The 115,825-nt window shown below is 43.4% G+C and overlaps 1 protein-coding gene across 2 annotated transcripts; it reads right to left on the minus strand.

Annotated features, from left to right (window-relative positions):
• Nucleotides 1-13,624: 13,624 nt before the first annotated feature.
• LOC309603027 (PALM2-AKAP2 fusion protein-like) lies at nt 13,625-114,821 on the minus strand. 2 transcript variants are annotated; one of them, XM_082337348.1, is made up of 4 exons: nt 114,757-114,821; nt 35,725-38,116; nt 27,213-27,391; nt 13,625-17,290 (listed from the first exon to the last, which is right to left on the minus strand). In XM_082337348.1, exons 2-4 carry the CDS (start codon nt 38,006-38,008, stop codon nt 17,198-17,200), a joined length of 2,556 nt encoding a protein of 851 aa, XP_082193474.1. In that variant the 5' UTR covers nt 38,009-38,116; nt 114,757-114,821; the 3' UTR covers nt 13,625-17,197. The 2 variants fall into 2 exon arrangements, with proteins under 2 accessions (XP_082193474.1, XP_082193473.1); XM_082337347.1 differs by having other exon boundaries at nt 114,748-114,796.
• Nucleotides 114,822-115,825: the final 1,004 nt, after the last annotated feature.

Below are 115,825 nucleotides of genomic sequence, written 5' to 3' on the forward strand. Positions count from 1 at the left end.
TGTTGCTGCATCATGCCCCTTATGTCATTTTTGTTTCAATAACGCAGCCAGGAAATTACACCAAAAAGAAATCAAAAGGGAAAAAGCCTATTTTTGGTAACCTGCTTCCAACAGCTGCCACTCTGCCTGCTGTGCCTTTTGGCTTTACAACATGGGAATTTCCAAAAGGAGCAGAAAAGTCCCAATTTATCCAAAGGCATCGGCAACCACTGTGCCCCAGTAATCAGCCAGCTGGGCTGGAGGCTGGGGTGGGTGAGAGCCCACCTCCGGGGAAGCGTTTCCCAGTCCCAGCTCCTCAGGGTGGTAGCCATGCCTCTCTGCAGGCGCCGATGCCACATGCAGCTTTGCAGCTGCAAGTCAGCCTCCAATTTGGCTGCTGTCCGAGGGGGTCAAGCAAAGTGACCTGCCCCAAGTGGCTCAGGGTCCCTGTGGGGATGATGGTGTGGTTGACCAGAGGCACAAGAAGCTTTTGGAGCAGGATATGGTGCAAGCAGGCTGCCAGCTCCAAGGAAGATGCTTGCAGTCCCAGCTGCAGGAAATACTTGGAGGATATTTGGCAGCCTCAAAAATGCTAACTTAAATGATAATGATCTCATTCTGCACTGGTTTAATGAATCATAACAGGCAGAATAACAATCTGTTCTAGGAAGATTTATGATGATTACTTTAAAAAAGAAATTAATGATTAATTTGCAAGAACAATGTTAAAACTCCATCTGTTTGTTGCACTCTCTGTTGATTCAGGTGAAAATTACTCAATGCCTGCATACTCATGGCTCAAGTGTTTCATTTTTTCACTCTGAGTTTGGTTGTGCAATGATTTTTGTTTTGTATTTCGATTCAAGGAAAGAAGTCCCAAGAACTAACAGGGAAAGGAGTGGGGAATTATCTGCTAGAATGATTTGCTGCTAGACAATTTCAGTTTCACCAGAGAATTTAGTTTTTTGTCAGGCCAAAAGATTCCTAGCCAGCTGTAAAATATAATGTGGATTTTTCCAACAGTTGGCTTTTTTCCCCCCAGATTTTCTGCAAAAGGTGTCTAGTTTCTTTAGTTTTTATTCAGAAGTGGGACAAATCTTTTTCTCCAAACCCTGGAGTATTTCCAGAGGATGAAAATTCCAGACAGCCTTACTGAAAATGGCAAAGCATCAGCCTGTGACCAGTTCAAGCTACAGACGCAACCAGAGGAATTGCCACGTTTCACTTCACCCAGGGAGCCCTGTCTCTTCCACCAGACACTAGAGGGAAAGATAAATTACTTTGTCCCATTCAAGCTTCAGTTTGGGACATTAGTTATCTTGGAGTGCAGAGGCATGTTACAGGCACTGCGCTTGAGAGACTGCAGACCTGCTCAACTCTTAAATAAGGGATATTTTTCCTCCACGCTTTGTTGCATGTACAGGCTGCCTGGCTTATTCATCTGACACTCTTGACATTTAGGTGATACTGTGTTACGTCTAATGCTAGATAGCTAATGAACTGTGCTAAATGCCATTAGTGATCTCATTACATATATATATATATATATAACTTATATATTTCCAGGATATTCTGAGTGTTCATTTACATTGAATGTACTTTTTAGAACTAGTTCTTGTGGAAGGATATAATTTCACGTCAGTAATTGCAAAACAGTGAATGCTAAAGTAAGAGTGTAACCCAGACTCCAGAATATTTCCCACTGCAGAATACTTTTCATGAATACCATACTAATTTGATGCCACGAAGACTTCAAAATTACTATTCTGTAGCTGCTCCATGGTGCCCAGTTCTCATATTACTAAAATTTATACAGACATTTGCATCCACTTTAAAATACGTTCATGCAACATAAACACAGTGGAGCCTTAAAAGCCTTAAGAGAGTGGCCCTTGACATTTAAGAAAAATGCACCTACAGAATCACTGAGACTACTCTAAAAGCAAAATACACTGGTGTAGCCTGCTGGAAAAGGAACACATTGCTTTAGGGCATCCCTCTCTAGAGTCGTCTTGCCTGGAGGCCCACTAGAGGCCAGGTCAGCACCATGTTGCACCAGCTCTTGGACATTTGTCAGTCTGGCCAAATAAAGGTGTTTAATGTCTCCCTGTGGTGAAGTTACACATTCCTATGCAGTATTGCTTTTTCTTTTTTTAAACCATTTATGACAGTTACATCACTTTTTCTTTCTGAGCACGGTTGCTGTAGGGATTTCAGTATGCTGGTGCAGCCAGGATTGGCAGGTACCAGCATTTTGGAGCTTGGTATTCATCACTCCTTGTCTGAAAAGGTCCTTTTGACATCCAGGACAGCAATCCAATGTGGGCACGTAAGCCCTCTTCATCTCCCTTGCCTAAGCCTGCTGATGGGGTCTGTGATTTACAGTCTCTGGCTGGCAAGACATTTTGCCTCCAAAGTGGTAAATCAGCTCTGTAACTCCTCCTCCTCCTCAGTACGTGTGGATTGTCCTGATGCACACTGTGGCTTCGTGGCAGTGGCAAGGTGGCGAAGCATGACTGGGGACTGTGAAGCACCCGGGTCTGAGCCTGGATGGAGCTGCGGTCGTGTTACAGCACTGGAGAGAGGGAGAGCTGGTTGAAAACCCTGAAGAGAAGCAGCTATTTTGGTGATGGCCTGTTTTCCTTTGAAAAATACGTCTTCATCATAAATGACCACAGACTGTAATGCCAAACCATGCTCTTTCTCTCTGTGGTTTGGGAGGCTGGCTTCCTCACTGGCTGGCGCTTAATTATATATTGCCCCTGCCCTCACAAGGCGCATGGTTCTGCTTGCAGAGCTGGGGGAGATGGAGGGGGAGTGGAGGCTGCACAGAAAGCCGGGTGCACAGGGTAGGAGGAGCAGCTCCTGGCATCTGCTGCATTGCCACAGGGATGTGGCATCCTGGTCCAGGGCAGTTGTCTTGCTGGATCCAGAGTTGCCAATGGTAGACGCTAATGCCTGAATGTAAAAGGCCACCACAGCAGCCTTGTTTTAGTGGCTCTGAAAAATGACATCCAGGCTGTTTGGAAACTCACAATGCTGGTGCCAGTGTCTGTAGCACAACAGCTGGTAAGTCCACCGTTGCTGTAATAGAACACAGGACCATACCCTTACGGGTGCACCTTGAGACATCTCAGACACCTCGACTCCTGAGCCAGCAGTCTGGCATTCAGGAGATGCAGCACCACCAGACACATTAAGATGACCCGTGGGGACATCTGCTCTCCTCTGCTGCTCACGGGAGGAAGAGGAAGCCCAGGCCATAGGCAGCGTGAGCACATGGCACCTCATTCCCCCGTGCCTTGAGGCCTCACCCATTGCCTCACCTGAGCAAAGCCCAAGGCAGTGTATAGGCTGCAAAAAAGCTAGAGAACGGATTTGCTCCGTGGTGAGACCTCATGAGGTGCACTGATGTGAAGCATGGTGAGGAGGGGTGACCCCATGCCAGGGTAGGGGAGGTCCACCAGCCTTCCCTTGGAAGAAGCTGGCGCTCCCCACCGCTTTGAGAACACAGGAGAGCTGGAAACAGCAGCACTGTTCAGTTTCCTTTGGGACAGACGCTGGCTGACCAAACAGCACCAGAAACCTGTGTTGTCTTGCTTTGACCCCCAGATGTCATGTTTTTGTCTATTTTTCTCATTTCAGAGTTTCCTGCTTACCTGGTTGGAGTCTCCTGTGGGCTTCTCCCTCTGCTGGAAACACCAAACACAGCATCTTCGACATACACTTTGCTGAGTTGGCTTCTTTTTTCTTTAGCTCGAGGAATTTAGGTGATTAATAGTGCTGACAGCTAACTGTATGCCTTAACATTAATCCTCTCCATGAAAGCAGGAAAAAAAGCTTCTTGCAGTACCTGTGTCTGCCTGATCAGCTGGACCACAGAACAAATCCTACTGTAGTTCTTAGATAAGCCCCAGATAATCCTGGTGCTAAATTATTTCTTTTGTGTGCACATTCTCCTTTTCATTAATATTCGTGTCTTTTTCAAATTGTTGTCAGTGTATATGGGCTTGGCACGGAAGCATTGCAAAGTTCACGAGTGTGCAGGCAGCAATGAACTTGAGAAATGAGATGAAACAAACTATCTTAGAACTACAGCTTAAGCAATCCTATGTTGAATAAAGAAAAGTGGACAATCTGGAAAGATGAAATTACCATAGCAAAAACATGACTATTAAAAAGTTTCACTCCTGAATGAACTACAGTCAATAATCTGTCAAAACTTGGTTCAAAACCAAAAATTGCCCTCCCCTTCCCAAGTGCTGTCCAAAGCTATTCAGAAATCGCCTTTACATTTTCATTTTTTTATGTAGGTCTAGAAACTTTTATGGCAATGGTGAATGGGTCCTGAAAAGCCTATAAACACATTTAAATAATAATAATAAGTTTGGGAAAAGGCATTAAGGGTGAGTAAAAGCTCTGTAGAAGAAGGAGTGCATGAGTAAATTTGACCTGGGATTTATGAGATTGGAGAGGAACTGTGTGTTAAGTGTGGATGTGAATTAGAGAAAGACTATACACAGAGCATATTGGAAAGGTAAATGTGGCAGAATAAAGGAGGAAAAAGAAATAGTAAGCCACCCATCTTTGTGGAGTGAGGGGGGGAAAGAAAAAAAGAAGAGCAAGAGAAAGAGGAGTGCTAATTTTTCTGGGCTGGTAGGACCTTTGCTAGATAATTCAGCCCTAGGCAGGTACAATTAGAGGGAATGAGTATCTCTCCATAAGCCTGCAGCTGCATGGAGGTAAGAAGAGCAGCTGGCAGAGGACGTCGGGAGAATGGAGAGAAAAAGGATGAATCCACCCCGTTTTCCAGGGTGAGTGGTGGAAACAATCAAAAGCGTCATAAATGCTTAAAGATACAGGCTCTGCCTTGTGCTTTGTGCAAGGCATAGTGATTTTTGAGGAGAGAAGGGAAGATAAAATATTTCTTTCTTAGTTCCTCTGGAGACACTCTTGCCTGGTAATCCAGCTGTTTTCACCTGACAGATCTCAGGTTAGCCCTCTGCGTGGCTCAATTTACATTTTGAAGGCAGGTAAAGCAAGTGCTGAAGCCATCACCTGCAGTAAGCCCTCAGTGGTATCCACCCTGGACATTCAGAGCAGGCAGATGGTAACTCACTCCTCACAGCCTCTCTCTGTTTACTCTGCTGGGGTACGTCCTGAGCACAGAAATTGGTAAGGAAGATTAACTATAGTTTTAGTCACTTGGGTGTTTAAATTTTCCAGGCTAGTTTATGCACAACATCCTGTCAAACACATTCACGTCATTTGTTTAAAAAAACCCAAGAAACTGCATACACAACCCAAAAGCTGCAGATGCTGCAGCACGCTCTGGTGACATTTAAAAGCCACACCACCCTCTTTCTCCATGTGGCAGCTCTTCCAGTGTGGGGTGTTTACTGAACCTCTGCAGCTCAGAAATAAAAAACACAAGAAATTCGATAACAAGCTCTCAAACCCTTTCCTTGCTTACAGAGCACCATCCGCTCAGGGCCAGGCAGGTCGTCCATGGACCACTCGCAAGCCCTTCAGCACAGCGGATCGTGGCTGCTGAGCCCAGCCCAAGGTGGTTTTGGGGTATGAGGTTGCGTGGCAGTGTGTATCACTGTTTGTCTCACTGCAAACACTCCCCAATGCTGGCTGAGGACTTACAGGCAACCTGGCATCATGAGGCACTGCAGAGGAGCGATAACCCTGTTTTTTAGCATGTGCCGCAGCCACGCCTGGCTAATTATCCAGCTTGCAGCCTGAGGGTGAGGGCACTTGTTTTGGGCTGGTAAGGTGGAGAGGTCCCTGGGACAGCAGGGAAAGGCAACAGTATCCTCCATGAGTGTGGCTGGGAGGCTACAAGGGACCATGCCAGTACCCACTTTACTGCAGGGCACTAGTGGAAAATGGCACCAGTGGGGTAATCTTCAGACGAGAGAGCAGAGGTGTGCCTGGGTGGGCAAGCTGCAGCCCCGATGCTGGAGGACCCCTCCCTGGAAAGCAGAAAGGGCTGCTGAAGCTCTGCAACCCCATGCAGAGGTGTCACCTCCACTCGACACAGAGGGCAGATGCGTCTGGTGTTCCCCAGGCCCATAACTCTGCATCAGATAAGGTGCTCCAGGAGAAAGCTCCAGGCTCTGGAGAAAGCTCATGTACATAGGGCAATGCAGGTCTCTCTGCATGCTACTCGGGAGAATTTTAGCTAGCACCCTCCCAGGCAGCTAGTGGATGAACAGCCTTGGCAGATTTTGTGTATCCTTAGGACTCCAGCATGTGTACAAAAAGACAGTAATGGGATTAAAATATTTCATCTTTTCTCTGTTCTCTGAAGGGTCCTGTTGTATCTGCAGGAAATTCTGGAATTGGAGAGGGGTATTGGGTAAAAGGTACCAGGGAAACAAGAAAGTTCAGGCAGTTTTCCAGCAATATTGTTTCTGCTTTTTCCAGGCTGCAGTTCTTCAATGTCTAACAAGCATGAATAACTATATGTACAACTGTAAATTTTAAGCTGTGTGGCAAGACAGCTGCTGTAACTGGTGTTTGCTATTTCCTTGCCCCTTCATTTCAGCACCCTAGGATATTCAAAGATTTGCTGAACTAACACGTTGCTTTTATGCCCCATTGTGTAGCTGCTGAACTGCCCATAGTAGTCGACAGCAGCACTGCTTCTTCCCACTACAACCTCTGCATTTCCTGGTGAGTTCCTCTGAGTGGTTTCGTATCTCCTGCTAATGGCACATGGGCTGTGGGGAGACATCTCCTGACCGCTTTACCCATTTCAGCATGGCTTTGCACAGTGCACCTGGGTCACCAGCTGAGTGCCAGCCATGCTCTTGAAAGGAGGACTGCCAGCTGCTGTCATCTCCTGAAGGACTGCTAACACCTGATGAGCTTCCCAGTTGCTGGAGGACCTGAAACCCCCTTGTTTGCTGAAAATCAAGAGGACATGACTGAGGGCCATGTCAAGTGCATCCTCTTCCTTCCAGAAGACCTTGTTTTCTTGCTCTGCTGTAGATGATGTTCCCCAGGGCGCAGTGGTGTTCCCCAGTGCTCAGTATTGGGGCCGGTCCTGTTCAATATCTTCATTGATGATCTGGATGAGGGCATTGAGTGCACCCTCAGTAAGTTTGCAGATGACACCAAGCTGGGTGGAAGTGTTGATCTGCTGGAGGGTAGGAAGGCCCTACAGAGGGACCTGGACAGGCTGGATTGATGGGCCGGGGCCAAGTGTATGAAGTTGAACAGGGCTGGGTGCCGGGTCCTGCACTTAGGTCACAACAACCCCATGCAACACTACAGGCTGGGGGAGGAGTGGCTGGAGAGCTGCCTGGCAGAAAAGGACCTGGGGGTGTTGGTTGACAGCCGCTTGAGCATGAGCCAGCAGTGTGCCCAGGTGGCCAAGAGGGCCAATGGCATCCTGGCTGGTATCAGGAATAGTGTGGCCAGCAGGACCAGGGAGGTGATAGTGCCCCTGTACTCGGCACTGGTGAGGCTGCACCTCGAGTACTGTGTTCAGTTTTGGGCCCCTCACTACAAGAAGGACATCGAGGTGCTGGAGCGTGTCCAGAGAAGGGCAACGAAGCTGGTGAAGGGTCTGGAGCACAAGTCTTATGAGGAGCGGCTGAGGGAACTGGGGTTGTTTAGTTTGGAGGAGGCTGAGGGGAGACCTTATTGCTCTCCAGAACTACCTGAAAGGAGGTTGTAGCGATAGGACGAGAGGAAAAGGCCTCAAGCTGCGCCAGGGGAGGTTTAGGTTGGATATTAGGAAAAACTCCTTCACCGAGAGGGTGGTCAAGCATTGGAACAGGCTGCCCAGGGAAGTGATTGAGTCTCCATCCCTGGAGGTATTTAAAAGAAGGGTAGAGGTGGTTCTTGAGGACATGGTTTAGTGGTGGACTTGGCAGTGCTAGGTTAACAGTTGGACTCGATGATCTTAAGGGTCTTTTCCAACCTTCACGGTTCTATGATTCTATGATTCCATGAATTGCTTTGCTCCTGCAGGGCTTGGACCATGAGCAGATGATGTGGGCTTGTGCCTCTTATTGCCACGTCTTGTTCTTCCACACCACCACTTTCCAAAGGTCAGTAGCTACCCCAGTTCAACACCTTCAGGGATTTTGTGTTGGATATCACCCCCAAGACACCAGTGGGAGCTGTTACCAGCTAAGAGGTCATGTCTGGCCATGAGCTTCCAGGCACCCTGCAGAAGAACACATAGCCAGGGCACCCTAGGGCAAAGGCGGCAGATGTCTACAGAGGTAAACCGAGAGAGTGACCTCCCCAACATTTAGAAACACACTGATTGTCCCGATCCAATGTCGGGAGAGGTTTCGATACGATCCCAAGGACGAGATTAAGACGCAAACGAGGTCAAATGCCGTACAACCTTTTACTTTTATTGGAGGGGAGAAGAGAACAGAGGGAGGGGGGAGGGCAAGGGAGGAGAGGAAAAGAATGGGGGAGAGAGAGTTAGAAAGAGAAGGAGAAGGAGGAGTTTGTCACCACCACTTCGAGTCCGGTGATCTTCCGCAGGGTCTTCGGTGGCCTCGGGTTCCGGCGGGGATCGGAGCGGGGGGGGGGGGGAAACCTTGAGGGTGCAGGAACAGAAGGAGTGGTCTCGCGCGCGCCGCTGCCGCCCCCGCCGAGAGGCACGTGCGCTCCTTATATAGGGGCTCCCACGCATGCGCAGATCACAAATGTGTACGTGCAGTTCGCCACGGCCGTGCTGCCCCCGCCTCTGCTCTTTTCGCGCCTTTTTGTCCCCGCCTCAGCTCTTTTCGCGCCTTTAGTCCCTGCGCAGGCGCACGAGGTTGCTTTTTCTCAAAGCTGTGGAGAAGAGGGTCTTCTCGAAGCGCGACGCTGGATGGCGCTACAGCGGCAATGTCGAGACAAAACCGCATTTGGTACCGGTTCTCTACACTGATTTAATACTTTTATACAGGAAAGGAACAAGAGATTAAGGAAGATTTGAAAAATAAAGCCCTTTGGGGCACTGAAATGCTGTTATGATCCTTTCGTGCTGGGGCATCTTGATAATAAATTCCTTGGAAACATCCTGCAAAGCTTAGACAGACTGTATTGACTTATCTTTTAATTTATAAACTCAGAGAGTCTGCATGTCAATAAATTATGAGCCTCATAAGCAATGATATCACTCAGCTACTTCCTGACCCCCTTCTGCTGAAGACTGACTCAGCAAATAGTGGCCAAGAAGAACAGCTGAGCTGAATCTTGTCCTGCACCACCATAGTCTGGACCTGGCAGTATGTGTGACCCGTGCTGCAACTGGCAGAGTTTTTTGTCTGGTTTCCAGAGAGCCTGGGTGAATATGCTTTTTGCCATATAGCTTCCACCCCTGCTCAAACACTCTCTGTGTGCTTTCAGCTAGCTTCAGAAATGGCTCCCTGCATGAAAAAGTCCCCTGAGCAACATTTTCCCCTACTTATCTTTCTGTTTTCCACTCTTTATACCACTCCCCTCTGACCTACTTTACTTATCCCCCTCTCCCTCTGTTCCTGCCAGAAATTTCCACCTTCTTTATACATAAAGTCCCGCAACTTGCAATTAACTTTCCCTTTAAAAACAACTCTCTCCACCTCATACAAACTCAGGTTGCCTTCTCTGCAGTACTCCATGGCTGGAGCTTGGCTCAGTTGTTTTCCTCCAACACAACATTAAAGAAAAGCTGTAATCATGTCCTTTTTCGCATAAGTAATACAACCAAGAGAAGTTTTTTTTTCACCTGGCTCTGCCCCAACACCCTTTCAAGTCAACCCCATTAACATACCTGCATCACTTTGTAGTGCATTGACACAAGCCCAATCCATGGGTTTCCAGTAGAGTTCAGTGCTGTGTAGCCCTCAAAGACCAAGGTCCTTAGAGGTATTTAGGTATCTAAGTGCTTTGGTACATTTGGATCTGGTCCACTTAAGGTTTGTCTCATGGGTCTTGGTTTATCCATCTTCCATGTGATGCTTTGACAAAAAGTGTAAATCCAGTTAAATACCTGCGGCGAGGAAAACAGCCTGGGAGGGAGCCTGACTGGAGGCTGATGGGGCCTTGCAGCGGCGGTCAGTCAGGGACCTGTAGCTGGGGACTTGGTCTGATCGAAGCTCAGTGGAAGAAGGAGATACCTGTGCTCATGGGAGGCACCCAGTCTTGCTGCCTGAAAACAGCCATGCTTTGGGTGTGGATAGCATCTTATGGAAACCAGGAGGGAACAGCAGAGGGCAAGGAGATGGCAGGGAGCAGGAAAGGGTAATGCTGTGAAAGTCTAGATCCACCTTGGGCCGGTGCTGTACCCCAAAACTGCACTTCTAGAAGCAAACAAACCTTACTAGGGAGCGAGCAAGTGCCCTACTTTAGCACCTTCCTTCTTTCACCCCAATTAAGTACAGCTGAATACTTTCTGCCTCCTCCGCACAATGCGGTGGTGACAAAGCTGCCTGGCAAGTCAATTCCCATTGTGTAGCAGGAAACGCCGCCTTTCTCCATGTGGATGACGCTTTGCAGAGACCTGAGCTCTTCCCTCCTTTCTAATGACTGGTTATTTGCTTGCAACACTTTTGAAGCTTTGCGTGAGTGCTGCAAAGTGTTGCTTCACCAGGGTTATGTCATTATCCATGTGTTTTTGCTAGCATTTTCATGGCTTCTTGTGTTTCAGTTGCAGCTTGAGGACTTGATGCTCATTTTAAGGTAAGGCCAAGAGAGTTCAGCTTTCCCAGATGCTACAAGAGGAACAAGTGCTTGTTGGGGCCATTTGTACATAAGCATCCTGCCTCACTCTAAGCCACAGCCTCTTGCTGTCAGTAACACCCCAAGGGGGAGCGCATTGCTCTGGTCTGTCTGCTGCAGCCCAATGTGAAACCCTGCTGTCTTCGTGGAGCTGTTTCCAGCCTCCTACTCTCCCCCCTTGCCCTGCATGCACCTTCCCAGCCAGCAACGGTCCCCACAGCAAGAGTATGTGCAGCCTGGCCCCTTGCAAAGTGTTTTGTATGCCCAGACACAGACCTGCACCAAGCTGCCTGCCGAGGCAATACAGAGTTTGCAATTGCTCCCAACAAGGGCTGGCTGGGAGGTCTGGTGCACACCAGTAGCTCGTACGGGAGGAGACATGCCCAGGGCCCTGCATGTGCATGCTAACCACATCAGTGTTTTCTGGGGTCCCCATCGCAACTCTCTCCCTCTGGGAAGCTTGTGAGATGTGCTATGGCTCTCTTTCTGATCATTTGCTGATCCCAAGAGGGCTTGCTGCATTAGAACACAGGTGCCATTGTAGTGGGTTTGGCACTGATAGGGCCCTGAGACTGATGCCAAAGCATGAGTCAGGACATCCCCTGGCTATCAGCTGCCCCCAGAATTTGGCTTCCAGGGGTCATCCTTGGAATTGAAGGTCTTCCCACGGTCAGTGCAATTTGCCCTCCAGATGTCACTGCTGCTGCACAAATCCCCACCATGCAATCCTCCCTGTGCAGTTTGCAGTAGCAGAGAATGTGATATAGTAGCTTTGCACACTTTTTTCTTCCTTCATTGATTTTTTTCACTGCTACTGCCACACTCTAGATTGGAACAAGGCCCAAAACATTTCCAGCTCCTGGCGGCACACCGCCCTGAATTCCCTGCAGATATTAGACATGCCTGGGACTGAGCAGGAGCTCTCACACTGATGACACATTTTAGTGGTTACTGTAAAGGCGTTCTTCCTGGCGACCTCATTGATAAAGCAGTGGGTTAGGTTGGCAATTAACCAGGGCACAGCCAGAGCTAGCAGCAGACCTTGAGATCTGGATGGCATTTGTTTTTTTTTTCTGTTGTTGTTTGTGTTTTTGTTTGTTTGTTAGTTTGTTTTTTTCATTCCCCCCGTGCTATTGCTGATGTGACAGGATAGCCCCTGCCCCTTGGTCTTGCACCTTGTGAAACACTGGGATGCTCTTCAGTCTTTAACAGGGGGAGGAGTGCAGGGCTGGACCCACACACTGCTAAGAGTTTCCTGGACTGCCTGTCCTAGTCAATTCAATAACTAGAACATAACTGAAAGTCCTCTTTAGTGCTAATGTCCATGTTAATATTTGTAACTTTGGTCCTGCCTAGCCCTGTCCCTCCCCTGCTACCCCTTGTGGTGCTCTGACTTGGCTTTCTTACACTACAGACCCGTTTGTGCTTTTTTTTTTTTTCCTCTCCTGTTCCCACTCACAACTGAAAACATTGTACCGAATGCTGTCCCTCCTTTTAAAGCAGTTTAATCGCACGCACCTCTGCAGAGGAGATCCTTTGCCTCTCCATTTGCTTTCCCATTGTGGTGAGGCCTCTTAAAGCCACCTACAACTATCAGAGGTGCAATATCGTCACCTTCTATAGGACTGTGCCAGAAATGATGGATAAAATGCCTCTTTTATAGTCCTTAACTGCTTTGTAAAAATACTGTAAAGCTTGGTGCATGCCATTTTAGCCATGCAATGGGGTGACAGGGATTTTAGATGTCCTAAGTGTGTGTAATTAAACAAATACCAACACATGGTAACAGCAGAACGCATTGCAAAAATTCCTGAGCTGCTGCCACTCACTGGCATCACTGTGTTAGTTTTGCAACGTCTAAATGCTCCCCTGCAAATGTCCAGTTTCTGCTTTTAATTCTCATAAAACCCAAAGGAAAGGTCTAGAAGGAGTTCCCTTACCAGTGTGTGCCAGTAAGTCCAATGCACTATCCCTCTTAGCACAGAGCAAGGAAAGGCAGACAGAAAGCTTCTGTGTTGAAGACGATAGCCTCTTTTTCGTCATAGAGACCAGAATTGGTGGATAAATTATCAGGCTTGTTTTCTAACCTGTTTTCTGACTTCCAGCAGTATTTACTAACTGGAAAAGAAATCCACATCTGACTTTTCTCTGTAGGCATTTCTGATCTTGTGTGCACAAGAGAGAGGAGGGGTCTTTTTATGGAGAGCAGGGACTGAATCGCTGTGCTTGGCCCTAGCCAACTCCCACTGAAATTACCGGTGTCCTCAGCCTCCTCCCGTGGGCTGTGGAGCAGGGTTATGATTAAACGCCTGACCATTCCTGGCACAGGAAGGGACAGAGGCTGGCGTTAACCTGCTCCGTTCCCAACGAGTCCTCATGGCCGGTCTTCAGCTGCCACGCACCCGGCACCCTGGCATGTTCCAGCTGTCGCAGGCAAACGTGACGGCAGCCTCCCAGCAGGGGTGAGGGATGGGGTCTCTCCTGGTCTAGCTGACCATTAAAGGGGGGCGAGGGAGGGGCTGCGGCAATGGCCAAGTGGCTGGTTGCTGCAGCTGTGCATATGAGAAATGGACAACTGGCTGAAATGACATGCTTTGCCGTGTGGGATGGCAGGGGTTCTGCAGGTGTGAAGGAAGCATGGTAAGAAAGCTCTTACCTTGCAGATCTGGCCTCAGCAACCCTCCAGAGGCATGTTAACGGGAAAAAAATACTCAGGGATGCTCTTGTATCTGCAGCTGACGCCACTGAGTGGAGAAAAAGAAAGATCTCGCCTCTAGACAAAAAGACAGAAGCAGAGTCAAGGGGAGGGAGACCGACTGCCTTGGGACGTGAAAGACAAGCCACCCTCCTCCAGCCATGTGCTGCTTGTGGGGGTACACCTTACTGCAAGCATGTGAAGAAACAGGGAGCTTTATAGAAACACAACACAGGTTTCTGTTTTAATGAGAAAATAATTATATACTTGCATTGTAGGCCTCACAGTCACTATAAAACAGAAGCAGGATAACATTTAAGTGGTTAACATACAGAAAGCCAGGTATCATTGAAACTCATTGATAAGTCATGAGAAGGATGCCGCCTTTTGGTTGCCAAACATGTCAATGCTACTGTATTTTCCTTCAGATAATGTCAGTACGGAGCAAGATGAAGCCCAAACTGGCAGCTTTTAAAACGAATTGTTCAGAAAACCTGCACTGTAACCTCAAACTGATTATAATCACAAATGCTAATGCTTAACTATTTCTCAATACACAGTTTCATTAAAACCAGTCTTTGCCATGGGAAAGGATCTGAGCGCTTCTTTTGTGGAGACAAAGTTAACTCTGCAATAGTGCTCTTTTGTTGCATTTGATAGAGTTATATATAGATAGATATGTATTACTGGCGTATACTTATAAACACCTAAGCTTGGTAGCATGCAAATGAAATAACAGAGGCAAGTAAACTGCATCACACTCGTGCTACCACAGCACTGAATGTGTGCTGCTGACTACGTGTCCATAATTTCTGGAAGAGAAAAACTCTGCTGGGTGGAAAGTTTGGCTGTCCTGCACTGATAACATGCAAATACTTTTGTCGCAGGAGCTGAAAGCAAATGCTTCTAGCGCAGAAGACTCCTGCCTGGCCTCTCTCCACCACCACATCCCCTTTCTAGGGGAACAATTTAATTTTCACTTCAAAGACTGAGGGCCGATTGTGGCAGTAGGGGAGGATGTGGCAAAGCCTGAAGAGATGTCTTGTGATGGGTGATCAATGTCACTGGCTACCAGTGAGAGAGCAGGAGGAAAAAACAGGCCTCCAGGTTAAAGAAAATAAAGATGCAGGTTCCTGGGAAGGCAGCCCAGGGCTGCCCCCGTTTCAGGGAGCAAATATTCTGAAACAGCAAACTCTGAAGAGCATTGTTTGGTGCAAGACCACTTCACCGTAAATACAAGCACCGTCTCCTCTGCTCAGGAAACCTTTTTCCCAGTCTCATTTACACTGTCCCCACGGGTGGAGGGACCCAGGACTCCTCTTGGTACAGATGCAGAGCTCACGGATGCGGCTACATGATGTATGGTCTCACTGGAGTGCTGCATTGGTGGCATTGCTTCTCCTACAGTCATATGGCAATGACCCGCCTGCAGACGTGAATCACAGTTCACTGTCGATTTCCATGTCTGAACAACGGGTCCGCTTCATTAGGTATGTAATTCCTTCATAGGCATGGTGCCTCCTCATGCACCTGGGTTTAGAGAGCATCCTTGAGATAAGCTTGCTGCCCTTATCACAGTGAACACTCAGTTCAGCAGGGTTTTCTTCTGTTAAATAGCACTTAGGGAAACAATTGACAGAACCGAGTTAACAGGTATATATAATTGTATTTGCTACAATTCCCTGAAAACAAGCCTCAAAATGATAGTGTCCATCAACAGAAATCACATGCTGGAGGAACTGAAGGCGGGGCTGGGAATTATTTGGTTGCAAGCTCTGTGTTTGTTTAAGAAAAGCACCAGAAGTATGTTCACAGTATCGGTACTCATTTTAAATGAGCTCACTGTTTCAGGATAAAACAGCACAGCAGGTCATGAAACCAAGGAAAGGCTTAAGGGAGGACCAGTATCCTGGCTGATGATTTTTTAAAAAGATGCCAAAATAATACTTGTTTGTTTATAAAAAAGACAGAATATTTTATAGAAAAAAGCTCAGTGTCTTTTTTTCTGTCACCTGCCAAACTTGTTGGTTTCTAGTCCAGAAATTATGGTTCCCAGTTGTAAAATATTCGTATTGTATTGCTTGTGTGAAGAGTAAACCAGCAGCCTCTATACTACATACAAATACAAAGCACAAGAATAAATACCACATTTCTTTTCCTAATTGTCAGCTTACAAAACTGGTCAATACTTTGCAATTGTGACTCATGCAAATACCATGTTGGGTCAAATTTTAATATCACAAATACTGCATTAACTCAGTGCCTTGTTTTGATATCCCCTTTCAGAAAAAAAAAAAGAAATTAGCACTCACGCCTATAGCTGGTAAACAGCTTTGGAGAAAATAATCAGTACACACGCTGCCATACACTTTCTGGTATGCCAGCCTCACGCACACACCCACACACACACGCACACACACACACGCACACACATGTCCACACGCACACACAGATCCACTCTAATCCTTCACTGCTGATCCCAAGGCTAAGCAATAACTAAAGGCTCTATGGTTTGCTTGTAGCACTGAAAACACTGGCTGAATGGCAAAAAGAATGTTTTCTTCCCTTGTCTGCCCTTCCTTGCTCACTCTTTCCAACTCGTTATGCCCCTTAGCTTTTTTGTTTCCTGGAAACGTGAAGACTTCCACAAAGCACTGTACTTCAAAGGCTTTTTATGTTGTATAAATATAACTGAAGACGTAACTGTCTTTCTTCTTTATTTCATACCTCTTTCTAGGCCAGAGTCTGGCTTAGTTCAATTATTGCCTCATTTAAAAATTAAATGTCCTTTATTTGTATCCCTTTCCCACTACCTTTCTACTTCAAATTATCCATCTTCATAGATTTTACACACATGCCATTCTTTTCCCTCCCCACCATCAAAAAATAGTTGTCATCCGCTAAATACAGATTTTTCTATTTAGAAACTTTGTTATGTAAATATGCTCTGAGAACCTGGAGCTCAGGTGATATTGCAAGCATAAAGGATCCTAAAGCTAAGGTAATCCATTTGGCTTAGCTCTCATCCCCATCTATTCCACTCCTAAATTGTGATGGCTTGTGTTTGCAACACAAGGACTGCTTTACTGAGTCTACTGGATTGTACATTTGCAATAACTGCCTCCCTGTTTGTTTTTTTCTCCTTTGAAACAGATAAATTACTAGAAAGAGGAGCAGAACCCACACCCCCCCAAAAAACCCCAATCCCAAACCCAACCCTTTAGTCCCCTCAAAGAAATAGCAATAGAGGGCAATATTGTTGTGTTTTGTGGCTGGACAGAGTATGCCAAAGTAACGTCGACGGTCTCGGTGCAGCGGCTGTGGGAGGTGAAGGAACTGCAGGAGGGTCCGATGGGAGCTGCTGGGGGGACGGTGATCCTGTGGGCAGGGCAGGGCCATCAATTCTGTCAGCAGAAAGCATGAGCCCGGGCAACAGGCTCCTCCACGCCGACCTCCCGCCACGCGCCTGCAACCTCTCTGGTCTGTGGGGACAACCATCCCCTTGTCCCCCCCCGAGGGTCCCCACCCCCGGCACTCTCCCCATTGCATTATTTCAGAGGGGGATGGAGGGAAGGAGAAGGGGCTATTTCCTAGGTGGGTTTATCCTGTTGTTTTGGGATTGCCAGGAGTTGGATCACTTCTGTGTCTATGTGCATCATTGAGTTTGTTGTGTATTTAATAAATATTGGACTAAAATGCTGCTGCTTTCGTGGTGTTTTTTGTGTTGGTTTTCTTTTTTTTCTTCCTTTCTCTCTTTTTGGTTTCGGCGTGCCTGGTCGCTGTCTTCACACTGCAGTGTGGTTATTCGTCCTCCTCCCGGTTGGCATAAATGCCAGCTTCCCAACGCAGCGCCAGAGCACTCTTTCTGCGGTTCACCCTGGTCGCCTCGAGGACCTGGTCAGGAGACAAAGGGAAAACACAACACATCACTCAGCTGCCCGTGGCCCCCCTGCCGGGATGCCCTGCACCGTGTTCCCAGGCAGGCAGGGACCAGCTGGGCCAGCCCTTCCTGCAGGGCTCCCAGTGCTGCAATTCGTGCAAACTGGGAGGACTCATGCGATGAAGCACTTGCTGATGTGAAGGTGGAGGGAATGGCACACAAGAGCAAAGCCACACCACAGGAGGACAGAAGTGGTAGGAGTTGTCTGGCAGCATCCAGCTCGCTTCAGGGGAGCCCCAGCTGCTCCTTACCATTCCAGATGCACACTGCCCTGTCCCTGCCTGGGGAAGGCATGGGACGGGGTCTTGGTCCTCTCCCCAGAGGCAGCTGCACACCTTTGATGCCAGGAGCCAGCAACCACCCAGCTGGTCCAGAGGCTGCTTTAGAGCTGCATGTGCAGCCTGGAAAGCAGCTTGCTGCTTATTTCAGCACATAACCCCCGCAGGCAGAACTAGGCAGCACCCCCTGCATCTTCTTCTTATGGTCTTTGGCTTGCAGCTACGCCAACAGGAAAGCCTACGCACTGTGATCAAAGTGCTCTTGGAGTGAAAAATCCCTCCATCCATATGGGAAAGGAGATTTACACAAGGAGGAGCTGCAGAGACTGGTGCAAGATGGGCCCTGATACATTTATGTATTTTTCACACACACATATATGCACACATATAAAAACATACACACTGTGTATGTATTATATGTCTGCACACACAGAAACAATTAACTAAAAAAGTAAGAAACAGTTTTAATACATGTTTTAACAAGGTTAAAAAAAACAGACGAAACCGAAACGTGATTGTGATGTGCATCTGATCTACTCCTTGGCAAATAATGCATGGCAGTGGGTGTTTTCCTCTCAGCAGAGTGAGACATAAAGGGGTCTGGGGCCTTCTTATGTGGCAACGTTATTTTTCTGAATGACACTGAGTAACAGCTTCATGATCAAACTACAAAGCTGCCAATGTCCACTGCCCTCAATGTGTTTTAAAACAGCCCTTCCAGAGAAGTAAATTTTTGAAACGTTTAAACAGTCAGTTAAAAAAAAAACCTGTAAAAAAACCCCCTGACAAATATGTGACTGTTCACTGAACCAATGCCTGCCATGCCCAGTCCCTAATGCTTCCTGCAAGCTGCTCTGCACACTCCTTAACTGCAGAAGAGTATCTGGCCTTTTGAGAAAGGATGATGCTATTTTATTCTTCCGCATAGAAAGTCAGATGCAGTGAGGACTTAAGTCTTGACTTGAATAAAAATAAATAATTTAAGACTAAAGAAACTCTTCTTTCAGCTTGTGACAGGCTGTGGTTGGAAAAGTACACAGGTACTAGGGGCTCCTGTACAGGCAGTATCGGGAAATCAGCTCTGAACTGTCAGCTGAAACTACAGGCCGTAACTTTGCTTACGGGAACGAGAACACACTTCTGCATTTACGCTAAGACCCAAACCTCCATTCAGGAGCTGAAGGTAGGGTGGAGTTTGGCCAGCTTTATTATTTCTTTCCCTCCTAGTTTCTTTTGATTATGACTATGAACAAGCCAAAGAACTAAAGGTAAAATCCAGCCAACAGATACGAATTTGAGCTAAAGCTCCATCTGCTTCCCAGCACTGACCAGGGCTACAAAGCTGGTCCAGGTCCACTGGAGGGATTTTTTTCTGAAATTTTGCCCCAAATCATGCCTCTTTTTGCAGAGCAACCACCAGAAAAGGGGAGCTGGGCTGAGCAGTTTCTATTTTACCCAGTAGAGGGCTAATGTGCTCACAAACCTATCAATTCATCAAAAAAAAAAAATTCGAAATCAGTAAAAAAAATTCCTTCTGAGACATCAGCCTGTAAGCATCGTACTGCAGCTACTCCAGCTGCAGGGATGAGAATCAGTGGTTTAAACTACATGTTTGGGATTCCAAGTGCCCGAACCAAGGAAAGACAACCCAAAACGAACAATGGAGAAGCAAAACTGAGTATCAGGTCATCATCTTATTATCTTCTCAGAATAAGAAAAGACAGTGGCTGCTCCAGGGTTAGCAGTGAAGGGTGAGAAAAAAAACAATGATTTTTTTCTCTGGCTGGCAAGAGACAAATACTGCTAGACAGGAGACTATCAAGACCTGTGTGGGATAATGATTCAATAAAACACAGAAAATTACTGTTCTTCCCACTGGATATTGAAATTTACATGAAAAACAGCAAATTCAGCATAAATTTCAAACCAAAGCTGCCACTGTCACAGAGTAGTGGTATATTTAAATGAGGTCTGCCAAATTTGGCCTGTAGATTTAAGCCAGCTGAAAATAAAATGGATTCTACATAATCTACAGCAGTTTCCAGTCAGCGTCTTCTTTGCTGGAAATCACAATGTTGCGATGGTCTCTGGTGATGGCTTGCAACAGTCAGGACCCTTAAACTTTGAAGATTTCTGCTTTGGATCAGTCCGCTCATCTTTGTCTTAAAAGATGGCAACAGGGTTTCTTCAATTTATTCTCTGTCTGCAAACCTGCCCAGAAGCTTGTCTACTCCTGCAAATGTTGCGGGTTCCTCCAAGGAAAACTGTTTCCAGAATTACATCAGAGATAACATGAGGGCATTGAAATGTGGACTTAGCCTTTGCAGGAAAACAAGTACTCATGTCTGGCTTAGTATTGATAAACAAGCCTTCTAAATAGTAGAGCAGATACTAAAAACTAAAGGTCCTTTTGAATCGTTAGTCCAGAATTGTTCTTTTAATCTACTGAAAAGAGTGTTTGACCTAAAATAACCCTCATTTTTACTAGGCTGTGCCAGTTTTACACCTGCCAGAGGAAACAATGGGGTAATTATAGCATGCAACTGGAATGACTGACTGGAGAATTGGGACTCCTCAATGGAGCATTGAATTCACAACCCAGGAAGCCGCTTGCCTAAAATAGAAAACAATCTCCATTTTAAAATATTCTTGGCAGATATCAGAGCTGTCTGCAGACCCATCATGAGTCCAGCACCCAGAGGCTCTCCACAGCAGGTCAAAGGAAGGAAAATCCTTTGCTGTTGTTCTTGTGGCTGTTTTGGGGGTCTGTAACACGCCACATTTTGGCCACATTACAAAATGCTACCTCAACACTTTGTAAGTGTCCTCCCTGATGATGCCCCACATCAGCTCAGGGGGTGCAGCCAGGGTGACCCAGGCAGGGCCAGGCTTGGGTGGTAAGGGCGTCCTAAGGCAGCCAGGCTCATAACTGCATGCAAAAGGCGTATACCGAAAATCAGAAAGATCATAAAGCAGACAGTTCACTCAAGCTTAGGCTGAAGAACTGAACTGGCTACGTCCTAATGGTAAGGCCACATCAGTGAAAAAAGCAATGTTATACAAAATGTCTTATTTGGGAGAAGTGATTTGACTACTAGCTGCAATACAAGAGGAAGAAATTGGAGAGCAGAAGTAGGTGTGAGAGAAATATAATGGTACCAAAATACATAGGGCTGTAAAAACTGCTCTTCACCTCTCTTTGCAAAAAATTGCAGTGTGGATCTTGTGGTTGCAGCTCTGGGGTCTTGCTAAGAATTGCAGAGGGTGTTTTCCTGACAGATTTAATTTATTTTTGAGGATTTTGGAAAAAAAAAAAAAAAAGATTGAAAGAGCTACCACTGTCAGGTGTAAGATTAATTTACCTATCCATCCTAGAGATGGAGACTAACCTGTCCTGAGTTTCCCTGCAACAGGTATAACAATAATTACTCTCCTATTGGCAACAAGAGAATGAAAAGCAAAACACAGATATGCTTTAGTCCAAAGCATGTTTATCCCCACCACTGAATGAAACTGACTACTATATAGTACAGGCTAATTTTTTTGAACAGTAGCAGAAAAACTGATGTGGAAGCAAAACTATTTTTCTGGAGCTTAATATTTTACTGATTCTTCCCATCTGGACCTGCAAGAACTAAAAGCAACAAAAACAGAAAAAGCAAAGGTCTGGGTGTCTAAAATCTACCAGTACCATGCAGGAAAGTCACTGCACAAGACACCTCCACGGAGCACACCGTGCACGAAGAGACAGAAGCACAAAGGCCGGGAACAGGCTGCCTGCTTCTGCAGGTGTGAGCATTCCGGCTCAGGAACATCAGACTAAATGCTTTAACATAAAACAGGAACTGCTGAGGGACAAAGAACATCTGTTTCTCCAGTATAAAGGTATTTTCTTTACTGTACCTACTTAATGCTATTGACTGACCAGACCTTTAGGGAGCACAGTGAGGAGCTGAGTATCTGAGACAAAAATGTGTTTACCTGAAACAAGACAGTAACAGTATTATACTGCTGCTGGTCAGTATTAAAACATAAACTGTGTGCCCTCTGCCATCATATCTAGTACATTGGTTTTCTGTTTTGTAACACAAAAATTTTCAGCAGTAGCCTTTAACGTTGCATAAATGTGACCTTACTGCAGTATCTCCTACAGCATGATTGATATTAAGCAAACTCAGGATAATGTCCCATAAATTTGAAGATATGTAGCATTGTCAGGACAAAAGCAGAAGATTTCAAGGATAAAAACAATCTATATACGTGCAGGCAGGTAGTTATCTGGGGTCTCTTTAAAATAGCGGACAGATGTGCTTTTAACATAGGCTGTAGCAATTTGGAGGTGATAAAACCACATCAACCTAACAAAGCAGGCTGTAGTTTGCTGCATGTAGCTTAACTTCAGCAGTTACTATGCTTTGCTGGGAGTTTGCTGCTTACCAGAGCGGAGCTGCCAGGGCAAGGCCCTGCTCCCAGCTGGGACAAGCACAGCTGGGTCAGCTTCAGTGCTGCCGATGACAATTAAAATTGGGAGCGGATTACAGAGGGCTCTGGTGAACAGGAGCCACAGGTCAGCTCTGGGGTCAGTAGGGAGTAGGGGGGGCATCATGGCTTCAGTCTTGCTGTTCCTTCCGAACCAACTGCCCGGCTTCAGCTAAAGATTTCCAGTGAGAACCAAGTGGTTTCCTCAGTCCGAGGCTTAACACTGGGGATTAGCCAGGAGGCATACTTTCACCTGCATACAGAATCGCTGTCCTACGGCCTTTTTCATCTCTCCCCCCTTTCCCATCCATGCACCTTCATTTCCAGCTCATTACTCCTTGCATCATTATCATTTTACAAGGTGGACACACAACCCTTCCCAGCAGAAGACCAAGGACTGGGCATGTAAAATCTACACCTGAGCTTCGGCTTCTCACACAGCATCAAGCACTCTGGTCACTAGTTACTGTTCATAAATCGTAACTCAGATTATTGTGCAGATATTATGGGGGAGAAGAGGCCCAACCTGTGTTTAAAACCAGGTCTCTGAAAGCACACTGCCCTTATACTGATTAATGCTCTATAAATACTCTACACAAAGATCAATCACTGGCTTGTACCAGCGAGATAAAACCCACACTAAATTATTTAATGAGTAGGAAATGGCATAGACTTGATTTTGCTTTACTCTCCAGGAGAGAAAATGTTCATCTACTTGTCTTCAGGTAGCTGATGTGGTCTAATATGTTATGGAATAGGGAAATAGTGGAAGGTTCCTGTTTCTAAAAAAATGCTGATGCTGGACGAATGAATGTCAGTCATTACCACCATCTGTTTGTGTCTCTTAGAGAAGTCCAGATTTACACATGTCTGCACAGAAGATTACAGGCAATTGAAATGTCCACATCATTACTGAGCACCTTGCTCCTACAATCATTGCGGAAGTGCAGTTAGTGTCAACTCCCTGCTCTTGACATTGTTGCATTTGGCAGAGTCCAGCTTTGTAGGGATAAGGACTGTGCAAGTTACTGCCTTGCTAAATACCAGATGTCACTGTAAATACCCTTTCCTTAGCAGGTCTGGGTTTCTTCTACTCTGAGACCAACACCGATGCTAAGTTGTGGGACTGTGACCAGTCATCACATCACAACCCACAGGGACAAGCACAGGTTCACAAAATTCACCAGACTGAGGCCATGCACTTGGATCTGACTTTCTTCTTCCACAGATGAAAGGTTGGTGTGCAGATTCTTTACAGAATACTAGAGGTTTTGATAGTGCTAAATACACTGTAATCAGAGACAAAGGATAGCCACCGCAGTTTCACTCAGCATCTGAGGATGCTTGAATCCCAGGTTTAGCTTTGCCAGCTAAACAGTAACAGGGATTAAGGAGAAGTTCTCATTTCATGCCTCAGGAATGCTCCAGTCCTGGGTAACAGCTCCCATCCATTTAATTACAACCCCTGCTGTGCCAGAAGTTGTAACTAGAATAAAAGGGTTAGAAAACCAGCCACACAAATATTTGTTGATGAGAGATAAGAAGGAATATCCCACACGCACATTTGCATCCCAGTTTTGATACGAAACAGCACTGGCACACAGCATGAAAATGCAAACTGCAGTGACATGCACTTGGAATCACCATGCAAGAGGAAGCAAAAATAAATAAGCAGTTGAAAAGTACCTCAGAAGTAACCTTGCTAGACAGTAATTTACAGGTGTACTGGTAGAAAGGGAAAAGACCAGCATTAGTACATTGAACAAGCATGTTATAACTAGGAAACAAGAATAAAATGAAGAAATTGCAAGAACTGGCACATCCCAGAGTACAGGATTTCAAGCAACTTGGTGTCATAAAAAAAAAATAAGATTAGTCACTTTGGTGTTTTTTTAATGACATTGCTTGGCCAGTCTTAGTCTTGTTTACCATCAGTGCTTGACCTGTTTTCTGGCTGCTGCTTTTTCTCTTTTTCTCACCTGTTGAAACCTCTACCCTAACACATCCTCTTTGGAAGAAACTGCCCCCTTGCCTGAGCAGTGAAGTTCTTCCAAGAGCAGATGTGCTTGATTTGCCCTTTGTCTCTGAAAGGCAAAACCTGAAAGCCCCAGCCAGAGTGGCTGCGCTGTAGCCACTGAAGCCAGACATAAAACAGAAGGCAGTGATGTTTAAAGGAGAGGCAGGGCGGACGTCCTACTGAAACCACCCTCCTGCATTTTGGTGTGTCTTACATAGGGAGAAACTGAAGCTCTATACATCAGTACTGCTGGTGTGCTCAGCATATGAGGGGGGAGTCTCCACGGACATGAAACCTCTCCACAATCCCGTTCAGGAGATGTGGCTGCTGCCTTCTGCCCCTGCAGAAGCGCTGGCTCTGTTCAGCCTCAGCTGCCACAGCACCCTGACCGCTCCCAGTACCCGAGGAAGTCTCTGGTCCCCCTCACTCACAAAGAGCAATGTCAAGCCACGTTCAGCTCTCGGGACTTAATGCTCCAAGTGGCAGAGCCTGCCTGGTTGTCAGTTATGCTCCTTCCCCCACTACATTTCAAATATTTTTAAAAACAGGCTGGTGATGTGCTCTTTTGTTTCGTTAGTTACAGAAATCTTTTTCCTGAGCACATGGTCAAATGTCCTCTGCTGACAAATCAAAGCTTTTTATTGTTTAAATAATTACTTAGCCTGGCATGTAAAACATTAGCTCAATCTAACAGCGGTACAAGTGCAGCACTTCTTATTTGAATTTTCTTTCCCCTGTCAATGGTGGGAGTTGTTTACAAAAGGAGAGCGGAAAAAGGCAGGGAAGGGCAACAAAATGCTCCCGCTGGTCAGAGGAAGCTCTCCCTGGGCTCTGCAGGACACTGCCCTCTAATAGGGTTTTGAGTAGGCAGCAGCAAGAATGTAAATCTTGTTTGGCTGTATGCAATGGGCTTAGAGGAGAATGACAACAAACCACAACACTGATGGACTTCGGTGTGCACTGGGGCTCTGTAAATTCACTGCAGCCTTGAAAATTTGTCCCAGAAAAGGATCCATCCCACAAGTTGTCTCACCGGCACCAATGCCCTGGCAGTGCGTCTTTGGGTGGTCAGTGCCTGGGCAGGTTTAGCAGCAGCAGACAGCTCAGCTGGCACCCAGAGCACACCTCTTCGGTCAGACGCTGCCCAGACCAGTGCTCTGGTCAGGACATCAAGGCTCACTTCAAACTGCAGGAGAGACTATGCAATCGCGGCCAACCTGCTTTCTACGGGGTACATGTGCAGCTCTGCAAGCACCTGAGGAGTTGCACTCAGGTAACTGCGCATAAGGAGGTTGGTCTAATGACGTCTTATGTGTCTTTTGTGTGCTACAGCATGCACAACAAATGGCATGCGACCATCACAGGTGTGGGAGGAGATTTCAGCCACAGGCCAGTGCTTCATGGGCTGGGCAAGTCACCTTCGCTCTTCATGGGGGTGGAGGAAAAGCTCAGGGTGAGTACCAGCTGAGTGTCACCTCTTTAGCAGAGCAGCTTCTCCACCGTGCTGAAGTTTTGAGCCACCAGACTGACAGACACTCGCTGTGGGTCTCCTGAGGACCAGTTCTGGTTTGCACTGCAGGAGTTTTATGCCCCTCTTTTTTTAAAGTTCCTCCCAGCTTCTGCAAAGGGCGTGAGGGTGTGAGGTGTCTCCTGCAAGCCTCTGAGCATCCTTCAGGGAAAGAGATCCTCTGGGGAGCTGCCAGAAAACAGCATGCAACGGAGCAGGTGGAGCCACCCCATTTCACTGGGTGCTTTGGGGAGGGAGGGGAAACCAGAGAGCAGCTCCTTCCTAAGACGTGGCCCCAAGATGCCGCTGCCAGAACAAGGCACGCTCCTGTGCGTAAGCTGGCTTCCTACGTGGCAGCAGGAGTCTGATGGATGACAAGATCTTGTTTTTCAATGGCTTCAGTAGAAGAAGGGACCAGAAAGTTTCTGGTATGCACTGTAAATTAATCTGCTTACATTTTGAGTCAGCTCTCCTCCTACATTTTAGTTAACCAGCAGAAATGCAGCAGGACTCCTCCACATTGCATTCCTGTTGATTTTAAGTATCATATGCTACTGTGCAATATTCACCAGTAATGATAAAAAGCTGTCAGACTAGTGCAGTATTCATGTTACAAACCTTCGCTTACTTCTATACACCTAATGAGACTCTACCTTTAATGAACGTTACTAGAAATCAGTTTGGAGCATGAGCTCCTTGGCACTGGGATCAGCGTTCTGACATCTCTGGGAAATGCCTGGAGGACTGTGGCTGCTTCAGCAAACACTGTGTCCATTTAAGTTTTATATTGCACTTATATCTCACTACCTTCTGCACTTACTGCCCACAGTAATAATGAGTCTGAATAAGAAACACCTTGTGCTCTGTTGGGAAATATTTTAAATTTCAATACTTCCAGCTATGAAATTCATAGCTCTTCTTATTAGGGCCTCCAATAAAGAACACCTTAATTGGGTTAAACTCTGCTACAGTAATGACTGAAATGCAGGCAGCCATTTCACTAACTGAAATTCTGGCTGATTTTCTGTTTGTGTGGAAGGAAGACAACAAATCCAGGGGGAAACAGCACGCTGCCTGTTGAAGTATCCAAGTTAATTTCTGAGACATTCCCAATCCAATTCTGCAAGGGGTGGTTTCTAGGGAAGTTATCCACTTACTTACACTGATTCCTGAGCACACTGGAACAGGACTTTGGGACTCTATGACACAGGCATGAATACATGCTTGATCCACAAAGTTCAAAGAGCCTCTAAAATAACCCATTGGAGGGTCTTGGTGACGTGTGAATAAACAGAGTCCACCAATTGCAGGGCAGCTACTCTCTACCCTTATTATTAATTAGCTTAATTAATTAAAAAGAAACTTAATATGAGTTGCCTTTGGTATTTGCAGTGACACTGTCTCTTCCTCTCCATTGGCCCTCATCCTTCCATTTCAAACATACTGTCCCCTACAATGTGTTAAAATCCTTACACACTTGCAAGGTGATCTAAACAGATTCTTGGGAAATAAATATTTTTGTTGTCTGAATGTTCGTTCTTGGGAGTCATGGTCTCTACTGCAGAGCAAAAACTGAAAAGGAAAAGTACACTTACACTACTGTCGTCCATCCTTTCTCGTCTCTTAGTTTTGTGTGTTTCATAATCCTCCATGAGGGTCTGCATCAGGTTCTTGGGTCGCTGGGCTCCTGCAGGCTCCTCGGGTGGTGGGTCAGACTGCGAGACAGGGCCTTCTGTGGTGGGGGATGGAGGAGGCTTGATCTTCTCTATCTTTCCTGCAATGACATGAAAAGGAAAAACCCTTTCTAAGCTGAAGGACTCGCGAGTTGCTTCCAAAAGATGACAGCTGGAGAAGCATTTTCAGCGGGCTTTGAATGAAGAAACAGTTTGGAATGAAGTTTATGAAACAATCTGGTAAATCAGGATGGTCATGGTCTTTTAAAACACTCTCCCTCTTCCTGAAATGCACTACACCAAAACACTACAAAATCTTTTTACAAAACCTAGAAGACTTACCACATGATACAATGCAAATTTATCCCACCACTATTATTTACAGTAGGATCTGGCTGAATTACCCCCGTTCCCTCCTACGGGACACACTTCAGTGATCTGGAAACGTTTGCAAGATTCTGGAAAACTGCAAGATGATTTTTTTTCTGGATCAGACTATACAATGCACAGGGTGCCACTGCTGTACACCAAGGACCATGCACCAGATGTCCAAAGAAGGCATCTTGTTAAGTGTTGCTGGCTTTTTCTCTTCATCCAGTGCTTTTTATCTGCTTTGTAAGCGTGAAAGGCTTTGGGTTGGTCCCTGGTGCTACTCTTCCCTGCAGCTGTTTCCTGCAAGTCGCAGAGAGTGCTCCTGGAGGGAGACCTGTGGGAGAGCAGGATGGGGTCTCTGTCCCCACACACCCCTCGTTCAGACAGGGCCCTTCAGTCTCCTGGTGGGAGGAAAGTCAGAGAGAAGTCACGTTGCTCTCTGACTGAGTCCATTTCACCTAGGGGAGCCTGTTTTAGGCAGAGTGACCCCAGCTGAAGAGCTGGGTAAAAGGCAGGCCAGAGCAAGGAGACCACTGCAACAAGCTGTGGGAGAGCTCAGGGGGTGGACAACCCAAGCTTCTCCGCGGAGGACAGCCTGCGTTTCTCATTACCAGGCAATGATCCAGGGTAAACTGCCCATTTTGTCCTGGTGGGAAGAATGACGATGATGGTGGCAGGTCGTGGGTGTGGGAATAAGATGCAGGGGTCCTCAGCTATAACAGGAGAAAGCAATGCTGAACCAAAATCAGCTTCCCTTTTGCATGGCACGGAAGCTCTTTGAAGTAAGACAGTTCAATGGATGGGAAAGACAAAAAGGAGGAAAAACCCCACCCCAAAATCTTTACAAATAAGTGAAGTAACCAGAAGGATCGTGCAGATTTTCATGAAACTTCCTGTTGCTGAGACAAAAGAAAACCCTAGCTGCTCCTCCAAAAAGCATCATGACAGCAGTAGCCACTAGAGAGCAGCCTTGAAACCTCCTATAAGAATCAGCAGGATTTATTCTTGAAGGGAGAAGTGAAACCTGAGTCGAGACCGCAGAGGTCTTTTAGAAGAAATCCCCTTGCTGGGCTTGTTTTATTTCTGACCAGTATGGAAAAGCCCAGCATCACTAGTTTCTCGTTACAGGCTTAGCTTAAGCTGGCCAGTGCAGGGACGAGGCTGGGAATTCGTTCCCCCCCTAAATCACCCCACCAGAGACTGGAGAGGGAGTTTCTATGGACCCTGGTTCTCCTTTGGGTGGCACCAGCACCAGCTCCACAGTCAACCGGGAGATAAACTGCCAAAGCAGAGGCCAACATCAGGTCCTGAGCTGCCCAGCTGCACCCATGCGTGACAGCTTGGACTGCTCAGCAGGAGAGAGTAAGAACAACTGTCATCTTGCCTGTTAGGTCCAGTGGGTAAAAAAGTCTGCTGAAAATAAAAGGCCTGATTAAGGCTCAGACATCTTGCTGTATTACTTCATTCTTAACTAATAAGTAACTGTCTTGGATACATGAAAGTAATGCAGGAAGAAACAGGCTTCTCAGACGTCCATCCAGCTTTTGTGCTTTTCCCCAGGGATGCAGACCATCACAGGATGCTCAGACCTATGGACAAGACTCACACCTGAAAAGAGCTCCTTTCACCTGGCTCCCCCTGGAAAACAATGCAAACCATAGGCTTTGGGGATCTGCATTTTTGAAAGACGGTATCTCTGAGCAGATCCATCTTCTCTGGATAGAGAGCCTATCAATTTCCATATTGTAGCAGCAACCTGCAGCAACACACAACTGTTCTGGGCATGCTGGGCAGTGTCACCATGAACAGCATCACAGTTCCCTTTTCACAAATACAGAAGCCAAGACAGAAACGAGATTTTGTTTGGTTTGTATCCACAAGAAATTATGCTTATACAACCATTTTCTCTGTGTAAGTGTTTAAATTCCACTAAAAACTCAGGAATTCACAGCGTCACTTCAACTACTTTTCACAGAGGAGTAAGTGTCTCTTTCAAGTTCCTAAACATTTTGTGAGAACAGGTAGGCAGGTGGAAGAGAGAGATCTTACCAGTGCCAACAGTGGCCGAAAGGCAAGCAACCAGCACAACCATCAGTGAGGTTGTGGTTAGATGACGGGGTGTCTGAGGCTTCAGGGCTCTCAGAACAAACACAGAAAAACTCCGTGAACCTGATGCGGAGCTCCAGTCCAGTGTAGATATATGCTGCCTGTTTGGATCGTGTCAGAAATGTTGCTGGGTTAATTTTCTTCTGGCAGATTTTCATCCAGATAAGGTACTGCTCTCAGACAGAAGAACCATTCAGCATAAAAGCAACATGAGACACAATGATCACAGGCACTTTCTACTTCTGCAGTCCCATGCCCACACCTAATGCACACAGACATTGCTGGTGGTCCTTGCCCAAATCCAAGCTGAGTAATAAAGGAACTGTGCTCTGACTCAAATGGAAATAGGGTCACACTTGTAGGATACCAGCAAAAACTGCAGCCTGATGATCACACTTGCAAGTTAACAGTAGTTATCAGCAGTGTCTTCCCCTCCAGGGGAAGGTAGTCCCCTAAAGTCACCTTTAGAGCTGTTGCAAGATATTGAGTACAGGCTATAGTACCCCAAATCTTCACCTACACATTTACATTTTTCTTCTCTTTCAGAGGGACTCCAAAAAATGTTCTGTGGCTTCAGTTCTGGTGACGGTTCCCTCCACTCTCTGGCTTCAGGGATCTAATAGGAAGCTCCTGCAACTTGTTTTCTCTTGATTTCCCGCTTCTTGTGCTATGTGGGGCAGGCAGGAGCTGCTCCTACGGAGAACACTCTTTCTAAGCCCTGGGGAGGGGAAGGGAAAGATCAGGGAAGGGGCAGCTGCTGCTGTGTCCCAGTCCGGTGGCTGCAAGACACTGCTGGACACCTCTCTGCAAAATCAAAGACGTGTAAGAGCTGGGGACAGATTAGCTTTCTCCTAACCAAAACCTCTGCACAGCTCTGGGGAGGAAGGGGGGTTGTGATGGTGACTTATCCACCCTGTGGAGCCTGACGGGTGTCCAAGTATTCGCTGCAAGCTGAGGAAGGATGCTCAGCTGATTTACTGCAATATCAAGAAGAGTGACCAAGGCGAGGCCCTGGGACAAAGGCCTGAGCCACCACTAAGTAACCAGCAGGTACCAAGGGCCATCATATAATGTTAACTAAGGTACAAAGGAGATGGGAAGAATGGGGCTTCACACAAGTAAGAGCAACTATTTTACAGATGCTGTTGGCATTTTTTGACATCTGCACAGCAGAAAAAACTTCTCAAAATAAGGTATTTCGGCAAGACAGACTGTTTTAGGAGACTAGTCTGTGCTGTGCTGAAGTCAGGGGACAGCTGAAGTATGTAAAAAAATGCCCCTCTGGTAATGTGGAGCCTCATTACCACTCCAGGTGAAAGGTGGGTTTCTTCGATCTTCTTGAACACCAAGGGAGCAACACAAATATGCAAACACACAAACAAGCAAATATTGAAAAAAGAACCTCTCGAAGATCCTCTCACTTCTTACACATTCTCCACTAGGGAGGGAATAAGAAAGCAAATGACAAATAAACTGGGTTAGTATGCTGTTCAGGCACTCCTGGAAGTGTTCAGGGGATGAGTGATGAGAACTCCAGAGGAATCCTTGCAGAGAATGATGAGCTTTGCTTTTTTCATACCAGTGCTTATGAAGGGGTAAGGAAACAGTAGCTTCCATAAACTCAGAGGGCTCCACTTCTGCTCTAGCCTTTCTCAAAATTCTCATTTTAAGAAGAGGTTCCTTCATATGTATTATACCTGATCCTTACTCTTTACATGTATACAGGGCATTAAAAATTTTGCAATGGCCACAAATATTAAAAATATCTTGACCCACAGTTTCTGCTTCTTCTTCCACTGTACAAAAAGTATCTTCAGGCTGTGGTTGAACCTGAGAAGTTTCCTTAGTGTAGGTATTTGCTAGTGGAAAATGGTTTTCAGACTGAAGTAGCTCCTCTGACAGAGGCTTATGTTCTGCAGCTGTAACTCAGGAGAAGAACGCAAGGAGAAGAAAGAAGATGACAGCACATACACATCCCTCACTATTTGGAGGTATCAGTTACCTGAAACTTAAAGGCATCTGATCACTTGCATCTCTAACCTGCAACTCCCCCTCTGGGCTTTTGTCATCCACTGAAATTCTCTCATCTAGTTCATCAGCTGAGGACAACAGAAGATGACTGCTTGGTGGGCAGCATTCCCAGATGTGCATGCAGATGGGTCTGAGTGCCTGTAGACGAGTGCAGGGAGTGCAACGTGCCTTCTGCCTCACCTGGCAATGCTTTGGTGACAAACACCAAAAAGGCAGTGTGGCAGCTTCAGGAAAGCTTCTCCCAGGCATGGCTTCTCATGTTAGGGACTCCCCCATGCCTTGTCATGAGACAGCACCTAGTCACAAAGGGTATCCTTCCAACAGAAAAGCCTTCACTGAACCAAGATCCCTTGTGTAATGATTTTCACACCTCCTTTGATGAACAGGATTACTTGAGCCAGGCACTACAGGAAATTAGACACAAGTTCTTCATAGTCTAAGTACTCCTAATAAAAGGAACATGAGAATTACACCACCAAAGGCATGCTAGATCCTCTCATGTCACACACTCATCATCCTGTTCAAATGAACTGTCAAACAGCCCCAGCTGGTCTGCCCAGGAGGGATGGTGTACCTCCTGCACACTGCAGGAGAAAGCCACCGGCTTACTACGCAGCTGCTCAACACCTCGCCAAGTGCAGCTGGTGCTGCAGCAAAACAACACAGGAAACGTTCAAATTTAAATACAGCTCCACAAATACTTTGGTATTCATGATGACTCTCCATTTAGCCATGCTCAAGCATTTTTTTGGTCTTTCTTGGGTTTCCTCATGCAGGAAACCCAACTTTTTCGGAAAGAAATTCACATTGGTTCTTCCCTTCACCTTTCCAGGAGTACCCTGGAGAAGGTCTTGTCCTGTGCACACACAATACATAGCCATTGTTCCACTGAAATTACTCTGTGTCTTGCTCTAGTGATCTGAGATGGGTTAAAAGGCTGCTTCAAAGCATCCCAGACAGCTTTAAAGGATACTTGTTAGCAGTACAGAAGTTTATTACTAGGAACCACGTTGGCTTGTGCTGGGTGGTTGGCAAACATCAAGTTTAGTGTTACCATCAGTTGTATGAAAGTTTTATGTCAGGGTGGCAAAAACAGCCTGTTTGCTATCTAAAGTAATTAGCAGTTATTTCACACATACACCCACACGAATTGTGTTAATCTTCCACACTTCAGTCAAAATAGCAGTTCACTGCAGTCCTTTTTTGTGGTTTGTGTTTCTGTTATCCACATAACGATGGTTCAAAGCAGTAAACTGGGGCAGGAGTAATAAATAACCAGGGACCACCAGGAGTCCTAGTAAAGCTACTCTGCCCAGTCCACCACCAAAAAGCAACCTGATAGGTAGGCCATTGCTAATTAAGTTAATTACTGGACCTCCTCAAAAGAGTTCTGGTGAGTTTACACTTCCCCACTTAAGGATTAGAAACAGGTATTTCAAATTTAGACTTGACCCCCTAATCCCTTTCTGCTGAGGTATCCTGATGTTAAAAGCAAAGTGCCAATTCTTTCTTTGGAAAAGGCAATTTGATGACAGAAGTACCTCTGTTTCTTCTTTTAATTTTAATTTTATTTTAATTTTTTTTAATTATTATTATTATTATTACTACTACTACTACTACTACTACTGCTGCTGCTGCTGCTACTAATACTACTACTATTATTCTTCTATGTGAAACTAGATATTCAGATTACAGTATTAGACATGTTCTACAGCATATTCCTTACTGTGCCTACCACAATTAGATTTTCTTTTCTGCTCCGTTAATCACCTCTGTAACTGGCTGCAAGGAAGCTTTCCAGCCAGATTTTGTTGCCTCTGCCAAATCACCTTTTGCTTCTGTTTTTGTAAATATTGAAAAGGTGCTGTAAATATTAAAATAAAAGGAAAGTTGCTGCAGTCTTCCAAAGGACTGCATGGTATCCCTTCTGCCTATTTTTAGGGATGCCTGCAAGCTTTAACTGCAACACAGCTGGCTAAAGGGACAGCAAGGATGAGATGAGGGTATGCACCCTACAACACTAAGGGTGCCAAGCTAATTTCTGCCAGCTGAGAGCTCTGCTGAGCACATCCATTGTTTAGAAAGCACAGAAAGTAGAAGATTTAAGAACTACTTTGGCAATGCTCTTTGTGGTTTTTTTGATCAATGACATCCTTACACATTGCCACATATTCATCTTTTCCTAGAAATTAATTCTTTGCCTTGTCACCAGCTGCAAATTACAGTAGCTTGAGTCATTGGCTAATAGAACCCAATCTTCTTTCTTGAACATATGGCAGTTGGACATTTAAAGGAAGCTGTTTGGAATGATTCATTATAAATACAAGTTTATCATTCTCACTAGAATGTAATTTACAACAAACATTTTAACATCAGACACAGAGTAAATGCCTTGTTGTGTAGAGAAATAAGAATGAGAAGTACACTTTTCCCAGATGCTCCGTTAAAATAAGCATTAGTGTCAGCAGCCCTTCCAACATCACTTGTGAGTAAAAAGCAACCACTATCAGCCTCATTTTGAGCACTTGCAACTACTGATGATAGTGTTTTTGAAAGCGGTCATGCGCACACCTTTACACAAGTCCTCCTAGCTGAGGTCTACGGTGCCCTGCCTCTCACATCAGACATTGCTCAAAACACCTCAGTTTATGGAGAGTCTCTATCAAAAATGCTGCTCTGTAGGAGTAATAACTATAGCATTTCAAAGACATTATCGACATCTGCTACATTTTTTGGCAAGAAACACAAGTTAAAATCATCATCTTTGCAGAAGAAACAAAACTAAGTATTAGCTATTTATGTGCTGCATAACACTCCAAGTTCACAATCAGACTGGGTAATGGACTAAATCCAGACCTTATTCAAGTTTGCCATGACTTTCAAAAGAAAAGGATCACCCTGCACAATTTCTGGAAGCGTCACTGGCTCAGATTTACACCAGTGGAAATAAGGATGGAATTTAAGTACTCTGGGTAAAATTAATAGTTCTTCACAATGATCACTGTTAATAAAAAATTCTAAGCACTTGCAAAGCATAAGTAGGCCTATACTCATAAAAAATCACTACACAGAAATAAGCCTGGCATGTGTTTCTACTTTTTTTTTACATTTCTTTTTTTATGTTGTATTAAGAAGGCATGAGTGATTGATTTTCTTGTTTGAAAAGGGAAAGGAGGAGAGTGATATGCTGTAACTGCTGTGAATGCCACCACAAGGACTCAGAAGCCGATCAGTCAGAGGAGGACTTGTAGTGAATCTATTAAGCATTTTGTTTGTGATGCCTGTTTAGTTCAGTAGTGAATGACACCAGCTGAAATACACCGCAACTCACAGCTCTGGAGATCTTTTTACCAGACAAACTTCATTAAGAAGATCAAGAAATACCTGAAAACAGAAAGCAAACCAGACACACACAAAAAGAAATCTGATGCAAAACCCCAAAATCTGTAAATCCCCTCTACCTTTGCACTTCCTTAATGACATGCAAGAGAACAGAAAGGCTGTTAAAAATGCTTTGTATGTTTGTCTTTCAAGTAGCCACACAGCTGCAAAAAATGCTGCTGTCCTGCCTTGTGATGATCCTAAATTTCAGTAGGTGGTCTGAGCAGCACAGTGATAGACATGTCATGCTACAACGTGGCAGGGATTAAATAGAGCACAGGGTTTTCTAATGACAATCAGCATCGTACATAAGTTACTTCTGCCCTACATTTGGGAAAAACAAAAACATCTTCAGGCGTGCTCACAGACGGAAAGTTGGGTTGTCCCTTGCCCTCCTCCTGCCTCCAGTTTCCAGGCAGATGAAGTCATGACAACCCTTCTGCCCCCTGCAGAACGACATATTCACTCAAATATTACATAAAACTGAATCTGACCTGACCTTTCGGTCACATTTTACTTCCCATCTGATGCTTTGGGCTCCTACCTGGTGCAGTTTTGTAAGACACAGTTCTGGTGGGCATGGGTGGTGCGCTCTTCATAATAGGGCTCGGTGCCACCTGCAGACCTTGCCGCTGCCTCTTCAGCTCCTCTTCTCGTTCCTGGGCAGCTCTGATCTCTTCTTCTATCATCGACAAAGTCCTCTGCTTCCTCGATCGTAACTTGTAAGGGCCCACGGTCACTTCAGGCTCCTGCGTGGCCAGGATGGAGGCGGTGCTCCTCAGCTCAGCTGCCTCTGAATACTTGCTGAAATAGCTGACTTCGTGTCTATTTTCCTCCACAAGGAACGGCTGGCTGGCTGAGTACACAGGTGACTGCTGCAAACTCTTCCCTTCCCTGAGTCCTGAGTCTTCCTCTTTTGAAGTCTTTGGTATGGTGTCCCTTTTTTCTTGAACAGGTGAAGACACCTGGGGTGGCTCGAACATTGGGTTCTGCTGCTCCTTGGAGGCTAGAGCTGGCCTGGTGGTGGCTGGCTGCTCTTTTACCAAGATCTCCTTCTTTGCTGGAACTTCTTCTTCTTTGCAGTTTGCTTTATCCACCTGCTCGGCTATGGCTTGTTGGATGGCATTTTGAACCAGCAGGCCAGCGTGGTACTCCAGCTGGTCATCGATCAGCATGGAGTCTGCCAAGGTGGAGGAGAGAGAGTCACAGCCCGGGTCGCTGAATGACTTGGAGATGCCTTCGCCCCTGCACTCCGCTGGAGTTTCAGCCTGCGGGGTCTGTGGCAGGGAGAAATCAGCCAGTGAGCTTTCCTGCAGGGCGCTCATGGTCTCATTGGAGGCACCACTGTCGCTGATGTTATCCATGCTGAAGTCATTGGAAAGGGTCTCCAAGACAGTGGTATCCTGAGACCTGACAGACAAGTCATCCAAACCAGAGTCGAGCTCCTCTGGAGGGGAAGAGGCACTGACTGACTTTGGGAACTGGTCTAGCACGCCCTGTCCATCATCCTTCACCACTGTGAAGACTGCTCTCGCACTCATGAATTCTCCATCCTCCGCCCATAGCTTTGAGGCCTGTCCGGCTCTGGGGTTATCACTGCACGGTAACTCTCTTACTGGGTCAGCAGTGGTAGTCTGAGCACTTGTATCATCTTCTGAGGTACAGGAGACCTTCTGTGCTTTGACAACAGTAGCATTGTTACCCTCAAGCTGTCCTGTTTGCCCACACACTGAAACAGGTCTTGTCATGGAGGACAGTGGCCTGTCTACATATGGAGAATTCAGGCTTTTGTAGAATGGTTTGATGGAGAACATTTTGGGTGTTCCTGACCGCCTTGGTGGGGCCTGACCCTGAGATGGCCCTGAATGCTCCATCAGCTGGAACTGCTTTCTGGCAGCTGAGAAGTCAATTTGCTCTGTGACAATATCCTCTTTCTTGATATTGACTGGCTCTGGTGGTACAAAGGAGCAGCTGATCTGTTTGGGGGATGTTGGTGTTGCACCTTGCTGCTGCTGTCTCTCCTTGCGCTCCTTGTACTTCTTGTGGGACTCCAGATGCTCTTCATCCAGTTGATCCTCCAGGGTCTTCTCTTGGGGAGGGTTCCACCATTTGGCGGCAATGTTGGGGTTTTTCTTGACGGCCTGGCTTTTAATGAGTTCCCTTCTTTCCTTTTCAAGTTCCATCATTTCCTCTGATGGTCTCACTTTGCGGACCCTGTATTTCTCCTTCTCTTCCTCATCTTCAAAGAGCTTTGAGGGCTTTTTGTCTTCATGGAAGGCTCGTAGTTCAAACTTAGCCTCTTTCTTAAGGGTTGTAAGAGTTGTTTCTCCATCCTTAGAGGATCTCCTAGAACTGTTTGAAGAAGTGGGACTTCCTGGCACCTTCAGACTTTCCTTAGCGTCTTCCTTCAGTCCACCCAAGGAATGACCATTAGATTTCAGGTTCTCATCTGTTATGCTAGCTTCACGAGGTTCAACTACCAAGGGTGCCTGCTTGTCGGCTACATTTTCTTCCCTTTCACTGGGTACTGAATCCTTATTGACATTAACAGATGCTCCTGAGCCATCCATAATGGAGACTGCACTTGGTTCAGGGGAAGATGTCCCATTAAAGGTATTATCTGCAGCAGAATCGCAGCAATTTGCCTCCAGCACTTCATCTAGGTATCTGATCTCTTTAGCAACTTCACTGTCCAGAGATTCGTGCCTGTCCTTAAGTCCATTGTGGCTGGCAGCAGGGGAAAAGAAGTGGGTTGGATTGTCTATGGGATGTGGTGAAGCCACTGTGGTGATGCTTTTATGTTCAGAAACTGGAACTTCAATTTCCATTTTCTCTTCCTTTGTAGCAAGCACAGTAGCTGGCTCCAAGAAATTGGCACAGTTTTGGTCTCTGTTTTTTCTCAACCTGATGTCATCCTCAGGGATTCTGGAAGATTTCTAAAATAAAAGAGAACAAAACTATGATGAAGTCCTAAAAAGCAACATTTTATTTTATGCAGAGTAAACACCATCTGGAAAGCAAATCCTATAACTTCTTAAACTTGAGATTAAAGCAGCCCCTCTGAGTGTGGGAAGGCAAGGCAAATCATTAGCACAAAAAATAGAAATTTACCTTACCATAAGCTGGACAAGGCACTAAACCAAGAAACGTTCATTTAAGTATCTCGCATCTGCTTACCATCCTCACTTTGTCATTATTTCACACCTGTGTCCTGGTTTGCCACTAAAAACGAGCTTTGGATTTCCAAGTTATTAATGGCTTGGCAGTTTAGGTTCTTCAAAGGTTTTCACATGCAGCACACAACATGTATCATCTTGGCATTTTAAAAATGCTTTCCGAACCTAAAGGAAACCTCATAATGCTTATACAGATGAAAAGTATTACTGTCCCTGTTTTGCAGAAACAGATGCTAACATGCAGGAAGAGTAGGCGATTCATCCCAAGTTAGGAAAAAGGACGTGGCAACAGCAGGGAATGTTCATTTCTCAGTGGATCAATCCTGGTCATTAAACACAGGGTAGAATTACACAGTGCTGGAAAGACACGGGGTCTTTCTCCAGCCCACACGGAAACCCTCATGCAACTGGACCTGGGAGACAGGAAGTGTTTGCAACTCCCATGGCATGACGATCACCACAAGGAGCATGACAGGGACCAGAGTCATGGTCTCCTCCCTCGCACTGCTTTGATCTGCTGTGCAGATGCACTGGATTCGTATTTCTCCCTGATGTGTTGCCTCTGCTCTCAAGAAGGGTATAGAAAGAAACACTATTTATGTTCTGCTATGGGCAGATTTTACCCATCAAGCAGCCTACTGAACTTCCTGTGAGTAAAGTCTGAAGGAACTTTTGATTAAGCTGGTAACTTGTTAATGAATTTCTCAATAATTCTTTACTGCTGAAAGGCAAAAAAAGGAAACACCAAAAGAAAAGAAGAGGGCATTTTCAACATCATTATTCAAAAAGAACTTGCTAACTCTTCCTAACACCTGAAAACCAAAAGTGACACATCTGTTCATTTTGACTGACATTTCAAAACAGAAGCTTAATATCTGAGGTCTCTGGCTCCCTTTCCACATGTGTTTCTACGTGTGAGGCATGGGCTTGGGAAGCAAATGCCACTGATCAAACCCTGTAAACTCAACGGCCACCCAACAAGTGCAGTGTTGTCTGCTAGTCACCCCTGGCCCTTGCTGTCCCTTATCCTGCATGCTATTAATACACACTGCAGCAGAAGATGATCAGCTAGGAGCACAACGGAACTTACCAGTGACTTGAACAATCACGTTGCCTCTGGGTTTATATAGGCAGTAAACTGCATTTTGACACACCTTAAGGAATTATAGCCAGCCAGCCAGAAGAGCTCTCTTTCTAAAAGCACTTTGAAAGAGTTTTCTGTCTAATTATGTAGTTGTACTCAGTTGAAGACAATGTTGGCTTCATCCATTAGATATTTTCTTCTTAATTGTGCTTAAACACTGGGAAAAACTTTTAAAAACAAACAACCTGCTTTTGTCTATATATTTTACTTGACATACTTCACTGGTTCTACTTGTATTTCACTTTTTGTTGAAGCTAGAAATTCTTCAACTGAAGTTTCTAGCAGTGTTTTTCTTAAAACATATTACATTTTTCACCATTTAAATATCTAAATGTGGACAGTTTCTTCTTTAGTCCTATTAAAGATATATTCAAGAAATATGTTCTGCAAACAAATACAGAACAACTAGTATAAAAAGTCCTTACTTTTTGGGTGGGCACAGCAGGAATGAAAGAATAAACTTTCTTTTAAACTGAAAACATGAGAATTGCTCTTGATTTGCCTGCAGAGCTCCAGGTATCATGACAACATTCAGGTGACAGGACTACAACTGCAATTCCTTTCTGATATTTGGGTTTAAATCTCCCCTGCCTGAGTTTCTGGTGCAAAACAGGGGATGTTGCTACCTGGAGCAGTCTGTGCAAAGGGACATAAGCATCAGTGCAGCATTGCTGACTGTCCCCCTTCACACAAACCATGAGTATGCCATTATGCTCCTGCTAACATTTGCTTCTAATCAGACAGATCAAAGCCACTAGTGACATTGGTAGCTAACTACATGTCCTCTGTAGCTGCAGGAACACATCTTCAATGGATGCAGAAAATCAGGTAACGAAGCTGTGCACCCCAGCCACTGAAACACATCTCCCTGCAGAGGCGAACCAGAGCCAAAGGGCCCCCCCAGTCCTATGCTTCTAGTACCTCCATGCCATGCAGCTGGGAATGTGCCCCTGATTATCCCAGAGACTCCATTCACTAAAGCATGTGTACTTCCATCACTGCTTTAATGTATGAACCATTTCAGATCATACCACGTTTGGGTATTCAATTTAGGGAACAGAACCACAGGTGCAGTATTTTACCAATTTCTTAACGAGTTAGAGCCCATCCTCTCATCATAGCTGCAATCCATGGCTCATGATTAAGGCATATACACGTAACTGTCTAATCAGGGCACGCATTTATGTCAGTACGTAATTCTGAAAGTGCATGTGTCTGTGCAATTAGTGTGGCACATGTAATTATGTAGTAAGACAGACAATTATGCAGTAAAACCTAGGAGGAAACAATGCTACTTATGGGAGGGAGCCTTTCTTCACTGGGGATTAGTGACTGAGCAAAGAGGAGGGTGCCCAGCAGGGCAGAGAAGCTAGGGAGGAATAGTGGAGGAGGAAAAAAATATGATTTATAAACCCACTCAGTTTTTCCCTCAACACATTCTGGCAGAATCTGGGACAACTTTTTGAGGTCATGGCAATGAGAGTATGCTCCAGACACTCCTGTGAGGAGCAGAAGTCAATCCACTGATGAATTACCTGAAGAAGATAACTGAGAAGCATGGAAGCAGCTGACAAAATAAAGCTTTTCAGGACAGTCCAGGCCACAAAGCCTGTCCAGGATAACTGGCTGGGTCTGGGAAAATAAATGGCACACACTGGAATGATGACACCATGGGTGGGAGGAGGCTTGGAGGACGAGGGTGGTGGGACACACACAGACCCCCTGCCTCAGCTGTTTAGCAGAAGGAGGCGAGCTTGCCAGCGGGCTGCTTTTGCTCCTTGGTGATAAGTATGTACCAACAGCTTTGTATTTGCCGCCTACAGGGAGGAGGCTTTTCAAAGCCTGCACCATTACAAAGGCCTGTAAATGGGAAAAGGGCTGCATTCAATCCTAATTGTAGTCAGCAATACGGCATTCACAGTGATTCCCATACACTGCTCATCTAGACCCAGATTTTCCAGAAGTTACTGTTACATTTACACAGTCTCTGAATGCGTATTCATTTCTGTTTAAGTCAAGATGCAATGGGGTAATTAGTGTCACTTCTACAATGCTGCTGCACTTTAGTAAACTGCAGTTATTAGCAGCTTAGAGAATTATTAGCATATTTCCTCCTTGGTTGAATTCTTCATCTACAAAAGTGTAAGTGTTTGGGCAATCAGCTCTTTTAGGAGGAAAAAAATGTGGGTGTGCTACTAGCAAGACCCAGCAAATGTACTGGCAGTGCCTTCCTTTGTTTGATGCAACACAAAATGCATATGACAACAAGTGGGAGGCAATTCTTCTGAGCCACATCGACATTCTTCTGAAGCAACAGCACAGGGCGGGAGGGGGGAAAGAGGTGAAAAGATTAAAAAACTAAAAATATTTCATAGTTTAAAAAATTTAAAGTACAATTTCGTCATTGTGAGCTTCTACCAATCACTCCAGCCAAGTCTCAGGACAGCTTTTGATGCTGTTGGTCTCCTGGTGTCATTAGCACTGTCAGCTTCCCATTTCTTCAAATTTCATTTTCCTTTGGAGATGTCCTGCACTGCGCCCGCTTCTCCTCCCACTGCCTGATCACTGAGTCAGTGCTTTGTTCAACCCGTTCCCCTCTGCTCTCTGATCTAACTCTTGGGCCTGCCATGCCCCTAGCAGTTTTAGTACAATAAAGTAACTTAAAATCACATTTGCATGTGGTTGACTCGCTAATCCACACCTCCCTGCTGATGTCAATCATCTTCTCCCTCTTCACCTATTGTCTTGGCCTGCCTCTCCAATGTCTCTTTGCAAAGGAGACGGAACAAAATGATGGATTTGCTAGGGGGTTGAATCTGGCAAACCTTCAAGAGGGAGGCTGCTTTCATTCAACTCATCCTTTTGAAGAACGCAGTAACCATCTGCGTCACAGATGGAGCCAGTCCCAAGCACTGCAAAGATACAGAAGTCATCTGCACCTGTGTGCTTCCAGACAGCCACCCTGCCCAGCAAGAAAACCCCTACCCGACACAGGTATTGCTCCACTCTTGGTAGCAACAGCAAGCAAGTATCTCTCTAGAGAAGTTGTTTTCTGTAGAAGAATGGTATGACATGGAAGTGTTACAGTTCTTAATGAGTAAGAAAAGCAAAAGCAGAGCTGTACAAGGTGCTAGCACCCATCCCTCACACCTCATGTTCACTACCACACAACAGGTGCTCAGAAAGATGCCACCATCTTACCCCATCCCAGCTGGGAACGACAGCCCAAACTACTGTGTGACAGCTCCCATCTCACACAGGCTGGTGCGCTCCCTCCCTCCCACGGCAGCTGCCTCCCCGTGCACCTCCAAAAATGTAGTGACTCCCCTCATCACTGGAAGGACAAGACTGCTCCAGGTAGGAGCCTTTGCAGAAAGCAGTCTGAAGAAATGTGCCAAACACTTTGTGTTTTGGAAATTTCCTGTTCTGGTGAACTAAGAGAAAGCACCAGAAGACAAAAACTCTTCAAAAAGATCCTGGAACTGGAGAAGAAAAGGGATGCAGCTGATGATGGGGGGCTCAAGGAAGGGAAGGGAATTTCTACTTACACTACCTACAGGAACCATGTCTTTTCATTAAAAAAAAAAAAAAAAAGCCCCAAACCAAAGTGGTGTCTTCTTGCTCCTGTGTGAAAAGGTCCCATTTTTCCATACAATATTTTAATACTGAATCCTAAGGGTTTTAAAAATACTATGGAAAGTGTTGTCCAAGAAGATTACAATTTTTCACTTAAAGAAATTGGATAAAATTCAAGTTTCAGAAAAAAATATCCCCAAATCCTGTTGCCAAATTTTACTGAATTTAAGACATATCAGGCACATGCTGGCACTCCTTTGAATAGTTCCATTCATAATCCTGCTTACACACAAAAAGCAAAACCTGGTCTGTTCCTCTCACAGTGCAGTACACAGTGTCTTCAATACACAGATGGAAACCATTTCCGATGACTAACACGTATTGGCATTGAGTGTCACAAGTGACATTGTCCGTGAGCAGCTCTCTGCGCTCTTCAGTGACTTCACTAAGGTAGCCAGACAGTAAAACAGGCAAATTTTCTTTATGAAAATCTGGCTTATCTCCTTCTAGGCACTTCAGAAATCACAAGAGTACAGTCTAAAAATCAATACAACTTCATACTACCTCCCCCTAAGAAGCAGTGGAGGGCTCTTCTGGAATACAGATAGCAATAACGGATGTGGGGATACAGTGCCCAAACAAGTGGCTACTTGGAGACCTTGCTGTGTGACATTTTCTGAGTGGTTTTCTGTTTGTCTTTTTTTTGGTCTGTTTTAGAGAAGGAGTTGTGATTGCATTTGCCCAGAAAGCATGTGAAAGGCTTTGCAATATTCTTTTTCATTCCAGCTGAGCCACAGCCTTCAGCTTCCCCACTACAAAGCTTCTTTTATCAAATCAAAGTCCAATCTTCTTTTGCTGCTGTAATAAATTAAGGATGGAGAAAAATGGCTTAAAAATTATGAATACTTTAATGATAAGCATATACTGTATGGTAGGATATTTTAATGATGAGCATGTAATGAATGATACCGTATTTTTCCAAACATCTCTGTTGCTGCAGTATTTTCTGTGCCCTCAAAGACAAACATCTGAGGATTCTCTTGGGCAAGCCAGGATCCACCTTTGGAATAACCCTTACTACTTCCCACTGACTCGAAGGTACGTAAATTGGAAGAGGTCTTCTACAGGTAGGAAGCCACCTGATCATTTATGCCAGTTATTTTCTCTTACTCCCTGAAAATACAGATCTGGTCTCTCTGTGGAGAATTTGCAACCTTAATGACTGGATTTCAACTATTGCTACAGAGGCAAGAAAAACAGATATCTTTCTTCTTTAAATCAAATGCTTGTGCAGCTGTTGTAAAAAATCCAACAACCTGAAACCCTTACTACTTTTTATTAGATATTTTCATTCCTGCAAAGAGCTGTAATTGCATGAAGTACCTGCATAGACAAAGTGATTTATATGGAAAAGAATATTTAGGGGCAAAAGGCTGCAAACTTCTGAATAAAAAGAAATATCTCCTCTGATGAAGAAAAAACATCACAGAGGTTATTACTATATGATGGTTACATAGCTGGCACTAGGGAAAGCAGTATATATTCAAGTGGTGTAGACTTAGGTACTACAGTGTGTGGGGCTGGTTAGCTTTGCTGTGAAAGCTCTGTTCAGTTCTACAGTCATCACGAAGCAAACCTGAAATTACAGGAAGCTGTGATTCAACTTTCATTCAGAAACTGCAGCACCGTTTGGTACTGCCACACTCCACCCCCCTCATTTTCTATCAGCATCCAGACAAGAGGATGTCCTGAAGAGTTCCAGAATAGCGTTTCACACACATGGGGACAACCAGGAGCTTCTAGTACCAAAGGGATCGGTAAATTGGTGATAATATGATTTCAGGTAGAAGAACCTGCATTCAGAAGACCGTTGTCTTGCTCTCTGCAATGTTAGCTTCCTGTAACATAGGTCAGCCTGAAAGTGCAACTGAATTAGAGCAGTAAATGCATGCATAAGAAGGCATTTCATCCAGAAAAATGTTTTTTCAACTCTCTCTCATCACTCTCATCAGTTCAAATCCCACTCCTGATGCTCCTTTCACTTCCAAATTGATTTCTATCTCAAAAAGAAAAATGCACAGTTAAGTATTGTTTCTTCTATTGCTTCACTCAGGTCCCCAGGACAGAATGACCAGGACAGTACACTCAGTGTGAGGGCATGGGAAATAAACCAATGCTGCAGAGAAGTAGCACTAGACTCAAGGTCAATACAAATATATTAGTGTATTAATCAACCACAACATCACAGATGGTTAGTACTTCTTAACTTTGTTACACATTTTTCCTAAGGCTTACTTTTCCATGGCTTGTCTCTAAGACCTGCCTTTGCTGAAACAAGAATGAATGCTTCCAACAGCTGGGATATTTGATTTACAGAGCATGTGCTGCAAAGTCACTTAAAATGGTAAATACGATCTCCTGAAGCAGTCTCCAATGCTACCTAAGGAAGTGCAACAGTTTCCTGGAGGAAATGAAGAGCACTGCATCCAACTAACACATAAGGAGCACTGCACAATTAGAAAATTGTCCACTGCCTCGCAGGGAATAGAAGGTATGATACAATCCTTAAGGAACAGAAGGAGAATTTCTTCTTCACTACTGAAGGTCACAGATGAGGTCCTGTACCATGAACTGTTGCATTTGCAGAGTCCAGTTGGATAGGCTCCCCACAGTTGGTGCCAGTGGATCTGAGCTCAGAGCTCATGGCTCTGTTGTTAGTAGCACTCCCTCACGTTCAGCCTCTGGTTTGATGTTAAGTCAAAGAGGAGAAATCCCAATTGAATAAGGCCAGAAAAATGTTCAGCTTAACAGGGTGCCCAATATAGATGCTGAGTTGAGCAGAACACTGCTTCCGAATGTATGCACAAAAAAATCACAGTTTCACAAAATGCTGCAGTTGAAATCTGCCCAACACACATTGAGGATGGAACAATTGCTCTGGTAAACCACGATCTAATCCCAGCGGGGAGGGGAAAGGACGCTAAACTAAGCCTTGCTTTTAATACTCTCTAACCCATCTAGATAATGTCAGCACAAGGAAAGGATGACCTTTACGGTCACTTGTACGAAAAAACAATGAGACAAGGGGATTTCCAAAATTCCTTAGTCTTTTCATCGGGGGCAGAGGATTCCTGTTCCATCTAAAGAACAGAGCTACAACCAACCTCTGTAAATGTGAGATCTAGAGAAAAATACTGGCATATTAATCATTTTGGTGCATAAGAAAGGGACCTCCTGAGGAAGGAATTCGGGTTAGGCAGGGGCAGGAGGAAGGCAGTAAATGGAGACAAAAGGCCACACAGTTCACTCGTTCTCCAAGCAGATCTTATGGCTGCTATGAAAACTGTTTTAATACATTGGAGGAACAGAGATAAACCTTGCATAAGTGCATAAGTAGGCTTTCTGAGATGTATTATAGTATTAAAGTCTTCTTTAGATGATATAGATTCTTCCACTGGCTGATACAGTTCTGTAAATGGCCTAAACTACATTTTCTGAACAAAGATACACGATCTTTCTATGCTGGAGCTCTTTCACCATTTACTTTCAAGGGCAATATAGTAGGAACTGAATGCTTTAACTGAAGCAAGCACCTACAAACCTTTGCAAACAAAGCCTAAGATAGATTATTTTGTACTTTCTTTCACTTCTCTGCTTCACAAACGCCAACTGCTGGAAATCATACTGCTTTTAACTATTTCCTAAAGCCTAATTAATACTTGCTGCACTTCTAAAGGTCATAGCTGTTCAAGATCTACTGGAGTTTGACAGTTAGGAGTGGTGCCGCAGAGAGGGCTAAAGGAAAAAGTGATGTTCAGAAATGTGAAAAAAAGACTAAACGCCTATTTCTCTTTGAGAGCCGAAGAAGGTTAAGAATTATTATTGATGCTTTGCATCAGAAGGACTTGTTACGGCTGCTCTCATCCATTAGGTTAAGACCCATCGCAGCAAGATCTCCTTAAACAAAGGTATGCCTAGGTAACTGTACATGATGCACCATGTCTCACCTGATGGTAGCCTTCTCTGCCTGGAGAACAAAGAGCAGGACAATGTTTATTTCACTGCAGGCAGTGAGCCTTGGGAGGGTTAGAGTACCAGGGCTGAACCAGCCAGCTGGCTTGAGCACTCTATGGATTGCCTTCTTCCCCGTTTTTCAAGGAAATGGGGTTATTTTAAAGCTAGAGACCCCTAAAACTCTCTATAGAGAGAGTGCACGTAGTGGCTTAAAAAGGTCCCAATTTATATTCAGTTTTACCCAAAATGTATTTTACACTGTTACCTCCAGACTCAGGCAAAAGCAGACCACTGGAACATTATCAAAGGAAAACTTAGAGGACATTAAGAAAGAGGAAATCTAGCCTAGTCCTAGCTCAAAAATCACTTGAATTATGTAAGTAAGTGTAGAGGGGGAAAATACGGTGGTGGTCAAAGGATATAACAGAAGTCTCTGCCAACAGCTGTGTTACGCACACAAGTGGGAAGAGAAGCCACTTCCAACAAGAGCCTGGCACATCACCTCCCCTGAGTCACGCTCGCCAGTGTGTCACCACAGTCAGAGCCCATCAGGAAACCACCATGAAAAAATGCTTTCACTCCAGTCCCCTTTTCCAGAAACATGCCATGGTGAAAACAGCATTTGGGCTACAAGCTTGAGGTTTTACACAAGAGTCAAAACCTTGTAACTCTAGTGGACTGCAATTCGCACGGCTCTTCCTCTAAGGGCATGCACATAATTTAATTTTCTGGATGGTGCATGTAGAAAAATACCGATTTAAAGACACACACCCACAAAATGAAAACCACTATCGTTCAACGATGAGGCCAATGTAGCCAAGATGATCAGGGGACTTTGACACACCATTTCAACGAACAGCCAGCAAATAAGTAATATTAACAGAAAAAGGAGTCAGACTACAGGGTCTACAGAACAGCTTTGCTAGTAAGAGGCCAAATGTGTACAGTCGCTAAAAAGGAGGATGTTGCTAAATTCTCCACATGCCATTGCTGTCCCCAGGCTATAAATATGACCTACCACGTGAGTCTGGCGTTGTGAGCAGTTAGCAACTTCATCTAAGCTTTGCTCATAACACTAAGCAGTACAGTCATCTCACTATCTCATGCAGGAGACTATTTCATTGAAAGTGAGACTTCGATAGGATTTTTTTCTAATTCCTTATTTGGGAAAAAGGCAGTTGAGAAATCCCGGGGAATAGGACATTCCCTTTCATCACCTACTACTTTCCGTCCCTCTGCCCCTGCTCCCCTCCCCTCTTCCTGCCAAAGACTCATTATTCCTCCTTTTCCTGCTGAAAAGCCACTGATTAAATGACCTACAGCACATCTGGACTACATTAGGATATTATTTGATTAAGGCATTCATCACTTGCTCTTTCAGCAAGTGGAGAATTAAGATAATGGTGGGGGAAAATGGTGATAACTGAACTGGCTATTCCAGCTCAAACTGCTCTGCTTGAAAAGTCCAATTGCTCCAGTCTTTCAGCTGTGGGTTCTTTTTCTTTCCTAATTACAGAAAAATGAAATAAATATTGGGTAATTAATTTAATGTTGGCAAGTTCATTAATGCCAAGTAAGCTGTTACATTAAGGGTTGCTGTCATCTGTATTTCTCAGACAATTTGCTACCTGATAGGAAATGCTTGCTTGGAGGTATTTCAAACAGTCGTTAAAAGGCTCCCCGTTACCTCACATTTCTGTAGAAACAGAATTTTGACACATTCTGAGTCGTCGCTTTAGAGGAGACAAAAATGGCTTTACCAGATCTGCTCAAAAGAGTATTGTTTATTAGCCCATTACACTAGCCGTAACTCAGTTTTCAGTATTTGAAGTGACTGCATGAGACCTCAGCTATGGAGTTTGTGTACATAGAAACCAAAGCACAGGCTAGAAGGAAAGATCATGTTGTCTTAGCTTTCAGATACTTTACCTTAAAATATCCTTCCTCATTTCTCAGGAGCTAAAGAATGTGCTATCCTGGTGCATGCACAGAGGTATCAACTAAGTGTCACAGCGTGCATCAAATGCCATAGAAACCAGGAATGCTGTTGCTGCTAAATGTGACTGCTCACAGTACTATGCTTAATTTCCTTCAGTGTGAAACAGCTAAAAGGTGAAGCTGAACAGACACCCTTAAAGCCTCTTTATCAACTGAAGTTTGCTTTACACTGTCAAGAAGGGTAACACACTCGACTGGTGGGAAACATACCCCCCAGAACAATTAAAGAATTCAGCTAAAAGACTTTGCTAGTGCTACCTAAACAATAGAGACACTGAACATGTGGGTGGTTTTCCTGGTTATCACATGTACAGGATATACAAAAGTATCTTTTCTCCCTAGAGCCAATATTCTACTGTATTACACACAAGTAGAAAGTTGTAAATTTCAGAAAGCTCTGCCTACTGTTTACAATGAACAGACCAGCCACAGAGCGATGAATTCCACAGCCATCACAAGGAAAAATGGTACATTAAATAATCCTCCCGCTATCAAATGATGAAGGCTCAATGAAGATACAAGTCACAGGTCGGAAATCTTCACTTATCCTTTCTCTTTCTCTCTGTTCTTGTAAACTCTGAAGCAAACCCAGAAAATGTCGTTTTCCACAAGAGCCTTCACTTTTTTTGGCTCATTAACTCAAATTCCTTCCCCAGCTCATTACAGGACTGTGATGTCATAGGCTGAGGGAGGGCTGGTTTAAAAAAAAAAAACCACAGAAGCAGCCCACACCCTCAGCCCATTTGCACAAAGAGGCTGTTTTAAAAGGAAAATGCCAGTTCACACTACTCAAAAAGAGCATGACTTCACTTAACCTGGAAGGGACCCACCTCCTTAGAGATCCCTTCAAAACTATCATGTTGGCAACAGACCCAAAGACCTGTTTCCAGCTAGCATAAGCAGGGGTTTACTGTTGTGTTTGTTTTTTTTTTTTTCCGGGGTGGGGGGGGGGAAGGGGAAGCACAGGCCAACAACACAGCATGTGGCTGGCTTTGTACTAGAAAGGAGCAATTACATGAAGGGCTGCTGTGCAAGACACAAGCTCCAAGCAGTAATTTGCAGTATTTTTTACCTACTAGGAAATAAAAAAAGGATTGACTATATTCTTTCCACAGGAGAGGGTTAGACATTAACTGAAGTGCTTATGGCATCTTTGGTTACATTCTGCTTCAGAAGACTCAGGTCTGGGCAGTGGTCTCCAGCCTGTAGGAAACATGTCAGCCACATGGAAAACAACTGAAGACAGGGAACGTAAAAAAAAAAATTTGAAGGGAGGGTGACTGGCAAAAAAAGTGCAATGTTTTCTACAGCACAGTACTTGTTCATCACTGCTGCCTGTGGATTAGTGACATTTGAGTAGCCCTGGATTAAGTTTCCTGGAGGCTTGATAGTTAAAGCTAAAAACATGAGCCATGCTGACCAGGCATCCCCTGCAAAGGCCCTCTGGACTTTGGGTTAAAATGGCTTGAATTTAGTGTCACCTTACATGTGTTGCTATAGATGACATAGCTTAAGTGTTGGAATAGCATATTTTACTCACCTGAAGAATTATGTAAGATACTAATTTGCTTTCTCACTACTTCTAGAGCATGAGCAAAGGGAAGGCACAGCCATCCTCTACCAGCAATGATGAAAAAGAACAGCAGTGGCATTTTTGATGCGAGAACACTTGAAGGCAGTGGTAGCTCATTTCATCTGATGCTGACCATCTGCCTGAGGCAAGTCAAGCCTCTACAGGTTTAAAATGGGTAGGTAAGAAGCTCCTTGTCACCTGTTGAATCAATCTCTAAAAACAGAATGGAAATAAGGTTCTCATAGGAAAAAAAGAAAAGACAGTCAACGTCCCTGTCCTAAAATAAATCTAAGAGTGGCTTTGGTGAGCCTCAAGTGACAGGAGATACTGTGTGCTTTCATATACCACCTCTCGTACTGTCTGGACAAGGGGCAGATATTATAATACACAGTTGTAACTCTTCCCATATTAGGTTTTTTTTTTTCCCCCTTGGGATCATCGAAGAATTCTACACTATGATGAGGGATAAATGCCCCACAGAGAAATGAAATTCTGTATTAAACTGTATGAACTTAAAATGAAATTTCTATAGCTCCTTATTGATTAAATATGAAGTTCAGGTAATCCTGCTTCACCTGTGGTCACTGAAGGAGCAGAAGGTCACAAGATATTTATCTTATGTACTCTCTCTGCCACCAACTGTCTAAAGCCCCACATGCTCTGGAGGACAGAGCTGTAACTGAGCACTACCCAGGTGTGCAGGAGATGGTGCTCAAGACGCTTGCTACAGACTCACAAGAGTTGCACACTTGACATGCAAATGCTCAGTTTTCATTGAAACCTAAAAGAGTTGCACTACAAAATAGCTTTTTTGAAAATCATCTGTTTCTCATACCAATTAGTTTTGGAAAACAGGAATACCAACATTTCCTTAACATATTGGTATGTTGCAAGAATGAACTGGGCTGTTGGTAATGAAGATCTTGTGCACAGCATAGCAGCATAGCTTAGTAGCAAAGGCAGCAGATACACGCTGTTCCAACATCTTATGCTAGAGCTGGCCTCAAATAAACAACAAATGTTTTCCCCCTCAGGAATTCAGACCCACCATTGCCATTAACTTTAAATAAGCTGGGTTTTGTTTTTGCCTTTTTTTTCATTCAAGCCTTAGTCCCTTCCAATAGAACCTCAAGTTTATTTAAAAAAAAATTCTAGTACTCTTGTTTGAAACGAAAAGCTTGAACAGAAACTTGAAATGGCTGAATGACCAAGAAACAAATAAAAATGCCAGAAGTCTATCTCAAAGTGGTCCAAGAATACTTTAAAATGATTGCTCGCAAATTCTTGAAGTGCAAGGTTCTTGACATGTCTGCATTTTAAACCACCTCTCCTGCACAACTGTAAACAGTAAGTCCCTGGGCCCTGGGTCCTCTACATCATGCCAAACTGAAAGGCAGTAAGTACAAAGATTGCAATGTCGTGGAGAGTCTGTATGAGTATCACCAATCCACCAAACAATGAGCAAATATCATCTCCTGGGCAAGATTATAAAACAGAGTGATGCTGGCCTCAGTATCTGAGAAAAAAAAGGGCATTTCAAAGTGATTTACTTGTTTCAGGCCTCTAATCTTCCAAATTTGCAGCACAAATGCACATTAAAGCCAAGGATGCTGAATTCTGTGGCTAAATCTGTATAGGAAAAGCTGGTGTAAGGCAGGCAGCTCCTATTTTTGGCTGCAGATCTGAGGATCCTCAGGTCTGCAGCCAGATTTGTCTGTCAGAATGGAAGGTCATATGCAGTTTTAGTCCTGAATTAAACTTAGAAATGAGGAAGACTCTTAACTGGCCACAAGACTGCTTATGTCCATGCCAGGAGGCCATCTGTAGATGTAGATGAGATGTGTAAGCAAGAGCTCAACCAGTCAAAGAAAAAGATGTAGGTGGCACCATGTTTTCTGCAAGGGCCTTGTGACTTTGGGAAACTTCTTTAATTCAAAGGAGCCCTCCTTTGTGAACCTTCAAGATACGTGATGAGGCACTGAATGTGGGGGACAGTCTATGCTATGAGCATTTCTGGAAGAAGCCGTCTCAGATTTTAGCTGCTGGTTGCAACTTGTGGTTATGGTTAAACAAAGCAGGGACCATGAGTTCTTGAAAAATGTGGCAGAAACAGAGATTTGCAGTGTTATACCTCCTGATTAAGTAGTAACAAAACTATAGTGGTCATATAAACTCAAGCCCTTTCAGCTACCTCAGGACACAGATGCTTCCCTATCAGCCCAAAGACCTTCCCATGATGGAGATAAGTGCACCACTTGAACCACAGGGTCATTGTTACAACCTGTTGCAAAGCACTAATTCTATTCTTGAAACATGTGCTCGGAGGGGAGAAAAAAAAAAAAAAAAAAAAAAAAAGAGGTGCTCCTCTTTATGGAAAGAGTATGCAAGCTTAAGGTAAACCAAACAAATGCTCTTGTTCATCCCTTTCCTGTTCAGCGAATAAACACCTTGCCTGACTTTCTCTGCCTGTCGGACTAGCACCCTTATATGACCACTAAATTCAACATGTGCAATAGCAGAAGAAAAAACAAATACCAGAAGTATTCCTTCACCTCCTTCTGTACCAACAGTCTTTTCACGGCACATATCTCATTAGAGAAAGTGTTCTCTCTCTCCTCTGTATCACAGCAAAGTTGCCTGCACACGAAGGTCTGTCTTACGGGACCAGAGTCACCATTTCAGCTCCACAGATCTTTCTGTCTGGGACTGTAAAATGAAAAGTGCCCCGCAAGGCTGGCTGCTGGAAGCAAAACTGATGCCTGAGCATGCAACTGCTGAAGTTTACTAACATTTTAAGGATCTCTTTCTCATTTCTAATATCTCCTCTACAAATCTACTCTATCAAGGCAGCAGAGAAATAAATATGGGCGGTGAACACTGGAGGATTTCACGTGCAAGGGATCCAGAGCAAAACAACTATGATATTGATGGATACAGGTAAGGCTTTTATCGCCAGCCCTGTCACTGGTTGTTGGCTTTTCTGTGGACTGCTCCATTCTTCAGCCTTCTCTCCAGGTAAAACATTTCTGACTTTTCTGCATGGCCCCACACGGTGCGAGGAGATGCAGGGAGCACAGGTCAGAGAGGCAAGGCAGTTTTCTGTGCAGGTGCTCATCCCTCCTTGATGGTGGTCAGGTCACGCCTGCTCACAAGCTAATTTTCAATTTTTGGCAGAGAGGGCTCATAGCAGCCAGGGAAGTCTATCTGACAGAATTCTTTCTTGCAACAAATACTTTTAAAAAATAAATAGTTTTCTTGGATACTTCCTCATGTTGGAGTGGCTGTTTGATAACCAGCAATTACAAAGACTTTAATCTGGTGAGTAATCTTAATTGTTCTTCCTCCTCCTTTCACGGAAATCACACACTTTAAACCCAGAGGCCACTTCTATTTATTTTATGAGAACAAATTGGCTCTGTCAGTTTAATTTCCCCTGGTGCTGTACCTAGACCTGCTGTTCTTCTTATAAGGACAACTGGGATGAGACAGAAATAAAACCAATTTCTGAGGATAGCCTGCATGGACAACTCACTCACACCTCAAACCTCTCCTTTCCAGAGCAGACCCCCCCCACCCAACACCTGCATGTCAGACAAAGTCTTGTCTGCTGCCACAGCAGCAGGAGAATAACTGCTCAGCATGAATTACCCAAGGATGGCCACCAAAATAAATTTTCAAGAGGAAATTGTCACATTAAACCTTGGTGAGGGAGCAGAGGGCTCTTGCACTTCACTAGTGCTTTCATTTTCTGGGAGACTCACAGTGGGGAGGTGTAGCACGCTTGCTGGCGGCTGCCCACTTTCACAGGGGAAGGCACCAGTGCCAGGCTCTGCCACTGCTTGCTGTCAGGACTGTGTCGTCTCATGATGGAGCAAGACTACAGCTTCTTCAGAAAGAAAATGCTTCCGGTGTATACTCGTGCTTGCATGAACATGTACTCATGGTAGCAGCTGGATTGGGTAATGTAAGTAGGACTCACACCTCAGAAACATGTAACCCTGGTGAAAACCAAGAGTGTTTTCGAGCCAACTCAAAGAATACCTGGAGGCCCTCTCTTGATGTTACTTGGATTGAAATTCATTTCCAAGGCTAAAAATGGTCTTCATCCTTCTTATTTCCCAAGATGAACAGGTAAAACTTCTCAAAAGATGTGTTCACACTTGACTGCTCTGAAAACTGGGGCTCGGGGGCATTCTCCATTCAGAGAGAAAACGGCACGTGGCATGGTTACTACTCCCAGCACAGCAAACATAAAATACCTTGTCAAAATTACAAGGGCTGGAGTCATAAATGACAATCGGCTGACAGTGCAAGATTTCACAAAAAGAAGATGGCTAGAAAAACAAGTGAGAAAGGTCATACAGCATCCCACTTGTTTTCCTCATATGCTTACAGTTAATATTTGGCTGTTCATCTCCTTATCTATTCCCGCAAGAAAAAAAGGAATCGGAAATGACAAATTGCTTATGTTTGTTGCAAAGACTTCCCCTCCCCTCTCATCTTTTCTCTGCTTTTTCAATACCTCTCAAAAGCACTGGCTTATCTACACGCTTTTGTTGTGGGTGCTGAGGTGGGTAAAAACTGCACTCCACAACCTGTGACAGCAGATGCAACCACTGCCATCCGGTGTGATTCCTGTGGCCATGTACTATAGTCACTTCACAGTAAAATTTTCACCTCTGCTTTTCTGAGGTTTAAAGTCTAAAGCTCCTTTCAGCATCCCTCGCTGGAGAGGTATGCAAGCAGATGAGCTTCTCTTTAGTGTTAAAGTTAAGGTAACTCAAGCCAGCCTGACAGGCACTCACAATAAGAGTAGGAACCCACTTTGCCTTGCTGCAAGCCATCTTCAGCTGCTCGTGCTCCCATGTGTTAGGTGTGCATGGACACCAAAGGGGTAACTGAGCAGTCCCCTCTCAGCTGCCCAATGGGAGCGGTCCTGTGCAGGCTCTTGCCTCTCCATAAATGCAAGGTGATTTGAAGAAGCTTCCTCTGGACTGATTTTAAATATTGTTAGCACTTGAGATGACCTGTCATCCTACACGCTGAGGCTGTTTCTCAGGCAGACACAAAAGACAAGACAAAAAAACTCACCCCACAACCACCGGAGTTACAACAAGCCACTTATTGTGGTAGCGTGCACAGCGTTTGTTTTGATTTGTTTAGATAAGGTGACTGGAAACAAAGATCCTTGGGAATTTTGAAAAAGATAACAGAAAAATGTTTGTTTTAAAACAGAACAAAATGTTTAGGTAACTCCCAGTTTTGCAAGTCGGAGTTATGCCTGTTAGTTTCTATTCATTCAGCCTAAATCTGAGCTTTTTAACTCAGGTGCCATCTTGAAGAGTTACATATCCTGCAAATGCAAAACAGAGAGGACAGTTCAGGGTTATGGGAGTCAGGATTTCTTCAGTGGAGTCAAATCTTTACCCATGTTTATAGAAAACCTACTGAATTTTGAGGGAGCTAGAGGGCTGAAGTCAGAGTGAAAATCCTTCAGGCTGTCTGCAGTTTACCTGGAGTTTCAGAAGAAAGTCAGGCATTACCAGGAGAGCCTCCCATTACCCTATGTTGAATATGTTAAATAAAACAGACTTACAGCAAGTTCCTCTAAGCATAACCTGAGAACGTTGCAGACACAGGGTTGCTGTAGCTTTGAACAGACACACTACTTTAACTAAACATACAGAAAGAAAATTAGAAAGGAGAAATCCCAGCAGTCTGGAAGGAAAAGAACACTTGGTTGCAATAACAGCACCCACTGCTATCTGCCATCTACCTAAAGGAGACCAGTAAGAAGCACAGGACAACTTATCAACATAAACTGGATATGACTAGCCTATTACAAACCAAGAATCAAGACTACCAAATGTCAAACAGACCCAAGCTTAGAAAAGATGCGTATATTTCAAGTTGCATTTAATGCTGCTTTTGCTGTAATTAGTCAGCTGTCATTTCTTCTACACTTAATATTGCCAAATGTCAAAACACACCTAATTTTGTTCTATTACAATTGATTTGTTTTATTAAGAGTGTAGCTGTTTTTATTGATAGGAGCTCTGTTTATTAAACAATAAAATGTCTTTATGGCAGGGAAAAGACCGTTCAGACTGCTTTTCCCTGACTTCCTCCCTCCCCCAACCCTTAGCCCCCTGCCCCTCACCATAAGCCAGTACCAGCAGAGTTGGGTGTTCAGAGGGAATCCTGCAGTGGCAAGATGATGCTGACTGGCTGACAGATGTTAAGTATCTCCTGTGACAGGCAGCAACTTCTGAGGCTAAACTTTACAGGAGTCCAGGATTCAAAGAACTGCATTTTCCTTGAAAAACAGCCATACATATCTTAGGAGGTACAGGCAGGCTATTCCTGGTCTGAAAACCCAGCCTAAGTTCATTTCACTAAAACCCTTCAGAAATCCATACTCTGGCTTTCCTATGACTCCAGAAAGGTGTGGGAAAAGCAAACACAAGTAAGATGTCTGCTGGTCACAGCTTAAATCTTAGGCATACATCTAACACCAACAGAGGATGATGCCATCCAGCAAGACTCCAGGCATACAGAGAAAGATGAGCACTGTGCTGCTTATCAAATGAGCAAGGGCATATCAGGAAATGTTAAGGTATCTTTAATTACAGCAGAAACATGAACATGCATTCCCTAGTTGCAGTGATTTTCTAGTATTTAGAGGAAATTATTTAAAAATTTTCAGTAGTTTCTTACCAATAAGCTTGTGTCAAGGCACTGACATCTTCCTAGTCCTTATAAATTTCTTATAATGCTCCCCGCCATAAAATTAAGCTTCACTGAATTGATGGCAGTGTGCAAAAGTGTATACGATTGCAGTACAACATCCTACATAAATGCAGCGTTAAAACTTAGTTCATTCTTCAATTAATTCATCAGTGCAATTAATCAGTTTGTCTTGGCAGATGAAACTGAAACATGAATTCTGGAGCTACACGGCCCCCTGAAATTCCACGGCATTCTGAGACACAAGATTCAAGTATAAAGCTGAACAGGAGAAAACAGGAATGAGCTTGCCAATAGTAAACGCACTGAAACAAGCACCATGTTCTACTATAAGCATACTCCTCCTGATGCAATAATATTTTCTTATTAAAAAAAATGCTGGGTTGGAAATATCTGAACTGCTTTTCATGCTTTGGAGAGGGAGAATGCTGAAGGAGCTTTTCCATATTGGGGCAGAAAAACCACACAAAGACAAGAAATTTCCAAGCAGCACAACTTGTCCTAGGACAAGGCAGAGGCTCAGAGTTCACATAATCAGAAGAAAAGGCTAGGAACTCTGAAAGTCAACACTTGTGCATACAGGATTGTACATACATAATCCTGAAGTGTATCTGACGCTATGAAAGTCATGTGCATTTTAAAGGAAAAGTCAATTTAAATAAAAGATGTATAATACCAAAATCTTGTTAAAGAGAGGGCTACAGATAGCTTTTGTTTGTGTGCTAAATGATTAATTCATAGAATTTTTATTGCGTAAGAACATTACAACATCATTTCTTGATGAAATTTTTTTTTTTTTTGAAATTATTCTCTTGCAAATTTATTTCTCCTTACTTACGGACTGATGGCAAAGAGCTCTCTGTAAGTCTCTACTCTTGTGTGAAATGCAGACAGCTCATAGGACTGTTGCTGATACCCTACTGGACTGTGTTGCCGTATTTGTCAGTTTCTTTTCACTAGAGATTCAACACAGACTGCATGAATTAGGCCCTAGATACAGAATTTACAAAGAGTTAGGTATTGACAGACTTCAAATCTTACTATACAAATACTGTGCTGTTGGTTGAATCAGTTTACTAACCTCAGAACTATCTGGGGCAACTGTTTATCTCCCTTTCCTTTTTTTCTTTTTTTTTAAACAGAGTTGATTTTCATTCACACTAAGACTTGTCTACATCTCTTTGACAAGATAAAAAGACATTGCAGTGGTTGTGAACACACTTGAACACACATTGTGAACACACAATGTTCATTCTGATGCTCTCCCTATATTTCTAATCCTCATTACCTCCATTTGCAAGATCTAGCAAATGCAATTGCAGCAGTCGACATTGCTAGAAGCAACAGATGAGAAGAAATACGGTGGCTCCCTAGCTGCTGAAGTCTACCCTCCAGGTGCTCTGCCACATCTGTGTGGGGCACGAGCACTTGGTGCACTGCTGTAAGCAGTGGCATCTTCAAGCTACATTTATTAATGAAGATGTTCACCACTGACAGAAGACTTGCCAGCTGTGCACCAGACCCCGAAACAACAATCCATGACACGAGACCTCCCACCATTTCTGTCACTTAAAAGGAACTTTCTGTTGGGCAGCCTTGAGCATCACAGTGGGTTTGTGGGAGAGGTCTGGCAAAGACATTTTCTGCTCCATCACTGCTGAGGGAGAAACGGGAGCTGCTGCCTCTTGGAGACTGCAGAACTGGCAATGATTATTACCCACATAAATATGCATGTCCGCAATTTCTCTTTTCTGACTTTTTTCCAGAATGTTTTCTCTTCCTTCTATTGGTCTTTGGTTTTCCTCAACCTTTCTCTTCAGTGTCAGCTGTCTCTCTTCCTCCTTTGGCTTCCTCCATCCACCAGCTGCTCACATCTTGGTAAAAGAGGCCATGCTAATTGCAAAAAGCCACATTCCTCCCATGTAGCATCTTGTAATAGCAAGATCCCTGTGGTTTGAGGCTGTTCATCCTGTTTCTGCCCAAGCTGACTTCTGCTGAGGTTGTGTATGGGTCCCACTCTGAATGCAATGCTGAAACACAGCTCATCAACTGCCCAGCAGTCCTCCTGCTTTGCATTTTCAAGTGTTCAGCTACAATCTGGGGTAACATATCAGTCTCTAAAACAATGTGCTGTCTCACACTCTAGGCAAACATCAACACTAAGGCATTTGTTTTAATTCACTCCTCCTATTACAACAACAGCAAACAACCCATAATGATTTCTTGGGCTCAAACCAGCTGCTGAGCAAATTAAGGCTCTAACAATGACAAGGATGCAGGGTCTTGGAAAGCAATTGCAAATACTGCACTAGACCATGTCCACCATCTGCAGCTGTCTTTAGGGGCAGTGAAAAGCTCTCCCCAGCAGCAATATACCTGGGAGTCACAGCAATCATACCTGCACGGGGAAGGAACTCATCTCTTCCTCTTCCTGGCATTTTTATATAGCTAGAGGGAAACAGAAGGAGCAGCCCCCACTGTGGTAACTCACTGTGGGGCCAGAGGATGACTTTATGCTGATCTTCATCTCGTGTATCTATGCATATGCATATGTTACCTCATGGCAAATTCTAGGTCTGGGAAAGGCTGCCCAGCTTTCTTGTCTTTCCAACCTGTATTCCTGTATGATTAATGTAACAGTCTGCACAGAGGCAGCTGGAGAAACATGGGATGGCACTGCAATTTCATGTATTAAAGGATGCAATCTGGAAAGAATACGCACAAGAAGAAACCCATAAAGCCCATCTGTATTTCTTTTACTGTTACAGGGATGATGGACAGAACAACATCTTGCATATCTCTAGTCCTGCCACACAAAGGCCTCAAACCACATTGTAGGCACCCAAGTGCTTCACAACATGCCAGGAAATTATCTCCATTTTACAAAATCATCTAAATCAGTATTTTTTAAAATGTCTTCCTTTCTTAGGAGACCACTCTCCTAGTCATTTCACCAAGTGTGTGGAGGTTCAGCCCCTGATTCTTTCCAGTAAGGCAGGCACCAAACTGGTACAACCTAAAACTGGGGAACGCTTGAAAAAATAACAAGTGTAAGCAATGTGTCAAATGTCTGACTCATGGCAAGGAACCAAACTCGTGAATTAAGACACCTGGGCACTAACACCTTAGGTATGAGACTGCACTTGAGATGCTGTAAAGGCTTGGAGATATCTCCGCTCCATTTTACCTGGGAGCTTCTGGTGAATTGCTCTGTGCCAACACCTCTTCTCCCTCCAGTGCAGGGAAGTCCTTTCCTGCAGTAGGGTAAACTGGGCCAAAATTTCACCACAAAATTGTAACATGGCCCAGGGGGAGAGGCAGAGCAGCTTCAAACTCAGGCAGGAAGGACTGGATTACCATCCTGTGAGTTACTTGTGGAGCACCACCAAGTAAAAGATAGCCATCAAAGGGGGAAACCACATGACTCATGCCTCTCTTCTTAGATTATTACTCTAGCACGAAACTCAGACAAAATTTGCCCATTTTGAAGCCTCCTCCCACCTTCCTGCACACAGATAACCACAGGAAGGACAAGGATGGTTGTCAGTAAAACGCAGTGTAGGGCTTATGAGAAATTTCTCATGACAGCTGTCCTCTGTCCACCAGGGGAAAACTAAATGCCCATGGTGGCATCAGTCCTTTTTAGGGTTTTATATTGATCCTTTCTCCTTCTGTAGCTGAACAGATACCCATGGAAAAGGGCAACAGCGTAACCCCGGAGGACTCCATGGAGTCTCTGGCACTGTCTGCCTTTCTAGGGTCACAACTTTAGACCAAGTATTAGCTTCACTTTTATTTCTCATTACCACTTTTTTGACCGACTGGTTAGTAAACAGCGGTTTAGCTTGCAGGAAAGGGTTAATGCCAACATTTCTTTTGCATTATTAACAGTTACTGTAAAAGTACTGGCACTGTAATCACTTTCAGGCTGAAAGCCTGAGGTTTGGAGTACAAATGTCTGTCTGTTTGGTGTGTGCCTAGCTCTTCTCTGAACAGGATTCTCTGGTCATGCAGCAGGTTTGGAACAAACCTTAGCTGTTCACTTTCTCAGGAGCAGCCGCAGGGCCAGGAGAAGGGGCCGGGGCAGTGGCAGCTGCCAGCTGAAGCAGCCACACGCGCTTACGGCATCCCATTCAAAACTCCTTCCCCTTGCCGTAGGCTCCCAAAACATGCTTAAGCACTTGTCTATCTTTATTGCCCCTAGGTGGCTTCTCTGGTTTTGATGCAGGAGCTTAGGAACTCAGGATGCTGGGAAAAATCTCAAGCTGATTTTCACACAATAAAAACAATGCAGCACTTTTCCCCCCATTTACATGTTAGTTTTGGTGGTTTCCCTTTCTGACTGACAGGTTAACAAGAACTTGCTGTTCAAAAAGAACTTTTATGAGGAGGATAAAAATACATTTTATTTTTCTTTTTATGTGCTTTGCAACGCACTAAATGACAGAAGAGTTGTGTGTACTCTATGAGCTGAACATCGTTTATTAAAATTGACACATTCAAAATAAGGCAGGGACCTAAATAAGTTATCATAACTAGAAAAATATATACAACAGCTAATCTGAGAACTCAATTTGTATTCTTTATGATGACTTAAAGCTGGCAGTCCTGATCATGTGAGATCTGTGAGCTATAAATAAACTTAGCTTAAAACAAACGAACTTTTTTTTACATGCAGGACTTAATGCATTACAGTTTTCTGGCAGAACAAAAAATAACAACAGACCAAAACCATGTCTCATTTTTAATGAAAAAACAAGCCAGTAAAACAGACCTCCAAAAAAGGAAATCTCTAATCTACAAGTGCAAGTATCCAAGCATGTCTCCAACCCTTCTCATTCAGTTGAATAAGACAGGAAATCAGGCCACCAGAAGTTTACAGACTAATGCAATTACAGGGTGGCTCAAGAAGCACTGATTTGTCTGTTATCTACGACACGTAAGATAAAGCTATGCTAACACGTCTGGTTTTCTTTTCGTAAAGCTGAATGCCCACCAATCAATTAATCAGAATGGATGTTTTTAATGGGGCAAAGTAGCAGTCAGTTGCTGGTAAATATACGAATGACCATTTCTTACAGCTTTTTTTAAGATCCATTAACTAACTGAATAATTGGATTTACCTATAAATAACAAATGCATTTTCATCAGATAGTGTTTAACATTTCTTACATCACAGGTGAAAAAAAAAAATCCTCTTAGTAGGTCTAGTATTAAAAGGCAAATAAAATTAAACCCATAATCATAGCACCACTTCAAAATCACCATGAACTTTCAACAGTTCTGTGAATACAAGGATACAAATGTACCGTTAAAAAGTCACTCACTGTAAAAAAGCCACTTGAAAAAAACGAAGTTGTTTTGCTGTTTGCAAGTGGGATGAACGTGGGAAACAGCCTCTCTTCTGGAATGGTGAGTGGCAGCTTGCACATGGACAACAGCAGAGAGCTGGACCAGCTCCAGATGTATTGAAAGCAGAGATCATTGTTTTTTGGAACCACAAACACTGCAGACCAGGCCCTTAAAACAAAAATGCTGGAACCCTGGTGCTTAAAGTTAAATTCCCAGATTCAGTTCCTGACACCTTAAAAAGTGGTTTCTGGGGCTGATACCTCTAGACATCACTGTACATACTACTGTACATACTATATACTCAGATTTGAATGCTGAATTTCAGGTGTTCAATTTTGCAAATTTGGGATTTGTCAAGGTCCCATCAAGAGGAAAAATAAAATACATGCCAGAAGGCCAATCTGATCAGTAACATAACTTCTAAAGTTTGAGAATCTCAGATTCTGAATGGAAAGGTGTATAGTGCTACTTAATTTTCATTACAACCTCCATAGGAAAGTTACCCAGACTACTTCAAAAGTTTGCCAATGGCTGAATTTAAAACACCCACACCACAATCCAAGGGCTGACATTTCTCCAAATCAAGGATGATCATTATTTACATCGTTGACTAGGAGGTGAAGTACCCAGCTTGCAAGAGCAGAATTCAGCTTGACCTAGGTGGGACCTGGGTGGGACCTCTGGGTTGTTTTGTCAGGACATGGAAAGAACATGTTGTTCTTCCACCCAGAAATGGTTTTCATAGTTCCCTGGTACTTTGCTCAGTGGGCACCATCTTGCTTGTCTACACCTTCTAACTTTGGACTCTGTATAGACATGCATAAAAAAGTATTTAATTTTATGTCTGCTGATAACTTCCAAAACCACATCTGGACAGAGCCTCACTGAGTAGGTCAGCTAAGCAGAATTTACCCAAAGGTAATAAATGCCTTCAATTAGGGAACTGTGAACATCTCTGCAACTGACTAAGTAACAGCCTGGCTAATGTGCTTATCCATGCGTTAGCACTGACATATCTTCTTACCAATTAGCGTAGTCTCAAAAAGGATAAAGAAAACATCATAGCTTTGTGAGGTGATGTGACAGCCAGCTATTACAGAAGCACTGCTGAAACCTGCAGCATAATTAAGGGTACGTCTTCAAAGTCAAGCTCACCCAGACTCACACCCGCATGTTGCATCCTGTCACCACTCTGGTTCATACACAGAAACCTCGTTCCTGGGTTTGGCAGAAGTACCATTCTGGGCTAGTAACACAAGCTGGAGTCCACGTGGCTGCTGGGTTCACCGCTAAACCTGCCCATTCTTCAGCAAGGGATGCACGTGACTGCCAAAGGTCTTCATCCAACCCAAAGGATGAGGATGCAAGTCTCTGATGTCAACACACATTTCAGTTTTGTAGTGGAAACAGCAATGTAAGTACAGCCCCAAACTATGCCAAAACTGCAAAAAGAACTCTGACCAAGACACTTCACCTTGACCATTTCATCAGGAAATCTGATTAATGCTCAGAAGCTCTAGGCACAGCCCAGATGTGGATCTCAATGTCTTACACACTATCCTAGTTTTAACACAGCAATAATAACCTGGCCACAGTCTCCAACCAGAGCTAGGCAAAAAGGTGGACATAGGAAGGTAGGGTACAGTATCAGGTGACAACAAGGTGAAAGTAGTATAGACGAAAAGTGGAGGCCATGCATATGCCATCAGCATTACTATTCCTAGCCACAGGTGTGTGTTGGCATCACAACAATGGTGAGACTTAAAGGAAGACACTGAGAAGGTTTTTTAAATGGTTAGACAGACTGTAATTAAAGCCATAAATCAGAACTTCTTCCAAGCCCACAGGTTATGCAAGCAAAAGAAGCAATCACTCAACAATCTTCAGACAAAGCCAATTCCTCAGAGAAGAAAGGAGCACAAGACATTTCTGTCTGCACTGGGGAGTGTTCAGGGAGACAGAGTAAAATAGTGCATGTCTTCTAACAGGAAGCTGTTAGCTGTAAGTATAATTAATGAAGGGAACAATTTAATATGGGCTGTGATGAATGCTCCTTTGCAGGACATGCGGAATCAAAACTGGATGTTTTTCTAAAAGATAAGCTCTAATCCAAACAGAAGTCAATTTAGGGAAATCCAATGGTCTATGTCACAATGCCAGTCATGCCCTGATCACAGCTGACTCTTTAAACCTTATAGCCCATGAATATAATGACTCATGAATACCAACAGTACTGTTCCTTCCTTCAATGAAGTGTCGGGTGATGTGGTGCCTGGATGTGGGTGGGTTATGATTAATGATGTATTTTACTGTGACTTTGCTCAAGAACTTTTTTTCCTGATGACTGCCATGGCTTGAACAAGTTCTTCTTCCAGGAATTATGATAAAAAATTGACTTCAGCAAAAGCTCCATTTTTTGTCCTTAAGTCCAGGTATGCTTTCCCAGCACAAAATGAGCAAGGATCTTCTAATGGGAACTGGAACCAAGTTTTACTTACTTAGAATTTATACCAAAATGGTCCCAGAATAAATTATGAACAAATCATCAGAATCTGGTTCTTATTACTGCCAGAAAACGGCAGTGAAGGTACACAGCAGCATGCTTAAACATACAACATGTTATAACTGACTTGGGGGTGGGGGTGGGGTGGGGCTGAAAGTCTTTCTCATTGAATGAGGACAGTGAACATGGTGGTCAGCTCAAAACAGATTAAGACACTTCTGCTGGCCAGCTTCTGGTTACCAGCCAGGGAACCTGCTGATACCATCATTCCTTCTTTCCCCCAGTTAATCATTAGTACCTTTCTTCTGCCTTCTCCAGTCTCTTAACACCGAGGGTACCAGGACCTCTATTACATCTAAGGCCTTCCTATACTTTCTGTTCCTGGATGGATGGGTCTGTTTATCCCTTGTTTTCTCCTCCCTTTGTTTCTGGTTTTTCCATTCTTCCATCATTTCTAGGGTCTGCTGCCACTATTTCCTTTCTGCCTCACTGGTGGACAAGTGACTGGGATTCCTACATGCAGGGTGTTAAGATTTAAATCCTAAATCCAGGCTGAGCTCAAGTGAGATGAATGAATGATATTCTGCAGCATGTTAAGCATTTTTTTGATGTTTGTAGTAAGTTCTATGGATGTCTGGAGCTCCCATTTCTTGGGTTCTGGTTTCCTGATTTTTATTAGTATCAGCAAAATTCATGCTTTGATGCCTAGACTATTCCCTGGATTTGCTCTGATGTCGCATTCAAAAATCACCTAGCAATCTCTAAGCTGACCGATGTTGGTATACTGAGGACAATTTTTCTCATTTGGCCAACAATGATGCTCAGTATCAAAGCAGATATATTTTACAGTGAAGGAAATAATTAGAAAAGTCAAAGGACATTAAGGCCTTGGGAGAAATACAGGTTTAGCTTCTGAAGCACACAGTTAAAATTATATTGCTAAAAATTAGCAGGGAGTATTATTACAATATAGAAAGTAAGGAACTATACAAAGATTCAGGCCTTGTTGTTGTTACAAGATGCTTCTGTAAATTAGATATTGGGGTTCCAGATCTATTAATTCAAATTAATGTGTTTTGCTCGTTTGCATTTCTTTAGTTTTGGAACAAGATGTCTCGGTTTGAAATTGCTGGGCTGCTCAAGGGCAACCAGATAAATACTGTAAGACTTCAGTATGGGACCTTCCCTCTTCCAGTCAGTTAATTATCTTTCATTTAAAGTATGCTTGCGTGTATTTTTGCTTTCCAACTCCATTAAAAATCTTGTTTTAAAATTCTAATTCTTATGAAGTTTAAGTTCCGAGATATGGAATGTACAAGAAAACAGTAGTTGTTTAGGAATTCTTTTCTTTTTTTTAACAAAAATGGAAGTGCTTAACAAATAACATTTGTAGTTTTCAAGAAAAAATGGAAAATGTCTTCTGCTGAACGTGCAGCCTGGCAACATCACCCCCGAATCCTTAAAGGACAACCATTCAAATCCCATTCCCACAAGCCTCCTCTTTAATCTGTTAAAAATGTAATTGTTTGCTCATTGGTCATATGAAAAACAAAGGGCAGTGAGTGCTTCTATACCTTGGGCAGACCTGTGTTGCATAGGGTCAACACTAAAAAACTAAAGACTAATAGGAAAATGCAAGTTGAAGAGAACAGGGAGCAATTTTGAATGGTGGAATTATCGCCATCATGTAGCAACAGAAACAACAAGCTAGAAGTGGTTTAAGTGCAGTTTGTAGCAGAGTGATTACCAATAGCAGAGATAAAATGACCCATGTTACTATAATAATGTGCACAAACAGGTATTGCTGGCACTTGATGGTACTAAACCTCTCTAATCATACAGCAATAAAACTAATTCCATTTGTTCATACATCATTACTAAAGTCTCAGAAAGCCAAGAAATGTCATTTAAAAGCACAAAAATGTAGCTACATAGTCCTTTTTGTTTTCCTCATGCTTTTTAAGCCCTCAGAGGTCTGACTTTTTTTCAAGCTTTTCTCTGCAACCAGAAAAAGTTAGAAACTTTTCTTTAATTATTTCTAAAGCAAGCTGAAATTCTTCTATGCTCCTTCAATTGCATGAACTGCAGAGTTTCAGAGAAATACTAACTATTCCAACACTCAGAACAGAACCAAAAACCTGGCAGTAGAGAGAGGACAGAACCACTTATGTGCAAGCAAGTACATCGAGCCATGCGGGGCATTCATTGCCCTTTCTTCTGTTTACTCTGTTGGACACTGAGGTGCTTCGCTAGGACCTTGTATGCTGAGAAAAGGACTGGCAGTACCTGATCTAAATCTATGCAATCAAAGAGTCATCTTCTGCTACCGCATAATGTTAAGCGCAAGTCAGCTCCTCCTAGGATGTTTTTATATTTACCTGTTACCAAGACAAATTACTGGTCTGAAAACACCAGTTCAGTTGTACAACAAGATGATTATTTTTCACTGCACGGGACTGTTTATTTGGCTGGGAACACAGATTCTTATAAGGGCTGGAGAGTTATGTTAGATATCACTCTCAAGAGCCTCCTCCCTGAAAAATGCCAGGAAATTGTATCAGATCTGTACTCTGAAGAGAACAAGCCATGAGTTAATTCATCTGAATCACTGAAGACATGATGAGAACAGTTTTGGTTAGGTATGAAAATTTACTTGCTTTCAGTGCCAAAGTTAATTGGTGGTAGTTGGAATCTGGGAACCATCAGCTAGCAACAGATTATTTGCATGTAATCATAACTTGAGTATTTCTTTGAAATCTTGCCTTTTCCCCATCACCTAATAATGTACTAAAATCTAGAGACGCTAGAACAAACAGCTGTATGTATAAACACCACGGCCAAGCAAAATGCATCCCAATGAGATTAAAGGATAGCATCTACCTTTACCAATAAGGCCTTTTCAGTTTTATCTGATCTTAAATTCAAAACGATTTAGTGCAAACACACAGCACTCAACAGTTCAGTAAAATTCAGAATGCCAAACCTGACAGAGCAACTGCAAAACTTTAATGATTTACAGTCTTTATTTGTTATGATGTCCTTTAGTCACACACCTGGAAAGGCTGTGCCTCTGCTTTAGGGAATTTATGTTCCTGCAGTTCCTCCTTACTTCCTAAGGGCTGAGCACAAATTACAGCTTTTTAAATAAGCAGCATTCATTAAATCCAATTACTAGTAATACTGTACTGCCTGAATGTGCCCCTAATTAGTCTTAGAACAGTTCTGCTATGTACCAAGAGACTAGCGGTGGCCCTGCCTTTTCACTAATCGTATCTGTGCTAACTCCAAAGACCCTAGCAATAAAGTTTCGGCAAAGCTTCTCCACTTTTGGTATCACTATAAATAGTACCTTCAAACTACTGTCACATTATCGTCGTACACCCAGCCCTGCACCAGTTCAAACCAAGGAGAGTTTTGCCGTTGACTTCAGCAAGAGCAGGCTGTAAGCCTGAATGTCGACTACAGCTTTCATGCAAGTCAAAGGTGAGCTGGACAGTCTTCCAAGTATAAAATGCTAAATGGCACTTTTGGTTGGACCACAGGTTTACCTAAGAGTAGAGATGAAATACTGCAGCCTTTCTCCAGAAAAGTCAATGGTGTACTCTCATTGGCTGTCTAATTAATATGATTTAATAAATATTAATGTACAAGAGTGCAAAGGTAATGTAAAATTTATCACTGGCTTGACTAAATTAGCTCATTGCAATAGAGAAAAGCAAATAGCTTACAGAAACAAATATTTACATTAAACTTTGTTTTTTGTTTTCAACATGTACAAGGCAGAATAGTAAACCGGGAGCTATGGACTGCTTCTGCATCATTGCGATACTTGAGGTTTCAAAGCGTCCTAGCACTACCCAGAGAAAGTCCTGTGGAATTTGCACCTTCTGAGCACAGCTGTATATAACACTTCCCGGCTTGATCCTAGACAGTTGTCCATGCACATGTGTAACGAATGCATGGTATGTGGCCAGTAGGCTATGACTTCATAGCCTGGCATAGCCATAGTAGGCATGACTTCATCCATATGGGGGTGCAGTATTACTTATGAGGTGGAAGCCATCTCTGCCTGTTTTTAAGTAAGCAATGAAGGAAAGAAAGCTGAAGGCACCACTTACTTCAATAAAGTGGCCACCTGCCCAATGGATTTCAATTAGAACAGAAATACACACATTCCTGTTTGAGCTGGTATCACAACCACAAGATTGTACTGCAAGGACAGTAAAGGTATTTAATCTTTTAACCTTTTTGACAGAAAATGGGCACTTGATTTCATTTGATGTGAGTGTTCCCCAGGCACCGTATTTAATTTTTGGCTTAGGCAATACCTTGAATTGAAGCCCAGAGACTGAACTGCAGCCAATGCTGGCATTCTGCTTTCTGACACCTTAATGCATTTGGATCCAAACACCCAAAATTTATTATCATTGCTCTAGTACTAGAATGGCTCTGCACTGCATACAATTCAATGAAGAATGCCATGCCTTCAGGGATCCACTGGACACATGGCCAAATTTTCTCTTCATCTAGAGCTTCTGGTAATATACTGGGTATCTCAGATATGCTGTAACTTATGACTGCAGAGCTGTCTATGTTAAACTAAAACCGGAACAAAAAAGCACTTCATGGACTTGCCGAGTATTTTTTTTTTTCAGTAATGCTTGATTAAGACACCAGGGGGGAAAAGAAGGGAAAAGCTTCTTCTAAAACAGAGCGTTTAGAGACTTGCTAATTGTGAAAGCCAGTACCGCATATATTGCAGATTTATATTTATCCAGAAGTAAACTTTTATAATATAGTAAGGCAGAGTTAAAAAAAACGAAAAACTCTGCTGAAGGAGATCCCACAACCATCCTGGAGAGCCCATTCCAGTGGGGTACTTTGCACAAATACCAGCACTTTGGAAGTCCTGGTGCCACCCTTCTGACAGCACGAAATCCCACCTGCATCCCAAAGACTACATAATGACTGATAAGTGATCTATACAATCTGTATAATTTGGATCCCTTAAGATAAAAGGATTAGAAAGGGAATAGTCAAAACGGACTTAGCAGCAACAAATGCAAGCTATCCTTGTACAGAAAAACAGCTGAGTATGCAGACCTTGATCATTCTGTTTCCAAGTATGTGCTTTCTGGAGAGAATGATAAAAAAGATCTGTCTTCAGAAATCATAAAAGCTAGTGAGATGCGAGTTTTGCAAGTTGTAAAAACAAAATGATGCAAATAGTACTTTAATTTTGATTTGCCTCTTGGGGGGGGGGGGGCAGAAAGAGGCAAATCAGGGGGCAGTATTTAGAACCTGTATTTTTCAGTATTTCTTTGCAACTTTTGAGGCTAGAAACCTATTTCCAAAAATTAAAGGTATTTCTGGCATTTGGCATTTTTGGAAGGAAAAACCATACCAATTATTTTAAGAGTTGTGATAAAATCAAGAGAGTTGAAGAAACGTAATGGGTATTTTTGAATTGCAAAGTAACTCTTCCATATTAAATGTCATCAGAGACTAGTAGACTGCTTTCACGGAAAAGAATACTGCAGTGTACTGCGACAATAAGTGTACAAATAACGAGAGGCCAAGTTGATTTAAATTTACACTTTCCAGATGTCAATCTTGCCCATAGTTGCTCTCCTGCTACAGTTAATTGTTGTACTTTCATGAGTCCTCAAGGCTAATGGTCTTGAAGAAAATCCAATTTAGAAGACAACTAACAGGTATTAAGCAACTAGAGGGACTCAGGATCAGAAGATCTGGATTTCATTCTCCTGTCTGATGCTGATTTGCTGCATGACCTTGAATAAAATACTTAACTTACTCAGGCTGCAACCCTACCTTAACATGCATCTCCTAAGACTGCTATGAGGTTTAATTAATTAATTAATACCTATAAACCTTTCAAAAGCCTAGGGATAGAAGGGGCTGTGGAAATGAAAATTATTAACAATAGTTTCTTACACACAGAGGTACAGAGTGACATATGTTTGCTGTATGAATATAAATGCAGAGACATAAACATATATAACATGTTTTCACGTAACTGCTTCTGACTTTTCTCAAGTAAAAGCAACATGGAAATACACAATGACGGAATAAACACTACACACCCCTACAGATCCTTCATTTCCTGTGTAGGTAGCTCTGACACTGCCTCCTCTTTACAGCACATTCTCAAGATTACAAATTATGCTTGTTTAACAATATTATGAAAATAAATTGTTCTTACCCTCAGCCCCTGCTCCATGGACAAGCACAGGACCTGCCAGGGTGCTGTGTACCTGAACATGTTTGGCCCCTTCTGTAGACAGACTAAATAGCAAAAGGCACGCAAATCTCTCAGGTCTCCTGGTTGCTTTTCATCTGAGGGATGCTTAAATTGAGAGAAATCCTTTAGTTGTACTCTTCAAGGGCCCCCGAGCAGACTCTAAGACAGCGTTACAGCCATTCCACTTGCACCCTGAGGAACTGAATAACTAATTCAATAAGAGGCTTTTTTTCTTGGGAAGAGCTTAGCTCAAACTCAATTAGCATAAATAGGATGATAACCTTTGAACCTCCCACTCCTCCTTTCCGAGGAGCTGATGGTGGACAGCACATTGCGGCAGGGTTGCTCACTCCCCTGCAAATCTTGAGTTTGTTTGTATTTCCACTGCTGGCATTTGACTCTCCTTCACAAGTCCAGAAGCAGCTATCAGAGACCATCTGTAGCTTTGCATTTTTTATTTTTGCTATTATCTTTTAGCCTGGCTCAAAGGAAATCCCTTTTCCTCCTGTCAAGAGGGATTCCCTTCCCTGTCTCCAGCATCCTGACCTCTGCTTGGCAATTGGTACGATTTTGCTGAATAAATTCACATAGAAGCTGCTATAAACACTCTCACAATAAAACCACTATAGTAAATAAAGTTACCACTCCAAATGAGACTGAAAGGTTTTCTCCAAAATACACTGAAGTAAGCTCTTTGCAACACTGGAAATATGACATGCTGCAGCCTTGCCTGTGGTTAAGTTTTCCTTTTTTAATCTATTGCCAGTTTTTCAGTCAGGGATCAAGGCCTAGTCTCCCAAGAGATTAACCTGGTAAAAGAGTAAAGCTCTGTTATTTTCTACATTTATGACATTTCAGTGATGAACTGAAATAGTTCTTCTGCACCCTGCTGCTGCTTAGAAAACAGTGGGATGCTGTATGCACACCATGGCCATGTCTGCTTTTCTTTTATGGCAGTTGTTTGTACTCACAAACCATCACCAATGCAAATCCAGCCACACAGATCAAGTAGCTAACTTATCCTGGCTTTTTTTTTCCCCTTTGGTAGAGGAAGAAGTAATTTTAGATTTATATCGACTCGAATCTGACTCAATGATCCTCAATATTTTATCTCTAGTACTTGTACGCTGCAATCCCACCCAAATAAATTACAGGCATGCAGGAAGAACTGTGAAAGACTCATCTCTACAGCTACTTCTAGCAGAGAACTAAGGCGCCTGTGCACAGCACTGCTCCCCCATCAGCTCAGCGTTCTGAAAAGTCATAATGCAGTTCTGCAAGTCCTACTGCAGTACGAATACCAGCAGAAGCACTCTCACACACTTAGTGGTTTTGTTAAAAAAATTCTCTGAGAAAATATATCTCTTCATACATATTTGGTCTTCCTTGATGGTGAAGTGATAGACAGCCATGAAAAAAAGCCTAGACAAGTACTGAAGTGCTGATTTCACCAAGTACTTGGCAAACAACAAACACACACCTGAGCTCTGGCTCAGCTGAGAAGTTTGCTACTATATCTGTATTTGTTGCACATACACCATTAACATGGGCGTGGTGCCAATTCAGAAAATGTAAAAGTGTAGATCTGTTTAAAATTATCAAAATTATACGCTACATACATCACTCAGCAGTGGCTTTAACAATGTCTATACAACCTTTACTGCATAGTAGAAAAAGCCCTGGCTTCTGCTCAGCTTACTGAGATGGCTTTGCTTGATAACCAGTCATAGGAATAACTCTCTTTTCCTTCACCTCTCTGTATTTTGACCTCTTGCTTTAACACTCCTGGAACTTTGACACTTTTGGAAGCAACAAATTACTTTGGTTGTTTCTTCAGTAGCTGAAAGTGATTTAAGCTGGAACAAACCCGGGTACCATGGCAAATATGTCACCAATTAGTATGTTTTTTATACCAACCAGAACAAGAGCAAATGACAAATCCTGTTCCTGAGTAAGAATCTGGACATGACTCTAACATGGATTACAGGAGGACTTAGGTTACAAACACAGAATAGATGAAGTGCCTTTTGCGGAAGTAACATTGAGTTACTTCAGTATGGCCAAGGGTAGATATGGGGATTTTGGTGAGAAACAGCCATTCCACGTGTCCTTTGAAGCTTCCCATGGCTAGATATGCAAACAACTGCAACAGAATGGAAACAAGCCTGTCCACATGCATCTTCATCTTGTAGGCTCTTAATATCTTCCTTTTTTGTTAAAGGTTGTGTGCCTTGGTCATTACCTACACGATGAAGTCTGTATCAGGGGATTTAATTCTGAAGGTAAATGACAATATAGATACAGAATGGCTCAACCTAAGTACAAAGATATGATTCCACAGAGTTAACAGTGAACTAAGTCTGCCAAAGCACCTGAAACCTAGGAGATCCTCCAAAAAATCCTAATGACAAAATGTTTTGGCCTAATACAGAATATTAAACAAACTTCTTAGAAAGAAGACTTCTGATCTTTGATTTACCCAGCCAATGAACTGAGTGGTCTTGAATAGCTCAGAAACTGCTAGCCAATAATACTGTGATGTATCAGACATATTTAGGATAGTTAATTAACTGTGAACAACAAATAAAAGCTGTTTTTACATCTTTCGCATTAAGAAATATTCACACAGGTAAACAGTTAAAAAGACATAATCTGAACTTCTGTGACCTTGCACCCATACCAATATAACCTTCTTATTTCCTGCAGAAGTTAGCCCTCTTTTTCCCCTTTCATTTTGGGCTTTCCCCCCCTCTTTTTCATTAAAAAAACAGGACTACTGAAACAGCTTCACCCCATAGCCAATTTTAAATGAGAGATCACAGAGCTGCTGATGTCAGGAAATTAATATAAATATTCCCATACCAAGATCAGAAAGTTAATACAATTGTTGACTTGTTTTCAGGGAGAAACGGCAAACAAACAGAAGGCACAAAGAGATATGACTGTGCCATCCAAGCAGGGGTCTGTTGACACTGATGCTAATGAATGCCCACTGCGGCTGAAAGCCCATCCTTCTTCCCTCTTACCAGAAATCATTAACACCAGGGGAGAGCTTTCCAGGATTCAGTCAGAAGTCAAAATAATAACACTCACAGCATTTCTCTCCAGCGGGTCGTTTTCAGAAGAGTTAGTGTTGAAATCTTCTTGGAAAAGGTAGGCAGGATTTACAGTAGCGATGCAAAATGCAATCTGTCCTCGCAGAAGAATGCAAAGCACATACCAATAAATATCACACCCACATTTTGTGGTTTGTGTTTCTCAAGCAAGGGTCATTCGACTTCCTGTGAGACTCTGACAGCTCAGGATTTACCAGTGCTGCCTTTCTACACCTCCTTTTATTTCCCAATAAATATAAAGCCTTTGGATAAGGTTAAGAACTTACTTAAGCTGATGAAGCCATAAAAGTTGTTTGTCTTCCAGTTGTCCATGAGTAAGGAAGATGAGACACTGCATCAAAGAGATGAAACCTCCTGCTGTGAAAAATGCATGTGGCTAAAATACTAGACTTGAATTTATGAGATCAAATCCAATCCCAGGCTCTGACATCTTGGGAAAAATCACTTAATCTCACCATGCCTTTTATCAGAAAGGTGTTTATAGCATATTTTGTGAGTTGTGTGCAAAAAATATGCTTATGAGGACACTTGTTAATTTATTTTCTTCTTTGAAGAATGCAGGAAAAAGAATGTTTCACATAAAATAAGTGTGTGAGAGAAGTAGTACCCATATTATATCTTTTTTTATTCTGGTGTTCAAAGAACCCAAGAGGAAAAGATACTAAAGATTTTCAGTTTTCATTTTTCATTTTACTCCCCATTAAAATGGTTCACTGTATTTTCCTAGTCTGTCAGTGCTCCACTGAAATGCCACATCTCATGCAGCAGAGTGTGTTGCAGATACAGTCCCAGCAGTGTGAGGAACACCTCAGTTCCCCTTCCTCTGCTCACCACTTCTGGCATTTTACATTTTACACCAAAATATTTGAAATTTCCTGAAATGCCTTTGTTTTTTTTCCATGCTATATGCAATGCGCAAACACAAAACTGGTGTGAGAAATAATGCATCACTGTGCTCTGTTTTTCCCTTACAAAGGTAGAAAACTGGATTCGTACCTGTTGCACAGAATGTAGCCTGACTGGCATAGGACCTTGCTGTTTAGGAGCCAGAGGCTCTATCAGTCCTGGACATGAGCACTCAAAGACTTTAAGTAATTGCCAGGTTTGGCAACAGCAAAATACATGGTTTGATGATCTGACATTTGGGCAAAAGTACTTAGGACTCTAATCCTGCCTAGTCTCAATCTGTAATTACTAAACTTCATGTGCACGATATTGCAATAACATGAACTGCAAGACTGAATAAGAAAGCCTAAGAATTCAGCCTGGTGAGCTCCTCAGGAAAGAGTGACAGGTATTTCTAGTATTTGTTGCTCTTTTAGTATCATTATTATTATTTTTACTACTCTTATTATGGTTCTACTGTACTGCTCCTTCCTCCCTATGGCAATAGTCCTCCTACAGGAACAAAGACCTGGTTTTCCATTCCTACCTCCTGGTTGGAAAGGAGTCAGCTGGAAATTTTAAAGCAGCCAGTCTCTACATCTCCTGATTTAAATTTATCACTTTATTCATCTTACCTCTTCTTTTCTGTTGTACATCATTGCATTATCCCCATTTTATATGTGACATAAAGATTGGATTCAAAGTTATCCCTGTCACCAGACAATCTATGCAAGATCTCAGATAGTACACCAAAAATATGCAATGTCTTTTCCGATCACATATCCCAAAGGCTAAGCATACTTCCACACACAAATGAAAAAGCTTGGAAAAAACAGTGAAGTTTTATCTGGGGCCTGGATGGAAGGCTGGAGTATGCAAACCCGGAAAACATCCTGTGGCTTTGTGGAAGCAAGAGAAGTGACCATGCACGTGAGCTGATGATTGGGTGCTAGCCCAAAACATTGGTCTCTTTTCTTACTTCTTTCAGTCAGTCTAATAGAAGATATTGCTTCTTCTCCCTTGTTGTCCGGTAAACCTCTGTGGATACAACACTGCTACTATTATTAAATGTCCATCCTCCTAACAAAAAAGTGCCGTCTCTGGGAAAACAAAGTGTGTAGTGATTACAACATCAGCTGATACTTGGTGCTCCAAGGCGTAATACCGTAAGGAGTATGCAAGAAGTTGCTCAGTACAAAATATTTTTCTCAATACTTAGAAAAGCTTATCTCATCAAGAGAAAAAGCCTTTATTCTGAAAAAGAAAGGTTAAAAAAAAAAGGCTAAATAGTTGACGGTGGGCTGGACTAACATTGGCTGGAAAGATTAATTCACATAAACAGCAGAAGCTAGAGTACCACAATTTTCTACCTTCTGTTTGAAAGGAAAAGCAGTAACAAAGAGTGTAAGAATAAGGTAGTCTGTCCAAATGGTCTGCAACGCAGCTATACATGAGTGTGGCTCTTTTGACTACATTTCTCAGAAGGAATGCATGAGATCATGAAGACTAAGATCTTATCAGCCACTGGATGCAAAACTTGCCTTGAATACATCATTCTGTGCACTGCATACAACTAGTGATGATACAGAGTCATGAATTATTTTCACATCATACAGAAAATGACTTGGCTTGGTGAAGATCTGTAAGAGCTTATCAGCATGTTGTCAAACAAATCCTGCCACCAAAAATGCACAAAGAAGACATTTTGCAAGCCACAGTCTAGCTCTGGGATCTCAGCAACCTGTGCTTTTAAGGCATCGCTCAAAACATGCAGAATTAAATGGGTATCTAACTATACAGTGCAATGAGCTTTGGACCGGGGTCATTCACTGGTATTCACATGGCTCTCCCTAAGCAGGAAATCCTGAATTCTCACTCATATTCTTTTCAAATCAGATCCAACTGCTGCTTGCCCACCTTTTAACCTCTGAAAGACCAAAAGCCAAACACTTCTACAAGTGGGAAAGATGACAAAAATCCTGAAACAATTAATAGAAAAGGAAATTCTCTTCAATTCTTCACTGTAACCAGGATTTTTATATATATATAGCTTCCTAACTCAGTACCTCTGAAACCCCCAGTATGAAAAGAACGAGAGGAACACATCCGCATGAGAAGGTAGTGTGCAGTGGATGTAAATTGGCTGTTCTGGAAGATACTGACTGCTTAATGGTTCTCCTTCTTTCTTAGCTTTTCTAGGGTGTCCTTCCCTAGGTAATATGCCAAACTTGTCCCTGGGCTGCCTACACAAGAGATTAGGCACTAATCACAGAAGAGCAGCCTCTTGTGGTTTAGCAGAAAATATCACAAGCACTTATATAACCACCGTAGATCATGTGTAGCATCACCATGGAAAAACAGCCTTTTCATTAGCCCAACAGCACTTACAATGGTGCTGGCACTGTGGTTTGATACTGACGCAAGGAGGACAGGCAGCCATGGTCACACGGCAGTGCAAGCCAGTCCTAAAGGAGCTGCTGTAATCCCACTCATCTCCTCCCTGGCCATGCTGGTTCTGGTTATCTGTTTGGTGATATGGCTGAAAAGTAATCTCAGTAAAAAGGAAAAAAAAAGCAGTTCATGTCTGACTGGATTCAGCTTCCAACTGAACAAACACAAACATCACCCAGGATGAACAGGCACTGCAGTTTCCTAAGCACTGCATTTACCTTGGGTGATCAGCTACCAAGCCACTGGCAAGACATCCCCCTCCTAACCCCATGAAACCTGTTCAGCTCATGGTTTGAATAGTGTTTGTGTACAGTTCAAATCCATGAATGTGCTTTCCATTTGCAGTATCTCAGGCTGCACTGCAAAATTGCTGCAGGAACTTTAATAAATGTATGTTGTGAATAGACTGATGTAAGAAGGAAACAAGATCTCCTGTGTCATCTGGTCCCGTCACCTGTTGTGGCAGGAAAGCATGTCAGCTCGTCCTCTTCATGAACTTATTCAAGCTCTGTCTTAAGAACAGCTAAGAAAATTTGTCCTCACTGTTGCCATGGAGGTGTTAGTCTGATCCTTAAGGGCTGGCTTCTAGTTTCTAGTCTACATCTACTAATGGTTAGTTCATCCCTGTTTGTTCTTTTTCCAGTACTGACCATTTGGTTTAGTAACCTACTGCCCTTCTTGGTGTTCCTTCCTTGATACATATATAAACTTCTCGTATATCCCAGTCTGTATTTTTCTAGACTAAACAAGTAAAGCTCCTTTAATCTCAGATTGCATGTCAGGCTTTCATCTGCCTGCTGTCCATGCAGACCCCTCTGCCTTCACTGCAGTGTCAAGTCATATTTCTCGACTATGAGTGGCCAGAAATGCACATGGTGTTCCAAGTACGGTCTTACCAGCAGTATCTACAATAGTGTTCATGTGTCCCTATCCCTTTTGGAAATGTCCTGACTGGTAAGTAATCCTAGATGAAGAGGGAAGAAATCCTCTTTGTATGGCTACATAAGTAAAGCCACTCCTCAGGGGACTCCCTGGGTACATAAGGAAGGTTATTTATACAGAAAGTGTACAGACAAAAAGAGTGCATGACACGGGAGGTGCTGGCAGTTGGGTGACAGTGCAGGAGACACTCACGCTTGTGCTACTCTCATCTGACAGGATTACACCAATTAAAAGATGATAACAGCTGCAAGCAGATGGGCACTTCAAATATAGAAATTTCCTCCAAAACTGGTAGCAGCAGCAACAGCTGTGCTGGAAAGGCAATGAGCTAGGGCACCAAGAAGCCCGGAAAGTATGTCGTCCTTCCCAAACTGCCTTATACCTGCTCCTCTCAGACAGGCTGACACAATTTCTTACCCTCTATTTGTCTTCCAAGCTCAAACGACACTAAGCTAATGAGTGAATGATTAAGCACCAGCCCATGCTACTCTATGCCCTGGATACGATTACCAAAGTTACAGTGCCAAGCTAAACACTTGCAGCTCATTTCCTTTGCATGAAATGGCATCAGAAGAGAAAAACCAAACAGAGGATGCTCACGCAACCACTTTGTTTACACAGGAGAAAGTTTCAACGACCCACTGGGGAACTTGGGGAGAAAATCCCTTCTCCCTTCGCATCGTGCTCTTTCCAATGCTTAGTGTCAGAGCAGTTCACATCACCATGGCCACAAATTCAATCACCTCTCAGACCACCAGTTCCCAGGCATTGCCCTGCCAAGCCTTATTCCAGAAAGCAATAAATAATAAATAATTGTCATAAATATGGATCCAAGCCTCCCTGGATCCAGCACCACACTGCCCCTGCTACCAACACCAGCCCCTGCCACATCCTGACCCCCCACCAGCCCCACCCCTCCTTGCGCCCCACTCCCTGCTGCACCCTGGCCCCTCTGCCAGCACCTCCTCTGCACGGCCGAGCACGGCTCGGGCACTGCTGGCACAGCGTCGGGCGTGGGCGAGCAGCACTGACGCTATCTGTGTTGATTTCAGAGCTGTGAAGCAGAGAAATCCACGCTGGCCTTGTGAAGGTTTAACAGAGGTTATTCATGCACGGTCAGGCGGGTCTTGGCGCTTGGGGAACAACGCCCGTTGGCATGCTTTCTGCTGGGGCTGGGAAGCTGGGTATGGAGGAAAATTTCTGCTCTCGTCTGCTCACTTGGTCTCCCCTTCCCTCTTAAAACTTCTCATAAAACCTACATCTTGGCCTCATGTGCATTAACTTTTTCACTACAAGAGCTCCAGGAATGGAAAGAGGAAAAAGGGAAAGACGCAGTCCCAACTGGAAAGTTCCAGGCAGCCCCGGCCATGTGAAGATGTTCCTGTTCACTGGCCGTGTGAAGAAGCTCAGCAGCCATATGGTATGGTTTTATTATGGCTTCCATGTTACATTTTCTCTTTTTTCCTAGGGGACAGGAGTCATACCATGCATATTTGTGCCAAATAATGTGTTGGATCACACAATTCATTGGAGAACAAGCTGGCAGTGTGAAACATTATCCTGAAACTCATTTGCTTTTCCTTGAAGCAGGTAGGTTTTGCATCCATATGCAAAAAGTACATAGTCTCTAAACATAACTTGGGTAAGTCTGGGGAGCTGGGACCAGCTCCACTCAATCCAAAATCTTAGAAACTTGCAGTGTTACCTTCATCCTTCCTAACTCCTTAATGGCTTCTTCGTACCTTGTTTTGATCTTTCATTTTATGGCCAAATGGTGTCTTTTCTTGCCTAGGTCCTACCCTTCCTGCAGTCAGCTGCTACAGCTTATGGCCTGTGGCCTGCTCAGGGCTTTGGAAGGCAAGCTCTGGCTCCAAAGGACGTATTGAGGTGCTGTATCCTCAGATAAAGACGACTGCCAAACCACTGGTGGATAAGGAATGAGGATCTGTGAATTCACCCCACGCAGAAATATGTCTCAAGAAGAAGAATACAATGACAGTACACGGTCTTGGCAGCTTGGTTTTCACAGAGGTAAAAATCAGCTGGACAAACATCAATAAAAATCCAGCCATGTCAAATTCTTCCCTGTCATTTCAATTAATAAATATTCCATTTACTCAACTGTGGTTAAACGTTACTCAAGGTGTGTCAAGTATTTTATGTAGAGTTTTGATGAATGCTCAGCATTGCCCTAGCCCGCTCCCGCTCATTTCTTCATTTTCTATCAATACACAAAGTCTCATCCTATTTTAAATCTCAACAGCAACAGCAGCCTCCCATCACATGCAATGCACTCAACTGCCTTAGGGCACACTTTTTTCCTCTAATTCTCTAGTACAATGATTCTTTTCTTCTGCCTTTTAACCCAATCCCTTTAAAAATGGAGACATTTTGTAACAAGATTTGTACAAATCCCCTCATTTTCTGTTCGTTAATTAGTTATAATGAAACACTGTTTATAGATAAGCTATAAGCTAAGGAAAGTTACTGCACTGCCTCTTGAACCCCTAGAGAAATTCTTACACTGAAGGCTTTCTACTAAAAGACCTCTGACAATAACTATGGATGCCTGTGCATACATCTCCTGCTCCCATCACTGGACAGAGGCTGTGAGACAGTAGCCTCTATTTAGCACTAATAAGTAGCTTCACCCACTTACAGCATTTCCAACGTGCGCACAGAGTTTTCTTTGTGGCAACTGAAGTTTTCTCCTCGTGGCATTAATTGTGCTTAACGAGTGTCTGCCGAGAGCAGACACAGGCTGAGCTAGTCAGAGCTTTCTCTCATGCCAGATGTCATGGCTGTAGGGCACAAGGGAAAATAACCTTGGGAAAATAACCTTTGCAGGGGGAGAAGAGGAGGCAGATGGCTGCTTTGGTGCACACACCCAGTAACACACAGATGGCTGTGCACCCTCACACACACGTGTGTATGTCTCTATTGGTGCACAAGGAGATATGTTCCTGCTGTGTGTGCCCACAAGTGGGTTTCTGGTGCGGCGGTATGCACTTATTGTTAACAATAATCTCATGTTGCTTGCACAAAATTTCACTTTGCCCCTGCCAGGATGGATAAAGATTGCTATTGCACTAGAGTCTCACTTAAGATACGGCGCATTTTCAAGGATGAAAGCACTCCACACATTAGCAACTGCCTGGAAACCCAGTAGTGGGACTAATTCCCTGACTAATGCCATACCATGATGCCTTTGCAGCATCATTTGTTACGTGCTGCTTTTTTGCCCGCACTGAATAGCCACAATACATTAAGACAAAATATCTGCTACTGGTATTTAACTGGTAGCCATATGGTTATTGTACCAGCTCCCACATCCAGCTGGCTGGGTGTGCTGTATGGATACTAGGAGCGGCTATTCATTACACAGCCACAAAGGCTCCTTTGGCGCAAGATACTGAGACCAGCTGTGCCTTCCACAGTTGACTGTTATGGCTGAAACACTGTCATTTGAGTACATGTGAAGAGAGATGTTGATAAATTAGTCTAAAATCCCAGAGTCGGTTCAAGAGGTTGCTTCTGTGTATGCAACAGTTTTCGGCTGAGGTATGATGTTGTTTGCAGGCCTTTTTTATCACTCCTTGCAGCTGCCATTCACAGTGACGGGCATAACACAAAAAGAAGGAAGATCTGGTAGATTAGAGCAATTCAGACAGAGAGACTGATCTTATCTATCTTTCACAGACAACCACCAACATTCAGCTAGGATGCAAACTTCCCAGAACTGGGTGGTGCTCTATATGGAGATATACTCTTGTCCCTGGAAATAAGCTACATTTCACCTCAAGGTATTTTCTAAAGTGCAAGAACAAACAAGTGCTACAGACCCAATCCATGAAAGTCAAAATTCCTGCAGCTGATCATTCAGCTAGCAGTATACACTCATTCAAAATCAAACACATGCATTTTTAAATCTGGTAGCTAATACAATAATTGTAAAGCACATATAAAGTACGAGGTAAATACGAGGTATGTGATCTGGTTTTCAATTGAAAGGTTACAAACAAAAAAAAGACCAGTTCACTGATTTCTCTTCCTTACTCTTAAATGCAGAGCTGCAGTTTTGTCACTTGCCCACACATCCCTTCAGCCTATTTCAGAGACCCCTCCCCTCATGCAGAGGGAGAGCACCTTATGTGCTCCTATTACTGTTGCCATTGGCAAGGAAAGCAAAACAGAAACATTCATCTTCCTACGTTGTACAATTTGCAAACAAAAGCAAAGGACAAGTGAGAGTCAAAGTTGCATGGAAACAGATGCCTTGACTAACTGGAGCACCTTTGGATATAACTAGCCAGGGTGCTGGCTGCGAATAGCAGCCCACCTCTTAAGAGAGTCAGAAGCAACATTTAAAAGGAAACCCTGACACTGTTTGATTAGTATTGTTTAAGAGTGCCTTGTTGAGCCAGAAAGGAAGCAGTCATTTGGTTTCTAAGGAGCACCACCAAAAAAATACCATCAAAACAAGATAAACGTTGAAGCCTAAACAAGTTTCTCAGCACGGAACTCCACCTAGGAATTTCTCTTACGAAATTGGTCTCTCCTGTGCTTCCAGGTCCACCCACTGCGAGCGACCAAGCGTGAGAAGCGCGCTTCCACTGCTGCGCGGCTTGTGTTAATGGGCTTTATGGAGGTATGTGTGGCTTGATATTTATTGCAAAGCCTGCACACCAGCTCTGATGCCCAGACAGGGCCTGAGCCAGCTGTTGCAAGCCAGGACAGGGCAGAGTGACCTTGGAGGCAGAAAGTCTCTCCCTTCATGGGGTTCAGCTGAGGAGCCCTCCTCACCCCTCAGTGCTCCATGGGTACTGTTCCAGAGTGCTGGGTGGGAAGAAGGGATGGACAGCCCAGTGCTGAGGTGTGCCAAGCCCACCCAAAGGCTATCCCGAGGGCGTAGCAACACTTTCACACCCTCTCCTGCCCACCCACTGCTGTTGCCTGCCTGGAGGTCACAGGTTTCTCTCTGTGCCCCCTCTACACTGCTTCCAGCAGGGTATTCTCCATGGAGCCCATCTTATTAGTGATGCTGCATATACTTCTGGAGAAATGCAACTTTTTTGTTGCTTAGCAGACCCCTGGTGGAAGCAGATCCACAGAAATGAGTTGCAATGCATAGCACAGGTTACCAATGCCAGCCTGTGAACAAGACAGCAAGCAGAAAGCAGCAGGGAACCACCTGCATCTTTAGAGACAGTAAGATTACCCTACTGCCACCATCTTCCCTCTCTGAGATGCCATTTCCCAGCTTTTGCTGTTTCTCCAATGGTTTCTGCCCTAATTTGGGAAACAAGCCCATTCCTGAAAGACCATCCAACCCCATTTTATGTACCCTAAAAGCCTCAGACAGAGACCACGCCGAAACTGTTTTTGTGGTTCCCTTTTTGATCTGTATTTATTCTTTAAACAGTTGTAGCTTGGTTTTAATGGTGCTTTTACTCCTGCGTCTTTTGTGGCAAAGGAAAGTCAAGGTCAGTGCAAGGCTTCTTTGTACAGTTAATTGAAATACTTTTCTATTACAGTCAAGCAATAAGATGTCTGCCTTCAAATGGTGCTGGTAAGAATAAGCAAGAAATGAAGGCACATGAAACAAAGTCGCTGTTTGTACTTCTCTTGGAGAACTTCTCTGTGGCTGTCATTGAACCTAGCTTGTTTCCTTATTTCTAGTAAGTTAAGCATGGAAATCTTCCTGGGAAGGAAGGCTGCAAGGACAGCTCCTCGAGAGCTTCCTCTTAGGTTTAGACCTTACTCCATGGCAGAACAATTTCAAGGGTCTGGGATGCTGTGGACGTGCTGGTGACACCTTTCCCTGCTTCCCTCTGGAGCTCCTGATTAACTGGTGGAGGGAGATGGAGGGAGATAAAATGGGAGCAAGCATCACAGGTGTGGAAGAGCCAAAAGGGAACAGATGCAGCAACTGCCCTTCAGAGATGAAGGCTGGTGTCCAGACTGTGGAGGCACACAAGCGGGGAAAAAGGGAGCAAGACGACTAATTAAAAGATGGAGTTTGTAACATTCAGTTTTGTCATTGCACGTGGTCTTCACTAAGATATTAAAGCACTCCAGACAGCTGGAGAGAAGCATTTGCCATTGCACAATTCAAGTTAAAACCAAACAGAAAGTGGGGTACATATCCCACTTCATGATTCTTGGCTGAGCCGTATCTTTTTGTGGGTTTTATAAATTTTTCTGACAGTCCCACTGCGGTTTTCCCTGATAACTGCTGGGGCCGAAGATAGCAATTGTTTATGGCCAGAAAAAAAAGAAATGGAGGACAGATTAGCACAAATGTTTACTCTGAAGGATACTAATGAAGCGTAACCTATTGTGCCTGGCCTTCATAGATGTTAGTCAGAAAGAATCCCAGAAAATATCTTCTTGCTTATAATAGACTCTTGAATTTCCCCCTGAAGAACCAGATTAGATTATTAGCATAATTAGATTATACATCATATTGCTGTGCAGTTGGAAATGCTTGGCATCCTTTCCTCTCATTAAAGAGGATTGTTCACAACTCAACATGGCACCACTTTCAGCAAGGCCACCATTTTGGGGTATCCCAGTTCTTTGTGGATGCCTGACTACTGGAAAGGGCTCAGGGAAGATTTAAGTGAGCTGATGCCAATGCTGAGCACATCCATGCTGTAGGCAGCCTGGGCACTGCCTGAGTCACTGGGACAGGGGGGATGTGTTGTTCACAGGCAGAGCAGGCATTCAGCAGACAAAGGCAAAGCCTTTAAGAAGATGCATGCGTTAGGGAGAGTTGGGGCAGGATGCTGTTGCCCTGTGTTTTGCTCATATCCTCTTCTGCATGGTGGCTAATCAGCTGTACACAAAGAATGGCAGTCTCTTGTGCAGTTGCTCTGTGGTTAAGGATGGCCTTGGGGCATCATGCTACAAATGCTTTACCTGCTGCTCAGCCACCTGTTTAGGAGGGGCAGTAGATACTTGAAACGCTAAGGTGCCTGCCACATAAGGTAAGTAAGTTTTCCAGTTCCTCCTGACACTTTACTTATCACACCGTTGTTACCTTTTCACAACTGGCTTATCAGGATGAAGGACATGGACAGCACTTCATCACACTTGATAATGACTATTATCACCCCATGTTGAGCACAACCAGGTCTTGTTTGCTGAGTCAAAAGGAAAGCTACTCTCTTTTACTTTAAAGGACAATTATCAAAGAAACGTTCAGGCAAAGGAAAGACTGCTTATTTGCACTGCATGAAGGTGCAGGACTCTGTCCTGTGTTTACAGGCAGCAGCTGTAGGTGTTGTTATTCCTCTTTGCAGGCAAGCTAGATTTTGAGCAAGCACAGGGATTTTCCCCAATTTAAGCAGGAACGGCTGGGTGCATCTGGTGTGACAGAGACCAGTTTGAGGGAGAAACAAGAAGTGCTGCGCCCCAGGACTCCCAGCCAAGCCTGCTGAGAACCTATCAGCCCATCCCCATTTTTCTCATTCTTTGCTGCTCTCCCTACCAGGACTGTTAATCCCTGCGATTTCACTGGCCTTTTCTCACTGCTCAGGCAGAGGTGTCTCTGCCAGAGGTAAGAGATGCTGTCTGGTGTATCTTAGAAGCACTATGGGAGGAGTCCTTTTCAAAAGTACCAACATGGGACAGTTTCACCTAATCCATTAATCATAGTTTATCTCATCGAAATCGAGTGCAGAACTTCACCTGACTTCAGTGGGAAAAAAGCAAAGGCATTGCTGAGACATTAAGCACCTTTGCTAAACCCACACCCCCTTTTACACAGTAGAAAGAGCCAAGCTCAGAAAGGCAATATAAATTCCAGAGTGCCTCTGGCACTCCTGGGGCAGATCCACCCTGTGTTTTTTCCATATGAAATAAACACCTGAAGTGAGATCCTAAAAGCCATGCCGTGAAGACCGATCAGAAAAAGCAAGAGAGGATCCAAGTAGCAGCCCCACCTCCCCTTGCCTGCCTCCTTTCAGAGGTCAAGTCCTGGGGGATGCTGGTTTGTTAACGTTGCCAAAGGGCCACCCACGTTAGATAACAGCATGCATGCATGATTTGCTGTCTAGGTTTGTCTTTCCTCCCCCCACCACCTCCTTATGCTAAACACAGTTGGGTGTACTGAATTCTCCCCAAAGGGTGCGCAGTGTAAAACTGCTAGCCCTTCCCTCAATCCACAGCCGTGTGACTGACCTGTGTGACTGCCTCCAAGGTCAAAAGAAAGTAGGGAAGCATTTTTAAAGTGTTAGTAAGACATTTTAATAGGTTAATTACAAAGTAAGTGTATTTCGACACACAAGGGCTGTTCTTAAGTGACAACTGCTCTACTGTTCAGTGCTCATGCTACGTTTCACCTTCGGCATCCTCTATGATTCCTTAAGCTCCATTAAAAGAGTTTAATAGCATATATTACAGTTACATTAGTCAAAAAGGACATTTTTCATGTGCCTTTAAGGGAGAAGCACATGCTGTTTTAAAAAAGTATATATTCAAGGGGGTAACTGGTATGAAGAAGAGAAGGGGACGTTCTTGAAAAATTATGTGAAGTAACGTATGAGACAAAAGTTCTTACTTAAAAGAGTAACTGTGTGCATAAAAATCTGAATTGTGACTTTATATTCAGCTCATTCATAGATGTTTAGTGCAAAAACTATCCTAGGAAAGGGGTGGGTCTTCTTGAGACCATTACTTCTCTGAAGACACAGAACAGTATAACTAAAATGAAGTGATCCTGAAGAAAAACATTTATGCATATTCCCAGATATGTTTAGGATCTTGACTCAATTAAATTAAGAAGCCTAAATAACAAAGTTCACTGTCTCTCACAAACTCACCAGTTGTGCTTGGAAAATACTTTCTCATTTTCTATTTTTTTCTCTCTTCGTCTCTTGGGTCATATCAATATAATATTTAGATCTAAGAAAACTTCACCTCATTTTCTCTGCCCCACTTCCAATCCCTATCTTAGCAACACTGCCTTAGGAGGAGAAAGTAAAGCTAAGTCCAAAAAAGATGGGAGAAACCTTCTGCCTGTCCTTGAAGTGCACTGCCTGCCCAAGTGTTTTCATCCACTCTTGCTGAAGCTGAAAGTGGTATGAAACTGACTCTCTTCTATCTCCTTATTTTCCTCCTGGCTCATTTTACAATTTCCGTCTGCCTTAGACCATACTCTTTGATGATGGAGTGTCTGCTTCAAAGCAAACCCCACTTGGAACTGCAAGGGAAGCAAAAGTGTGACTGAAGCACAGCACCACCTCCCAGTGAATGGAGTGGGAGACAGGAATGGTCTAAATCTTTGTGTCTCAGAAGAACATCCACAAGGACGGACTCCGATCTATATTCCTCAAAATGTCTCCCTTGCTTTGAAGGTCCTTTCAACAAGGCACAGGTAATTGAGGAGCCTCTGAAACTTCCATGCTTCAGTGCTGGTATGTAAGTAGCTTTTGTAAATGATTTTATCTTTTCTTCTGGCACACTTATATTCAAATCCTTTACCTGGAAGGAAGTGAGCTATCTTTTAATACACTTTTAAATCTTGCATAACGTATACCTCTTCTGACCAGGAGGAAACAGGGAGCTCAGCTTCAGCTTGTGCTAGCTGATACACAGACGCTTGTGAATATCTCCTTCCTCTAGGATAACGAGATAATGGAAACATTTGCTCCCTGATTTTCTATCCAATGATTTTCAATGGAAAATACTTTTGTAAATCTGTAAATAAACCACAATCTTGAAATGCAGAAAGGTGTGCTCTGTGCTGACAACAAAGGCTGAAATAAAAGGCTGGCTGTGATCCGGCTGCCTTGCCTGAAAAGTTCCCTGGGGAGGACCATCCTGCATGAATTAAAAGCCTGGTAATTTGGTTTGATAGCTCAGCATGGTATTTTGTGCTCTCACTTAGATTCTTCCAGAGTCAAACACATTATAGTAAAAAAAAATATGATACAGACAATAACAAGAGAGCTAAAGATGCTCATGGAAGAGATTCCAGAGGATTAAAAGGTTGCATCAAGCCATCTGGACAGCCTTCCACCTCTCCTTTGCTTGAGCCCCCTGATAGCAATTGAAAGTATTTTTGAAGTTTCTAAGTATTTCAGTATCTGATTGGCAGCATCATTCTTGCCTGTTTGATCTTCACAAGACATGGTAAGATGAGCTTCTCTAAAAGTGATGCTCTGAATATGGCAAAACAGTGTTTAACTCTGGTGTTACTCAAATTCAGTGAACTTCTCCTTCTTGTTGGATGAAGCACTGCTAGCAAGTAGGCCTCCTCCCAGAGCTCTCCAGTACAACACCATTCCCCATGTCTTTCTGGAAAAGGTAGCCAAAAGAGAGCCAGTGTACCACCCCCAATCTGCAAAAAGTACTGTTCCCACCAGCCCATCAGGTCTCATTTTAGAAGACTGAATTTGCTTTACAGAGGTCCCTCTCTAAGTATATGTACCTTGATGTCTCTTGCACTGCTTAATCTATTATCTTACTACGAAATCTTAGTCCTGGCAGTTCCTTTCATCTCCTCTAGACCCTGTTATCATTGTAACTTATTTTATGCTGCCTCTCACACATAGAACAATCCTTCAATGAAGCACAATAGCCAAAACACTCTTAACTTCAAAAGCTCCTGGAAATTTCCAGTGATTCCTGCCACAATAGTCCCTCATACTGCCAAAGTGATGAGCAACCAAAAACTACTTCTGCAATGGCCATTTGTAATACAGAGATATTTCACTGATGTTTCTGCCTGTCCTATGTGAATCTTTAGTGCTGGTAAGCACCATGACATGGCGTTAACTCCTGTGTTCTGATGCTCTGTCTGGGAAGCAGCTCCAATGTACCTAGGTACCATGCAAACATGCAAAGTACAACCTTTAGCCTCACTTGGCCCTGAACCCTCCTCACTTACAAGCCCAGAACAGTATGCATCACATAATGTGCACTCTGCCATGCAGAGGGGATGCATATTTGCTCATGCAACAAAGGACATCTACATTTTGGTGATGTGATGGACAGACTTCCAGTTATGTGGCAGGTCATGATCCTCTTGTGATTAACACTAAGCTGCTCACCTTAATTAACTTGTCTCACCTCTTCTCATTGTATTCTTACCCCTGACACATTTTAGATGCATATCTGGGCATGTGAAAGACCACATAAGCATCTCCTGTCACCTAACTCAAAAGATCGAAGGGGCGGACATACACACAGAACAGAGGGGTGGGATCCCTGCATTTTGTTCTTTGACCAGCGTACTCTGAGATGTGTGACAGGGAAAGAGTCTGCCATCCCCCTGGATGGCAGGGTGCAAACTGGCAGGGCCATTCACCCATTGAAGGGGAGATGTTGGCTGTACAGTGCCATGAGTGCCTCTAAAGGAGGCATCACACCCCCACTCTTGCTTGAACCACCTGTGCTTCGGGGCCAATCTTGACCATTCCCCCTGGTGAATCAGCAACATTCAAGCTCTCCCTGTTCAATCCACTTGACCTGCTGTGAACCCCATCTTTTGCAGAAAGGGTCAGCTGTAGGTTAAGTAGACTATGCTAGCAACTGCTCTAACTGTTGATGGCATTTAGTCAATGCTGAATTTGTAAGAGATTTAAGGGCCCTTTCAAAACTGCTCCACTCCCCTGGAAGCAGGCACTGGGAAAGCACTGCTCTTGGTTTGCCAAGAACAGGTGTTGTATTTGTTGAAAACTACTCAAAGGCAAAAGATCCATTAACATTCTTGCACAAATCCAACAGTTTGCTCTGACAGACTTATAAAACCCATCTGAAAAAAAAAAAAATAAAGCAACCCAACCCTACAGGCAATTAAGTCCTGCCTAAGGAGACATTTCCATTGCTGCATTTTTGAGCAATGTAAGAATAAGAGAACATTGAACAATTTAATGGACTTTACAATTCATAGGTGTAAACCTAGTGTAATAATCAGGTTGTAAATCCTGGGGGCACACGGAAAGCAACTAAAAAAACATGTTCCACATGAAGAGTCCAAACTTACCTGCTACAACGAAGTGCAGGAGGTTTTATCTTTAAGGTCACCTCAATGACAAGTTATTCTCTTCTATTTAAAAATACCCTATTTGTTCCTAAACAGAAATAAAATCTTCTGCAAGACATATGATTTTAATATGCTTTAAATGACAGGAAAATCTTCATGTGCATTAGGACTACTTCGCAAACACTCAAAAATCAACAGTGTGTAGATGTCAGTGGTCTCTGTATGGCCAAGTTTAGCCCTCCAAAACAAAAATGCACAGCTCTCAAGCATGCTAATAAGAGCTGAGAATGCCGTATGCAAAAGCAGACTGTGACCCAGAAGCTGTAAAGGTAGTACTATGGAATAAAATCAGGTTTATAAAATTAAACACATGCAACCCAATGATTAGTGGAAAACCCAAAGGCAAAACATTTTGTCTTGACCTATTTTTGCTCTCAAATGTATTTCAAGAATTCCTTCTGGCTGTATCTTTAAGTCAATTTAGAGATCTTAGCCATGTGCCATAGCTCTGGGTCTCCTATTTCAAAGAACAATACAAAATGTGCATGACAGGGCTTGTGTTGAAAGTACCCCAACAGCAATTCCCACCTCTAAACAGTGCATAATACTGTATTTTAACAAAGCCTTCCCCCTGGATTGAATAAGACAGAGGTAATGAGCAGGAATTACTTGGGAGGTCTGCCTCATTGCCTAACATAATGACAATATTTTGCTGCTAAATTTTGCTCCATAAGCACACCAAAAATCTCCAGTGTGTTCATCATTTGCCCTATGTGACAAGTTGCCTGCAGTTCATGTAGCCTTGAATCAGGAGCATGGTGCGATTTCATCTGTTCAAGGGACACTTGGCAATGACAAGACAAACTAGTATTTCACTAAAAGAATGCAAAGAAGTTTAAAAATACTTTGTGCACACCAGGTTAACTTTGATTTTTTCATGAAAAGTTCTAGGTTTGCTTTCATTTCAGACTGTGGTCACTGGCTTTGCAGCATTTTTCCCTATTCCAGGTTTATAGTCATGACTCCCCCAAGAGGCTCCCCATGTTGCACTGAAGGCTCTTCAGCTGCCGAAGGACATATATAGCTTAGTTATCTCGGGGCCCTCAGGTGTATTAGATGCCAAACTCACCTCTTCTAAACCTGCCACGCAAAGCCTGTGCATCACTTTTCTTGGGGTCTCCCATTGCACAGGGGGCTGTTTGGGGGTGGGAATGACCATGCTGTGTCCCACTCGCTGAAAGCACTGAGAAACATCAGCAAGCTCATATATGGTCTGCCTGCAATTAAAAGGTTAGCCATCATGCTCAGTGACTTTTCTTGCTCAGGTCAGATTCTGCAGTAGATGATGCTGGATAAATTACAGCAATACATAATTACAGCAGCATGCCCAGTTGGCCAAATGTAAACTCTTCTTGCTGTAGTGTCTCTTCTGTATCTGTGTGTTTCTGTAAACTCCAACCAAGCCATTAACCATGGAAGAGATAGGGTGATTAAAAAAACCAGTAACTCACATGGGATTTCCATCATAAAATATGCAGTGCTGTGCAAATACCTAAATACGCAGAGACGAGAGCCTCTATTGCTTGTTTAGTAAGAACAGGTTAGCAGCTGGGACTGCAGGAAGATGAGGCATGACTCAGCAATTACTGATTTTCTCCCCCCATCAAGCCTGTGTTCATTTAAGGTTTTTTTTAAGGACTGTCTGGCATTTTGGTGAAGAAGCAGGTGTAGGAAATTTAGATTAGGAAGAAAGACCACTAATGGCACATGGAGTAGTCACAGTAGTGATAGATAAAAAGTAAACACAATCTTACTGTTCTCAAGGCACGGAAGGCACCTAGTTAACAGTTTTTCATTTTGTTCTTGCTACTGAATTAAAAGTGGGATACACAAAAAAAGATTTCATTTTGCTTTTGCAGAGCCTCATGGATCAGATTTTAGTTTTTAAAAATCAAAACTGAAATATCTCTCATCTCGCTTCCTCCCTAACCAAGCTCCTGAAGTTGATGAGGTTCAGACAGACGTTACTTATCTTTACTTATTTCACTATCAAAGTAATTTACAAATTATTTGGGACTTGCAAAGACTAAGCAATTGGGATTTTACAAGAAGGTCAGATTGCCAATCACTGTATTTCTTAATTTTGCCAGAGTCCCTGAGAAAAAGGGCATCTGAGATAAGTATTTCTAGATTTATTTAACCTGTAACTAGTAAAATAAAAATGTTCCAGAGAACATGCGTTTTCTAAGTCCTAACCTTTATGAAAAAAAAGAAAAAAGATGGCAAGCTGTGCAGGAAGAGAGCAAACTGTTTTGTATTTGCACAATACAAAACACATTTCTTTGAGCCTAACAAAAACATAATATAATTTCCTCTGACAGGTTTTATCTTGCATTTTCCCATATATGTAAGCTGATTTTTTTCCTTTTTATCTAATCAAACAAAATTATTATTTTTTTTTAAGCTTAGAATAGGCTTTCTTCTAATCAAACAAAATTATTATTTTTTTTAAGCTTAGAATAGGCCTTCTTCTGGGAATCAGAGCTGAACAATGTAAGTAAGTGGTACACAGCACCATATAAAGGCACATAGTAATAACAACAAAATACCCAAGGAAATGCAACAGGTGATATTCCAGTCACAGGGCAGTTGTCGGGGTATCCACCATTAATTGAACTAGGGTGAGGGCTTTATCCAGTGTTTCTGTTGATCTCCAGGGTAGTGGAACAGGTCACAGACACAAGAGTTGATAAGCAGGGAAGCTAGGCAGGTTCCTCTGGCTCTGGGCTCACCTGTTTCTTGCCTCTCTTCCTCTCCAAAATGAAGCGAAGATATTTTTAGGGAGAGGAGAAAAAACATCTGATACAGTATTTCGTTTTTAAAATGTGCTTTCTAAGCACTCACTCCTGAAGTTTCCACTCTCAACATCATACAAACATACATGTAAGTCCAGGGGACAAGAACGAGAGGCTCAAGCTTGGCACAGGTTTACATTTAGTTTGGGACTGAAAAGATACCCTAGCACTTAAGTTCTCCCAAATAACAAAGATCATTAGCTTTAATTTTATTTTCTTCCCTCATCAACGGCTACAGCTACTGTCCTCGCTATATTTAGTTGCCTTTATCTTCTCTCATAAAAGGCACATCAAGATGGAGAAGGGCCTCTCTCCATCTCAGACATTTTTAGAACAGGACTGTGCTATCATCGTGCCTTGCTGATAATCCTCAAATCTATTTCTTGCAGCACTGTTAATGGAACAGCATCCTATTTGTATGAGGGCAGTTTTCAACAAAAGCATGATCTACCCTCTGGGATTCATGTGCTCTCACTTTAATTAAAAAGAAATCCCATTAATACTTGCCACTGCCACAAGTGAATCAAATTAATTAAAAAAAAAAAAAAGAGAAGACAGGAGCAAAGCTGTTTTCAGAAGGCAACAACTGCAGCTTAAATCTGTACACTTTTAACAGAATAAATGAAAACTTACGACTTGGAAGTATTTTCCTCAGGTCTGAGGAAATCCACTGAAGTGGTGTAACAGTGAGTAACACTGTGCCCACTAAATCTACCCCAGGGAAAGGAACACTGCTTATTTTTAGGTCCAATTCACTCAAAACTGCACACATGCTAATGATGGTCATAAAAATTTTACTTCAGATGCAGAAACTGTTTAAATATTTACTTCCTTTAAAAAAAAAGAACAAACCCAAAAGCAGAATAAAATTGCTCTACTTACAAATGAAATCACATTTGGGACATCTTTGTCTTAAATCTTTCAATAACTGAGGCAGGATGTGTTTGCTTTCAGTTTCCCACTATTAAGGAATATGGGTTTGACCTACTGCTGCAAGTGAACTTTGCAAGGGTGTGCAATTGAACTAGGTGAATGGTGGCAGAAGATTAGACATAAATTAAGTTCCTGCTGGCTCTTTTGAATTGTCGTGGTTTAACCCCAGCCAGCAACTAAGCCCCACACAGCCGCTCGCTCACTCCCGCCTGGTGGGATGCAGGAGAGAATCAGAAGAGTAAAAGTGAGAAAACTCATGGGTTGAGATAAAAACAGTTTAACATGTAAAGCAAAAGCTGCACATGCAAACAAAGCAAAACAAGGAATTCCTTCACTACTTCCCATCGGCAGGCAGGTGTTCAGCCATCCCCAGGAAAGCAGGGCTCCATCACGCGTAACGGTTACTTGGGAAAACAAATGCCATCACTCCGAACGTCCCCCCCCTTCTTCTTCTTCCCCCGGCTTATATACTGAGCATGACGTCATATGGCATGGAATAGCCCTTTGGCCAGTCTGGGTCAGCTGTCCTAGCTATGCTCCCTCCCAGCTTCTTGCGCACCTGGCAGAGCAGGGGAAGCTGAAAAGTCCTTGACCAGTGTAAGCACTGTTTAGCAACAACTAAAACATCAGTGTGGTATCAACATTATTCTCATCCTAAATCCAAAACACAGCACTATACCAGCTACAAGGAAGAAAATTAACTCTATCTCAGCCAAAACCAGGACATAAATGCTCAGTCCTTCACCTGTGGCTGAAGAGCCGAAGAGATTGCAGAGGGAGAACAAAAGGATAGATGGCCAGGCTCTGCTTTGGCATCTCTGTGCAACTGCATGGCTGGTAGTTGCAAGAGACTGGGGAAGAAAAGCATTGCACTAGCAATAAAACAGCAGTTTTAAAAGAGCATCCTAGGGTCAGATCGCGGTGTAAACCTCTGCATTTGCTGGGGCAGATGCATGAGCCGTTCAGGTAAGCGAGAGCGAGAAGTCTGCCCGGGGCCGAGGCTAAATGTAGAACCCAGATGCGTCCCTTGGGAGGAAGGCTCACCTCCCATTCAGTCCACCCCAGCCCCAGTGGTCACCAGGGATGTGGGAGAAGGTTCACAGGGTTCCCACCAGAGCACAGCTCAGCATGAGATCACAGTAGGCTGGGAAGAGGCTTTCTCTTGGGTCCAAGGGCAAACTCAGACTGACAAGGGCACATCAGCACAGGGCTTCGACTCCTCAGCCACTGGTCCCTTGCTCGTTCCTCCAGCTGGGATGCTGGCTGTGCCGTGACAGCCACAGCCTTCGTGCAGGACATGATATTAATTTAATTAAGCAATGTCTTGACAGCAGTATCTTCAGTGCAGAACACGATATTAACTTAATTATGCAATAAATTACTAAAACAGATGAAACCTCTGACAGTGGTCCAAGTTCTGTTGCATTATCAAGCAGCTGAATAAGCTCCCCCCTAACTTTTGTTGTGGAGGAGAGAAGCAGGGGCTGCGGGACTTACCTCTTCCTTTGCATTACTGGAAGTGGATGTTTGGAGCAGGAAGATGCTGTTTGCATCGCGGCAGACAAAAACCTCTGGTTGTGGTTTCTGAGCTGGCTCCAGATTTTTCCAACTCAAATGTCAACTCTCATTTACGTTTCCACCGCCCCCCTGAAACTCTTACACACAATGACCATGGCTTCATTACTCCTTGCTCTACTCAGGTAGCCAAAGTATTGCCAACCAGCCCTATTTCCAAACTTTGTTGGCCTCTTCCAGTGAGGAAAAATCCCCCATGGGTGCACTTGCATTTCCATAATTCAACCATCCCTTCTCCAGCTGTTAACCTTCCTCCCAGACACTCCTCCCTGGATGGTGGTCTATTTTCAGTTATCTGTCGTGGCCATTTCCACGCTCAGCTATGCTTCCCATACATGCTCTTTGTGCTAGACTTCCCTGCAGTCAGAGCAGATGACTTCCAGGATGAACCTGAGAATCACAGATACTGTCCTTAAAAAGATGAGTACACACAGGGGAATAAAAAAACCCCACACCACGCAGTATGTATGTGAGGAGTTATTTGGTAACACAGTGGAAGAAAAAAGCCAAGTAGGAGAGGGTGCTACCTCCAATTTTTGTCTTGGCTAAATATGAAGTGGTCTTTGGATTAGCGATTAGGTCTTAAGGACTGCAAAGTTTATGAGTCTCACCTGAAGGTTTGCCCAGCTGTCCTTATCTTCAGATGGAAATCTTTTTGTCTCTCTCTTCCAAAACCTGTGCAAACTACTGTTCCTTAACACACCACTGAAAATAAGTAAATGCTGGAAATAAGCCTCAGTACCAATCCACTGTGGAAAGCGGCAGGCTGCAGACCTCTCACTGCCTCTCCCACTCCTGTCTGTGCACTGTGAAACCTCCCGCATTTTAGAAAAGCTCCTATCCACTTGGAAAAAAAAAAATCATAAAATATGGACCATGCACTCTCACCTTCCTTGGCATGTCTGGTTTTGCATCCTTGTTCCAGAACATATACATGGTCAAAACTTGACCATGACACCGGCACATACAGCATTTGTTAGAATCCCTCTAGAGCTCTGCTCTTGAGGTGAACAGACTCGCGCTTGCCTCCCTTATGGGGTGAACAGCATAAAAATCAGAATTCTGACAGGACAGTGGTTTTCCATGTGTACTATCACTGTTGCAGCAGCATTCATGACAAAATAGGACAGTTATGTTAGATCTGCTCTTGTCAGTGCCTCCCTGACAGGGCTGCTCATTGAGTTTTCGTGGTGAGGCTGGATGCTGGCTGGGGTCACGGCAGCCCAACCGACAGCAAAATTTGACCTGAAGAATCTTTTATTATACATGGCAAAGGATCCTGTCTGCTCCACAAGACCTAGAGAGTGCTTAAAGGCAAAGAGAAATACTTGTAAACTTACAAAAGTTTCACAGAGCAACAGCAAGAATTCCTGTTGGTTCCGGGCACTGCCTCTGCTCATGGCACACCATGGCTCTTTCCTTTCTGACTTTGCATAAAGGCAGCATTAGAGAGGGAGAGAGGAAAGCAGAGGGGGTCTGTTCATGCTTGCCAGAAGGCACAATCAGAGTCCTATGAACAGCAAAAGAAACACGTTATTATCACTCATTAACGGATTAGGAGACATACACGATCGTTTTTGTAGAGAATGTGGATTATGGACCATCTGTTGATCTGTTTCACCCTGCATAGCACATGTGAGCATTTCTGATAGGTGTAAGGCTGGACAGCGTGCTCAGGCCGCATTTCTTGACTGCCTTCCTCCCCCCAGAGATGCAGCTCATCTGGGGTGTGTGACATTCCCTCCCATCCTGTGCAAGTCATTTTTCATTGCTATGAGCTATCCCTTGACTGCTTGAGATGACAAAACGTGCTTGGGGATGAAGGTGTGAGCTTCAATCCCAAGGATTTAAACTTGGCCAATACTGGACCTGAGGGATAAGATTTAAACGCACGCAGAAATGTAAGGAAGCACAACTCAGTCAAGATTTTATTTTCTGCCTTCTGCAGATGAAGAAACAACAATTGCAAAGCATGTTTTGAGAAGAGCTGGCTGTTAACAACATACTGCTCTCTTTAAAAATGTTGACTTGAGGAAGAAAGCATTTCTGTCATGCTAATGCCCTTCTCTTAGACCTTCTCCTTCCTTTGTCACCCAGTTGTTCAAGTCTACCCCTACACTGATATTTCAGTGATGTTCTAGTTTTAGGCAGTGTGTTCAGGTGAGTTAATTCAGACCCAAAGACCTCAGGCAGCTTGCCAAAGTCATGCTAATTAGTTGGCTGAGCAAGGAGTATGTTAGCTTTATAGCAGCACTTACAGACTTAAGTTGTATCACCAACAAAAGTGCTGCCACGTGAAGCTGGAGGGTGTACACAGGAAGAAATCAGTGTGTAAAAACGAGCAACAGAAGGTAATTCACTAATCAGAAAGACTCCAAGTTAATGGTAACCAGACCAAATCAAGGTTTTATTACAAATGGATTCTGACCAAGATACTCTTTACCAATTGAACTATGGAGAATAATTTGAAATTCAAGTGAACACAAACTCAGATCTGATTTCAAGGAGAATTTCCATATGGAAAAAATGTGAAGAACTGCTGGCAAGTAATGGATGCATCAAGGGCTAGTAAGATTCCGAGCTGGAAAATGTATGCATGACAATGGTGAAATTTCCAAACCACAGAGGATTAAATCTAATTGGATTTGAAGTTGCTGATAAAAAGCCTTAAGTTTCAAGGCAAATGCAACCTTATTTGAGTAGAATCCTCTCCATCACTGCATTATTTCCCTAACCGAGATAGCCGCTGAAGCTACAACATGTTTATGAGCCCTTACTGATTCAAACTTGTGTTGTTCACCGCTGTACCCCTGGGATTTTCAATCACTTTTGTGCAGTGCTGTCCCACATATTTTCCATTTAGCTTCTGTTGACAGATGTCAACCTTTAAGATTTTTTTTTTTCCCTGCACATTCAATACTGTCCCAGTTATGCATCACTAGGGAAATTTCAAAAATTTTCCAGTGAGTTATCTTAATTGACTAAAAAATAGTAAGGGTCATATGACACAACATTTCCTCCTGGCTTTAGATTCTTCCTATAAACTTGATCAGCCTTATTTTCTGATCTAGAGCACCGACAGATTGATCAAAAGCAGCAGTGGAGTGGCCCTAGTCAGATTTTAGACCAGGCCACCTCTGTCTCCCTTCCCCTGCCTCTAATTTCAGCTTCGTATCTTAAATCAGTCATGCGATCTGTAGGGGAATGGCAATTAAATCCAAATCTACCTGAAATCAACAGAAAACTTTTTGTTGGCTTCATTGTTCCTGCACAGCCTCCACTGCCTGGCAAGACTGCTGGAAACGCTTCCGGAGTAGGAGATACCATAGGCACAGTTTGTTAGGCAACTCTTTCTTTAGTATGAAACAGGCTTTAAAGAACACGTTGAAATGGGTATTAAATCAAGAAAGCTATAAATGCTGCTAACCAAATGTTTGGCATACACATCCCTTTCCAATTACATGAGTGTTCTGAAGACCCAGCAAAATGGTGCACCACACACACATGCTTTCACATTAAAATACTCATCTGCACCTCTCCAACTAAGAAAAAACAGTCGGTACTCAACAGCAGGCACACAAGTAAAAACAGCTGTATGAAAAGAGCTACATCAACATGGAGACCCCTTTACAAATCTACTTTCTGTGGTCAACTTTATGAAAATGATGAGTTAACGCAGAAGTCAAATGTTTGGGAAGAAGCTAGAAGCCACTCACATTTTGGGACAGTTAGCATCTAACAAGGAAATTAAGAGGAAAGTTACTTTGAAATTAAGTAACCCTTGTACCCTCCTCCTGCAGAATCCCTTGCAAATTGCTCTGGCTTAATCATCTCTGAGTCTGATTCAGCCCCCAAATCCCCATGCGTCAGTATTTAGTCCATTTTAGTCAACCTATTGGTACAAGCAAATAAGGCAACTAAAATAGACCAACTTGATAATATAACATATGTAAAAGGCTAACCTTTGTTTGTTTTTATTTGCACACGTTAATATTTTTGCAGGATATAGGTGATGTTCTACAACTTCTACACTAAAACCAACCATATTCCTTTAAACTCCTCTTCAACAGATCAAAGCATCAGGTAGACAACAGACATGCTTTAGAAAAGCTGTAAGTACAAGGTCTTGTAAGTTTCTGTTATCCATGTGCCTCTAGAGATGCTACAGCAGATTTGAAAGCTTGCCCTACCACAGCTCCACTGAAACGCCATAAAGCCATGAACTCCTATTCTGCTTTGATTATCACCACATATGCTGACTGAGCCACGGTCCAAGCTAACAAATTGAAGGGGCTTTGGATCAGCCCACACTACCTGCTTTTATCATCCTTGCACCTTTCATGGTAGCCAAAAACCAGTGAGCAGGCAGGTGACTACTGCCCCATGAGTCATTGCTGCTGTGGCACACCGCATTCTCATTACTTCCCCACCCATGTCAACTGGGGTTGCATGATTCAAGCTAGCAATTAAGAGTACAAAACAATTTTTCTTCCTGACATCATCCCAGTCTCAGACCGTGAGAGCTTCCTTTTGCCCTGACTCTGCCTCGCTGTTTCCTCCAACCACTTCCCAGGCTTCATCTTATGACAGTTTCAGGGTGGAGTAACACAAGTCCAGAACCACCAAAAACACTACCCGTTTGAAACTATTGACATTTGTTCCACCTATGACCAAGGAATACCCAGTTCTAGCAATGCACAAGTCTGGATAAGCAATAAGCAATACGCCTGATCCCGCCCTGATGCAACGGAAAAAAAGCTGGTAACCTTTGAAGGCTCCTTCTAACTTCTTGACCAGCTGGTCGTGCAGGGGGGATACAGTTATGTCTTCTAAAAGTATGTCCAGAAACAGCGAGAGTTAACCTAGGAGGCTTAAATTAAGAACCTACCCCACATTTTACATCCTTCTCCTCGTGATCCACAGCAGAGGAGCTGACTTGCTACCTAGAGTCAAACCAAGACTTGTAGAAACTTCAGCCTGTCAGTCACAACGACTAAAAAATTTTTTCGTTTGAATTTTACTGGAACTAGTATGCAAAGAGACAAGATGATCTTGTTCTTTGCTGCGACTTAGCAGCCCTGTAGAGTTTGTCAGTAGCAATGCTGTCTACTGAGCAACAAGCTGTATCCGCTTTCTTTATTCTCTATTTTGTCTACTTAAGGTATCGGGACAGAAACTGTATCTTATAATGGGTTTATGTAATTACTTAAATCCAATTTCCAATCTTAATTAGGGATGCAATGATGAACTATTAATAATATTCAGAGCAGCATTAATCTATCCCTGCTATTTCACTTGAGTGGTAACAGGAACTAGACCATCAGGGAAATAAATTAAAGACAATTTGAGTTTTGAGAGAAATGTCGGAACGAGAGCTTTGGAATCTGCATTCCTGCAACAGCTTGTGTCTGTGGGAAATCCCACGGGTACCAAGGAAAACAGGAAAAGGTGGGATGGTGGGCCTACTCACAGTCTGATAAAGTAAAATAAATGAACAGGACATCACAGGATTCAGACCCTGCTGCTAAGCATGTGCTTCAATAAAAGTAACTTAAACACAAACTATAAAAGGCTAGTGTCAAACCTGAGTTTAGGCATCTTGCCTGATAAACACAGAAATTGAATATACCCCACCCGTCTACCACCCTTAACGAGCATTTTCCCATTCCCTCCATGGAAGTCAGGCTGGACCAGGAATAAACTTCTTGCACCAGGTGTCAGGCGCCAACAATGCTTTACTTTGTTAAGAAGCGTCTAATAAAAAGCCAAAATGCTAAATATGTAATTGCTACTGACTGACAAAACTGAGTTGTAGTCGTATTCCTCAGAAAAAACACAAGACTGTACTCTGCCACTGTACGTGGCTTCAGTGTTTTGCCAGAGCAAACTCAAGTTATCTGCTGGAATAATTATCAAAACGCTTCGTAAAGAGCACCGTAAAAAACATTTCATTCTCACTGAACTATAAAATGAGCCAGAGGAGTTTCTGAATATTCAGAAGGGCATGTCTTTTGTGGAAATAAACTAAACTAACTATGCTTTAAATTAAAAACAATCAAAGAACTAGTTTTTCAATTCTAAATGGGATTGCTGAAACCTTTAGAGTGACAGTTGTATCTTTAAAAGTTTTCACTAAAATCACATGATAATATCCTGAGGAAAACTAAAGCCTTGCTACTTTTTTCCCTCTTAACAATATCAGTTTACAGCTCAACAACACAAGGGTGGAGGAGGAAATTCCTTTATTCTCACCTTCCAGAAAAAAAAAAAAAAAAGTTCCTTTTCAACAAGCTTTAGTACAATGAGTTTGTCATCAATTGTTTGCAGGAAACATCTCACATTTTTTCCTTCAATGCAATGAGTTTGATCCCAGCAGGTTGACTTAATTTTATAAAGAAAAAAAAAGCTACATATATATGAAAGGCAAAGGAGAGGCAAAAGCCACAGTCACGTAAGAAATGAGAAATCCCACCGACCTCAGTAGAAATACCCACACAACACTCACAGAAGATCCAGGCAATGTATAAACACAAGACCAGAGCAATTTCGATTTTAAAGTGAGAAAAGGCATAGGTGACTTCACCAAATAACATTAACAGAAGTAGTGAGTAGCAAGAAATTACTCCATTCTGACAGAGTGCCAAATTTACCACCACAAGGAAGAAGAAAATAACAGCACATGGGCAGCATTCCCACTATGAGCCTGGACTAACAGGGATTCCTAAATATCTTTTTAATATTGGTTGTTAAAAGGTGCTGTGACTAAATTGTTTGGCTTGCAGCAACAATACTGCAACACGTGAGAGCAAGAATTTAAGAACAAAAATAAAATCTTTACTCTTACTGATTTCCTTTAAGAAGTTTTCTCTAGTGAAAAGCTATTTCTGATGCAGCTTTCTGATGCTACTTCTCTTGGTAACTTCCACTGATGGTGAAAAAGCCAACTGCTGCTCTTGCTTGGAAAGCTCTGCTCTTTTTTGAAATAATCAACAGTAATGCAGTAACTCACAGCTGTTTCAGAGAAAGTAACACTCTAGAAAGAAACGAAAAGGCACAGATGGATTGTGCTTTTTGGCTGTTTGCATTAAGCCCCGCAGAAGCTTGTGTCAGGCGAGATCCTGAGGCTTTCCTCCCCAAAGCCAGGGCACTGGTCCTGGTCTACCCTTTTTGAGGGGAAGCAACACTGTGGGAAGCGACCGGGAGTAAGGTCAAGCCTTCAAGGTCTCCTCCTGGCTTCATGTTCTGGATGAGTGTTATGCATTCCATGTATACATATCTGATGTTGAAAATGCAGATACAGGATGTATCAGCAAAGTGAAAAGGCTTGCCATTCCAGGAAGACTTTTGTAAATGTATGCAGTATCTCAGGAGCAAAAATGTAATTCAGTCAAGACAGTCTAAGGTACAACACGAATAATGCTGTGGTGAATCAGACTGAAGGACTCTCATGGTGACAAGAGTCAAAATCTTCTTCTCTGCCGCACCACCAGATCTGTATTAACTCTCCAGCAGCTGGGGTAGTTACTGACATTTGCTGGTGCACAGCTGGCAGCAGAATTTGGTTCAGCTGATAACCTTCTCGTGGTTTCTCCTACTGCTCCTGTCACATACCACTTTACTTTTTAAACACACAGCTTATGTGATCAAGAAACATCCAGTATCAACTGAACACTCATAGTGCTTCCCCAAACAAAATGAATCAAGCTTCTTCTCAACCTTACAGAAAATGGACAGTGACCAGAGCTGGGAAGGGTTTAGGATACATACACGTTACTCTTGTTTAGGTCTTTGACACCCAGTGCCAGTAAATGCTTCAAAGAGAAACTCATAAAATGCTGAAAGAAGAAAAGTTTTGAAGTGGCTGCAAGACAAGAAATAGGTTAAAGGTAGAGGGAGGGGACAGCTTGCCCTGCAGAATAAGAGACTGGGGATTTTGGCATTCAGAAAGGAAAGGGGAGGCAGTGCCAAGGCCACCCAGAATGGAAAATACACTCGTGCAAGAGCTGCTCACTCCTGCTGAGCAAGGATGTGCGCCAACGCCATTGCCCTGGCCAAGCTGACTCCCCCAGTCAGTCCTCTGAGCAGAGCCGCCTGCTCCAGGGGAATGATGTTACCCCCCATCTCCGCATCTCCTTCCCATCACAGACTTCAGGAGAAGTAGGACCCTGCCCTGCAACTCCAATGACAATTATTTTTTTGTTGTTACCTTTGTAACAGCCAAACCAAAGAAACTCTGGCAACACTGTCACAGACTGCAGGAAATACTGAGAGAGACTAATAATATATTTCTCTGTTCATCTGTGTTTGTTAGCAGAGAGGAAAACCATAGGGTCTCCTCTTGCCAAGCTATACCCATTGGCATTACTGAAAGCTTGGGCTTTGGGTTTGAATGATTTGGTGTTTTGGAGGAGGGGTGGCTTTTATCAGAGCTTTTCAGAGAAGGGTATAAACCTCAGCATTTGAACAACAAGAACAACAAAGGCTCCAGAAAAGTCATTCTTTCAGCCTCTTCTGATCTTTACAATACACTCTAAATCTAAATGTTTTTGTTAGTTTTTAACTCTTCAGCCCAGGAAACATTCTGAAACTTTAAAGATTTAAAAAAAAAAAAAAAATTACAGTTAACAAGCCATAACTTGTTATCAGTGAAGCTGCTCTTTAGTTAAATAAGAGAGGACTTTATTCATTCCTTAGGGCTTCTTGTAAGCTGAAGAAGAGAAGAATTTGTTTTTAGTATCCTTATGAGACTTTTTTTCTGTGGAGAAATTTACATCATCTATACCAAGCTCCATATCAAGCCCACATAATCCAAGTAAATCTGAATTTACTAGAAAAAGTAAACTTCAAATACTGTTCTACAGCATGAATTATTACTGCTTGCTGTTTTGGAGCTCTCTGATGTCCAGCAACAGAATATACACACAAAATCTGTTTCATAAACCCAAAGCTAACTGTACCACCCAGCATCTAGTCCCAAACATGAAATGCAACAGAGCAGTAGAGGCCTGTTTCCATACTGCCCAGCTACTTAAAATGCTCAAGGTCCTGACTAGGAGGAGCCTTAGAAATTTTGTCAGCATGACTCTCCACAATGGATTTCCTCTGGTACTGGAGCCCACCACCACGTTCTAGAGGAATGAAATCATCAAGTCACTACAAAATCCTGGCATCCTGCCTAGCACAGTGAAGTCGTCTTGCCATGAAAGTGGGTCACCTTTTCTTCTTCAAAAAGTTCATGTATCCTACTTCAAACTCACATTTGCCACTGCAAGCGCTGCAGTGTCTCCTTTTTTATTTCTCCCCCTCGCTTCTGCTTCCCCAGGAAATGAAAGTATTCATTAGATCCACCAGCTAGAAAAAAGATTTAAATGGCATGATGCATTTCCCAATGCAGCTGCTCTCTGACAGACGGCTGATGCCAGTGGGATGTTGGGCAAAACACACACGTACATGCAGGCCTTTTAAGTACAGAGTCAGTCCCCATCCATAAAATACAGCCATCCCACTGTGCAATGCTGTTACACTCCTACTAAACTCACAGGTCCTCACCACCTAAGAGCACGTAGCTGAAAGAGTTGGCAGAGCACCTGCAGAGGCAACTTGACTTTTTCGTGTTCAGATGTTCACTGCTCACTCCCTAAGTCTGGACCATCAGCTACACCTGTGCCTGGAGGACCCAAACCCTCTAAGAGGAGGTGTGAGCAGAGACCTCTGGTCTGACGTTTCATGCTGCTTCTGCAGAAGTGTAAGCATCTGCAATGAGTAAAGCACTGAAGAATCAACCCCTCCCATGAAAAGGAGAGAGGGGCACAACCTGAGCCCAACCCTGCTGTCCTCCAGAGACCATGCACCGTAGCGTGAGTGCTGTCCCCGAGTCATGAGACTAATGTGAAGGCAAAGGCGGCACGTGTTGCATTGGGAGAAGTGCTTTGGTCTTTAATTATCTTGGATTCTCTCATCTGCAAATGAATACTTCTGGCCGACGCAACTTGGCCCCGGCTTTAAATGCCATCTGGCTCTCGACTTAATGAACACTGGCATAAGTAACCTCCTCTCACTCTCCTTCCACACTCACCACTACTTTTAACAGAAACTGAGTTGTTGATGTGACAAGACATTTTTATATATTTTTGTGTTTTTTTGCCTCTGGGTTGCTTACCAGTGCCTACTATGATGACAGACACACTAACATCTGCACCTGCAGGATCCCAGTTTTATTCTCCATTCTGCAGAAACACGTCTCACAGGCATGGGAAGAGGAATGCTTAAAAAATATCATGCACATGCTCCTCTGCCCCACAGATCCACATCCCAAGCAGCTGGTGATCAGTTGGCAATATCCTCTTGGCATGTCTTGGAAGGTCCCTTCTTTGACAGTTCACACTGTCGAGAACACAGAGTGTTGGCTTGATTTCCCTTTAAAAAGCTTGCGATAATCTAGAGTCTTGGAGCATGCAAGAGAACAGTCCTATCATCCTTTTCTTCCAGAAAGAAAACAGGTTTTCAGCAGGAGATGGTTTAATACAAACCCTATCCTATCCAGCTCGTCACAGAGAAGTCACATCCTTTACCCAGGCCAGCAGGATACACTGACTTGCCAGAGTCAACAAGAACAGTAGGCAAGACATGCCTGAGAGCTGAACTTCTGGGTTTCCCACATATCCCACAAGCAGCAGAGGAGAACAAAGAAATTCTGCTGTCGAATAGTTGCTGCTATACAGATGAAAGCCCTGAATTATGGAGAGGCCTGGGGAATAAATGAGAGGCAAAATAGCCTAAGAACATTTTATTCAGAGCAGAAGGCATCTGATGACATCTAACAAAAAGACATGAGCAAGAAACCCCCTACAAGAAACAGTAATTCTGTCGCAGGCTCTTCTTTTCAGCACAGCTAATTCTGAAAGACTGGTTTATGTACCAGTCAATCCCAGTTTGGCTCAATCGCCAAACATTACTTGGGATCCAACCATGACATTGGCCACCATCATACCTTCACCCAGCTCCAAGAAATCAGCAAAACCTCTGTGCAATAAACTGCCACTCAAAGCTAAATTCTGGGAAGTCCTGCTTATCTGCTAATAGTTTCACAAACTGTCTCCAGGACTCTCTAAATATGCCAGTAACTGTCGTCAGCTTTCTAGCAACAACTCCAAATGTGAATTTTTTTCCCCAAGGCTAATCCTCCTAGAAATTTCAAAATTACCTGAGCTCCCCATTGCTATCTCTAAATTAATTAGATGGAAAAAGATTTTCAAGAAGTTTAAGGGCTTAAAATATATCCTGGTCAAAAATGTCGACTAATTAAAAGGTATTTTTAATTTAAAGTGAGAGCTATTCCCTAGAAATCTTTGACAATATACATTCTGATCTGCTGTACCATGCCATCTCTGTTCTCATTAATGAAACCGATAAACACATTTTATACACCACAATGAGCATAAATCCAGGCCTTACAGATATATCACCCCAGAAAGCCAAGGAGGCAACAGGATAGGTATGTTGAGAGTGCCCATCAAAAATGTTGTTAAAAGGCCTCACTTTCAGAAGGTGAATGGGCACTTCTTCAGTCTGTGCTGGCTCCTCTTCTAAAGCATTTCAGGTGGAACAACCCAAATTCCAAAAAACTCCCCAGAAGCCTGGCTGCTGCTCTGCTTCCTCAGAGCTGCTGTTCACCACAGATTCAGAGGCGACTCAAATAGACTCAAGAATCAGAGAGGAAGAACAAACTTGCATTGGCAAGAAGATATGTGAAGGAAGCTAATATGTCTCTGAAACGTCTAAATTAAACAAAGCCAGGAATTGAACCAGAAGAGTGTAAGTGAAAGTACAAACTACAGGCAGGCCAAAGATAGTGAGGGGAAACATCGTGGAGACTGGGAGCATCAAATGGATGCAGGACAGACTCAGGCTCTATCAGATGAAATAACAGCAGCTAAAGCCAGCACAGGTTCTTATATGCTACTCTTTAGATCTGACTAAATGATCAAAACAGTTGATTTTTTTTTATTAAGCCATATTCAGTATATCTGCTGCTTTCACAACAGAAAAATACAGAATTGCCATAAATAGTTTGAAAATATTGAAACTATGCAGAGAAAGGGAAAAGACTTAAAAGAATCAGACCACAACTTTGGCTGAATTTTTCTTTTTGATGATTGCAACCAGCAGCAGGAGCAAGGAACAACGAAGGGCTGGGTTGCTCTCACTGCTCTGCCGAGCTCAGTCAAGCTGTGTCAGAACAACACTGCTGGGAACTTGACCTGGTGTGTCCCTGTCCCAGCCACAGGCTGTGAATAGTCGAAACAATATGGCGTTGAGACCTGAACTCATTTGAACTTTTGTCTTTGCATTTCCTCCTCTCACACCCGGTCCTCCAGCCCTTCCTTGAGACTTTGGCTGGCCACAGTCCTCCTCCTCTCAGTGAGAACAAGTCATGCCAGTAAAATGCATCTTGAAAACACAGGGGCAGGTGGAACATCAAACTATGGCACAAACCGCAACAGCCTCTTCACCTTGCATATACTTTAACAGTTTTAAAATCAGGTTAAGTGACTCTGTGGGTTTATTGATAGCAGTTCCCGTACCAACATGTGGGTTCTCAAGAGCATCACAGGCAAAAACCTTTTCTTGCACTTACTCCTGGGGCAGGGTAGCAGCTAATGGGGAACTCTAAAATCGGAAATAAAATGACCTATTTATGAGGAAAGTTTATAGAATAATATTTAAAGATTTACAATTGGCTTTGCATTGTCTTTCTTACAAAGCTACAGGAGCGCTGTGATAAATTCCTAATAGCAGAAACTAGAGAGGCAAAAGGTTTGTACAAAAATTGATAGTTAAACCTCACCTGCTTTAACAATAATAATCTTTTCTTCTTTACTTGTGGCAAACCTGGAACCTTTATTAATAGATTTATACCAATTTAATTAGTTTGACAGTGAGGTTTGCTGCAGGATACTAATATGGGTGTACATGTCAGCTGGTTCCTATTTCTGGTCTAATGTCTTCCTGAAGCCTGCCCAAGAAGAGTTATTAAAAAAAAAAAAAAGAGAACTTCTTAAAAGTGAAATTTTTTCAAAGGTGGATGGATCTGGGTTGTGTATTAGCCATCCTATTAGGGAATTATTCTCAACCAGCACTACTAATCTTGCCCAACATACAAGAAGACACAGAAATAGGGCACTCCAAGTGTATATACAGATGCAGCTGTATTTTTCCTTGGAGTATTGGGGAAAAAATGGCTGTTACAAAGCTCAATTCAAACAATGCTGGTGTCACTGCCCCAAATAATGAGGCACAAGATGTCTACTTGAATCCTTGGATTTACCAGATAAAAAAATAACAGCTGTGATATATCAGTCCCTGAGAAGAACTGTCAGGAAGGAAGATAACATATGTCCTCATGTGCATTTGCCTTTGCACTCAGGCCCAGTGAGCAGAATTGTCACACTAAGTTGTTCAGTGATGGAGGCAGTGGTGTTTGTGGTTTTGGTGTTGTTTTTTTTTTTCTATTTAAGTCAGCACAATCCTAATGTGTCACTAGCTTAAAGGTATTTTGCAATTATCAAGGCAGGAGATAGTTTTTCTCACTACTTTAGTAAACTGGTAAACTTTAGCTGCTAGAAAGGGAATAAATGACACAGATATAAGCCATCTTTTACTGGTAATACTACACCCGCTACACCCTTAAAAAGTTTTCCGGCTCATGCATACATTATACAAACAGATGTTATATAGAGCAATACAAAAACATGTAGAAAAAAGCTATACATGGATAACCCTTCCCTTCCAAAGTACACACAGTGATGTGAATTTAGCAAGTTACATACAGGAAGTTTTCTGCTCTTTTTCCTTTTTAACACCAAGAAAATGGGAGAAGAGGGAAATTACGACGCCTAGAGCCACAAAAGACATCAGTGGAATCAACAGATTCTGGAAAAAAAAAATCCAGATCTTTGAAAGCATCCTTTCCCCTGGATCATGATTCACCTTTTCAGTCAATTAGATAAAGCTGGAGAGAAAATTCTAAAATGAACAGGGCACACTTTTGTGATTCACTAGCATGTACCAAAGCTTTCCAAGTACTTATGCAGGTCTTTTAAAGCAATATTCCTAACCCTTCTGAAGAGGTATATGTTTTGGAGGGAATTTGCTGTATCGTAAATGCATTATTGTTTTTCTCTCTTATTAATAAGGGATTAAAGAAATCATTCTTTCTACTAAACAATACCTAGGGAAAATTCTCATGTTTGCAGTACCTTGCATGTAAATATCATATCAAGCGATAAACCACTTGAGTCTTGTTACTCTTAAGTATTTTTACCACATTTCTGAAGAATTACTCTAAAGACACAGTTCTGCTTTCTCCTGTAAACCCAGTACCTTACTGTCATCAAATAAACAAAAAGTAAAACTCTGAACTCTCTTTAATTATAAACTTAAGTCAAAGGATCTCCTTTTAAAATTAAGGAGGGCATGATTTACAATTGTAATGGATCACTGAAGATTGTTCATCACCAAAAATAAGTCCATAATTTATATTACTAACCTGGAATTTTAATACAAAAAATGTATCCTCTTTTTTGTTCATTTTGTCATAATACCAGCACAACCCGGTATTGTGAATATGATTATTTGGGAGATAAGAAAAGGAACAACAAAATCTAGATTTCTGTAGTATATAATTTTGAACAGTAGTTACAATATGATTTTTTTATAAACTAGAATGGGTCTTCCAATAGCAGCTGAAATTAGTTTCAACACACCGTGCTTGGGTGCAGATTGTAAAACAGCTCTGAAGATCTTCCAATGTAGAGAAGAAAAAGGAGGAAACAAGAGTTCCATTTTACAGCTGGGAAACTTCTGCACTGAGGATTGAGACTTCTTTTTCAGGAAGGAGTGAGATACGTTTGTGGCGTCCTAAAGTTACTGTGTGCAATGCATCTTTCTTAAAGCTTTGTACACATGTCAGTACTGATTTACCATGATTCTCACTTGATCACAGAAAACAGTATTGGAAGGGCCCTGAGATGCCATGTTCGTCAACATCGAGATTCCTGCAGTCAACCATGATGGCTATGATGACAGGTTACCATCAGGCTATTTTAAAAAATCTTCCCAATCTGAGATATGTTAGATGACTGACTCTCTGGAAGCACGTTCCGCATTTCTTGGACCACAGAGGTAGTTCACTTTTTACCAACTCAAACTGCACATCTCATTTTTAGATGGCTGAGATGAAAATCAACTCTAATTGACCTACCCCAGGACAGAGGAAGACTGCAAGGTTTGCTTCCTCATTGAAGACTAAACCACAGAATCATTCTCACTCTCCATCAAGCTGTATGGTGAAGTATATTCTTAGCAGCAGCAGAATTCCAGATAGGAGAGTTCATAGAGTATAGACTTTGTTCAACTGCATTTGTCTTGCCACAAGTAATTAGTATTTATCCTTCACAAGGATGAAACAGACTGATGTGCAATACTAATTTATCAGAGCAATGCAACACAAAGTCTTACAATTATTTAAGCAGAAAAAACTTAAAATTTTGGAGATGCAGAAGAAAAAGAGTACCATTTTGGCATATGGATCAAAAAGAATTACATAAATTATAGATGTAACTGCATTTGCTGGCATTCATTCAGTGCTGCTGTTATATTTCATAATTAAACTTAATTTTATAGAGCTGTACTCCAGCGGTCTAGGTCAGCAGTCAATTAAAGAACAACCCTCTACAGGACAAATGCAATACTCAGGTAAGTGAGTATCATCATAAATAAGTAGACCAGCTTTTTTTGCTCACATAATTTGAACGCCAAGAGTACCATATCCACTTCAATGGAGTTGCTCCTAGTGGGTAGGAGTATTGGAAAGGACTTCTTCTCAATGAATTCTGAGTCCAGAACTTTGCTAGGGTCTATTCATTAACTTTTGGCATCGAAACAAAGAATCAGCCTAGAAATGGGAAGCAAGCAATGTATCAAAGTAACACAGAATTTAAGATGGACTTTAAGCAGCCAAACAACAGGGCGCACATGAGAACCAAGATGTGCCCCTTCAGCAGACTGCTAGGAGAGGCAGCCGCCAAAGCTTTTTATTTTTTTAAAGAAGGCGGAAAAAAAGAGAGAGAGACAATTTTGGCAGCTTGAACAAACCTGTTTACCCCACAGCCACAAATGAACTGGTCAGTTGAAGTCAGAACTGCCTGAGAATCAGTACTGCAGCATGGCAATGAGAGAAAAATCACGCTGTGGATGGTAACAATAGGGACAGTTCTAGATGTTGCATTATGTAGCTCTTCATGTCTTGCTATAAATGCAGTATCAATAGAGCTTGCTAAATCAGCAGGTGTTTCCAGTAGCAAAAGTGAGTTTTACAGTTTAGACAAGACAAACTAGGCGTGAATTAACTTATCCCATGATCAAAGCATACATCAAACTGCTCAGGATTCTGCTGGGTATACTTCTCATGCTGTAAGGTATACGACCCTGCATTCTTCGCTTAGCCAAAACTCTGGCTGAAGTCAACAGGAATTTTGAGTAATTTGAAAGGATTGGGAAGTTATGCACACATCCCTTAGTACAGAAGCTGCACATCCACAGAGAAGGAAAATAACCATCAGCTGCCACAAAAGCTACTTCTTATTGGCACTATTATAAGACATCTATAAATATGGTCTAATTTCCTTAAGAGCTCACATGGAACCTGTACTCTTTGGACAGGTGCTTGAAAACTAATGCGAAAAACAATGTACCAGTTACCTAAAGCCAATATCTGTACGTAACATTAAATTTGTGCAAATTTACGTTGGTAGAGGCTATCAAAGGGCAGCAAATGGACTGGCATTCAGATATAAAATGAAAACGAAATTAATAAAAACCAACACTCAATAGTGATCAATCAGAAATACTTAAAAATAAATACACTTAATTGAACACAATTTCAGCTATAACTTCATCCTCTGCTGTGTGCAGGGACATAAAAGCTATGATCTAAAAATATATGAAATAACTTCCACTTCACAGGAAAAAGAAGTCAGGTACTACCACAGATACCGATGTATATATACCTTCCTCGGGTTCCTGAGGCTGGTGAGACCAGAAAATGTAATTGTGAAAGTGAAATAAATCCCTGTCAGACACGCAAAACCTCTGCAAAACACTTACACAGCATGAATACAAATTGACATACCAGAGCTATGAGACGATGCTAGAATCAGAGGATATCATTACAACATTGAACTGTTAATCGCAGCTCAAAAAAACCCAACATATTTATTTCATTGGTAAAATCACAATTGGGAGATCTGCTCTCTCTCTTCTAACATTAGGCTAGTACTTATTGCCGTAATGTACATCATCTGAGAGCTGACAGGCGATTCATCTTAAGATAAAAAACAAACTTCAGTATGATGACTGCTCTTTATGGCTAATCATTAATGTTATCAGGAACTCAAACACTGATAGCCACAGCAGCTGCCTGCCTGCCCACCTCAGTAATAATTTCAATAACTTTTTAGGAAGAGACACCAATGTCTGAGAAGTTTACACTGCAGTGGTCCTAAGCAGAAGCCAAATAAAGGGAAATAAAATATTTAAAACTCATGCTTCACTGTTACAGGGGGATCTAAAAATAGAAAGACTTGGAACAAAGATACAGGAGATTTTCGGTTCAAAAAGGGGCGTCCAGGAAAAATTGAGATGGCCATAAAAAAACCATGCTGATTAAAAAATAATTACGTCACGGGTTTCTCAGGATCTTACCAAACCCCCTCCACGCCGCCACCCCGGCTTTCAGCCCTCCCCGCTCCCGCCAGCCCGGCCGGCTCCCCCCCACAGCGGCCGCCCCCCCGGGGAGGAATGCAAAGACCCCCCCCGGACCCCCAAACCGGGAAGAGCCGCGCCTCCACCTGCGGACATCGGGGGGGTGCACGCACAGACCCGGCTTGCTGTACCCGGCCCCCCCCGCCCCGTCCAGCACCCCCCGGCCCCCCCGCGGCCCCTCCAGCCCCAGGGGGGTGTGCACTCGTGGGGGGTCCCGCGGGCGCGGGGCTCCCTGGCACACCTCGCCGGGTGGGCGAGGGCAAGGGCAGCGCCCCCCAGCATCCCGCCTTCCCTCTTCCCTTCCCCTCCCCGCATTTTCATTCTCCCTTCCCTTCCTCGCCTCTCCCTCCCTGCGATTCCATCTTCCCTCCTCGCCTTTTCCCTGCCCCTCATCGCATCTCTACCGATTCCCCCTTGCCCCCCACCCTGCTTTGCTTCCTCCTCCCCCCCCCCCCCCCCAATTTCCACCTTGTCGTGTGTCGTCGTCGTCGTCCCCCCCGCCCCTCCCGCCCGCAGCCCTCCAAGGGCCAGACAACTTGCCGGAGCCGCAGCCACCGCCGCCTCCCTTCCCTCCGCATCCGGAGCCGCGCTCAGACAGACAGACCGACCGACCGACCGACCGACAGAAGGACGCACGGACACAGGCGTACCCCTGGTACCTCTCCAAAGCGCTCCCGCTCCTCCGGCGCGCAGCTCGGCGCGCAGCCCCGGCACGTCGGGTCCCCCTTCTTCCTCCTCCTCCTCCTCCTCCTCCCCGCTTCTCTCCCCGCCCGCCCCCTTCGCCGACGCCAGGAAGAGGGGGGCAACGCCGCCGCCCGCCCCGTCCCGCCCCGTCCCGCCCCGCCCCGTCCCGTCCCGCGGGGCGCCGCGCCCCGGCGGAGGCTCCGCGCGTCCCCCCCGCGTCCCGCCGCGCTCGGGTTACCGCCGGGCTGCAGCCCTCTCCTGTTACGGATGCCCGCGAAGGGCGGGAGGAGAGGGAGCCGAGCCCCGGGGCGGGGGGGGCCGAGCCCCGGCGGGAAGCAGCGCGGCCCCGCGGCCCGCCTCCCGGGGGATGTGCAAAGCGGGAGCTCCGGGGGTTTCCTGAGCCGTGGGTTTCGGGGTGGTTTTGCTGTTGGTTGGCTTTTTTTTTTTTTTCTTTTTTTCGGTTTATTGGTGTGGTTTGGCTTTTTTTTTTTTTTTTAAATATATACAGCGGAGCTGACTTCCATGGGCTTCTTCGGTGTCCCCTGGAACCCAAATGCACTTGCAGGGTTCACTGCAGGCTCTGGCGAGGATTTTCATTGGTCTGCCACCCGCCCTGTGAAGAACCTCTGCCTTTTATTTTTGGTTTCAATACGAACTTAATTACCCCCTCAGCTCCAGTGATGGAGATGAGCAACAGGTCCTAACCCTCTCTTCAAGCTGCTCATGGGTTTGCAGACCTCCACTGTAATCCTTCTACATCATTCCTTCTCCTGGCTGAAGAGTTGCAGGTTGCTCATGAGGGCCTCTGTCCATACATTGTTCTCTACCTCTTATCCTTGATGCCCTCTTGAACATCGTCCTGATCTAATAGATCCTTTTTGAGATGAAGAAATACACAATATTTAAGATGTGGGCAAACCATGGATTCATATAGTGGCACAATGATGCTTTTCTCCTAACAGTATTTTAGGAGGAATTCTTGAGCACAGAGCTGATGTTTCTGTGGAACTGCCTGTCATAACCCTGAGATTTCACTCCTGCAAT

The sequence above is a fragment of the Platalea leucorodia genome, assembly GCF_965183815.1.
Source record: "Platalea leucorodia genome assembly, chromosome: Z".
In the NCBI taxonomy this organism is placed as follows: Eukaryota; Metazoa; Chordata; class Aves; order Pelecaniformes; family Threskiornithidae; genus Platalea; species Platalea leucorodia.

Bases quoted from the DNA above. Each gene is read 5' to 3' on its own strand.
- LOC309603027 (XM_082337348.1), bottom strand. From the start codon at position 38,008: ATGGAAATTGAAGTTCCAGTTTCTGAACATAAAAGCATCACCACAGTG. The intron at 27,392-35,724 runs GTAGGAGCCCAA...ATGTCATTGCAG, and splicing joins GTCTTACAAAACTGCACCAG to GAAAGATAGAGAAGATCAAG. The intron at 17,291-27,212 runs GTAAGTGTACTT...TCTCCTGACCAG, and splicing joins AAAGGATGGACGACAGTAGT to GTCCTCGAGGCGACCAGGGT.